Source organism: Adelges cooleyi, unplaced genomic scaffold, assembly GCF_023614345.1.
Source record: "Adelges cooleyi isolate 19-005CV unplaced genomic scaffold, UGA_ACOO_1.1 ACOO_flye_CR_arks_rails_tigmint_CR_PRNA_247, whole genome shotgun sequence".
NCBI lineage: Eukaryota > Metazoa > Arthropoda > Insecta > Hemiptera > Adelgidae > Adelges > Adelges cooleyi.
In genome coordinates this window covers 5,362,379-5,465,647 of record NW_026095912.1, presented here as the reverse complement: position 1 = coordinate 5,465,647, position 103,269 = coordinate 5,362,379, and the positions used below count along the sequence as shown (strand labels likewise).

The 103,269-nt window shown below is 30.8% G+C and overlaps 10 protein-coding genes and 1 long non-coding RNA gene across 27 annotated transcripts; 6 read left to right on the top strand and 5 right to left on the bottom strand.

The window, feature by feature from the left end:
* Positions 1 to 814: 814 nt before the first annotated feature.
* On the bottom strand, positions 815 to 2,344 carry LOC126837002 (uncharacterized). Its single transcript, XM_050570726.1, has 2 exons — positions 2,138 to 2,344; positions 815 to 1,711 (listed from the first exon to the last, which is right to left on the bottom strand). The coding sequence occupies exon 2, from the start codon at positions 1,580 to 1,582 to the stop codon at positions 815 to 817; it is 768 nt and encodes a 255-aa protein (XP_050426683.1). The 5' UTR covers positions 1,583 to 1,711; positions 2,138 to 2,344.
* Positions 2,345 to 5,927: 3,583 nt separating this feature from the next.
* Positions 5,928 to 18,065, bottom strand: LOC126836392 (sister chromatid cohesion protein PDS5 homolog B-like). Of its 3 annotated transcripts, XR_007685319.1 has the most exons (22): positions 17,506 to 18,065; positions 17,043 to 17,153; positions 14,871 to 15,071; positions 14,576 to 14,760; positions 14,290 to 14,497; positions 13,706 to 14,212; positions 13,058 to 13,356; positions 12,811 to 12,992; positions 12,575 to 12,744; positions 12,401 to 12,505; positions 11,684 to 11,825; positions 11,467 to 11,618; positions 11,073 to 11,198; positions 10,230 to 10,334; positions 9,918 to 10,175; positions 9,634 to 9,856; positions 8,634 to 8,902; positions 8,008 to 8,178; positions 7,658 to 7,768; positions 7,056 to 7,082; positions 6,843 to 6,986; positions 5,928 to 6,050 (listed from the first exon to the last, which is right to left on the bottom strand). XR_007685319.1 is itself a non-coding variant. In XM_050569733.1 (21 exons), exons 2-21 carry the CDS (start codon positions 17,124 to 17,126, stop codon positions 6,897 to 6,899), a joined length of 3,615 nt encoding a protein of 1,204 aa, XP_050425690.1. In that variant the 5' UTR covers positions 17,127 to 17,153; positions 17,506 to 18,065; the 3' UTR covers positions 6,756 to 6,896. The 3 variants fall into 3 exon arrangements, 1 of the variants encoding a protein (XP_050425690.1); XR_007685320.1 differs by lacking the exon at positions 7,056 to 7,082; XM_050569733.1 differs by lacking the exon at positions 5,928 to 6,050 and having other exon boundaries at positions 6,756 to 6,986.
* Positions 18,066 to 23,341: 5,276 nt separating this feature from the next.
* On the top strand, positions 23,342 to 26,836 carry LOC126836396 (uncharacterized). 8 transcript variants are annotated; one of them, XR_007685322.1, is made up of 7 exons: positions 23,342 to 23,496; positions 23,560 to 24,512; positions 24,598 to 24,760; positions 24,840 to 25,159; positions 25,234 to 25,488; positions 26,424 to 26,477; positions 26,567 to 26,836. XR_007685322.1 is itself a non-coding variant. In XM_050569743.1 (7 exons), coding segments are annotated over exons 1-6 (1,554 nt in total). In that variant the 5' UTR covers positions 23,342 to 23,495; the 3' UTR covers positions 26,458 to 26,477; positions 26,567 to 26,835. The 8 variants fall into 8 exon arrangements, 4 of the variants coding, with proteins under 4 accessions (XP_050425700.1, XP_050425703.1, XP_050425702.1 ...); XM_050569743.1 differs by having other exon boundaries at positions 25,234 to 25,316; positions 26,567 to 26,835; XM_050569745.1 differs by lacking the exon at positions 26,424 to 26,477 and having other exon boundaries at positions 23,343 to 23,496; positions 25,234 to 25,316; positions 25,445 to 25,477; positions 26,567 to 26,835.
* On the bottom strand, positions 26,377 to 28,974 carry LOC126836398 (uncharacterized). Of its 3 annotated transcripts, none has more exons than XR_007685327.1 (3): positions 28,522 to 28,974; positions 28,144 to 28,292; positions 26,377 to 26,658 (listed from the first exon to the last, which is right to left on the bottom strand). It is a non-coding gene; the product is annotated as an uncharacterized LOC126836398 (long non-coding RNA). The 3 variants fall into 3 exon arrangements; XR_007685326.1 differs by lacking the exon at positions 26,377 to 26,658 and adding an exon at positions 28,371 to 28,449 and having other exon boundaries at positions 27,992 to 28,292; XR_007685325.1 differs by lacking the exon at positions 26,377 to 26,658 and having other exon boundaries at positions 27,992 to 28,292.
* Positions 28,975 to 34,217: 5,243 nt separating this feature from the next.
* On the bottom strand, positions 34,218 to 36,926 carry LOC126837000 (DNA ligase 1-like). The gene is made up of 2 exons (XM_050570725.1): positions 35,283 to 36,926; positions 34,218 to 34,664 (listed from the first exon to the last, which is right to left on the bottom strand). Exons 1-2 carry the CDS (start codon positions 36,924 to 36,926, stop codon positions 34,218 to 34,220), a joined length of 2,091 nt encoding a protein of 696 aa, XP_050426682.1.
* A 3,598-nt stretch (positions 36,927 to 40,524) lies between these two features.
* On the top strand, positions 40,525 to 51,231 carry LOC126836394 (uncharacterized). 4 transcript variants are annotated; one of them, XM_050569738.1, is made up of 9 exons: positions 40,526 to 41,046; positions 44,845 to 44,941; positions 45,003 to 46,470; positions 46,552 to 46,730; positions 46,807 to 47,017; positions 47,091 to 47,405; positions 47,517 to 47,579; positions 48,227 to 48,335; positions 50,997 to 51,231. In XM_050569738.1, the coding sequence occupies exons 2-8, from the start codon at positions 44,906 to 44,908 to the stop codon at positions 48,295 to 48,297; spliced, it is 2,343 nt and encodes a 780-aa protein (XP_050425695.1). In that variant the 5' UTR covers positions 40,526 to 41,046; positions 44,845 to 44,905; the 3' UTR covers positions 48,298 to 48,335; positions 50,997 to 51,231. The 4 variants fall into 4 exon arrangements, with proteins under 4 accessions (XP_050425697.1, XP_050425695.1, XP_050425694.1 ...); XM_050569737.1 differs by lacking the exon at positions 50,997 to 51,231 and having other exon boundaries at positions 48,227 to 48,407; XM_050569739.1 differs by lacking the exons at positions 40,526 to 41,046; positions 50,997 to 51,231 and adding an exon at positions 41,163 to 41,257 and having other exon boundaries at positions 48,227 to 48,433.
* LOC126836397 (uncharacterized) lies at positions 49,282 to 59,051 on the bottom strand. 2 transcript variants are annotated; one of them, XM_050569747.1, is made up of 5 exons: positions 59,002 to 59,051; positions 51,349 to 51,579; positions 51,106 to 51,272; positions 50,864 to 51,004; positions 49,282 to 49,909 (listed from the first exon to the last, which is right to left on the bottom strand). In XM_050569747.1, exons 2-5 carry the CDS (start codon positions 51,360 to 51,362, stop codon positions 49,563 to 49,565), a joined length of 669 nt encoding a protein of 222 aa, XP_050425704.1. In that variant the 5' UTR covers positions 51,363 to 51,579; positions 59,002 to 59,051; the 3' UTR covers positions 49,282 to 49,562. The 2 variants fall into 2 exon arrangements, with proteins under 2 accessions (XP_050425704.1, XP_050425705.1); XM_050569748.1 differs by lacking the exon at positions 59,002 to 59,051 and having other exon boundaries at positions 51,349 to 51,627.
* LOC126836395 (rac GTPase-activating protein 1-like) lies at positions 52,849 to 58,849 on the top strand. The gene is made up of 12 exons (XM_050569741.1): positions 52,849 to 52,961; positions 53,040 to 53,169; positions 54,351 to 54,553; positions 54,866 to 54,995; positions 55,099 to 55,244; positions 55,385 to 55,523; positions 55,585 to 55,717; positions 56,402 to 56,522; positions 56,922 to 57,274; positions 57,942 to 58,068; positions 58,151 to 58,299; positions 58,552 to 58,849. The coding sequence occupies exons 2-12, from the start codon at positions 53,082 to 53,084 to the stop codon at positions 58,634 to 58,636; spliced, it is 1,674 nt and encodes a 557-aa protein (XP_050425698.1). The 5' UTR covers positions 52,849 to 52,961; positions 53,040 to 53,081; the 3' UTR covers positions 58,637 to 58,849.
* Positions 59,052 to 67,440: 8,389 nt separating the features above from the next.
* On the top strand, positions 67,441 to 88,386 carry LOC126836393 (pleckstrin homology-like domain family B member 1). Of its 2 annotated transcripts, none has more exons than XM_050569736.1 (16): positions 67,441 to 67,518; positions 81,833 to 82,285; positions 82,826 to 82,959; positions 83,087 to 83,161; positions 83,245 to 83,394; positions 83,720 to 84,272; positions 84,342 to 84,541; positions 84,632 to 84,731; positions 85,561 to 85,785; positions 85,866 to 85,943; positions 86,029 to 86,197; positions 86,275 to 86,458; positions 86,549 to 86,633; positions 86,714 to 86,833; positions 86,898 to 87,161; positions 87,248 to 88,386. In XM_050569736.1, the coding sequence occupies exons 2-16, from the start codon at positions 81,896 to 81,898 to the stop codon at positions 87,431 to 87,433; spliced, it is 2,913 nt and encodes a 970-aa protein (XP_050425693.1). In that variant the 5' UTR covers positions 67,441 to 67,518; positions 81,833 to 81,895; the 3' UTR covers positions 87,434 to 88,386. The 2 variants fall into 2 exon arrangements, with proteins under 2 accessions (XP_050425693.1, XP_050425692.1); XM_050569735.1 differs by lacking the exon at positions 67,441 to 67,518 and adding an exon at positions 68,280 to 68,618.
* A 1,897-nt stretch (positions 88,387 to 90,283) lies between these two features.
* On the top strand, positions 90,284 to 91,839 carry LOC126836999 (uncharacterized). Its single transcript, XM_050570724.1, has 4 exons — positions 90,284 to 90,362; positions 90,829 to 90,893; positions 91,240 to 91,464; positions 91,618 to 91,839. Exons 1-4 carry the CDS (start codon positions 90,284 to 90,286, stop codon positions 91,837 to 91,839), a joined length of 591 nt encoding a protein of 196 aa, XP_050426681.1.
* Positions 91,840 to 101,334: 9,495 nt separating this feature from the next.
* Positions 101,335 to 102,614, top strand: LOC126836998 (protein yellow-like). Its single transcript, XM_050570723.1, has 2 exons — positions 101,335 to 101,847; positions 101,937 to 102,614. Exons 1-2 carry the CDS (start codon positions 101,335 to 101,337, stop codon positions 102,612 to 102,614), a joined length of 1,191 nt encoding a protein of 396 aa, XP_050426680.1.
* Positions 102,615 to 103,269: the final 655 nt, after the last annotated feature.

Genomic DNA, 103,269 nt, shown 5'->3' with positions numbered 1-103,269 from the left:
TTCTCAAACCATCTTGATCTTTTACTATTATAACTATATCATCTTGATAAACGACAAATTTTTTCATTTGTAGAACAAATAATATAATAGTGGATGTTTTTTTGTAAGGTTTAGTAAAATATTTAGTAAACACTCTTTATTTTATACAGCATCCATTATTTTTATTACATGTGTGAACAAATGATTTCTTCAATTAACTTCGTCTCTCTTTATAAAGAGATACTCATCCTATTTTTGCACCTTAACTCTAATTATATATCTAGACCTAAAAATAAAAAGTGCAATACACAATTTTTAATTTAAACGCGAAGACAAAAAATACTAAACATGTAATATACGTGTACACGCATACGTTGTACACCAGGGATTTAAAACATAAACGCTTTCACTTAAAATAAAAACAATAATATCGTCATTATAAATTTATTGTAAAAGCAATAATACATTTTGTAGCCGATGATTCAAGGGTACGTGTCTGTAACGAGACAACCGGTAAAAGACATGGACCATCATGGTAGGTTATAGCGAATAAGTAAATAATGTGGTAATTAGGAAACGAAACGTTTTTATAAATGTGTGGACCTCAAACAGGTGCTCGTATCCAACAAAAAATGATCGGTTATGTGAAACAAAATACCGTGGAATCAAAAGTTACCGTAAAATTACAATTAAATAAGGCTTGATAGATTATAAACTGTATTCTTATTATATTATTTTTAGTTCAATTGTAGTATACAGATAAATTTTAGGCTACTAAATTGTCTAATATTTATAGCATTCCGGAATTTACATCCAAGTCTTCAGGAAGAGTACTTTATGTTGGGGTGTAAAAGTTAAAATTTGGTTGACACTGTTGTTGTAAATCTAAATTCATGCCTGGTTTATAACGAACAAACGTTCCCACCCAAATCTCACGGTCTGCCGGGTCACCTATTCCGGGTAAGCACGGACGACAATTATTCGCTGGAACAAATGGTGGTGAAGGTTGTGGCCCTGGTGGAGTTTGGTTCGGGTTGCCTTCAGGGTCAGTAGGGTACAAGCCGCCTCCATTACCGGGTCTAGGGTTGATCTGGGGATATTTTGGCGGCTTCGGTTTGGTGTCAGGGTCGGTAGGGTATAAGCCGCCTCCATTACCGGGTCTAGGGTTAATCTGGGGATATTTTGACGGTTTCGGTTTGGTGTCAGGGCCGATAGGGTAAAATCCGCCTCCATTACCGGGTCTTGGGTTGATGTGGGGATATTTTGACGGTTTCGGTTTGATGTTAGGGTCGGTAGGAAATAAGCCGCCTCCGTTACCGAGACTAGGTTTGTTATGGGGACGTTTTGACGGTTTCGGTTTGGTGCCAGGGTTGGTAGGGTATAAGCCTCCTCCATAATCTGTTTCAGGGTCGCCATAGTCTTCTCCATTATCGGGGTCAGGGTCGCCATAGTCTCCTCCACCATCGGTTTCAGGGTTACTATAATCACCATAGTCTGGGTTCTCGGTGGATGAAATTTGAGGTTCTTTATTTTCCCATGGCCAACTCCATTTTGGCGTAGTAGGCCATGCCTCGTCAATAAACGGCGGGAAAGTTCTCTTCATGCAAAACAGTTCTAGTTCTGATTTTTTCTTACCGTAGGCACACGTAAAAGAAGAATTCGTGTCACGGCACAAACTAAGGTGTTTGTTTAGGTGTAGTAGATTAGCACCGTTGGGCGATTCGAAGTCTTCCTGTAAAAAACTATAAGTCAGATAGGTGCAACGGAGTCTACAAACGATTTTAATTCAACTAAAAAATAGCACAAATTAACAACTGAATTAAGTAATTTTACTTGCCCGCTATTTTTATCTTCCTCCCCCCCACCGGATTTAAAATGTTTAAAATATAGACATGTTATTCGGTTAACACTTAACTCCCGTGTTATTCTTAGTTGCTCGTAATCGGATTGCAAAATATATATTATAAGCAAATAAAGACATTCATTGTGAGTAATCTGGGTATTGGAAACAAACCCGAAAAAGTCATATAATAAAATGTCCGGCATAACAAATAAAATTAGCCAACAAGCAGAATAAATATTTTTGACAAATATTTTATTATGTTTTAATAAAAACACTCGAGTATTGTGAGCAACAGTAGAAATACATATTAATTACCTCACTATAGTAAAAGTTGCTGTCGCCCAATTTGTTTGTGGTATAAGTGCAATTTTTGTACCTCAGTATTTTGCACGATGGTCCAATTAAATAACATGTGTACAATTGTTTTATGTTAAATTCGTAAACATCTTGAACTGCTACGCCTAGTGTAGCTAATGTCCAAAGAGTAACGACAAGTGCGTTCCACAGGCGTTCAACCGCATTCATTTTCTGTTTTTATTAACAAATAAACACACATTTATGTTACATTATTTCTGATTTACAAAATAATGACAACATTTTTGTTCAGACTAATTAATGTACTACCATTAACATACCACAAAGTGGTATCACTTATATCACTTTAAACATTTCAACTATTCTTAAGTTGTATGATTGATACCCAGGCGTGGATCTCAGAGTTATGAATGATAAATGAAATACAATTGATTTTAGGTTGTATAAATTAATTAATATACCAAGTATAATTCTATATTTATAAGTATGTATCTGTAGTTTGATATACTTCAGCAACACCAGACGGGAAAGACTTTTATAACAAACAATATTTTGCTGTTTGCAATACTAAGATGCCAAAAGTTGCAAGACCAATTTTTCTAAAACGAATTTTATAAGTCTATTGGCTTAATCTGGGCCGTCTTTTCCTTTGAGCCGAATATTATAAGTAAATTACCACTATGAACGTGTTTTTGATACTCTAGTTTTAAGTTTTTCACGCAAGATTGGTGTTTTAGTGTAACAATAAATTGTTACATATGTAACAATTCCTAAATTAATGGGACTTACACAATAAATATTGTATCGTGACCTAACCCGGACTCGTTTATAACTTGTTAATTTTCAAACAGTTTTCTCTTTAAATTTCTTTTAACTAAAAATGTAGACCATATCATTTTTTTTAGCTAAATCGACTTTTAAATAATTGGGATACACCGGGAATATTGGAACATATTTACTATGTATAATTAACCAGTACCACCTATTCAATACCTATTTAAAAAAAAGCAAAATTTTATTAAAATATTAAAATGTATCATTTTAATAAATAAAATAATATTTTTCTAACTTTAATAAAATATAAAGTAGGTATTATAGAGTATAAGTATTATAAAGTACCATAGTAGTAAATACCAGGAGGATTGCACCACCTTTAGAGATTGTTTCCTGCTTGCTCCAATATTACCGAGTGCAAATTAATTACGTTAAAATTTTTAATTTAGTCAAAACAACTCAGCTTATATATATATATATATATATATATTTTTTTTTTGTTTGCAATATTATAATAGTAATGGTATAACAGTGTTTAAAACAAAACGAGCGTACGTTACCTTTAAGGTGTACCAATTGCCGAGCGAATTCACATAACCGCACAACTGGTACAGATCGTGATTTTGTGACCGACTTTATACCTACCATATGCGTTTGTCTTATCGATTCCGATACTTAACAACAGCTATCGGTTCGATTTGAAAAAAAACAAAATTAATTGCATTACTGCCTAATTTTGATTGGGTAGTCACGCGCCAAAAAAAAATACACGTCGGCCGGTCGTCGCATTTATACCGATGGTGATAATTTTCCCCTCGTTATGGGTACTTATATTAATTGCTACTTAAGAGAGTAGCAATAAAATCATACACCGAGATTTCAAATAATAATTATGATTATGATTTATGAGCAAGTACGTGGGTACTTACTAAGGATTGAAGTGCGTTTTGGGTAATCGTGCGCAAGGGCGGGCAAGTCCTAACTAAGTAGGTAGGTATAAAGCGGTCCCCACGCAATCAATATTATTAATGGTCTAGAATAGATATATTGAAGAATTGCACAGTAAATTTCCAACATCATTTGGTTTCTTCAAAGAATTGACACAACGTCAAGACCGCTTAAGACGTCTTACGATTTATGATGTTCGAGAAAACGTAAAGGATTTTTTTAATTTTTACCGATAACGTCAAAAATATATTTTGTACTCTGTACCTACAGCCGAAGTAAGTATTATTCTTTAGATCATTGTCAAATAAATCAGATATTACATGGTATCTGAGAATAAGACGTTAGGTATTATACTTTTAACTTAGAGCAAAAAAAAAGGCTGCTGCTGTTCGCGGACGGTCGTCTGTTGTCAACAGGCGATTATCAAGTAGGGTTTTCCAAGTATACTTACAAGTTTAATAAATGTGTCTCTCATCATTTATTTAGTTGAATCATAAAAAACTTTGGAGAGAAAAAAGTAATATTATTACTGATAGGGTGTGTAAAGTGTATATACATTTTGTACGGAGAACAAATAGTAAACTAAATTTAATTCGGAGTAGGTACCCGCGTATCTAAGAGCTGTAATTATTGGCATCAATCATTTATTGTTCCATGAATTTGTCAGACGAGCAAATCTCGAAAGCGTTGCTTCCATGGGTATAAGTATAATTCTGCATAAACGCCTACATCGTCATACCTAAGACCAAAGTAGTACACCAGCTAGCATAGGATTTATACTACAATATAAGGTCAACGAGCAGACCATAATAATATTAAATATAGTAGTAACAATTAATATTAAGTATACACGATTCATGTTAAATAGGTATTTTTGTTATCTGCACGAACTCTGCTTACAATTTGCTCTTGCAATTTTTTAATGTTTATTTTAACGTGAAAAGTAATTATTTCACTCGTTAACGACCACGGTGACACACGTTTGAGTTTCAACGAAAAAATGTATTGTAGATTAAATCATAATCTTAAATATACTTAATGGCATAGGCTTAGAATAAAGAATACACGTAACACGAACTTACGGATTGTGAATAATTAAATAAAAAGTACACACATACAAACTATATCTGTAACAATTATTGTAAATGGCGTGGGAATATTTGAAAATTAAAAATTTCACTCGCATATAAGTAAACCATTTGAATTTTTCACCTCGTATATTGTTGAATTTTTGAACATTAAAAAATGGTTCCTCGATTTTTTAAATTTGTAATCTGACATTGCATAAGAAATATGACCTGTACTTTTGAAAATATAAATTATACTTTTTTCAACTGCTAGCATTTAGTCAGTTGCAAGTTTAAATAGGTAATTTACAGCAAAATTGGGCAACGACAAAAAACAAGGTCAAAATATTTCTTTAAACGTGTACATTTGTTAAAATTTCGAAAAAAAAGTTTGCCATGTTTGCCATGAATAGGTACTTTACATTTCTAACACTAGTTTAATCTCAACAACTTTTAATCAAACTAATGTGTATTGTGCACAATATAACTATTGTGTAAGAACATAATTTGAGTGAAATAGAGTTTGCTGGAACCAAATAAGGCAATATTTTTCGTAAAAATAGCTATACTTTTATATTTATCTTTATAAAGTGCTAAAACTAAAACATTTCTATGGAAAGTTTAAAATCTAAACTGCTTAATTTGATTGCAGTTACTTCACATATAACAGGTCACACGAATTTACGTTTGTATTGAATAGAAATATGTCAGTTCTTAATAGAAAGCAGGACACCCTTCAATTCAAATTAATAATATGTCATTATTATATCACACTTGTTAAGAAGCAGATAGAATTGTAGTAGGTAGCTAGGGAGATTAAATATAAAAAAAAACAATGATACACGCTGTCATTGACAAGAAAGTATAATTAGTAAAACACATAATATTATAGTATTGTTTCATACATAGGGTAAACGTCAAAATTGTTTTAATAAAAAATTCTTTAAATAAAACGTAATTATTAAAAATATAAATTTAAAAAATAAACAGAAATAGTAGGTAACAAAATTAATAAATATTTCAACACTTTTTTTTTTTTATTATAACATAATATAAATTAGTTAATTTTTAAACCGTTAACACCTTAACTATGATTGATTCGAATAAAAACAACATTCTCTTTTCTGTAAAACAAATTATAGATAAATAAATTACTATATCAAAAATAATTAAGTACATTGCACATTAGCTTTAAACGGAGAAGGGAGGTTTATAACTCAAATGTTGACAAAGTTTAATGGAAATTGGGTAGATTTAATTTAGAATCGAGGATTTTAGTTCTGTTTTTCTAAATTCATATTAATATTCTCTTTGTTGACGTAACACAATTTTTTTTTTTTAAAGTTCAAAGCTTAATTTGTAGAAGTATGAAAATAGTCAAAAAAGGGTTATTTGTGTCGTTCATTGTAAAAGTGAATTGTCTCCTTGTAATTTAAATTTTGAATAACGCGCTTTTTGTAAATAATGTGTAGGAAAACAAATACAAGTATTCATTTAGTGTTGATATTTTTTAATTATTTCTGCATTTATTGAAGTTGCTTCCTTTTTATAACAAAAGATATGATTAAATGCCATTCTTTAAGCAAAAATATACAAAACATTTAAAAAATCTGGAGTTGTATCATTTTTACAATAAACGACCCTTTTTGTTAAAGCAATTTTTAATTGTTAAACAACAATTTGAATATTTATAGGAGAAACTGCCACTCCACTCGCGTAAAATTTCAAACAAAAATAAAACTAAATATTAAAAGCTAGCTTTTAACTAAACATTTTTTTTTTAAAAATTGAAATAAAATAATTTATTTTTTGTAATTTTGGTACAGTAATTAATGGCTTGAGACACATTGTTAGCCCCTAAGTTATAGGTTATAGTAAAAATTGTAAAATATTACAATATACTACTGCATACTTACTAAAAATGATAAATATATAAATAATAGGATACTACAAAACTCAAAGGGTTCAAATCATTCAATATTGTTGTTGCATGTTGTGCATGGTTTACATGTACGTCTGCGTTTTGACTGTGGAGTAATTTTTTCTTCGTCGTCACTGGCCTATTAAAATAAGACAGTTAATAGTTTCAAAAAATAATTACCTGTTTAGCTGTAGTCTACTACACTTACTTCTATGAAGGTGTTATTATTTTTATTCTAAAAAAAAAATGTACGAATTTAATACAAGAAATCATAGTTAATGTAAATCTTAGTGAATAATTAAAAAAAAATTATCGCATACTGTATGAAATAACCAAATAAAACTGAAATAAAGAAGAAGTTTCTATCCATTCTGGGGGAAATGGTTAATGATATTTTATTTTATTTGTTAACACATATTGATAATATTTTGTCTAAAAAATATTCCATACAAATATACTACTAATTGAACTACTTTTTAAAAATTTAAAGAGCGCCGTAATTTTTAGAGACAATGTATACATTTTTGGAATTTTCTTCTCGATTTTAGGGAGAGGAGAAGTCTTTTTAAATTTTTGCCTCAAAAAAATATCGTACGGGTAACTTTTTGCCTCAAAAAAATACCTTACGGGTAAGTACGATTTCTGATTTACAGTTACCACATAAAGAAATCCGTTTAGCGGCATAATAATGTTTTTTAAAAATAACAAAATTATACAAAACACATTGTAAAAACAATACGTTCTCTACTCCGTATCGAAGCTAAAAAGAAAACTAAATTATTAGTAAATATACAAATGTTGTAAACTAACCACAACTGTGGAATTTTGTGATTGTTCAGCTTGACGATCATGCTTTTGAACTCGCGTTTTGGGAGTCCTCAACGCTGACAGTTTAATTTTCCTGCCGTCATTATTTACTTGCTAATTAAACAAACAACAAATAAATAATATTTTATATAAATATTGGAATTTGTTGTAAACAATTCAGTAGCATAATATTAATAGTTATTAGAAAATTATTAATAATTCATTAAAAATGTAAAAATACTTTTTAACTTAAAATTTGTAATACATGAAAAAATTAGTATTCTCAACCGTCAATTTTGTAATAACAATTAATAATTACAATTATTATTCAAGTACTTCTGATTAAAACATACTTGTATTTGAAATTGTTCAGGTAGATAAACTTTGATGTTTGTAAACAATGAGTCTTCATGGCGTTTATAGAACATTGACGATATTTTTATTTCAGATAATGGAGCGGATTCAAAAGTGGTAGTGTGTGTCACCACAACATTCATTGTCAAATCGCAAAGTGTCCACATTTTCTAAACAAAAACAAAAAAACAATGTAATAACCAAACTAAAAATATTAAATTTTTATTCTATTTTAAAGGTTTTTGAGTAAAAACCAAAGACATATATTTTCATAAGGTATCTAAATAGATATAAACCAGTTGACTTAGCATCATTGAAAGAATAACGTGGTAACATAAATATTTTTTTTCCTAAAATCAAATATCACCATATTTTAACTTTGATTTCAATAATTTATTCGAAACAAATTTTAAATCTGTAATTAGGTATCCTCTTTGGACAATGTCTCTTTTGTGTTGAGAAAATATGACCATTTCTCTTAATTCGATGGTCTTAGTAGAAAATGTTCAGATGTATATGTGAATAACAATGGATATTATTCCTAATTCTTAATTAATTTTTTGAAATAACACATCATAAAATAATAAGAATTACACAAGTTGATAAATAATTGATTTTATATTACCGTGTTAATAGCTTCATTTGTTGGATCTACTGCGTCTACGTAACATTTCAACTTTTCCAACATTGCTTTGTAAAACCCATAGTTATAAGAGTCATTTTTAGTAATTAGTGGTTCAAGTATAAACCACAGACACTGTTGCATCAATGTCAAGATTTTAATATCTTTACAATCTGTGTACACTGGCGAATGAGTCAAAATGGATATTGCAAACAACACCATATAATCTGGTAATATATGAGGTAGTTGCTCCATTGCTCTATCTACAGAGCCTAAACAAAAAGTAAAACATACATTACAATAAGGATTAATAAGCATTTCAAATGTAGGTATACAAAAGGGAGAGGGGAAGAAAAACAAACATTGAATACCCAAACCTGGGCATCATTTAAATAATAAAATCTAATACAATTGTAATAAAAAAAATATATATATTTAAAATAACATTCTACTTGAATCAGTAAAATAAAAATGTATTTAAAGAAAATATATTGAATTTATAATAGAAGTTATTTACAGCGTTAAATCGGATGAATTTAAAATATATATATATATATATATATATATATATATATATATATATATATATAAGCAACTCTGGTTTGTGGGTAACTAACCAGTAGAAATTACCGTTTGGTAAATAGAACCCTAAATACTGAATCATTTGCTTTGAAGTTAAATAGATAGTCACATTGTTAGAGAATATAAGTTATCACGATGATGGGACTTTATCACAAATAAATAATCAAATTAAATTTATTATTCTGTATATTAGTACTTCGTATAAATTAAAGAATATATTAAGATAAAACTATAGTAAAGTTATTTTAAGAAAAATAAGCTTAAAGACATACTAAATATATAAGTATGTAAGTAAAATTAAAATTTTGTATGATACGACCTTTAGAAGAAAAAAATTGTATTTTATAAAATGTCTGTATTAAAAAATGCTACACTATTATACAATTAAAACATTATAAAACAAATAAAAAAACTAGCTTACATGTGGTTGTTTTTTGAGTTAAGATTTTTATGTACTCTTGTCTTCTACTTGTGTCTTTTAAAAGGTATCCATAAATTTTAGTTTTTAAATTTTTATCGGTTTCAAGACCACCAAAAACATACATTCCCATAAAATCTAATGGTAGACATTTAAATGGTGAACCACGTCCTAGACCCTTGTGAAGTTTTTCAGCGAAAATTTCTCGGACTTTTAAGACCTCATCCTATTAAATAAAGAAAGACATGTAATACACTTTTGATTAATATTAAATCATTATGAAATACCGTCATTAGTCGAGAGAGTAAAAAGAATTGCTCGGCTGTGTATTGATCACCAATTTCTTTTTGCTCACAAATTTTCAACATTGCACATCCCGCTTGTAATCGTAACCAAGCTAATTCAGGTTTAGTTAACATTCCAGATTCCATCAAATCACCATTTTTAGAAAGAAGAACAGAGAATATTCTAAAAGTCTTTCGAGCACACTGTTTGTCATTTTTCAAACCAACGACCCATCTAGCTAAAGCTTTAATACCTTCAACCTAAAAATATGTGAAATTAATGACATAATACTAATTTGAAATTGACCAACTTACTCTACATTTAGTTTCTTTGGGTAGCCTATTTTCTTGACACCAATCATCATCATCATCACACGTGACAATATGGGTAATTTCTGTAGCCAATAATTCCCTGACAATCTGTTTTGAAACAAGTATATTTGCATAAAAAAACACGCTAAAATCTACTTTTCCATTAATTCGTGGCCATTTCAGCAAAAACTATTTTAATGTGGTCTATTCGGCGAGATACCATTTCAGAGTAAAGTATAAAATAATTATTTTTTTAAATACTTATTTTATTTTGGCCTGAGCTCGTTTTTTTGTTAGTCTTTATTTTAGTCAACCATATAATATTATACTGTAACGAGCCTTTTCCTTGAGAACTGAGGTCTCTCCCGGAGAGAAAAAAAAAACCAACAGAAATCAGGGCATAAAGAAAATTGCAACGAGCTTGCCTGTTTAGTCCTCTTTGTCGATTTTATAAATGAGGTAACTCTCAAAGGTTAAAGGTCGTGACAAAAAGTTGACAATATTATTTTAAGTCGATCGCGGTCCATGGAAGGTAAAAGTTCAACTGATTAGGGTTTCATGCTGTTGGTGAATAGTCTCGTATGTATCAACTGTCCCCTACCTATTGTCTCACTTTATAATGTTTATTTAGCATATTAAGGCAAGTGGTAACATGTTATCGAAAGTACCTGTTACAGTACCTAAAATACATTTAAGGGAAAAAGCAGCGCTGCCATCGTTATACTAGTTAATAATTATCTATTACTTATTAAATATTACAATTTATTACACTGACATAAACTAACAATACTAAATTAAATTAACTCCATGTCAAAAAATCAACAAAACGTCTTAAAACTAAATTACCTTTTTTGATATTATATTACTGAACAGAGCACTGTATTTGTCAACCACGTTTAAAGCAAGATGACCAAAAGCTACTATTGCAGTTTCGTAATATTCTGATTCGGGCGTCAAATTGAGTTGAGTTTTCTAAATAATACAACAAAATTTATAATTTAAATTTGATTGTTACATTTGCTATAGAAAAAACAAAACTATTAACTAAAAATGAGTGAGAAATCAATCAAACATTTGTATTTATCAAGTTGACTGATAAAATTACAGTAGTGTTTGTAAATCATCATGTTTATCAACCCCTAATTTGTTTTATGGTTTGTGCATCCTGATTAAAACTCGATTTCCAAAAGATATTAATTATGATTTAGACATACATTTATTTATTTTATTCACTTCTTACCTCCACAATATTATCAAAAACGTTAGTCTTTGATTTATAAACATTGACAAACAAACATCGAATTGCGCATTTAGCTTGTTTGGGTGTTCCTTTAATTGAAAAGACTTCACACATTGGTGTAAGTTTTTCAGTTAATTCTGGACAGCTATCACCTGTTAAATGTAATATAAAACAAATTTAAAATCCAATTAATCATTGTCATTTAGGTATACATTACCAAGTGCACTGTATTTTCCAATTGTAGTGAGAACAGTAAGTACTTGAGTAGTAATACATACATCATCATAATGTAACAAATGTATTAGTTTGTCTAAAATATCTGGATGATAAAAATGACAAGCAAACGTGTTTGACAGTACCTAACATAACATAAAATATGTATTATTTATACAGAATAAAGTATAAAGTTCACACTTCGCTCTAACTGCTAACACAAAAAAAATTGTTCTAAAACTATATGTTTTCTGACAATCATTGAAAACAAAAAAGTAAAAGTTAATTTTTTTTTCGACCAGTTATTTTCTATAGAACAAAAATATTTTATTATTCCAAGGGTGTGAAATTATTGGTCCATTCGGGAAAAGTTACTCTTCTAACTTAATAACTGGTATTTTTATTTTAATCCCAGTTCGATTATCATTTACGGTAAATTAATTACCCCAGTCTTTTTGACCCCACGACACATCCGTAAGAGTTAAATTTTGAAATGAAAATTTTTTATATGCAACTACTATTTAATCACTATTCTACTATCGATAGACTAAATATATTTATGTAAAGAGTTACCAAACATTTTTTACAACAAAAGTTTAAAATAAACATTTTAAAGTTATTAGCATGTAAAGAAAAAACTTAAAATTCACAACACTATTAAGAAAATATGATTAGTAAAACCTCGTGGGATACCATACACATATTTTAGAAGCGTACTTACATTGAGTAGTTCTAGGCCTTTGTATCCTGCGGTTCCAGGATGCAAACCAAGTTCGTCTACCATGTGTCCTGCATTCAAACAATTTTCTACGTGAATAAATAGTACCTAAATAGAACAAATGTTAAAAAGTCTCTATAATGGTGCTATTATTACATACAAATTAACAAATCAAACCTTTAACGATTGAGAATCAATCATGACAGACAATGCTCGTTCTAAAAGGGCTTTTAATGTGTTGTAATAAACATTAGTCGTATTGGGTTTCCCAAGTTTTTTCAACAAAAAATTGAAAGCATTTGCTACTTCAGCCGTGCTTGAAGTTTGTTTGACAATAATGTCCATGTCTTAAAATGAAAAGTTTAAATAATTCTAAATATATTAAGGATTACTATACAGTTACAGTTACTTACAATTCAATAAATTAGCATCACTACGTAACTGTTGAGAAAATTTGTTAATGAATTCATTTGCCTTGACTGGTTCGGGTAAATATCGGGTTAATAATTTAATACTCGTTTGAATTTCCAGTTCTTTATTGTCATGATCTGCCTTTTTGTGAATGTTAACAAATTCTTTTAAATAAGATCGAATCCTAAAATCAATAGTAGTAAATTTAATAATATTATATGGACGAAATGTAAATTTATTTGATTTTACAGCATTTGATTTTTTTGTATTTCTATAAAAGCCTTTTTTGCGTATTCATCGACAGTCCCATACAAATGATAGAGCCTTTTCATTTTGACGTCAGGTGGCAGTTGATAAGGAACCAATGAGGAATTGACAATTTGTTCTACCAACAACTTGTCTTCCAAGCAATTCCTGTAGTAACCATGCAATATTTTGTCTTTGATCCAAGAAAAAGCTTTCTTAGTTGCATTTGGAATTTCTGGTCCATTAAGGTAAGTTTTGTAGATATACGCCAGGCCGAGGACTGCTTCTCTTCTAATTTTAAACTAAAAAGTTTTAAATATAGAAAATTAATCAGAAATATTTGTATAATAAAATTAATTTCTTAAATATAAAATAAAATTTGATACATAAATGATTTAAAGAATACTTGGTGTATGCTAAATTTTTCATTATTTTATGGAGAACAAAAAAAGTTAATATAACAATTTTATATCGTTTTAATTTATATATTAGTGGCACAAAATCCTTATATTATAGAAAAAATGTTCTCTATATTTTGTTAATTCAACCGAATAACTAATGCATTCAGTTTTTTTTTCTTCTTTGTCGCTATTAAATTAATTTAGCGCTCACACCAAACACCTTTTAACTATCAAAAAGATGTCAACATACCTTTTTATCACACATTCTATCTTTAACCATTAAAAAAAGTTCTTCATTTTCGGCAATGGATTCAAAATCAGTTTTAGCTGTTGATACAATAGCCAATATAGTTTCATACCGTACGTTCATATCATGATCAAAACTTCGTAGACGCAATGCTTCTATCAAATCTGGGCGACAATAAGACTGGTTCACTAATATTTGCATGGCACATTGAACACACTTAATTCTAATGTTTATGGATAAATCATTAAATCGACTAAGAAAGGCATGCCATAAAATATTATAACGGCGAGCAATATTAGATTCTTTCTCAGAAAACATTGATGCTAACAAAGCAATAGTATCTGATCGTTCTTGCTCTACTGTGGACTTTAACTTGCATTCGAGCAGTGGTAAAACTGCTAACAATATAGATTTACTTATTTTGTTCAATTCATATATGAGATCATAGGTTTTTGAATTTATCGCAAGATTTTTTTCATTCTGGCCTAGCATAAGACTTTGGTTAAAGAACTGTAAAAGTATTGAAAAATGTGTAAGAAAGTTTATTTTATTATAATTAAATTATTATAACAAGTGTAACAACTAACCGCTTGAATGTAAGGTTCTAGAGAGTCTGAACATTTAATAATAAGATCTTTGACCAATGAATAAGTATTTTTTCTATGCGATTTGTTAGGCTCCACGATATTGATTAAAATAATATCAAGAAGTTCATTGGAAATGACGTCGGATTCCATTATAAGAGGACACAATATATCTAACATAAATACTTTTACTTTGGCTGAATGTTCATCGCTAAAAAAAGATTTTTTGTATTAATATAATCATTAAAAGTGAATGTTGACTGATATAAATATAATTTTATTATCTTACTTAATGATTTGGAATAAAAGAGAGAATAGTTTACAAAATATTTCTTGACAATCCTCTAAATCAAAGCACATATTGAAAGATTTAACATATGCTAAATTTTCCAATAAATAAAAATAGCGTTTGAATGCTGGATTTTTGGGATCTTTCAAACCACCGAGTTGTTTAATCAGGAACATAAATATGCCCTATATCAATAGAAAAATATATCTTGTGAAAACCCGTTTATTCAAAATTGTATATTTTGTTGTACAAAGTAATGTTTTAATAAATAATTTGTACAAAACACACTACATACCTTCACTTGTTCTGGGTTTGTGTAAGGAGCTTCAGGCGCAAAAATTCTAAGAACATCCGCAATACAGCAGGCCGTTAAGAGCTGAACATCTTTACTGGGATGTTTTAGAAAAAAATCTTGCACTAAATATATAGTTAATGGTACATACTGCTGACACATGGCTTCATTTTGAGCCATGTTTTGAAAGGTATGAGCTAATATCTACAAAAAATTTAAGAAAATACACATTATTTGTATAAATTTTAATCTCAATATTGACAATGCGTCAATAATTGATTGTGCGATAAAGCGCTCTGGCGTACACGTGTAATTTGATTATTAGCTTTCTGCTTGACAGTGTGTAAGCATTCGGTGAATGCTTACGCACTGTCAAGCAATTTTTAAGCCAGATTTGGTCCCAATGGAAATTACCTGTTAACCAATCTATATAGCTCTGGTACACACCAATAATTTGAATATTTGATTGCTAGTTAGTTACTGATTTTAGAAGGATAAAGGGGAGGGGCGAATTTTGCAACATCTAGTTAGCTTATACCCTACTCGGGGAGTCAAGACTTCCAACAAAATTAACTGTGGGAAAGCGAGGCGTACTTTCGACATTCATATTTAAGAGGTCTTTATTAATATAAAATGTATTATATTATAATATAAATATGATATTATAATATTTATTATCATTATTATTATTATTAGTTTAAAAGAGTACAAATTATTTTTAACTAATATTACATTTTTATCAGTGAGCGCTAATACATCATCGCCTTACCCATTCAACCACTCTCCTCCAATATTACAATTTATAATCAGAAAACCTAAAAGTCATACTTCAGTGATTGTTGAATTAACAAGAAAATTAACTTCACATCAATCAAAACAAAAAAAACTATTTTGCTGTCATAGACTGGTTTGGAACCAGCGTATCGTCAATTTTGGAAGTATAGATTACAGCGCTTGCCATATTTTCTATACTTACCCCTAATAATAATGATAAGTTTTTGTTTTTACTTTTTCATTCGTAAATAATATGTTTATGTTTTAATATTTGTATTATGTTCTATACAGAACATTTTCTTTATTTAACATACATGATTAATTATTTTGGCCAATTCAAATGTCATTATTTTAGAATAGGTATATCTAAAAACGACAATAGATCAATAATCACTGACGAAAATTAGCAAAAAACTGAGACCAGTACTTTGACAAACTACAGATATGTGTACAAACAGAAGAAGTTTTCTTATATAACCAAATTTATAATGAAGAGGAGTACCTAGAATTAACCCAGGAAGACATTAAGTTTCAAATACAAAAATTAATGAATCACAAATCACCTAGATATTATGTTTGGCGAAATTGTTAAAGAAAGGAGGACAGCAAATAATATGTAAGGTTACAGCCTGATGAAAAACTTTTCTACCTTACTGAATTAAATATAAAATTAAATGGCGCAGCACAATAATCATGACAGTGTAATTACTTCGAAATACTATACACGTACTTGTGACAGACCTTTCAGCATGTGTACAAATACAGCCCATTTTTTTAATAGAATGTGTATACATTTTGCAACTTTAAAATAACAAAATTCAAAAGCACATTAATAATATGTTTTGAGGCTTTTTTTTTTTTTTTTGAGAATTTATTGGAATCTTGTGTTTTTTTACACCGATTACGAATCTGAGGTCTAAAGTTGGCGGACTCCTCTAACTCAAAGATAATAGCTACTTGAATTTAGAACTTTTCGGCATATATTACAGTAGGCGACGAGTGTGGAAGTCAGAAGCTGCGGCACCATGCAGATGTATTCAGGCACACAATTCACAATTAAAAATAACACTTTATTTCCAATTCGTTAAGTATAAATTTCCAAAATTATAATATTATACTAATTTTTGTAGTGAAAAAAAACCGACCAAGACGGGCAGGCCAATAACCATTTTACACGCCTACGCTCAATTAGTTAGTTTGTTAGAACAGGGAAAACTTTGCAAAAAAATCTCTTTTAAAATGAATACTGTGAAAAAATGTAAACTAATAAAATTATATGTAAATCGACTCCCTACGAAAAAATTTAATAATTAAAAAAGGGTGTCCAGTAAAATAAATATATGCCTTGTTAGATTAAACACATAGATAATCCTACAAACGAATATATAAATAGAATCATACTTTAAGACGTCGAATAAGTTCATCGGATCCAAGATCACTGGTCACTGGACGACATCCCGGAGGGTAATTGATGTATTGTTCCATTTTAAAATATGTCTCTTCAGTAATTATCTAAAAAAAAAAAAATTATAATAATTTATGTGAGCACAGCTTACCTAACGTACAACACAACTGCTATTCAAATACTGCTACTCAAATTTACTAAGATTCAATATTTAAATGTTGTACTATCGAATTAGCTGCTAAACGTAAGTATTTTATATTATTTTATTATTGATAATAAATTCTGCGTCGACTTAAAATAAACGGCAATTCTCTTTCTAATATTCGCTATAACATCATTAAAGTATATTGTGCTTAAATCACCTTCTTATGATTAATTTTTCAAATTATTTACAATATGTAATAAATATGTAGCACATATGTATACAATATGTAATAAATATAAATAATAACACAGTACCTGATTATGCAAAGCAATCGATTGTTGAACGAAACGTGATGTCTAATATTAGCTTGGACGAGCGAAACGCGAATGAAAACAAACAATAATACTGTCACACGTAGTTGGTTATTTTTTACGTGTACTTCGATGACGATTTTAAACGATGCGTACGACAATGCGGTTGGAAAAACAAAAAAAGCTCTACAAGCGAAAGTCAAATAACCGTTTTCAGTCAGATTTCACCATTATCACAATCGGCGACCATTTTTGCGTATCGACCGAGTTCAACAGGCAACATTGGAGACGCACTACTGAGCAACATGAAATGTACCTACCAGAACACGGATTATTGATCCAGTTCAAACTTCAGACGGCATACTAAAATTAAAAAAAAAAACATAAAAGTCAATAAGGGATGCTACCCGCAGACGCCATTGGTCGTTTCACGTCTGCAGTTTGCTAGGCAACGCCGAATGATGATGATAATATGATCACCGTGATATCGGCGCATGTCAAGTTTGAGGTTTTCGAAATGACGGATAGTATAATATATATACTTTATATATACTTTTACATTGTATAATGTATAATATTTTGTTTCAAAGCGGTTTTAACCAGCCTACAGACCGCAGCAGCTGTTGATCGTGTGCCGTATTGATAATAAATACGAGCGCATGTTATCATTATTATTACTATTATTATTATTATTATTTTAAACGCGCGCCACCGTTATTTGTTATCAAAAATAGGTATCGGGTGCGTTACATGATAATTATTGTTGTGGTGACGGTTTTTTACTATTGTAGCGCAGAATATGCTGTGATTGTAGACCCCAAAGTCGATTATTTCCCAATAAGCACAATAAACACACAATAAAACTCCTAGGGCCTACGTCAAGTATCGGTTCACCCTTATTAGCGAACGTAAGACACGCTGATTAAGGACTGTATCCAGTAAATGATCGTTTATAGTTGCCCCAGTGGCTCTATTTAGAAATGCACCGAAAAGACGTTTAATGAATAAGGTAAAAGGTAACGCTTAAAAATTAAAAAAGTGTTAAGTCTTCAAAAACAATTATTGTAATGTACACAGAAATATATAAGACAACGTGATCGTGGGACGTACTTTAAATAACAATACAAATTACGAAGTACATTAATTCCCTTTTAAAAACGGTCGAGGAAGTAACCACCCGCGATATTCTTTTCGTTTGCCTTTAAGAGTAAACACAATTGATGTAATTTTGCTTATGCTACATTAAAACGATGTAGGACACATGTACATATTGCTGGATTAACATTATTGTTCTACAGCTAAATATTAAATATAAAATATTATATTATAAAATTGTAACGCTTAAATTATTTTCTCACGGCTATATTCTGATAATCAATTAAAAAACGACAAATTTTAAAATTACACAGAAAAAAAACAGTTTTCAACAACATTAATTAGTAAACAATATTTTTTTAAACCTGCGGAACCAATGAGGGCGGTTGTCCGTGTTAAAACTCAACCCTAAAATTATAAATAACGTCAGATACGTATTGATACTTGGCTGGAACGCTGAACAGATTTGGCTAAATGTATGCACGAGAACTTGAGAGAAAGATAATGATGGTTGCTAATGAACTTGAATTGTACCTAGCTACTTGAATGAAAAAAAAAAAACAAAAAAATTAAGGGAACAGAAACTCTGCTTACGAGAACACTTAATTTATAGACCCGCCCCTTAAAATCTTAAAACCAGGTAGATTGTACAATAAAATATTACAGAAAATCGACTTTTTATATAAAATAGACGACCGCGATAAAGTATCTATTTATGCTTCTAAACTCAAATCTTAGTTGACACTTCACTTGGTCCCGCTACTACACGCCTGACGCCATGAATGTTTAAAAAGCACCGTTCTTAGTTTTGACGTCCGTAATGAAGTTTAATAAGTCACTCAGACCATAGTAAAAAAAAAAAAATGTTAATTTTTAAATTAAAAAATGTTTATTTTGTGATATTTTGTATTACATAATAATGATTATGATAATTGAGCCAGAAAAAACCAAGTGATGGTCAAAATAATTCAAACAAAAATGATTACGTACACATTAAAATATAATTTTTTCATTTCCGAAAAGTGTTGGTGGTTGCATGTTTTTTTATCCAAATCTGTGGCCAACATTTTAATATTTTTTTGTTACATTTATACGTAGTAGTATAAAATTATAGGTTTGCTATCATTATTATACGATCATTATGGTTATCATAATGATATTTATTACGAGAATACACAAAAAAAAATTGGTACTCTGCAACAGGTGGCTCTAAACAAGGGTTTCAATGACTACCTGTATGGACATCGCATTACTGCGCTTTAGGAGCAGTATTCGCAGTAACGTACTTACAGAGGGTGGCCGGGGATATATAGCTGCATGCTTACTTAATTACTTTCAAAACGATTGATTTTTACCAGCCATTCGGTTTCAAAAACTGTTAAACATTTTAACACTAATAAATACTGCATTTTTAAGTAAAGATATAGGTAGATCTTTTAATAGCAATCAATATTATTAATGATACACAAAATAAATTAATATATAAATAAAGACTTGGCTCTATTCTCTAGAAAAAGAATACATTTTTGTTAAAATTAAATTTTTAATATTATAAAATTACTAAATATTTACCTTTTTTGATATTTTCCAAAGCTTTAACAAATTTTGAAACTTAAATGGTACCGTATATATTTATTATTAACTTTTTAAATAATAATTGGATGGAAATTTCGACTGATCGATAACCATTTTTGAATAAGTATTTTTAAAGTTCTAAAAGTTTAAAATTTAGAACAGGATAAAGGCTAGAGTGTAGTATTATTTTTATCTGTGTGCATTACTCTATCCTTCTGTTCTCAATTTTAAACTTAGTAATTTTAAAATTAATAATTGAAAACTGGTTATCTACCTGTCAACATTTTCAGCAAAATATTATTAATTAAAAAAGTTAATTGAATACATACGTTAACATTTAAGTTATAAAAGTTAATAAAGCTTTACAAAAAAAAAGAAGAAAAAATTTAAATAATATATAAATTAAATTGTCTCTAAAAAGAAAAACTACAACATCGCTATAATTTTATGAGAAAATGAGTATCTTACGTTAAATTGATCACTTTGTATTTATATTTATTGATACTCTATATTTATATTTATTGATACCCTATATTTATTAAGCACTACCAGCCAAAAATTTAAGTTCATTCATACATTTTTGGAATACAAATAAAAGAAAAAAAGTAAATAATAAAATTAAAATATTAGATATCATGATTAGAGTGCTTAATCAAAAAGAAAATATTTAAAATGTATACCAGTGATGTATAATTAAGAAAATACATTGATTATATACAATAAACATTACAACTTTCCTGTTTTGTATGAGAAGGGGAATAATATTATCACACTGTGAGTTTACTATTTCTAAATTCCGGTAAACTATTTTGATTTCTAGACAAAAACTTAAAATATAACACATATCAATTAAAACATTAGAAAAAGTTCAATAATTCTGTTTCCTTTAAATTTTTTAAGCAAATCTGCAAATGTACTCGAGAGGGTTTTATTATGTTCCCAGCTCCACTGTTGATGAAAACGTTTCTGCAATACCGAACAACTTGACCTAGTTTCGATTTTGTTCGTTAAAGTTGAACAGAAATAAAATGGTTGATTTTCTCCTTAAATTATAAATACATAACTCACAGTCTGACGCAAACGTGAATTCAATTATTTAACAACTCAACGTCAATTGCACACAATTTTACACGGAGAGTTTTGCGGTTATAAATAAATAATACACTGCAGTGAACTACTGCAGTGGACTACTGCAATGCGCACACTTGGATGAAATATTCTTTTAGATTAAGCTAAAATTAAAGGTTTATATTTGTACAACAATGAGTATTTGTTGTTGGTAATTAATTTATTTTTATCAGTTCACCAATCGCTTGATTGATGAGCTGATAACTTGATAGCATAATAACTTTTTTAAATATTTGTCTAACCTTAACATAACTACATAGAACCTGTATTTTAATTGGTCTATGATATTTTTAGGCCAAAAACATGAAAACCCCCATGTTCAAATTCATATTGGTGACGGACTTTCAACAAATGAAAAAGATTTTCTAAAAAACATGAACAAAACTCTAATTCTATTATATTCTTAAATAACTAGAATCAATTGTATTTACCATTCAATTGTTTTATTATTATTATGTACTTATTCTTCAAAAATTATGCCATTATTATCATTTTCTCTACATTTTTTATCCTTTATTGGAGGGTCAAATCTCAAAAACAGCCACAATTTCGTGGCAAAACAGGTACAATGGTAAAAGGTTGAAATAAGATAAATAGGATGAGGAAGTATAGGGAGAAGGGGAACAAAGTTGATTAAAAGCTTGGTAAATGTTGATATCACTGCATTTTGGGGACAGGTTTTTGTTTTTTTTAGTTTGGCTTTTTTTTTTGATAAGTATATTGTATCTTAAAACCCTATTTTCACCTTTTGGTGCTATTTTTGTGGGAGTTAGGGTCAAATTTGAGTTTTTCGAGTAAATAAATTGGCGTTTCCTAGTGACTGGCAAAAGAAAGTTGTACCCCAAAAATTTCATCACATTCGAGTATTCGACTTGGTAGCTTTGTATTTTCTCTCTACCTCAGTTAAAGGAGAAAACGATTTTTTTTTTAATTTAAATACGTCAAATTTACTACTTTTGTGCACTTAAAACTTCTGATGGGATGAACGCAGAATATTTTTTCATGTCTCAATTTACAGTTATAAGTTTAATTTATAGAAATATCCGCAGTTTTATTCCCCCTGCCAAAACAAACGTTGTTTACGGTTTCCCCATATAGTTGTGCAGAGTATAATATAATAATAATAAATAGTAAGAAAAAATCGTTGTAGTAGATTCGCTCGTTCTGCTTTTCAACTTGGATTACAGGTCGACTGACTTGTTTGATAGCATAATTTTAAAGGTTGCAAAATAACACATTGAAAACTATAGTCTACAGAAATAAATTTGGTTAAGTTAAACTTAAGATTTAGTTTTAGTATATAGCCTATTATATAAACACAAATAAGTAGATAGGTATACCAAATTAAAATAAAACAGTACAGTGTAGACCAGCACAGTACAGTACAGAAAAAGTTAATAAAGTTGAGTCAAAGCAATTATTACAATTTAAATATTAATGTGATTTCATCAGAATTCATCAGTCTAACTAGTATAGGTAAAGTGAGAAATTATCATAGTACCCACAAATATAAAAATTTACACAGTTTTCAACTTAATAATACGGAACACTATAACTTTTTGATAAATAGTCGAAAAAAAATAGTTTCAAACTGTTATGGATTTTTTTGGTTATACCCAGTACTAACTACTGCCGATATACAGTGATATCCCAAACAAATATCATTAATTTTTTACTTTTGGCTTGTTTCTTAAATGGGGTGGAAACTCATTTTTTATTAGGTAAGTACGCTTATTGAATTTTAGGATTACGGTCTGAAAACTATACTGATGGTAGATTTAGATTAGGGCGTATAACATGTACAAATTTTCTCAAAACTCTATAGTCAAAACTTTTGTTTATATTAAGAAAAACCCAACAAAGAAACGAAATAAGTTATACAATTTACATAGTGTACTCGACGCGGTAGTGAATAATTTATAGGTAGTCACTAGTGTCGATGTTTGACAACCTGTGCCCTACGTCCTGACATGTGGTGCGCGTGCGCATGACGGTGACCGTTTGCACTTTGCCCTGGCCACTTATCCGGGGATGCTTATCGATCAATCTCGGACTATTGGGTCTCCCGGACATGTGCGATGAAGACGAAGGAGCTGAGGGCACAGCTTCCGTAGTCTGTACTCAACTGTTGGGTAATGAGTACTCGAGTCGAGTGTACAAGTGTCAGAAGTTTGCACAATGAGTGAATAATAAAAAGTACTTGTGTATTGTTTGGTAAGACAAATTGTTCTCTACTAAGTGTTTTGTTTTATTTTTTAGTGTTTTTTCATGTTCATTTAAAGTTTAAAAAATATCACTTAAACCGGACCGATAATTATAATTATCGTTCGCAGCTGAATCTAAAAATTAAAAAATCCGTTGGACAAATGCATTCTTCACGAAATATTGCCAATGACGGCAGTAGCGGATCGGGCTCCGGACGCAAGCCGTCAGGTCAGTTAAAATCCCAAGGCAATGTTGCTGTTGTTACAGATAGATATGAAATGGTGATGAAACCGTCTACAAGTGCAACTGGCTCGTCCACAATCAGCAGCGTGGGTCAGGATAATGGACAGCCAAAGAACAAATTGTCTTACAAAGATAACGCAAGAAAATTATGTAAATGGGGGAAAAAAAAAGTAAATTCGGTAAAACCTAGTTTACAGTCGTTGGTTCAATTAGTCCACGGAAAGTCTTCTACAAAGAAAACAGCTGAGGTTGAGTTAGAGTGTAAAACAGATAATTCCGACAGGCGTCGTTTTATACCAATTGAACAAATCGACTTTATAAAGAGGCATCCAAGAAAAACTATGAGTTTGTCAAACTTAGATCGACGTTTTAGGCAACATTTTAAACCTATTGGAAACTCTAATTCTAAAAAGTCATCTTCAAAGTTATCACTGGGTCTGCCAAATTTAGCAGAAAGTTGTTTTGACTTGGATAATTTACATGACGGTAAACCTATTCGAAAATATAAGTCCATGGTTACATTATCAAATGAAGTTCTCAATCTACCTATGAGAAAAAAACCTCATAGACTGTACCGATTTGTTGGGAAAGGTTTACAGCGTTTAAGCCAATTAGCGTTTGCAACAAGCTACTCAACGAGCTCATCATTGTGTGGTTCAATGTCTCGAAGTAAAGATACAGTATTATGTAAAATATGTCTCAATGATGTCTCCGTACATGAAATATGGACGATTGAACAATGTGGTTGCTTTCATTGTATACGTGTAAGTAGAATACAGTTTTGATTTGTTGTTTTTTTTTTAAATTAACCATAAAAATACAAACACAATATTTTATTTATATTTATAGTGTACAAAAATGTACGTGAAGCATCAAATCAACCAAGGTGCGTATAATATATCATGCCCAGATGATCAATGTTCATATAAAGGAATAATGCAGATGATGGAGATTGAAGCTTTGGCCAACTCTGATGATATCAAAAAACATCACCGATTTAGACTTACTAGAGGTAAAATACTAGTATTTTCTATGCTTTTGGGAATGACAACTGTTTAGTTATTACAGTCAATTGTTTTAATTTTTTGCAGAGGTTGTATTGGACATTAATCGGATGTTTTGTCCGAGACCTGGTTGTGAGACTATATGTAACGTCAATGATTGTAATAAACCACAACGTGTTCAATGTCCTAAGTGTAAGGCTAAGTTTTGTGCGGCCTGTCTAACAACGTGGCATCCTGGTTGGCCGTGTCTTCCACCAGACTCACAGCTACGGCCAATGTACGATCCAGAATTTGTCAAACATTGTCCCTTGTGTAGTATTGCAATTGAAAGAAATGGGGGCTGTGCTCAAATCTTGTGCGGATTTTGTCAGCATGTTTTTTGCTGGCTTTGTTTGGAATCATTAATCGTAAGTTTCTATAACAATTTATGAAATTGGATAAGAAATGCCTACTTCATTAAATTTTTTTATTATACATACAGGATGATTTTTTCCTAAGGCATTACGAAAACGGTAAATGTCAAAAGATGATTGGAGTCCCTTTTTCGAAAACATCCTTTTCATGGTATCAAATTCTAGTTATTACCACGTTTGCTTTTTTGAATTTATCAGTTTTATTAGCTTAACGAGTTTGCAGTTTGTATAGCTTGTTCTAATTATTATTGTATTTTTATTCATTGGACAATTCAATAGATGTGCTATTGTATGGTAGTCGCTGTTTTGAAAGTGAGTTGGTTGTACGTACCTCCAAAACATTACAATATAATGGATTTAAGACAGGCCCGTGCAGAAAAAAACAGCTATAATATTAAGTTTCATATTTTCTCTGTAATTGTTCAATAATTGTACAAATTACAAAGAAAATTATTTCCATTATTGTCTTATTGACCCATAACAATAATAATAACGCTAGGGTAATTAATATTGCAAGCAAACTCAAACCATCGTAGTACCTAATTCCTACTTGTGTTTTAAGCCCTAAAAAGTAAAAATGTTTGGTCACACCGCTGTTATTTTATGCACATTACCCTGTAGATATTCAAAATTTGTTGCACACAGCTAGCAGAAAAATAAAATATATTCAGAAAGTTTTTCAATATTTAAAACATACGTAATAATAATTTTTAAGCTAGAAATTTACAACTGTTAATAACATGTTTTGATAGCATAAAAAAAATATCTGTAGAATATTAAATTTCTGTCCCAAAAAGTTATTAAAAAATATTTTTAAAATGTTAAAAAACTTTCTGATAACATTATGAAAGCATTAAATTTTTCTGTGAACTGATTTATACAGTCATCAAATTTCAGGATTTAGGAATTGTTGTTGAAATATTAATGTGGACACAATGTTTGATATCGTTCCCAAATTTTCTGTACAAACATTTCAACAAAAATGGCTAATATTATTAAAATATTATTGCTGTGTGGGGATAATCACTAACATAATAAGACTAAATGTATGTTGAATATTGAATGTATGAAAAATAATGTTTTTAGAAAAAAAGTATTTTAAATGTTTAGGTAACATTTATTTAATAAGTATGGGTTGAAAGTGTTGATAATGAAATGTTTATTTATATTTTAGAAATGCTATTATTTATTAATTGACAAAATACATACAGTATTTTAATGATGTTTCTAAATATTTTATTTGCATTATGTGTTACAGTAGATGCATTGTGACGGTTTACATACGTTTATAAAACATTTTTTTACAACTTGGGTAGTATAAGAGTACACTTATTATGCAAATCTTACTGTTTAAAAATTATATATTTATTTGAAAACTTAATATTTGATTGTTGTTTACAGAATTCCATTACAGTTCAACCTGCTTGTCAACAACTTCATTATGATCACAGGAAATTCATGATTCCGTAAAAAAAAGAAATTGTTCTCGGTAACTAAATAAAAAAAAAAAAAAAATGTATTTTACATCTCGATGCGATACTTATTGACTTACTCAATACTAGTACTTAGGTTTAGAACTAAATTGTAATTGTATTGTTAATTTAGAAAAAATTATGGAGACATAATATAGTATTATACTGTATAATTAAAACACAAATAAATGTAATATAGAAGAATAAAAGAGATCTATGATAAAATATATTAGTTTAGTCCTATTATAAGGTAAATTAGAAAGTGTAAATTTAGTATTAACTATAAGTTGTAAATTTTTAGGTTAATGATGTGAGTTCTTGTTTAAATAGAAGTTATAACATTTTCAGTTTATTAAGCATCTTAATTGATATAATTTTATGTATTTTAAGGGCATATCTAAAAAATAACTAAATGTTTTAGATTGATCTATTGCATATATAATAAATATATATTAATTTAGTTATATTATTATTTTACTCAAAAAATATATGTGTGTTAGTTACAGTTATAATATATATATATATATATATATATATAAGTTAATAGTTATAATAATATATATATTGTTAATAAACATTATTCTTGTCGTTACCAGTTTTAATTTTGTTGTTTTATTTTTGACTATCTTGAAAAAGTCACCTTGACGTCATTTATAATTGACAAATTATAAAACAATGTTTATAGCATATTTTATAATAGATACTTTATATTATCAGTAAAAAAAAAGTTGATGGTGGTGTGACTGTGTGAGGGAATTTCCTATTATATATTTGCTGTATTATGACAAATGATGATGATTTGTATAGACAGCAGACTTGGCTGTATGACCACATTTGTACAAAGGATTAGGAAGAAGAAGAAAATGCAGAATTGTCTATTGATTAAAAAAAATGTAATTATTACTTTTTCACTAACAAATAATAGTAATTTTCTCTTAAAATACTTTTTTAGCCAAAAATTTAAATTTTTGTCAAAAACTTTTTTGTTTAATTTTCCTTATTTTCTTCATATTTTTTAGCAGTATATAAATTATATTTTGAGTACTAGGGAGCTGATATGATATGATAAGGTTTGATTGTTTGTGTACAATATTCTATTGTCATTGTTTCCCATGTATTGTAATTAACAACATAATAAAATTGGTTTGTCAACATATTATATTGATATGATGTCTAAAAATTGTTCTATACAAAATTTTAAATAAATTCGACTTGGTTCCAAAGATTATTGATTTGGCTTAATCAAATAAAAAACTAAGGCTAACCAGATTGCATAAGTAGGTTACAACTTCATTTTGACAATAGTTGCATCTGGTAGCGGAGGACAATATTCTTTATTTAAATCTTTAGAATATTAAAGTTACAAGCTAGTTTATTGTTAGTCGATTATACAGTCAATTTTATATCCTAGACCTTAGTCAATATTATAATACCTTCCAAGTTTATCAACTTCATCAATTAACTTTTGTGTCATTAAACAATTAATAATAACAAATTTTTAATAACTTTTATAAATAACTGGATCTTCAAAATAAGGTTTAGTCAATTTAATCCAATCAATGTGTAATTTATCGCCGAATTCTCGGGTTTCATTATTTCATCTCAAAATCCCAACGTCGTACACTTCAGTGTTATCTACCACATTTGCGTAAGTCCTGAAAATAAAAATATTATTAACACTTATGTTGAGTGACAATAAAAATACAAAATAGGTCTTTTTTTTGAATATGTACACTGTGTTTTTCCAGAGTGATGAATTTGGTTGATTTAAAGCGTTTTTTCTTTTAATCAACGCTATCAGTTTTGAAATATCTATTTGGAAATGGAAACGAATAATTGAGTGGACAATATTATTGTTAACACCAACCCAATAAAATAGTATACCTTGAAAATTCTAGAGAGACTAGGGTACAACAGAGGCTTTGGTATTACTACTAACGGCAAGTAAGGTATGTTCTTTGACGCTTGAATAGTAGCTACCGACGTACTATCCTGATTGTGGCTATGTTCTCGTCCACAACTCTGACGTTCTACATGTTGTCACCGTCAACAGCATCATCGTCTTTGACGTCGTGTTTGTTTTTAAACCGTTTATAACGCACTTTCATATATATCCACGTTACAGCATTAGGTTATGTCAAAGAAGTATGTCCGCCTTGAGGTGGGCACGTTCTACTGTTATTGCACAGGTCGCCTACCAACATTCGTTTTCATGTATTTTTATTTTGTATTCGAGGTAACATTTTATTAATTATATTATATACTTCTACTCGCTTAACTAATGAAAAAAAACGCAAATAATAATACTATAATTTATATAGTCTGACATAAGTGATATTTCTGTCGTCCGCTCTCTTATCACTTTTACACGACGGAACCGGCAGCGCATAGAGTATAGATAACAATTAATTTTTTATCCATGGCAAACCATAAGGTATGTCGGGAACGTGTGTTAATAATTTTTACAATATGGCAGTCGCATTTCTCTCGTAAGAAATACACGGCAGCCCGAAAAGCGACGGCCATTTCGCGGCAGCTGTCGCAAGCTGTTAACATACCTGCAGCTAAAAGTGACCTAACCGTGTCATGGACAAATATCATTGTTGATCATTTATTTTACCTCCAAAGTAATTCGTATTATCATAGTCGTATAAGATCTTTATCTAGATTCTTCAGCTAGATACGATTAGAAAGAACTTAAGGAATTTATAATCGTGCCTGGTGGTCTTGACTGTGTATCAAAAATTAAAATATCATTTTATCGTCTAGAAGTCATTATTATAATTAAACTGATCTTTTTTTGATACTATAAAATATATTATATTTGATTAACAAAACTGCCTCTAATTTAAAAATGTATGTACAAAGAAAATTTTAAAACAATATGCTGTTAATTTATGTGAAAAAAAAAAAATCAAATTCTTAATTAAAAAATAATAGTTTTACTATAAACCTTACATATTATAAATGTTATAAATGTGTAATAAATGTGTAAACATAGTATAAATGTTTGTATTTTTTTAACGTTAAATTTCTATTTGTTTTTGATAATTACCATAATTACAGTTGAAGAACCTCAAGAAAAAATCATCAATAAAAAAAATATATTTATCAAAATCTAATTACTGCATAAGGCGTAACTTTGTTCTCGATATATTGGCTCGATATATGGGCTTTAAGACGTAATAAATTTTTGTAATCTTGACTTACCATAATATAACCGTAACTTTTATAAAACATTTTATAGGTACATTTAAAATTATACACTAAAGCTACAACAAGTTAATCTTAAAATATCTTGTCAAAATCGAGATTCCCTAAAAATGATTTTTGTCAAATATTGCCTATAGGTATTTTAGTTATAAATAACCAGTCATATGCGCGGCCTATAAAGTAGGTTAACATTTAAGTGCATTCAATATCTATGTATATATATTGTAAAAAATGGTATACCTACACAAAATTCAAATTGATTCATTGTCTGTTGATCTCTGTTTTCCAATCTCCATGGTTTCTTTGGTGGAAATTTTTTTTTTAAAAACAACAATATTATCATCATATTATGAACATAATACATAACTACTAAAATTTGATTTGAATATAAAACTGACCGCTCGGAACAGTCGACATGTTTATGTACATTATGTCGATAATATTTTGTTTACAAGCCGTTTGTTCTACAAAAAATTTCACCCAGTGCACAGACAACACATCACAAGAGTTACAGCAGTACTTTAACCGCGGTAAGTCACCACTCAATTGTACACCGTTTATGCAATTATTAATAATTCACCCTAGTCCAAATATACCTATAAATGGTGTTAAGCCGACTTTTATTATTGCAGCAGATGATAACTTTGAACGAAATTTTAACACACCAATAGGCGGAAAAAATACGAAAAATAGATGCCCAGCTAATAACGAAACCTCAGAATTATTACAGAGTCAGGAAAAAAATAGTTGTTGCGATCTGAAATTTAAAGCTGCCGAACGTGTTTGGGGTTAGTAACTATTTTTCATTAAGACATGTTGAGTGGAAATATATAGATAATATGTATTGAAAATGAGGAATATTGAGCTGCTTAACCATGTAGTGGGCAGGTTTTTTGAATAGGTATAAATATGCTATTCTAAAAAAGGCCAAGAACTTCTGCCGTACTAGGTTTACTATCCACGCACAAAAACAAAACAATAAGTAAATTTGTTATGTAATCTATAGTAGTATAATAAATACTCATATTAAAAATGAGTTGAATAACCAGAAAAAAACATAAAAGAATACATATTTTTACTACGAAATAAATGGTACACAAGTGTGTATTTATTAATCAATAACTGATTTAAATTTAATTTAATTAGTTTCCTACCAATCAAATTATTAACAAATAAGTCGGATAACACATTTAAGAGGGGAACACCTGGTTTACACATTTAAAAAAATAAAGTAAGTGACCATTTTTTTTTGTGCGAAATATTCAATCTATATTTTTAAAAATGTAACCCAAGTTTAAAGTATACATATAGACTGTGGACGGCTAGACATTATTTTTTAGAATAACCATTTATATCAAAGTTTTAAGTTATAATATATTAGTATTATTGCTTTGTCAAGGATTTTGAAAACTACAGGCATTATATAGCATTTATTTTTAATTTTAAAAAATATCTCTATTCTTTATAATTTACAAGGTGAACTAAAAGAGTAAACTTTTTTTAAATTTAATACAAATTTTCTACGCTTTTCCAAAGTACCTACATTTATTCCTAAATAACAGAGGCGGGAAATATACATAATCGGCAAAGGATGCAGTGAACAACTATATGTTTTTAGAACATGTAAGGCAATAAAAACAAAAGCATATTAAATTTGAATAATTTAACTCAACAAAAATATTGTAAAGGAAATTAATTTCAATAGTTTTTGAAGGTTTGTATCACATAGTTGTGTCACTGGGCACTGAATATTAGCCAATGTTTTATTATATCTATTAGTACCTATTAAGTTAATTTACTGTTGTAAACAAACCATTTGCTTGCATAATTTATTTCTATAATAATTTTATTATTAATTTAAATGAGTAAGATATACGAATCAATGTTCCTTGCATACAAAATTTATTAATATAACGATCAACTATCTATTTCAACATTAATACAAATTTACCGACACTGCTGGTACAACTACGAAGCAAAACAAATAGAACCAACAAGTAAGGTTATGCCCTAATGGAATCGAACCAAATTTATGTTATCAGACTATCCGAAACTTGTTTTGACGATGACTCCGAGTGGATCATCTTTTGTAATTGGCCATCACTCTCTGTCGGTATAATCGATCATTTTACTTGTGTCCAGGTAAAGAGTTCAGTGCGCCCATCGCAAAAACCGTGTGCGAGGCTTGCATACGCACCAGGGGATCGTTCGTAGACTGTATACGGTTCACTAGAAAAGGAATAAATATGTGCAATAAAGTGTGCAACAGACAGGACCGGGCCATACCGCGGGTGCCGCCTACAATTGCCTCGTTGAAAGATTCGTATTGCACCAAGAAACTACTCAAGGCGGCGGCTTGCGTGTGTGTGTTCAAGGTGATGTTTCAGGCGGACAGACACTACGTGTTCATGCATTTCATTGTCAACAGTTATGGCGATGTGGCCATGCAGTACTTCGAATCGGGACACCCGTTGAAAGTATCATTGTAAATGTTAGTGTCCCTGCGTTTAGGCCCAGATAAGAAACAGACGTTTGAATTGCAATGTTACATTTCAGTGCATACTACCACCTCGGATCGAGCCACTTTGATTTATCCAGCACTACGCGAGGGCAAAGAGATCACGGAGAGTAAAAAAAAATAATATCGGAGCAAGGCCAATATGGGAAGAACTGCAAGACACTTAGCTTCGTCGCGGGATGTGCTGCGTGTTTTAGGACATCACGTCGCAACAACGACGTGATGTCCTAAAACACGAATAACGAGCCAATGAAACCATCGGGCAGAAGAAAAATGTTAAGAAAGCTGAGACCAAAGAGTTATATTAAATGGTTGGGAATTTTCAACAATTTATCCCTTACCATATATACACAGCTGTGATTTTTCAATAAAAATCATCACTTTACATGTTTTGGATTTATTCGTATAACCCACCTCTTCACGCAATCACTCTTAAAAATACAATGTTACCACATACGAAGCACCACATATAAAAAAACGCTGCCAAATCATTGACATGTATAACTTCCTCAAAAACAAATTCTAATTATAGTAGAAAAAAAAACGTGTAAAAGTCTAAAAGTTTATTAAAAGGTATGTTGGACTGATAACACTAAAAATTGTTGTAGCTTTTATAATTATTGAGTAAGAAAGCTGACATTTTTAACACAAGTAGAATTCAGTCACGGACTGCATTCATAAGACCGGCCCATAGCGCTGCTTTATTTCATAAAGACCACTGGTAGATGTATACATGTTTTTTATACCCTTGGTGTGCTATAGTTATTATTTAGTTTTTTAAATAAGTATTTCAATATGGAAATATTTCACAACACTGCTTTTTATTGTCTAACACATTAAAAAACAGTATGCTCTTTATATTGTAAGGCGCCTTAAACTCAGCATCTACCTATTAAAGAGTCATAAAAAAATTTAGGCAATATCACACTAGAATGAGCTGTATAAATAAGAAAATCCCTTGTATAAATGGTTGAGAATTAATTTTTTTAAAATCGAACACAAAGCACGTATTGTGTAGTTCTACTGGAATTGATAATTACATTTATGATCTATGTTATATTGTTTATTGGTGATAGAAGATAAACGTATAGTCAACGCTAGCTTTCCTTAAAAACACAAGCTAAGATAAAAGTATCTTAATCCGTGATTAATACAAACGTGAAAATATTATTAATAAAATAAAAATACAGTAGCGGACGGGCTACGACCGGGTGACGGAACATCAAGCCGCGATAAATATAGCGTTATCGATTATTATACTTATACAAGGAAATTCGAGACCAACCCTCGACCAACAGCCCCTTTGCTCCACGCCCTCCTTAAGCTACCGTCTCCGGCCCAAAATTAGCACTATTTTGGCTGGCCCATCGGGAAATTTCCCGGTCTCCCAGTCCACCCCCGTTCAGTCAACTACATATACTGTGAAAACTTCAAATATCTGAAAAATGAGAAAAAAATTCCCATCAAATACAACCCAATCACCTAATTATCCAATAATATATATATAATACTAAATTTTAATCAGTTTATCTAGACAACCGAGCATATATACTAGTAAAATTTTAGGAAAAAATGCGAACCCGCTAGTTTAGATAGTGTCGACATTTTTTTGGAAATTTGAATAACATTTCATTAAGATAATAATTATTGTTGAAAATGTTATTAAAAAAAATAGGTGAAAATCGAATTTAATGGTTTTCAACTATTTTTTCGTTCAGCTTTATTTAATTAATTTTTTTGTGTAACATGTAAATTTATTTATATTGCACATTTTCAAAATAGTAATATCTACATTGAGACCTCTACGAAATCAAATAAAAACGGCTGTGCAGCAAATCATAATATAGTGTCAGTGGTCTTTATTAAACAGGGCAACTTTAATCATTTGCAGGGAATAGGCTATTGCCGCCTGCAATTGTTCCAAGGGTTTAACTTTCGTTTCCGCCTGGACCTCGTTTTCTCTATTAGGTGTTATTTGTGTTGACTTTGTTTGATTGTTGATATCTGAAATGAGCTTTGTATATGTATGCTTGCCTCTAGATCCCGACGGACTCTTAGGATCCAATTTGCTAGTTAAACTACCACGACTATTGTGGCTACTGGTTGAGGTACTGGTTGAAGGCGGCGACTCGTCTTCTTGGATTATATGTAACCGAATTTTGATCTCGTCTGATGAAATTTTGTTTATTATCTGCGGCAGATTATCTGCAATAATCTGCAATATGTCGTTTCTTCTTTTCAGTCGCTGCAGTGATTCGTCTAACGTAAGATTTTCGCCAACACTGTTATTCATTTGCTAAATCATACGAAAGACAAAATATTATACAAAAATTAAGCACCAACGTCAACTTGTTAATTAGAGCCCATTATCTTTTTAAAGAAATTTATTACACATTGGTTGACAAAACCCAAAATAGGTCTATTTGTTTTTAAATAGTTCGGTAAATGCTAATCTAGTCTCAACATTAGTCTAGTACGTTCATTTGTTTTCGAAATCATCTACAACTTAAAAACAGAAAAGTTCTAACGTTCTTTTGTGTACATAAGAAAATTCGATTTTTTTAGATTGTTAGAGTATTAAAAATTGTTGGAAATTGTTACTAACATTACATGACCTATTAAGGTTGCCCTATAGTTATTATACTATCTACCTAATTAGGTCATTAAATGCCGATGATTTAGTGAACCAAGAGGTAAAGTTATTGAAACATCTATTTAGTATTATTATATTGGCTACATCAAAAAAAAAATTTCCCAAACTCGTTTTAGGTAATACAAAAAATGGCCATCACAAGAGTTGTCAAGCCAGCTCATAAAACTCGTGGCCGTCGATTACAAAATAATAAACAAAACATGTTACCATTTTTACTACTTATAAACTATGTATTACTACCTATATAGTTGATTTTCTCACCTCATTTTTTATCGCTTCTTCGAAAATTGCATGGTGGGATATGAATGTCTTTTTGGGTTGATCTTGCGACGGTCGCAACCATAGGAATTCCGAATTTTGATGTTGCGATTTAGTTGAATTTTGGTCTTTTAGAAATGTATCGTCCGAATGAAATTGGTCAGCTAATTCTTCGCGAATTTTTTCGTTGTAGATTTTTTTTATAAGATTTTGAGCCTCATCTTTAGAATAAACGTTTTGCGATTTAAATGTTTTCTTGGGTGGCTTGGGTCTCGTTGGTGGTGTTCGCGGTTTCCTTGGATCCGGCGAATCTGCCGTTGGAGGATGCTGTACATTTTTATCATTGAAATGAGGTCGTATGAGATAATTTTTTTTTTTTAATACTTTGCCTATCACATTGTCTGGGCTATCATTGACTTTATTGTTAACATCAGCTTTCTTACCGGTATCGTCTTCCTTACCACAACCTGCTTTTTTATCATTATTGACTTTCAAATTAGCCACAGCTTTCTTTTTGGAATTTCTCTTGTTGTCACTTTCAATTTGAACGATATCATGTACTTTCCGGTCAGTGTAAGATATTTTCTTCATAGGACTGCCATCCTTAGATCGCTCAATCAATCCTTGACGTATCAACGGATCGACACGTTTCACCTTAGTAACTGCTTTCGATGGCTGGATGGCGTTGGATTTAATCGAATGTTGGATGTATTTGTTAACGTATACGCTTGAGTCTATTTTTGATCGTTTGGGTGGATTCTTGCTAGTTGATGTAGTGCTCTTAGGAATTTGCGGACTATATGGTTGCGAATTTTTTTTTGGAATTATTACGAAACCTTTTTGAATTGGAGGATCTCGTTTAAAATCATTAATTATATTGCTAGGAGTTCTTTTAATTGATGTATTTGGTTTCTTCAACTTTGGCGGCGTCGCTGTTATTCTTTGTTTTGTGTGGGCGGCTGTAGCCAGAGGAGTTTTTTTTGGTTCAGATCTCTGCAACCGTTTTAAAAATGGTATCGACAAGATGGAAGTTTTTTTTGAATCCGAGGAAGTTGAAATTTCTGTACCGTTATGCGACTTAAACGCACTGGAAATTGTGGCTTGAGGTTTAGTTTTTGGCAAGCCAGTAGTTTTGGTCTGAGATTGTTGTTTCTGTTCGCTAGATATCGGAGAAGATGCCTTCGTCTGTTCTGTGGTTGGTGAACAAGGTTTTTTAGTCGTAGGAGGTTCCTTTTTCTCGCACGATGAATTTTTTGCCGAGGAAGATAATGCCTTTGTTTGTTCTGTGGCTGGTCCACAAGGTTTTTTAGTCACAGGAGGCTCCTTTTTCTCGCACGATGTGTTTTCTGCCGGGGGAGGCTCTTTATCGCACGGCGGTTTAGGTTTTGCTTCAGAACATGATTTTGGAGACGAAGTAGTCTTCTTCTCGCATGACAATTTAACTTTATCTACAGAACATACAGGACTGAAGCCGAACTTTGGCACACCCCTGCTCTTAAAAGGTGAAGATGCTGCTGGTTTTGATTTGACATTAAACAGGCTGGGGTTTCGTGGTTTAAACAAACTTTGTGGTCTTTTTGACGAACAGTAACTTCTCTGAATCCTTTGAGTGGTCAGTAGACCACGATTTTTAATTATTTCGACCATCCCTTTGCTCGTGCTGTAAAACCCCACATAAAGATAATAAAACTAATACAAAGAAACACATAGTATTTTGTATAATTTATGGATCATTCACAGCAAGATATAGATATTACATAACACTTACATCTGGTGAATTCTGTACATCGTCGAAAGCTCGGTGTATTTATTATTTTGCGAGTACCTATTTTGACGAGACTTGGACAGTTTTAATGTTTAAATTGTGTAGTGTACCACTGCTTGAGTCATTATTTGTGTATTTAAGTGTACTTTTTTTGGTAGTTATCGTGAAGATTTGTGTTTTGGCCAGTTCTTTTCTAAAATATATTGTGTACTTATAAAATCTGAAAATCGCTAAGCTTAGGCCGAAAGGAGTAGTGTTTTCAGTTTTGTCTTCATATCGTCAGCCTATTTAGCAAAAGGACGTACGTCCAAACAAATCAATTTTCTGTATATTACACTATTTTAAAGAGAAAAAAACTGTGCTACGACTGGTATAATTATGATTATATTTCAGTGTTTTTTTTTTATGAAATATGTGATAAATTGTAAGCAATTGTCATTGAAATAATATATAGAATAAATTTAATGTTTTTTCCCTTTTAGAGTGAAATTTGGTATTCTGGAGTTACCTGTTACGTCCATTGTTAAATAGGCTAACGATATAGGTCATTTTTTCATTATGACAATTCAATCGATAATATATTTAATTTATATTTTTTTATTGATCGTCTTATTGTTAAATGTTTTCATTCTCTGAGTGGTTGTTCGTGTCAAGTGGCTTATAATCGAACAGAAACTGTACCTATGATACATATTATTACGGCCATATCCGGCTCATTCAAGATATGGTCGACAGATCCGGGCACGAGTCAATGAAACAATGCAACATCGTTTTGTATTACTGTCAATACTTTTTACAGTAGCAACTACTAAATGAAACTTTTTCAAAGTTAAAAATAATTTTAAAAAAGAGAGAATGTTTTGATACTATTGTAAAATATAAATAAATATTAAGTATTAGTTTTTTATTTTAAATTGTTATGCGCTTGCCGCTTCGACATTAATGATTATATGTACTTTTTTTGGTTCCCCATACTGGTTCTCCCCTCCTATTGCAAGTTCACACAGTCGGGATAGTAGGTATATATGGAATGCGCAAACGCACTGTAATGTATTAATATATTTTTTGTACAGGCCAAAGCTAGATTGAGTTTAAAACAAACACAAAACATGTTTATTAACTTTTAAACAATAATATTAAATAAAGTCTTAAAAATTAATAAAACGTTTACCGTAACGGAGGCAAAGTTGTTTCCGAAGAGTGTCGAAAAAGTGTTAATGTTTTATTGTTCAAATTTTACCAATCCTTTGTAGAAATAATTTACAATATCAATAGTATTTTGACTTGTGTAAAACCTAACCTACCTAACCTAACCGCCACGATTCTCTCGTACCCAGACAACGACGTTCACGGTGCCATGTCAACCGGACAAAACTAAATTGGCACTTGGCACAACATTGTGGTATTGCTGTACATATATTTTAGTTTTCTTGTGTGTTACGAATTTCATATTCTGTGTCATAGGCTACTGCGTCCTTTTCGATTATAACCGCCGACACGATAAGCACTTTAAGAAGAAATTAAAAGAAAAACGTCATAACGCAGAGGCGTCAAGGTAAAAGAATCGATCCGGACACTGGTGTGGGCCAAGCAAAAGGAATTATTAGAGTTTTCGTACAAATTGTACTGGCAACTGAACGATCATAATGTACAACTGTTCGTCATGCTTCTGTCTACGATTCCGTCGTACCCGGACAACGACGTGAACGGCGGGTAAAATACTTTTAGATCGTTTATCGAAAAGTTGCCGCCCAGCACCTTGGAAAGATTCGACGAAATCGTCAGAGTCCAGAGAAACGCCTTGAGAGTCATCAAATACAACGACACATCCCTGTACGATATACTTGACGGTTCCAGCAAGTAATAAATGGTTAAAAAATCTGTTGCTTAAAATGTTTTTAATATGTATATTTTCGGTATTTTAATATATGTTGAAATCGGTAATTATTTAATTAGATATTTTGTCACTCAGACAAGCTAAACTATTTAAACTCGACAATTTCATAAATATTACTTATACAACGAATCTTAGTTATCAAAGTTCTTACTTCTTTACAATAAGGTGAATACATAAAGGTGTTAACATGTTAACAAAAGATATTTACATCAATAAAAATATAAGAACAGGTAATAAGTATTAAGTGTAGATTCTATTGACTATGTATTATTTAGAAAATACACAATTAAGTAAGAAACAAAAAACAAACATACCTAACCGTTATGAAAGTAATGTTTAATCTTAAATACTTATTTTAACTATATTATTTTTTTTCGTATTATGTCCACTAACCACAACTCAACAGGTATCAGATTTGTTTTAGTGGGAGAGGTATCATCAGATATAATAAAAACATTACGAAAAAAAATTGATTTCGTATTAAAATTTAAACTCTATGAGATATTGAGTAGTTCACGATAAAATGATCACCACATATAGGTTGTATACTAAGATTAGTAACATAAAAATTGATATCACATATATAGGTATCTGTAACAACTGTGAATAAGTAAGTCGATTTCAGTGATTTTACAGGGTTTTTTTTTTAGCAATTTTAAGCTTGAAAGAAACCACTTGAGCACCTCTAAAGTATTTATCAATATAAGAGGATCATAAAAAAATCAAATGTTTTAAATGAAATCAGCTAGTCATGGTTTAAAATCGGTCCCCTGTAAAATAACTGGAATCGGCTTACACACTTATTCACAGTTGTTACAGATATAAAAACACTATGAAAAAAAATCAATTATTATTATTAAACCCAAATAAGATACTGAGTGGTTTACGATAAAATGATCTTCTTATATGCTATTGTCTATAGATTTTTGTCGAATTAGATAAATAGTTTTAAAAAAGTAACTTTAGTTAGGTAGCTTTGCTGACTTAACATGCCTAACAGAAAAAATGAATTTCATACAGTGTATTTTAAATACCCAAAATTTGACAATTTGTCAAGTAAAAATACATTAAAATATATTTGTTGGCGAATTTGTGGATTCGATTTGTCCGTCAGATAAAATAAATAGAAACGACTACATAGAAAAATATGTACACGACGTATACAACGATGCGACGGTTATCCTTGAGCCAAACAACTGTGCGACAGATAAACCTGACCGCACACTTCCATATACGAACACTATTTTATTACCTGAATAATAATTCAACTATATTATACATTATCATCCGGTGCCTGGTCCGCGGATGTCCATATAATATTATTCGTAGGTATGATTATTAAAGGCACGTCTTGTACTTTCAAGTTTCACCGGTATGCACTCCTCCGGTGGACGAGGAGGCGGCGGCCGCGCGCGCTATCTGACGGCCAAACGTCCAGGCGTCGTGTATTGCGTCGCCGCCGCCGGCGACTTCGGGCCAAGATGGGAAGAGAGCGCGGCGCGCATTCCACGATTCTCCTCCGCGGAACGCCAGCGGTCCACCCTCCGTTCCCCTTCCACCGCTATCGTCGCATTAGTCGCATCGTCGTGCCGACCGCCGCATTGTAATTCGCACACGGAGTGCTCAGTACGGAGTACGGACGTCTCATCCGACCGACATGGTTCGCTGGGTATTTTTGGACGACCTTATAATACCTTTTCTATTATTCTTCATTTTTTGTTTTATCCTTTTCGTTGTTTTTTTATTATCACAATCCCGACGACCTATACCAGAGCTACAGCAATTTTTATCGTCGCAGTTATCCACTGATAGCGAATCCTCTTCGTCCAATCAAAGCGACTCTGATTAACGCGTAACAACAACAACAATAACAAATCATTATTGCTCGTCGGCCGTGTACACTGTACTGTCAACAGTCAATCCCACACACGAACCGGCCACAGTTTTCGTCCAGGCCGTCCGCGTCCGGACATGTGCCGCGGCTGTCGTCGGAGACCACCGCAAATCGTCCCAGGACGCGAACAGGGGCCGGTGGCAGTCCGGAGCATCCCGTTGTGGCCCGCGTCGGCGGCGGCCGCGCGTTGAACAGCACCACTACTTAAGAGGTGAGTTATTGATTATTTTCGTTTACATTTTCCTCGGGGGCTTTATTCCCTCCCCCGCGTACGCTTCTTCGCACACATGGCCCTCGCGCCGCTCCAACACGCGCGTTCCCCTCGAACGCAAACAATAATAATGTTATCCGGCGTCTTCATGGGTCATTGTTCAATTTGTAATATTTTACGTTCTACCATATTCGGCATTGCAGTCTCCGATGTAAGTATAGATTATTGTACTTTGGTACTTGCATTGCTGCGCGGTCTATCTGAAGAAGTTCAGTCGATTGGCTTAAAGTAGAATTTTGGCCTTCGAAACCCTAGTCCGGATACTTTTCTGAATTAATTCACGGATGTGCAAATTAGGTAATTATTTTAAGTAGTTGCATATCGACTGACACAGCAAAGATCTTAACTAGATTTTTTGAAAATTAGAATTTTGATTCCTTATTCTAGTTTTTTTTATAAATTCTTATCCAAGAGTGCGATACTCAATTTTTTTTCATTGTTGATAGAGAAAAGAAAGGACTATTTGTATCAACTCCAAATTGGTATAAGTCAAATTTGACTTCCCTGCATAAGTTGTATTACTCTCTGTTGAGTGTTTTGCCTTATAAAAACTTAAGCTGTTTAGTTTTTCGATAGTCCAGTTTCCAAAAACTTTAAATCATTTCATATAAATATAATATATATATATTGTATTTATACGTATTTGTTAAATTATCTAGAGTAATAAAATATCTAGTTGTTTATTTAAGTTACTTTCACATTTCTTTTAATAAAGTAAATTGGTTTGTATGCAATTAAAATAAAATTGGTTGAAAAAAGTTAGAAAGGTGCTATAAAAAAATTTTAAGTGTACAATTTTATTTTTATTAAATTAGGAAATAAATAGTAATAAAGTATCAAACTTTAATGATATCTCAAAGTTTTTATCTTAAATACAACAATGAAAAGACATTTGACTCGATCACTGGAATTAAGCATTGCTTTGTTTTATTTGATGTTCACTTGATGGAAACTAAAAAATTAACTTGATAAATAAATTTATTTTTATCACATTTTTATCTTTTTTCATAAATACTGTAATACAGTCTAGCAAAATATTTTGTATACAATTTTTTTTAGTTCTGCCTTTGATTCGGCAAACTCTAAAAAATGTTATTTGTACCTCTTAAGCTTAAACAATTGTCTACAGTTTCAGTTTTTATTTTTTTAGAATTAGCCAAAGCATTATTGAATATAATTTTGTATTTTTTTTTTAGTATTTGCCAAGTTAGTTTGTCTTGTTTGTTTCAAAATTTAGTTTGTCTATTAACTAAATACCTAACTTAACTTAAGTAATGAGTGTCTTGAAAGTTATTCAAATATCCTATTTAAGTCAAATAACAGTCTTAAGCTTACATTAGTAGTTTATACACACCTTTACCTCCTACAATCACTGTACCACCATCATCAATATCGAATACTTATGCAATGACTAATACAATTGGTCTGTGGGCGCTACCTGTTCTTTCAGTATACAAATTGTATCCGAAACTATAATAATATTTATAATAAGAAATTCAGGTAAGGTAAACATTAAATTAAATATTTAATCAATCAGCAAGTACTAATAAATCAGACTAAAACCAATATGTAAATAATCACAACCACGCCACACATAAAAAGTAGGACTATTATAAATTGTATTTACCTTTTGTATGCTAAATTATAATTTTTTTTTTCTGAAAAAGCTTAATTAACTTGTATAAACTTGCCTCGGTTTGAAACCCAATGCATGCAAACTTTATTTAAGCGCTTAAATTAAACATTTTTTTATTTTTATTTTAAACCGAAGCAAGTATACATAAGTCAATTTTTTTTCAAGAAAAAAATACTAAAATTTAGCATACATATATTAAAATAACAATTTGTATTAAAATAAGTATACATATATTTTTTTTAGGCTATAACATCTCATAATTATTTCTTACTTATTTTTCAATAGTTGCTAAATATTTGTATTGTTATCAACATAACAATGACTTATTAAAAATTTAAATTTGCATGTTGTCTTTGTATTGATACTTCTTCACGTCAACTATGTACAGTAGCTAACACAATTTATTTGTATGGAATATACAAAGAAAACAATTAGTTAATTGTTTAATTTTAATTTTTAAATATAATTAATATACTTGTCTTTAGGTTTACATACTTAAATATATATAGGTATTTCTTTGAAGTCTAAGATAGAGATCTCTAACTATTTAAAGAATGGCTAATAAAAACCAACAATCTGGATAGAAGATTTATTTTTAACATAATTTGTAGTAGTAACAAGTATTGCAACATAAGCAAAAACAATATTTTACAGTATCAATTATTGTAGTAACATGCCAATTTGTATCATTTGTATCGAAAATTCATTAAAAGTAACCTAAAAGTATTGAAATAATAAGTGTAGTTGTCAATTGTCGAGACTAAAAATATATTGCAGCTCACCTACATACTATGTAAAGATTGGCTGATATAGTTATGTTCAGTATAGGATCGTGGCAGTACGCCATTTCTGAAATTTATGACTACTTAAAAAACCATTAAACGACAGATATTGCTGTGTAAAATGTATATTTGGCGTTAGTTGTTAAACTATATTTCATTGCATCTTATATATGTTTTAAAAATGAGTATCACATAGGTTTTATGCTTAAATATAGCACATTATTATAGAATGAAACTATTATGCAAAATACAAAAGTGTTCGATTAGTATAATTTAAATTACTATTATTTCTGTAGAATACAACATATTATTTTTTCAAATTATCTACTAAGAAATAAACTTTTAAAAAAAATGTGTTTATTTCAATTTAGTTAAAACTTGTTTTTAATTACAACAATCAGTGTGCAAATGTAAGCTATTATTTGCAAGTAACGAATTGTTTGAAATGTATTTTTATGTTCTATTTCAAATAGCCAATTATTTTAAACAATTTATTAATTACAACTTCAGGCAAAATTTTTTCGGAAGTAGGTATATTACATTTATGATTCAATTAATTTGCAATTTACATATGTTTTATTTATAACTATAAATATCTATTTGTCTAATTCAACATGTCATTTTATCTTTTATAATTTGAGAGTATTATACATATATATTTATCACATTACGATAAGAAAATAATAAAGCACTGTGTCAATTTATAATTGTTGTTTTGTTATATTATGATAGTTAATTTATTTTCTCATCAGTTACACAAAGTATGTACCTACATCAACATCATTCCTGTGTTTGCATTCTTATTTTAAAATCATTTTTAATAAGTAACTCTGCAACCTTGACTCATTTTTGTTCTTGACCCAATGTTGACATTAATTACGAGTTATGAATTTTGTTTAGCTGTACCAGCGTATATTACTGGTTGTACATTTAATAGTTTCAGTTAATGATTTGTATGTCATACTACTTTAAGCTAAATCAAATTCCACAGAATCTTACTAATTTATTTACCAATTAATACATAAGGTGAACCATTTGGCGTAAGCTGTACTAGTTTTCTCTTAAAAAAAATTGCTTTAGGGTAATTATTCAAAATTTGTAATCGGCTGTCAATGTTTTTGAAGATTATTCTTGATTGCAAAAGTGAATAAAGTATATAAGTTTTAAAAGTTAATATTTTACCCAAATTTTAGGTTTTAACTAAGCATGCTTTAAAAGTTGCTCAAGAAAAAGTAATATTTTTTGTGACTTAAATTTTAAAAAATGTTTCTTCTTAATTATTGAAAGTTAATAATTTATGTATATATATTTTTGTTTCAGAATATCAAATGAAATATTGTGTAGCTGATAATTTTAATACAAGCGATTAAAAAATATTACTATGTTTACCAACACTGAATCTTTATCGTCGACTTTAGTAAGTTAATATAATAATTAAACATAACTATGTTTTACTAATTACCTGCATGTAATTTTAGCCCAGAGTCAAAACCAAGGAATACGACGATGATGACGTTGTAAATAGTATCACGTGTTCAAAGTCTTTAGACTGCCAAAATAATCGCAAAAGTTGGCCATTATCACAGGTGGTGGAATGTGTAACATTTGGAGCCGTATCCCACATTTCACCACCTAAAAACGAAATGGAAACGGACATAGTTGATGGAATGCCACTGTCGCGCCATAATGGCTGTGTAACTGTTTTTCAGGACGATCTACAATTGAATTGTAACGGCAAAACCTATTTCGAAAGTCCAACAAATAACGTATTGAAAATCGTTTTACCTCTAGTCAGTGAAAATGTGCCATTGGAACAGGACGAGTGTGATAGAATGTTATATGAAGACTGTGACCAAAGCAATATCCACGTGCAATATTATCCCACCTACTGTGGGGATTCCTCGGTAAACGTAATCACAAACGTCAGTACTTGTAGTAGCAGAAAACCATCTTTGCTGGACGAAGCTGAACTGAATAGATTTAGTTCGACATTCGAAGACATTAAAACGTTACTCAAAGAAGGTTTGGTAGATGGTCTGGACGAAATGCCACCAGACTTCCAGCCTCCGAACCCTCCTAAATTGTATAGAGTATCATCGTTACCAAATATTCTAAGTCATGATAGTACAAAAAACCAACATTCTTATTTGACAATGTGTGCAACCAAACACGAATTATTAATGAACAAGCTCACCAAGAACTCTGTGACAAAACAAGACATGTCTGTACAAGTGTCTACCGAATTATTCAAAAACGATAATAATGTAAAGAAAACGCTTCGCGACATGAGTTGTCAAACTGAAGATATTTTTGTGAACATAGAAGTAAACACTAATCTGTCCACCAAAGATATTGTCAATAAAGACATACTCCCGGAAGGTATTGAAGGTAACAACGTCATCACACCAGAAAGAGAAGTAGACAATGTTTTATTATTGCCTAAAGAAATAGAACAAACAAAAATTTTACTTAAGGAAGTCGAACACAATTTGTTACTTAAAGAAATCGAAGAAAACAACAAGCTGCTTAAGGAAGTTGAAGAAACCAACATATTGTTGTATGCAAAAGGCAAAGGCAAAGTAATTGATAAACAAGTTGAAAAAAACTGCATGTCACAAAAAAAAGCCGAAGATTTAGATATTTTGCAGAAGAAAATTGAACAGATTGTCTTGCATGGTAGTGAGCAGATTATTAACACATCTCTTAAAAAAGTTCAAGAAAACCACACTGTACCAAACAAGACAGAAGATGCTGTTTGTTATACAAATTTGAACACATTTAACAAAGATATTGAACTCAAAACCATTGATGAAGACTGTGCAAACTATGCAAATGCTAATATTTTGGAAGAATTTGTAAACGAACAATTGAGCTTAAATAATATTGATGGAGATTTTGATTCATTTTTATTTGGACCATTACCACCATCGCCTGTCGAAGAAATTGGTAAAAATATTTTCATATTTTAATCTTTAAGTATAAAAAATAAAAAAATGTTCTTTAATTACTGTTTTTTCTATTGTTTAGTTCCGACGTTACCAAAATTAAAAAGTGCTGAATCAATAAAAGAAATTGAAGCAACACAAGTTCCATTTGCTTTTAACCTTTATAAAAACGAGCCGAACAATTCAATAATTAAGTCTCGATCCATTGATGCAGAATTTTCACAAAATTTTCAGCAACATCAAAAAATCGGAACACGATCTGTTAGTGATATTAACTTCGTTAACTTTTTTTTTACCTATAATTATCATATTATAAAACCTGTTATGTAAATTATAGGTCCAATCAGAAAGAAGAACTTACCCGTCTGAACTTCCAGTTACAGATGAATACCCAAGACCCCTACAATATAGAAGTGGTGTTCACCCCAGCACCATTGAAAAATTATCAGACATTTCAAATTCATTGCCTGACACACCGCTAATGGGCCGATGTGATTTTCCACGTCAATACTCTGGAACTAGTACTAAAACTATGTCTCAAATGACAAGTAAGCTTAATCTATCAAAAGCTACTGATTTTGTGAAAAGTGTAACAATGATTACATTTTGGGCTTTTTTCAGATAGCTTGAGCATTAACATGAGAGGTGCTGGACACGGATCTAGTATTGGTTTAGGTCAAGCTATGGCTGGGGCCGAGTTATTGCACTTGAATGGTCCCGGCAGGGGATGGTACCCACGGCAGCGACAGTTTCGGCCCGTATCGGTGGAACAGCTCGACAAACTAGCAGCGTGCCAAAGTCCAGTGGGACATTCTCAATGGGCGGCCGGAGATAGACATAAACCCGTCACGTTGCCTCCTAATCTTTCACCAAAATTCTTCAACCGATCTCCGAGAGAAGCGCTACGTCGCGTTACTAGTTTGCTAATTCGTAGGGGTAAGTGATCGAAAGAAAATAGTTTGTCAACTACAGCCAAGGGATTATTTAAAAGAATACTCAATATTAGTTAAACTATTCTAATTTGATGTTAATGCTTTGAATTTACAGGTAACACAAATAAAAATAACAAAACTAAAACGGTATTTGCTTCTTCAGTGATCGGCCCTCACGGTAATTACTTAATGCTTGATATATAATATTATAATGACTAATCTTGGAAGCTTTGCGATTGTTTATTTATCTGATAACAATTTGATGTATTTGATGACAGTAAAAAAAAAAATAGTAATTGGAAAAAAATGATAGAAATCGATAATTTATAATTTAATAAATGATTATTCTAAACTTTGGTTATTTAAAAATAAGCTGGTATCACATGTAATAACTAGAAAACTGGTATGTAACCTTTAAATGATTATTCTATGATTAATCATTTAGTTTAATCTTATTTAACCGAAAAATATTTGATTAACTAATATGGATTTTAATTATCGAAAAACAATTAGGGCATGAAGCAACAATCAGATTAATAAAAATGTTCAAAACGATTAAAAGAAAATTCTTTATCCCATTTACTACAATGAACTGGACAAAATATGTTTTGTAATAACTTTGTAAATAGTATTCCTATTTTACTGTTTGTTGTACCAAAATGTAAAACAATTTTCCACAAAAAAATCATTTTTGAAAAAAATGGACTTATTTGGTTGTTACTTCAAATCGCACAGCCCTAAGTCTGTCTAATATTATTATATCACAATCTTTTTTATTTTATTAATACTATTAAATTTTAATTAAAATATTATATGATGATTTAGGTGAAATAAGTGAAGAATGTGAAACCAGTCAGTCAAAACGTGGATTTTTCAAAAGTTTGTGGAGAAAATAAGACTTTTTAACACTTGCAATCAAATGATAAAGCTATAAGTAAATTTACTATATTATATGTAACTCTTATCTTTAAACAAGTACTTAACTCTTAACAAATTGACTTAAAATTTTATAAGTTATAATTAATAACATTGGTTTGTTTGTTTGTATTTTTTTTTTTTTTTTTGTATGGTGTAAATTCAGAATTTACAAGTTTTTATGATAGATTTTAGAAAGATTGCCAAATTTATTTATTGAAATACCTTTCAGTTTGTTTAACTTTTAATTTATTTAATTTTGATCTTTATTGTAAAAGTAGGTTTTTAAAACAACAAATAAAGTATTTGACAATGTAATTATTTGACGTTTGGGTCTCACAATCATACTATTTGGCTTTTTTTTATTGCGTCTTTAGTACTAATATTAATAATATGTATTGCAACTTAAATTACACGGAATACTCAAAAAATTGCAATTAATAAAAAATACAGTTTGTTTTAACCATATGTACAACAACAACCAAACTAGACCTGTAATATTTTAATATTTTTATGGGAGGCGATATTGACGAGCAATTAATATACTTCATCATGCTACAGAAACCTATGAGCTATTTTTCTTTGATTTAGCTACCAAGATAAAAAATATATACTAAGTTTAAATATGTCATCTTACATGACAAATGCAGTAAAAGGGTGGTGATTTTAATTAACATTCAAACGATTATGTAATTTAATCGGAATTCAACCTGAATATTAATAAGCTCCCTTTAAAAATAGGAGAGACAAATTTAAAATATAAACTTTTTCAAATTCCTACTAGGGCTACAGTAATTACACTATGAGCGAGTGTGGAACAAAATTATACTAGAGTAATAGTTTTACATAATGAGCAATTTTTTTTTCAAAGTTTAAACGGTGATGCTTATAACTACTTACAAAGATAAACTAGTAAATATACTAATAACTAGTAAATACAAAAGTAATGTATAAAAAAAATTTGATTACATAAATTCAATATTCAAAAATTAGAGTCTCGTTTAGTCGACAGTTTACCGATGAAACAATTATGGGGTATATGCAGTTAACGGACGGACCTATGTTTAAACGTCATAACAGCGACACTTGCTGTAATACCCTTCTCGTTATGGCATATCACATTTTTTTTTGTTATTTATTCTCCAGAAAATCCAACCTAATTTCATATGGCGGACAAGAAGTAGGTTTGGGATAAGAAACATTTAAGAGTGCACTCGGTGTCCCTTGGTAGCCTTTTCATGTCAAATCACAATGGCACCTTCAACGCGTGTCCCGACTCGTAGTACTGCGTAGCGACATGGCCGTCCCGGTTGGGAATGAAATGTATGAACACATAGTGCATGTTGGATTGAAACGTCACCTTAAACATACACACGCAAGCTGCCGCCCTAAGATGACTCTTGGTGCAATACGAGTCTTTCAAAGTGGCCTCCGTGGGGGGCACTCTTGTTGTAATCTGGTCCTGTCTGTTGCAGACTTTCTCACACATGCACGTACCCCTCTTGGTAAACTGTACTCTGTCCACGATCGAACCACGGGGGTACACGCAAGCCTCGCACAAGGTTTTCGAAATCGACGTGTTGAACTCTTTGCCTGGACAAAGGTGAAAAAAAAAAATATTATTTAGGTGCCCCCAATCAGCATAGCTGATAGTATCACAACATACAGTTGATATCTCACAAGCTTTAAAAATTAAGTAAAAAATCTAAATTGTTTCCTCCTCGTTCGCAAATGAACAATAAGTTCGTGCTAGCCAAAAGTTATATTTATAAGAAAGCTCAACATGCAGTCTTTATAGCTTTAAAACAAGGTGAAAATTAACGCCTCGCGCGGTAAAGGATTTTGGTATTTTTTCTGTTTTGTTCGACAGGAAGACAGTACTATATAAATCACTTTCAATATACACTGTGCAATTTGCAAATATAAAATATACATACACGATAATAAATATTCATAATAATATGTTATAAACAAATATATACCTATATATAGGTCTATGATAATTAACTCTTTCAAACAAAACCGACAATTATGAAAATCCTTGTGCTGTACGAGACGTTATCGGGTTTCCCGTATGTATTGTAAGCTATAAAAGGAGCTATATATATATATATATATATATATATTATATATACACGGTCAGCGATAACCGATTGCAAAAACAAACTAACCGCATGCATTTATAATAAAAAAAAACGTAACGTAATATTCTGCGAAAATATCCCTATAAAACAATAATATACCTACTTGTAAAGGTATAAGCTGTGTATACACGTCTTATTTATTTTGATAAATTAATGTCTAAGGACTAAGGATCGGGCAGGGGGGCGGCCACTTTGCCCTTAGACATTAATTAATCAAAATATGGCTCTATCCATATGAACGGGCTTGCTAACTTTACTGATATATATATATATATATATATCAGTATATAATCTTTGTTCTCTATATATATATATATATAGAGAACAAAGATTGCTACTATTTATAGTTAGCAGTTGCAATCTGATGTGGATACTTGTATAAAAAGTATCGTATAATTATTACCCCAAATGTTTTCGGGTCGTTTAAATTCCAAATCGTCGTCGCACTTATCGTTTTGATGACACGACAAGTGCATGTACACTACGGATCTGTCTTTTTCTTGGATCGGTTGATCGTTGGTATGCTTTTGTTCCAGGTTTTCATCTGTGTCAATTAAAATGTTTATGGATCGATATCGATCACGTGTGTTCGTCAACAGTCACAAACAAACTGTTGGAAAAATGCATAATGCACAGTATGCTTACTGTCAGTAATAGAGTAATGTTGCTGAACTTTTGATGGGTCTTCGGCCGTGTTCTCGGATGGATAATCGGTAGTAAATACACCTTCTGCTTGACAGACGGATTGGGAATTGATTACCGTCACTATGTGTAGTAATATGAACATGTGGTGAACAGTTGAGAACGATCGGCTATAAATGAAATACATTATCTTAATAATATATAATATTGCTGAACGCATTGTTGTTACATTTAATTATTATGCACCTTAAAAAAACCATGGATATCGTTATTGTTCCCAAACAATATGAGTAAACTAATTTGAAATGTAGCAATAAAAAAAAAGTTCATTTTTTCACTTTTTTGTTTTTTTAACATCAATTTAGTTGAGCATATTCAGTGTAGTGAGTTTTCAAGGGAGATGTGTACAGATTGAGCCGTAGATACTTGCCCTCTTCCAATTGGTTAACCTTGAGGGGGTACTCTCATTCACAAACACTATATTATTATAAAAAAAAAATATATTTTATTATGGTTCAGAGTCAATTTACTTTACTAATCAATTTTAATCAATGTTAATTTAAATTTAATTGCAACAAAATGTTAAACACATTGTTATGCTAAAGATTGTTTTCAGTAGAAATGAAAAACAAAATTATTTAAATGACTGACTAAACTAAAAACTTAATTTATGACAACTTTTTTTATTTAATTCAACTTGACAACTTTATCAACGTTCAGACTTTAAATGTTGAACTATAAAAATTGGTTGACGTTAATAACAGTTAGGGGAATTATTTTTTTCAGTAGACCAAGTCCATTTTCAACTTAAACGTCTCATATTTTTTAATTTACATGAGTAATAATTGACAAAGTTAAAAGAATAAAAAATATCAAAATATTCTTTAACAAACCAAATCCCTATGAAAACATTTTTATTATTTATTTAAATTTAATTACTTGTTTCGCTTTTTTAATCATTTGTTTAAAATAAACACGATAAAATTTTAGGTTTGGTTTCGGAAGATGACTATTATTTACTTCGGAAAACGCTTTTTTGTATTAACAACACGGCGGTCTCCAACATATTATACTCCTTTATATTTCCTATGAGCTAGCTCAAATAAAAAACTTTCCTTCTCTTGCGAAAATTTTTACTTAAGCTAAGCGAAATTACATCATTTCAAAACACTTCCCGATGCCAATTTGGGGTTCCACAGTCTACACGATAAAAAAAGCAAATCAGAAAATTGATTTGCAACTGATTAAAAACAATTTTAGTTGCCTAAAAAAATCATGTTTTAAATAAATCATTTTTTCTCGCCGTGTTCGAATATGTAATGCCTAAATAAGTCTTAAATCAGAAAAATTTGGATTTGAATACGCGGTTTCCATTTTCAATAAATTACGGTAGTTCGGCTCGTATTGATTATTATTTATTAATGTAACTATAAAATGCTCAAATTTTAGAGTTCTAAATTTAAGGCTAAGTCCAGCAAATTAACTAGGTACCGTTTTTGTCTATTGATTGTTTTTTAAAGGCCAAATGTACATTTTATTTCAAATTTGCTTTATATGTAAGTAATATATTATCATACACGTCTACCGGGTAAAATATTGAAATAACGTACGCAATATTATACGCACTTCGTAAAACAATGTTTAAGTCGTTATCAATTGTAATTTTGCAGTATCAATCTGATATATTTTTATCGTTGTTGTTTTTTCAATTTCCCTGGGTTTTTTTTATTACCACGATCAGCCTGTAATCTGTATTACTATTTACAAATATAATTTTCAAACGAGCCAATCATAACCAGTGTTCAAACTGCTTACAACGTCGCGTCGCCGGTCGGTACTTGGTTTGTGTTGAGATTTCGGTATGTGTTATTTTGTTTGTTAATTTTTTATTGATTCTATTTTCCTCGTTTTCGTCTTAACTAAAATCCATTATCCAGATTTTACAAAATACAAGTTAATGGAAACTAAGTAACCGAATAATGGAAAATCAGGGTAAATCTCTGGCGTTGCAATACGACTTGTTCTTCACCAAAGTACAGTCCCTTTTCGATACGTCCGTCGAAAGAGGTAAGTACACGTTTACTTCGTTGTATTTAGGTAGGTCTGTCTAATTTAACATGGTCGCAGTTTCGGTGAAATAAATGGGGCTGTTTGTGCGCTGGATGTATTATAATTTTCTTACTAATACACAGGTTAATAGGTATGGTATGAAACAAAAAAAAATTTAAGTGTGCCAAGCACAATACTAGGGGTTCTAAGCACAATATCCAAGCTTCTTCCAAATTGCGCTTATGCGGTCACTCGAAAGGCAATAATTGTAGTCAAATTATTTATAAACACTACACCTATGGTATTCTTTAATAAAATCAAATTGAAGTACCTACTTACTCAACATCATAAGTTTCAAATCCGTCATGTAAGTAGGTATTTGGTAAAATAATAACCAATCTGAACTTTTGTCATTTAGACCAAAAGAGAAAGGTCTGAAAAAGTTGTATGCATATGCACAATTAGGGTAAAGAATTTGGGAGAGAGGCTGAAGCTCCTGTAACTATTTTTTAATCAGTACCCCTCACAATTTTTCTTCCACCCTTTCCCCTTACTGAAAAATCTAAAAAAATTAAAAGATTTCAAATAATTACATTATCAACAATAACGTGTCTCTCAATATTAAGTGTTGCTAATTTTGAGAACTAGGAATGCATCATGTTAGATCTGAGATATTAATTCTTCTTAATTGCAAAAAATGAGCATTCACAGGTAGCTGAACTGACTAGAAGAGTGATGGCTAATTGGATTTTTTAAAATATATTATTTTTTTATATTTTCTTTGATAGTCCATAGCTGGGGATTACTTTTATTATATTTTTCAAAATGGTCATCTCACATTTTGTTATGTTGTGTCGTGAGAATTGAAACCGGATACCTTTAATACCTTAGTAGATAGTGACACCTAATATCACTGCGTCACAACACTGACATTTCAGACACATTTTATTGTCCGTCTTTAGAATGTTCACCTACCAGATGAATGCCACCTCTGGCATTTTTTATTGTTTTTAAAATTCAAAATTCAACTTTTCAAAAATTGATTTTAAATGAACTATTTGCTACAGATTATTTTGAAATACTTATTGATTTCATGTATTAATGGATTTTTATTTCTTACATTTGTTAATATTATTTTCTAAGTCTAATTTAACTATAACTAATTGTGTGTATTTTTATTTCTAATGGTTTTTTTTCAGATTATATTGCTAAGTTAAAACTTATTGATGAGTTGATGAACAAGATCAACGAAAATGATAAGGATCAAGATCAAATGAAGAAACAATTGAATTCATACATGGAAGAGTGTTCAAAGTTATCATTCAAGCTTAAGACATCCGCACGGTTATATGATGAAGTACAGTCGGAAAAAAAAAAAATTGAATTAGAAAAAGAATGTTTAGTAAGTAATTGTTATTTTTAACTATTTATTTAATAATTTACACAGGTAAAAATTAAAGGTAATTTAAATTACCATAATCTAATCTGGGCATGATGAAGGATTTAAATTACACATTTGATTTTGAGTTGTAAATTCACAGAAAGTTGTTACATAATTAGGATACAAATATATTAATATTACATATAATTTAATATTGATTGTAGTACAGTTTAGGGAAGATATTACCAAAAAAAAAAAAAAATGTTTCATCGGGTATCAACAAAATGTAGTTAACTTTGTATTATCATTTGATAATGATCATTTCATTTGTAGCAATCACAACTTGACAAGTTTTACAATGTTTACTTACAAAGACCAAGTACAGAAGAAAGTTCGGCTCAAGCGACGAGTTCCCATTATAAAGCAAAACAATCAAATGAGTATAAAGTTTTAGATAACACAGGTATAAATAAATATATACATAATTACTCTAATTCCCTTTTCATTAAAATTTTAAAATCAGTGTCAACAATTTTCCTTAATGTGTATGTGTTTTTATATTTTAGATGCTTTGTTGACTGATTTGAGTTACAGTCGAACCGACAGTTCCGACGTCAGTTTGGATAACGATGTCGAAGTAAAAGGAATTGACATCAGGAAAGAAGTAACACCGTTGAAAAAGTGCAATGAAGTTTATACTCTACCAAAACAAGTAAAATATTTATTTTTCTTGCATACAAACTTTCATAAATATATTAATAGATATACTATACAACATTTGGTTGCATAAATATCTTAAAAGTTAAAGGTGAATAATATCGTCCTAAAAAAGAACATATTAATTTTTTGTAGCATGCGACAATCAATATTAAAGAGGGCCGCATTGTAGCCACGACTACTTTTACAATGGAATCGGGTAAAATAAATGCAAAGTCAGTAATGGAATCTTACAATCTGCCAGAACCCAAAAAAATTCCCATATCTACCACAAGTCTGTATTAAATATAAATAATTAATTTACAATCTACTAATATTTAATTTATATTTCTAAGATATGTGTGATTCTTTAATTTCATTGTGTGACTCATCAACGTCCACAAAAGATGAAAATTGTTTTGGGAAACCTCACAATTTTTCTGAAAAAAAAGTGGTTATTGCAGAAAAATGCGGATACTGTCGAAAAAAGTATGTTACAAGTAAAATTGGACTTTGAATATATCGAAAAATGTATGACATTAAATAAAATGACTTCTTACATTTATTGATACTTAATTATCTCTTCCCTCGAAAAACAAAACATATTTAATTAATATAATTGTATTACATTAATTTGTTTTGAAAACAATTTTATCACTTAGATTCTTTTAAAAAAGAAGATAAAAACCATCTACAGGTTTACATCGAAGGGTTTACTTAAAAGTGATTATATGATTTTCAGTTCTAATAATTCCTGAAAACCTGTGACCTCTCCTATCCCAAAACGCTCCCTCCTCACTGTGCTAATTCCCCCCTGTTTTTGATCAATAGATTATTTTAAAAAATTTTAATGAAAAAAAATGATTCAAAAATAGTTTGGCTACATATTATTAAGTTAACTGTATGTATTAGATCCCTACTGTAGATCTTTTATTCTAATATTTAGACCTCAAGTCCCAAAACTACGCTTGGAAAAATGTCCACCCTATTCTAGATAAAAAAAAAAGAGTATTGATATTTTTTTGTTTTTCCTTTATTTATTATTTGATTAACCTTTTGCATAATGGAAAAATTTTAGATTTATGTTGATTGTCTAGTAATTTTACTTTAATTTATATACTATAGAGTATAGTTACATGTTATTAATATGTGATTTTGGTTTCGAATTTTCAGGGTGACATTCAATAATTATATCTGCAAATGCTTGGATTGTAAAATTGGAGCTCACCCAGAATGTAAAAATTTTATTACAGTATCGTGTACAAACTACCAAAAACGATTGGATATTTTGAATGTAAATTATTAAGTATTGTATAAACAAATTAATATGGTAATCTAGTTATTATATTAAACAAAATTAGGTTTACAAAAGAAGAAGAATCAGAGTTGACCAGCTAAATTGGTGGTATTGGGGACAGTCTGAGTTGAGAGAAGTAGAATGAGAATATGGTTACTAAGTCACAAAAAACCTACTTTCAAAAATAACAGTTGGTGAAGATGTGGAAAGAGTGATTAGATAAAATAGTATTTTTTTAAAGTAATTTTTGAAGCGTTTTTTTTAGATCAATGTTATCACAACCTAGTTGTACTGCATTTTTTTTTAAATACACTAAATGATGTACTATAAGTAAAATAAGCCAGCGCTCTGGGGTCAGAGTGAGCAGTTATTATAATTGTTTTAATCAATTTACAGTGTGGCGTTGATCCAGTTATAGTGCACTGCATCAGTGAAATTGAAAAACGAGGATTGGAAACGGTTGGCTTGTACAGAATTAGTGGTTCGGAAAAAGAAAATAAATTGTTAAAGGAAAAGTTTTGTAAAGGTCTTCCTTATTTGGGTGACATTGACATACATGTTTTGTGTTGCTACCTTAAAGAATATATTCGTACGCAAAAAAATCATATAATAACACAAACTAATCTCGATAAATTCGATGAAGCTGTTGAAAATCAAAAGGATAACGCTCAGTCCCTCAGCCATGAAGTGCTTCAGCTATCACCCGTCAATCGTGTAACTCTTGCATATTTAATGTTGCATTTACAAAAGTAAGTACTGGTCTTAAAATTTTTTTTATTTGAATTTATAGTTAAATTATTAAGATAGACACATATTTTTTCAAAAAAACCTTTGATAAACAATTAAAAAATATTTTTATCTGCAATTATTCTAAATCTTTCTTTTTTAATATTTTCGTTGGTTTTTTACAGTTAATTTTATAATTGGTCAGCAAAAAATAAAGTAAATTGTTCATAATTTAAAAAATTAATCTAATATACATATATTAAATGTACGCATATATTTATATGCTACTGTATATTTAAAAAGTTTAAAACATTGTAATTGTTGTTTTATATACTTTTTTTTGTCAAAAACTGAATGCTAAACAATACTTGCAGTTGTGTCTGAAGCAATGTTGCTAACATACCTACAACTTTAACAAAAATAATTTTTCTAAACTTATTCTTGTCTACAGTCATGAAACGGTTGTTAAAATTTCAAAAAAATTGTTTTATAAAAATTACCTTAATTTTTTTCAGATTTGTAAACCAAATTATATTTGTAATTAAAAATACATTAAGAAATGTGTCTAATAATGCTAATAAATGTTTTCAGTGAATAACTAAGATATAAGCACATTTTAAAACTAAAAAGAATTAATTATTGCAATTTTACTGAAGCGTTCTAACTAATGTCGTTCATTTGTTTTATTAGAGTGGCCAACTCGACAAAATGCAATATGGATATTAATAATCTGTCTATAGTGTTTGGACCAACAATCATTGGATATTCTAGTTCTAATTTGGATGAGCTTCATGTTAAATCAAAAACTAGTACTAAAGTAAGGGGGCTGTCATTAAACCACCTATTCTGTTGTTTTTTGAATTGTACCGAACATTTTTTTTGTTTTGGTCTTAAATCAGGTCATCAATGAATTGCTCAAATTGCCTCAGCGATTCTGGCTAAACGTCATTAATACCGAAACATCAATGTCTGAAGAATCGTCTCACAGCACGCCAGTTCAAAGTAAACCTGTAACGCCTGCTTCGTCTCATCGATTTTTCACATCTGGGTAAATTTTATATATATATATGTATTAGTTTATTTATATATTATTCTTATGTGTATGTAAGACATAAACCCTATGTATGTACATCCCTACATTTTTTTATGGTAGTTGACAACTTTCATTCTAAAAAATGAAAGAAATTAAACCCCAGTATCAATTAAGTGGAGGTTTTGCATGTCACACCTGCTATTAATTAGTTTTTGTTATAATCATTAAGTTAACTGTTGTGAATTAATTTTCTGTATCGTCAATTAGAATGAAAAAGCGTATACTAGATTCTCCAAAGTCGAATAAAGCTGCTAAACAAGTCAAAATTCAACAGTTAGAATCTCGAGTATAAGATAAAAGTTGTTTGTGAATTGTTGTTATGTAAAAGAGCATATTTTAACTAAGATAAATTTTATTTTAACCAAAAAGACAAATGGAATTATGATGTTTAAATAAAATATTTTTTATAATTTTTAAAAGGGGTTTATGCAGACATATTTAAACCATAATATATGTATTTTATAAAAGAAATTTAAAGTTTGTTACTGCTTCTCGGAATATTTTTTTAAAATATATTGTGTAATTATATTGATTTATATGTGTAACGTTTTAAATTTTAATATTATTTGTTATAAAAACATTTTTACTTTGGTAAAAAAAAACCATTAAACAGTTAACAATTTAAAGAATTTATATTTAAATTAAAAACAGTATTACTTGTTATTTTTTGTACACTTGTTACACTATTTTGAATCAGACAATTACTGTTTTCACCTAAAAAAGAAACCGCAAACTGAATGAATGGTAAACTCAATTTTTTTGGTAAAATGGAAGTATCATTAATTCAAAATATTATCCAATTCCAATAAAAACTATTGTAATTTTAAAAAACGTTATGTTCAAGTAGTGACATGCTTAAAAATGAATTAGCAATAACTTTTGTCAGGGCACAAGAGGAGCTATGAGTTACTCACCGCGTTTGAAATTTAAATTACTCGAATATTGCCTCTATCATAAAAAACTAGGCAATTTTTTTTGTAATAGTTAAAATTATCCTTTGCATAAGCATTATTTCTTACGTTTATATTGTAAGTTTGAAATATATTGTTCTATCTTAATTCGAGTTATGGAGGTCTCCGACCTTGAAAATGTGAAGAAAACGCATTTACACTTTGAAGTTTTAACTTTTAACTGCACCTGATGTTACTTAAATAAAACTTTTATAACGTTTATAATAATTATGAAATATATTACACTTAAATCAATTATAGGAATTTTTTTAGATGTCCCTTGAAGTTATGAATTGTTTAAAAGACATGGAATTACACTTACTCGAAATTAATAAATTTAGACACGATGAATTCTTCAGAAATCTTGGACAAATTTAGTTATTTAAATATACTTATCTATACGTCAGAGTCAGGGTACTGGAGTGCAAGTATTAAGAACTATGAACCGACAACACCAAAATACTTATTCTTTGGTATTATATACATGTGATACTATTAAATGATATACGTGTAACCTTTTATAGAGAATAATTTGAAAATCACGGAGTAAAAAATATTTCTTCTTTATATTTACTGAAAATAATTCTTAATTAGGCTCAACCGGTTGGACGTTCTCTCGGCTGTACCACTGCTGACTGAAGAGTATGTATTTTATACAAGTAGTAAACATTGGGAGGACATATAATTTTTTTATCTGAAAATTGAGGCCGAATTCACCACATATGACGAATAATATTATTAAATGATTATACAGTGAATCACCAGTCCTCCCGCAGTAGCATTACAGGTTTAGTGTTATGCCAACAATTTGTTTTTAAATATTATGTAAAAATTGCACAAGTCGAAATTGGGTGCCAATATTTACTATGAAATATCGGTGCATTGGTTGGTGTTATCGTCTAAACGTGTCATTTTATTACAACGATAATATTACCTATATCCGATTAACCTTGCACACAACAAGACGTTGTTCTTTTAAATTATTTTACGTTTGTAAAATTTGTAGTCGACTTGACACGGCCGTGAGAAAAGCTATTATTCTTGAATAACTAGTTCCTGTAGTGATGATGCCAATTTTGCCGTGTAGATTTATCCAAACGAGTGTTGCATTCAAAGATTTTAACGATGGTTAAACCTAGTTAGTTCAATAAAACCATTTAGACAAATATTACCACAGTACGATACTTTTTCCTGTAGCTAATTACATTGGTCAAAGGTCGAACGTTATCGAATCAATTGTATCGTTTATATTTGTTCATAATTTAAAAATTAACATAGTAACTAACATTAAACAAAGTATAAACATTAAACACATAGTACGTACTCCTTCAGCGAAGTTAGGCATGTTTAATTCACTCTGCTTAAACAAACATATAAACATCTTGTACTTGAGTACCAAATCATCTTATGTTATAATTAATATTATCAAGATCGTACCGTTAGGAGTTGTCTTAAAGGGAAGGGGGGGGGGGTAAGTTAGGCAACTCTTAACGAAATATTATACTTAAATATTTGTTTTAGGCTTTTCTTAATTAAATTAATTCATTAATCAATACTCAACGTTTCCGTAATACATTTACATACGTAGGTACCAATAAATCGTTGGTAAAATGTACAATTTGTTTTATTTTATCTGATTTAGATATATTAGGTGCAATACCTTTGACCTATAATATTATGATCTTAATGATTTTATTATTTGCACTCGAGTTGTCTATTTACCATTGCAATACAGTTTGTTAAGATAATAATATTTCTTTTAATCAGTCGTCGCGTTTTCAAATTTAAGACAAATTATAAATAATCCTCATTTATTTATCCGTCTATTTCGATTCATAAAAATAATTTAACTACCCAAATAAATAATAATTATAGATCTGATCGAATATAAAGAATCGTTTGAATAAAAACGTACATTGGCTTATTTCAATAGTGATCTCTATCAAAGTTTGAACTTTAAAATACAAATTTTTCTTGTTGTCATTTAAAATCCAGGGCATTGGTATATTTGTCCATTAAGCAATAGACAACTGATAAGTGCCTATTTTTAAAAAAAAAAAATTAACTAAAAGAGTCGTGTTTAGGTTACCGTTATAACGGTGTTGGTAAAAACTTAATTATTATTGAAAGGTGTATAACCAGGACAGGACCATAGTTACTTAACCGGAGTGACAAGAGTCACGTTTTTCATCTTGTCTTGGGAATCAAAGTGTCTCAATCAGCGGTCACGAGTCTGGTGAGAACTTATTAAATTATACGTCAAATAAATTATTAAAAAAAGAAATAATTGTTTTGAAAAGTTTACCTAAATATGTCAGTGGAATACATAGGTTAGTTGGATGGATAATTTTCCAAACAAAAAAAAATTAGTATACACTTTAATCCCACGTCTATTTCACTTCACTATCAATATAAGAAATGTATGTAATACAAAACTTTTTCTGTGGGTAGATTAAAAAATCTAAAAAAAAAAGTTCTATATTTACTGTAAAATAAAAATCCTTTTATCTGAACCTAATATTCTGAGGAAAATGCAATTGAAATTTATCGGTGTGGGGGACGCCTGGAAGAAATCCATATTGTTTATAAAAGTACAATTTTTAAGGCCGCTACGACATGGTAATATGTTTGTGTACTTTAAATCGATTCGAACTCGTTATTTAATGCAGTTATAGTTTTATTTTCAATTTCATAATTCTTAAACTATTACTATACTTAAGTGTATACTGTTGTTTCTATCCAGAATAATAATAATATTTATTTATTCACATCGTAGCGGCCATGTGGTGTTATCTGGCTAATGCTTCTTCGTCAGAGATAAAATATTATCAGCTATACCTACGTACATATGATATTATAATAACGCGATTAATATTATTTATGTTTAAATAGTACTGGAATGTCTTCTGGAGTGTTTGAACTTCATAAAAAAGTGTATAACGAAGGGCAAGACTTAAGTGATTTATTGCCGACTGCAACATGTGTCAGTAATCGACAATAAAATGGATGTTGTTCATGTTTATATATTTAAATTCTATGCTTGAGATCGAATTCATATTACTTTTATTAAAACACTTATGTAGTGGACATAGCTTAAATATCAAGTTGATCTATGTGTATGATTTATATTTTATTATTGTTGCCAAAAAAAATATGTATTTATAACATATAACAACTTGTTTGAATCTACAAAAAAAAAAATAGGCAGGAGTAAGACTTAAAACCAATTATTGCATAATTGTCTCTACCAAAGTCAACTTACGAATTGAATGACGTATATTTTTTTTAAAAAAGTTTTCGTATTGTACTAATAATAAATTGTATTAAATTACATTATTTATAAGAACTTAAACTTTTTATAATAATAAAAAAATATGATAGAAAATACGTTACACAAAGTTCTTCGAATTATTGCGATAAGAATTAATTTTTTATAGTTGTTTTGAAAATGTCTCTTTAAGTTACTAAGTTTTTAAGACAATAAAAACATTTTGGTCGACTAACTTTAAAGTGTTCAGTGTCTTAAGTCACATTAAATTTTCGTCCATGAAGTTAAATTAAAAATTTGATTGTTTCTATTAAACATTTAGCGTTTTTTCATTTGTCTCGATTGGTTGCAGTTGTCCTCACGTTTACTCGATGTAAACAAATTTGCTATTTCATGTAGTGTCAAAGCGCCGAAAGTGATTTGACTTTGCCTAAGTAGCAATCTATTTGGAGGTGATAACCTTGCACACGTAAATTGTATGGATGTATAATTTACATTTAGTAGGTATTTACTATTTATTAAAGACAATTGATCGTAAATTGTTTAGTTTATGGCCTATAATTAAATGATTTTAAGCTTATTGGTACCGCGATAACACTAGTGTAAAATAAAAAAAATAATAACTCAAGTTATAAAAAAAAACTAGGAACGATCTACAACGTAGGTATACCGAATGGCAAATGCTTACACACCGTTCGTTTTATCCCTTAAAAACGTTTATCATGTCAATTTATTTTACTAGTTTAAGTATAGTATTTATTGCGAATTTGCGATATTACGTACAAATAAATATAACATTTAACGATTTCCGTTAAATACTATTAAAGCATAGTCTTTGAAAAACATAATACATTTCCTTAGTTCACAGTTAAGTGCCGTGTGCGGTATATTATATTATACTTAGTGACCACATTCCGATTAAGATTATAGAACAAGTTATAAAGTCTAGATAGGCGTTAAATTATTGACTTTACGTACACGGTAGGTACTTCTAGTAGTTTTGAGTTTTATAGAAAAATATATATCTACATAAATATATAAATTATAATATACAACCTACGTCTACAACGTATTTACAACATCTTGCAGTTAAACCTCTTAATATATTTTATTAGTGGAAGATAAGTTGGAATACAAAAATGCCCTTTTACATGTAATAATTATTGTTTTGCAATTTTATTTTCATACAGCCACTGCAGTCTGTTAGTTATTTTTAATGTTTATAAATTATAATAATTAAAGTTTTTCCTCATAATGTTTTATCCATGTATTAAATAGGTACAGTTATTATTTGAACAAGTGTAGATTTATCGCAAGAGATCATTTTTTTTTTTCTAAATTACAATTTAATTAAAAAATATTATTTAATAATGTGCGCTATACTCATATGAGCTGTGAGCAATGCAATTTTGTATGGATAATTTATAGACATAATCTGAAGAGTTTTAGAATGTTCCAAATTTCGCAATTATCGTTATTCGGCTGTAACAACTCAGTAGGTCTGATTACCATTTAAAAACAAAATACTCTCCTTAGAGCTCAAATTTCAGTCGTGTGACTGTATACATTGTTTTCCAATTAAGTGTAAGTATAAGGTACCTACAGGCTACATAATATAACGAACGACTTTTTTTTTGGATAAAATTAAAAACTCAATAAATATAGGTAGAAAAAAAAATACTTGTCAATATTCTTGGGAAACATCTGGACACTACCCAAGTATACCAACTACATAATTGATTATCTTATGCACTTAAAAAAAACATAAAATGATTACATAATATTTTATATATATATAATTATTATTATTATTATTTCATATTATGAATTTTAATAATTTTTTCCACGAATAGGTAGATAATTATTTGTGCGTAAGAATTCTTTGATATATATGTACCTATACGCAAAAAAAATTGCTTATCTTTATACATTCTGGTCTTTAACTTCCCTTAGTCATCTCCGATTGTCTTCGAGGAACAATGTCATTATTGAACTGAAGATTTAGCAAAAAAAAAAAAAGTAGTTATATATCAAATATTATTTAACAAAACTTAAATTGTTTTAAAAAGAAAGCCTTTAATTCATTATAAGTAGAAAATATAGTAATATCATTGATTATAAATGTTAATTATAATATCAATAGTAAAGTATACTAATATAAACCTACGCATGAATATATTTTTATACTTAATTTGTATAATTTTTTTTTTTTTATTAATACATTTTGATAGTAAGATTATTTTACATGAAAATATCAACATGAATTGTTCATCGACAATGGATAGATTAAATCGTATCTCTATTCTGATTTCTTTATGACCTTTTCTAGTTATACAGCACTTAAATAAAAGATAATAAATTATTTGATCTTTGTCCATAGAATCTGGGCCGCATTGCGTGCTAAAAAAAAAAATTCACTAAGTAACAAAGTATGTATTGATTTGTAAATGGTATTTTTTTGCCAATGCCAATCAAATTGAGTATTCACTATTCTACCAAACTATATTTCTTGCAAGCATCTAATACTATTAACGGAGGCCAGAAATGGGCAAAATGCTTCAAAGTACCTCTCAATATAAGTTATTGGTGCAACAAGACGGAGGCTGGGTATGTGTAACTCCTTTAAAAACTCCCTAAAGTTGTATCAACATTTTGATAAAAATTAAAATGTTACTTTGAAGCTAAACCTGATTGGTTTAGCCATTTTTTGATTTAGAATTTTCCAGTATCCACACGAAATAATTTTCACATTATTGTCACTCATTATATTTACATACGTTTTACCACATAAAAGAGCGAATTTTTTTTAAGATTAACACATTTTTAAATATTGAAACTTTTTAGGTTTGATAATGATAAAAGTTTAAAATACAGGTCTAATACCAAGTTATGGATTATTATCACTGAAAGTGGTATAATATAAAAATATACCTAAAATCACATTTAAACAACGTTTTGATGTGAATCTATAAACGATACATTTACATAGGTAAGGTTTATTTTTTAAATAAGATAATTGCATAAGGTAGGTACCTACCTATTAATATTAACGTAGAATTGAATTAGATGTTTTGTAAAATAATACAGTAGAAATTCAGTTAAGTATTCTAATAAGGTTGTCACTTGTCCTAAATACAAACATGTTTATAGATTTTTATAATACTGTTACAATTTTAACCTTTTCATTCTCGGATGAAGGCTGAGTGCTGAGGCTGTACACTGTGTACAAGGGTTGTAATGATTTACACGTCTAGTTGTCTAACAGCTTTAACTCAAATTGCCAAAAATTGACTTACTCGCCTACTAGATAGGCCCTAGATAATTGTCATGCCAATGTTGGTGGGCATCGACGACCACCTACTCGGTTTTTTTTATCAAAATTATTACACTGCGTCGTCGGGTTTGTTGGCCTACGGCAAGATATACGATCAAGGCATTATTTTCTTATTGCTTTTTTTTTTATTAATATAATATATTTTAATATAATATTATACACATTTATTTTTACACAATATAATCCACACGTAGCTCTAACCGTCCGTAGGATGGACAGCTAGCTATATTCGGTTACGGGTTTATAGGACTAGCTGGATGGGCTTTTTTAATGGCTTGCAGACCCATAAACGGCACATGATAATATTTCAGCTACACCTAGCAACCGTTAACTGCTTTCCTTTTCTATTTCTGTCCACAGCATAACACTATACAGATGTACATATGTATACCTATACCGTTGCTAACACGGTTTGCCGCAATACCATCAGTAATAATAGTATATACACACAGAGCTCAATACGTACGTGTTGACTGTTGAGACTTGAGTAGGTATGTATATAGATGGATACTTACACCCACCGGGTCATGCACCGGAAAATGGCCTGCCGGTCATTCAGTCTTATCCTAGATTAAACAAGCACTATTAAAACATAAATAGACTAACCTAGGTCACCAATGGTATCAACCGGTAACGTTATTTTATTAAGAAAAAAAAAAGCCCGTAAGCTTGGGTGACGCAATGGTTTATTATATGGTTATGAAAATCCTATGTACCTACTTATATGTTAAAAAAAAGGAGTGTCTAAATATGATTGTACCGGCCTCGTCTATCAATATAACATAAGTGTATCCAGGGGGCCCTGGCTACGGCAATAACACATTCAATTATAATAGCATCGTGTAAAAATGTATAAGGACCAGGGCCAAAAAAGGTTTGGAGCTGTTTTTTTTAAAGTAATATTTCATCAGTTATAAAATAATCTAAAAAAAACTTCTAAATAAGTTATGTTTCGAAAAGAAATTTAAAAGTTCTAATTTCTTATGGAAGTTGCTATAATTTTTATTTTTTTAAACAATTAGTAAAATAAAAGTTTCATTGTAGTAAAGAAATTATTGTAAAATTTATCCAGCCTACCCGACGAGTTTTCAGAAATAAAGTTTAATTTGTGACTTGTCACTCGTATGAATGTATCAAATAGCATTTGAAGTTTAAGGCTGTCTTAAGAGGACACTAGACTCCATGCATACTAGGAGCAGTTAAAGTTTAGGTAATTTTTGGTGAAATCTCTTAATTTAAAACTAAAACTATAGTTTATATTAATTGTATACTTATGAATTGTTTATTAAATATTTAAATTTTTCTAAAAAAATAAAACTTATGGCACCTGTATCAATGTTTTATATTATGTAGGTATTCGCTCATGAACAACAAAGTAATTTTTACTTAATTATTAAAAACAACACAATTAGGTATGTCTGTAATTTCATCTTTCGATTTATTACATTTCCAAATAAAGATGATATTCTCGAATTAAAAAAGTTAGTACAATGATTTTTTTTTCAGTGTTTTTTTCAGAAACGAGGGGAGAAGTATTCTTAATTCTCTAGTGCCAACACTTGCCAAGCCACGTGTAATTTTTTTTTTCTGATGTGATGACTGCCAAGTGCTAACTTGGAGCGGTAAGTTGTTAAACCCTTTTACCTAATGGTAATTTTTTCTCGAGCAATGCAATACTGTTTACAAAAAGGTAGTCGTGGAGGGAATAACCAATGATAATATAATATTAAACGGGCATCGAGAATTCGGCCTGTAATACATTTTTCCGGTCTGTCCACCTGCCCGGCCGTTCGTACTGTGCGACGTGTGCGTTTACTATGGTATTTCTCAGAGTTGTATAAAAAAAACTACCTGAATAAAATAGCGTGCGGGATAAAGCGAAAATTAAGAAGAATAGACCTAGGTAAAAAAAAAATATATATAATAATATATTGAATATCGAAAACCCGTCGGCGTGATTTCCAAGGGGGGGGGGGGGTGAAATTTTGGAACACACAATATTATGTTTTTATTATTTTGAAGGTTTGATCGGGCAACGACTGACGGACTGCATCAATAATAATATTAAAAAAAAATGTATATATATATATATATAAAAAAAAAGACCGTCGAGCCGGCAATAAAAACCTTAATAACGTGCGGCGCGGCGGACCAACGTTGTTATTAAAGGGAGCCTGGCGGGTGGTGGTAGTCGGGTGGCGGCGGCAGTGGTGGGGAGAGTGTACCGGTGCGGTTGACGGCGGCCACAGCGATCCAAGACTCGCGTGGGACCAGCAACGTCCGCTGCCGCCAGCCGCCAGCCGCCGCCGTCCACCACGCGCGCGTTATCTACGCCGCCGTAGCGAATCTATTGTTTTGCCGCCGCCGCGCCGCCGCTAGTATGTGTACGTTAGACGCGATACCCTGTTGTGTTTAGCGCGAACTCTGTTACCCGTAGTCCGGTATTTTTGTTGTTTTCAAAAAAAAAAAAAAACACAATTTTCAAAATAATACAATATTGATAACAGCGTTAACATTACTGTTGATATTGTAAAATTACGTTATACTCGTGTTATTACGGTATTGAGTTTTTGGTTTTTTTGTTTTGTTTTTAATTATCAAAACATTAACGGCGTGTCCGACCATGAAGACTCAAGACTTCATCCCCTATCGCTGCACGAGACTGTCATAGTTTTATTTTTAATCATTCGAGGTTGCTTCTTTTGTTGCATAAACACTTCCGGTAAGTTTGTAATTTCGTTACTTACATAGGTTTAAGGGATGTGTGTGTGTGTGTACCTAAGTACTATATTAGTACTTAAAAAATAAACGCAAATAAATGTGGAAATGAAAATTATAAATCTGCATTTTCGAAATATATTTAATTTTCAATTTTTATTGTTTTATTTGTTATTCCTGTACGGTTTGTCAAAAAAAAAAAATGTTTAAAGCATTACGTAATATTATGTATTAAGTTACAATTCGATTGTTTTTCAATCTGCTGCTTCTCTTGAAAAAATTTAAATAAATTACTTTTTTTTTTCCCCTCGTATTTCACATATTATTATTCTTTGAAATTATATTGTTGACTAAGTTTTGTTTAAAAAAAAAATTACATTTTATTTTAAAAAGTATGTAATAAATTCTTTAGTGAGATTAAGAAATCTCTTCCTTAATGATGATCTCCTTAAGGTAATTTAAATAACAACACCATATCTTTGATGTTAAGTTATAGTTGTTGTGAAAAACTTTTTCTACTTACAATTCCTTACACTGATGCTGGTAAAAGAACAAAAACTATGATAGTACGAGGATCAGTTTATACTTTTTCGGATTAAATTATCAAGCATAGCAGGTAGTCAAATACGTGTTAAAAATAGAAATCTTATTTCACACCAATTGGCCATCATACTTTTGATATCAAACAAATCCGTACTTTTCAAAATTATCATTCACTTGAAAGAAAAAACATTACTTAAATTAAAAAACTTGAGATTTTATGTTTTTCATTTATTATCCGATTTATGTAAGCTTGCTATATTTTATGCATCTAAAATGTTTTGTTTTATTTAAATTAGTTTGTTTACACAAAACATAAATACATTTGCAGGGGAACAGTAAACAAATATTTAACTTGTTTTGCTGATACAAAAATATTTTGTACCTATCTAAATATTTGTTTTTTTTTCTAAATGTAATACAAACTATATACTGGCCAATGTTAGTATAATTTTTACTAAAATCATTGATTGGGTTATTATTACTCATTTATTACTCACATGTTTTTTGCCAATGATAAATTTATCCTACTTAGAAGTTGGTTTTTTTTTTATACAAACTAAAAAATGTATTACTGCGGTCATAATTCATAATATTTATTAAATCTTTTAAAGATCTTAATAATTTTACAACTCTAGTTTTTTCATAATTAGTATATTTATTATTTTATTAAAAAATTTTAAATTTAATGCTTAGTCAACAATTTTGTTAGTCTCATCAGGCAATGTGCGTAAGTGCTTCGTCCACTAGAATGCTATCGGCTGTTATATCCAATTGTACTTCAACATTATGAATAATAGATTTAGTTAAACGTAAGCACTTTGGCAGTTTGTCATCAGTACTCGAGATTATAACTTGTGTAGGTTGTTAAACACTTAAAACTACCTTACATATTATGGTAGTAACATTATCTAAGCAATAAAAAAGTGTGTACATATGTATGATATGTATATTCATTTATTTGTGGCACTTTTAACAAATACGTAATAATGTCTTCCTTTTCTTATTGTAAGTAAAAAATCGATAGGCTATGAGACTTATTATTGTGTTTTTTAAAGATTAGGTAAAACATGTAAGTATAATATATTAACAATAACATTAACTTAGCCATTAGTATTTTCTTACTGTTGGCTTCAAAATAACAACTCAAGATGTAATATTATTGAAATATATTATAATTATAGTAGCGACCAGTTTATTAGCAAAAAAAAAAATAGTTATGTACATAAATTAGTTATTTAAAAATGCGAAATCGTCTGTTGGAATTTTTATAATTAGATAACTAATAATATAATAATATTATAAATTTAAAAATAGTGAGATTTTAAAGTATTTATTCAGGAGTAACTTTAGTATATCAATAATTATTCAATTACTGAAATAATTGTACAAATTATTATTATGTTAAATAAATAAGATATTTGGTTTTTTTCTATGATAAAATTTTTATTGTAAATTGTGTCTCTACTAAGCGTCTCTTTAGGTTAAAATCCTCTGGTCATAGCTTTTAAGTCTCATTTGGGAGTATTCGATGTTTCCATTTTTAGTGGTTTCTTGACTAAGGGTTTTTAAGGGTATTTTCAACCCTGTTATCAAACCATATCTTCCCTAGAAACACCAAAATGTCGGTTGACTGACTGATTCTCCCATTTTCTTCTCGCTACAAGAAAGGTTACAGGATGCCATGGCTCATGTTTTTGGTTTATTTCGACACTCCTAGACTATCCTAATTAGGACAATTCGAATTATTACACGTCTAAGAGCTTGCTTTTGGATTAAAATATAAGTTTTTTAGGACTAATCAAAGTTCTGCAGGAGCGTCCTCAGAGTACTTTCGCTATACAGTTTAAGGAAGAATTTTGGGGACTGAATTTGCTGAACCAGTCTTTTAATAATTATCGTTATATTATTATGGTATTATAACATTTGTACAATACTTATGCCATAACATTACGTGCTTGTAAAGATTTATATTAATTTTTTTTTTCTCAGAAAAATGTATATTATTTTGTATGGTAGTAACTATTATTCATGAACTGTAAAAATTGTTATGTAATATTAATGTTTGTTATATCTTAGCTTAATTTATTTCTTTGACTAAGCCCAGTGGTTGTTTTTTCTTTGTAATATAATGTCATGAAAGTTTAATTCGTACCAAAGCCACTTGCCGAGCCTACTAACCACCATCGGTAGTTGGCTGTAGCTTGTAATAATTCATTTCTATATTTTGCTTTATTGAATATATAAAAAAACAATTTCATCAGTCAGATACTCTGCTAGTGGTTAAGCATAAGTGTATCCAGTATCAGTAAAATCTATGATATGTTTGCATTAAGTTTGGATAAATTTGTTTAGTCTTATCAAGTCTCTATACATTATTTCTTTGTGACTAATACAGTCTGTTAGAGTAAAAAAAATATTGGCAATATTTGACAAATCATATTTTAGTTTGCTATAGTAGTTTTGGCAGTGGACAATTAATTTATGAAAAATGGAATGACGCCTTGTAGAATGATTGGATTTTCATAATTTTTTTTGAGGAATATTTGAAAAAAAACAACTATATAATTAAACTATTAAACGTATACTTATAAAATAGATGTTTACAAGTCAGTAAAGGCACAATGCTATTGTGTTGATTTTTTTTTATATTATCAATTATCTCTGACTTGACAGTTCTATTAAAAAAATTAAGAATAACTTTTTCATGTTCAATTGATTTATTATCTTTGCATGACGTTATTTTTTTAGCTATGCTATCCATCATTACACCAATTATTTGGATAAAGAGCAAAAGTTAAATAAAAAAATTCGATTGTCTAACATGATTTTCTTGCCGTATCGTTTCGCATTAGTCTCAAAACACGAAAACGAACATATATTTAAAGATTTTTCACGAATAAAATATTTATTTCGACGGAAAATCGATTAGATATCTTGAATTCGAACACGGTTTTACACACTTTTACATTGTCAAATCAATATTATTATTATTATTATTATTATTATTATTATTTGTTTCTCGTTTATCGACAACGTGGTTTTCGCTGGAATTATGCGACTAACCAAATAAATAGTAAAAAACAATGATCAAAAGATAAGTGTGTACTTTGAGATATTTATGAAGGTTTTTTTTCGTGATCGAATCACGTTCACATTTATATTGCAATATTTTATTAGTACGCCGACAATGAATAGTCACTGTTTTGTGTCCTTAAAGAATTAATGTGAACATTTTTTGTCGATAGTGTATTTATTTGTTTTTGTTACTATTATTATTAATTACATAACCAAGCGGATACTGCGCTCTGGCGACGGATTATATACATTCTTGTTTGGTACACACAAAACGCAGCCAAGATTCGTGTTCGATAATAATATTCTATGTGGTAATACCATACAGATTAATAAATATACATATTTTAACCTATGGTAAAACACACGAGTTTCTGGTGACATTAAAAATAAATCGTACACATAATAATATTTTAATGATGAGAAAACGATTCGAATCGGCTTTCATTCATAAATAATCGTCACGCACCACCGCACAGCTGTTGTGGTGTCTAAAATATGTTTCTACTGTAACGAGTATTACTAGTACAATTATTATAATTCATACCTACTGCTATTTTTTATTTTAATTTTGGCACAATTTTCATGTAATTGGCGACAAAAAAATATGGATTCTTGTCAGCGCATTGGCGTGTTTACGACATTAATTAACACTTAAAAATGTGCTTTAGAGTTTAGAGATTTTTAAAGTATAATTATTCTATTCCGATACGTTTTTTTTTGTCAGAGATAAAAATATTTATTAACGGCTGTATGACGTTGTATACGAGTTATGCTATTGTCTGTTCACAATAGATCATAATATATTATTAGGTATATATAAATTTTGTGTATTGTTGTTTTCGGTATGTCATGGCTACAAAATATTGTGTTCGAAACGATAGTTTGAAGGAAATTATGTATTATGTACTCTTACTAAAAAAAAAAAAATAATAAAATTTTAAATATACCCTTAGGTTATGGTTAAGATTTTAATTATGGAAAACAGTTATATTTCTTCATAGATGTAGATTTTGCTATATTTTTAATACATTCTTTATTTTACGGACAAAAACTATTGTTACTAAAAAATCTACAAAATTTAAATACCGAGATAACATAATAGTTATAATTAATATAATTTAAGGAATATACCTAAAGGTGAACAACAATAATAATTAATATAACACCTAAAAGTCAAGACTTATTGTTTGAAACTAAAAATATAAGGTAAATATAAGTACAGAGACTACCCAAAGACATTAAAGTGGCGAGAACTAAAATGACACAAGTGAACTTTATACAATTATGATTCAGCGTCTCCATATTGACGATGTTCACTAATTATTTTCAATATCTTTTAAAAATTATTATAAAGGGAGAAAAAGTGTTCGCATTAATTATGTTGTGATCAAAAACTTGGTCTCGTAATAATTGTCACTTGTACCCTTTTGGATATCATCACAACAGTAGTAGAGAATAAAATACAATATTGTTTTACTAGTTTTTTTTTTTGTTGACATATTGACAATTGCGATATTGTAAATTAAAATTGTGACAGGTAATTTGATATAAAAGTTTTCTTTTTAACGCATTGAATGGATTAGAAACTGCGTCGTTTTTGTGTAAACCCAATAAATACCTATAACTTGACGAAACCGTCAAACTGTGTTGGTGTAGTATTACGCTCTGATCATATTTATTATTTTCTATTTTAGTTTCGTTTGTCAAAAATATAGGAAACGGATATTGTTTCTAGTTTTTGAATAGGTGTGAAAAAAAACGTGCATGGGGAAAGGATTATAGTCTGATGATAAAAACTTAGAATTTTTTTTGTATCATTATTATTAAATGTTTAACCACTGTTCGAATTTAAAAATAAAATGATTTGCTCATTTAATTTTTGCCATTGGAAAATTACATTTTTTACTAATCGAAACGTTTACCCTTCAATTTAACTTCATAGTCTTAACATAAAAAGCTACCAACAAATGTACTGATTTTGTTATTTTTATTGAACAGCTTCTAAATTAATATTCCTAAACATAATTAGGTATCAAAAATGTACATAACAAAATAATAATAATAATAATCAAAAATATTTATTTTACACCTATAAGGTACTGATCAAATTTTTTATATGAGTATAAAAAAAATTAACAACGAATTTAAATCACATTTTATCAAAGAGAAAATCAAAATAAAATGACGTTTTGTTTCATTATAAACAAATACTTTGTTCTCAGTTAGCATTGGATTTTCTACAATTTATTTTACTCAACCATTTATGACTAATTATTAAGCCATTTAAAAGTTTAAAAACAAATTAATTACTACTGTAAACTCTTCTGTTTTCATAAAAATTTAAATTTAAACTGTTGGCCTTGTATTATATATCAGAGAGTTATTTTATATTTTCCTTTAATCATATCTATATAGTTCTACTGACGAAGGCTCTATGGAAGATTGATCCAATTTCTATGATAGACCTGAAAGCAATAAAGAACCTTTCAACAAATTGTATAGAAATTCTAATTTTTTAATAGTTTCCCAACCAGAATTTGTATTGTTAAATTTACATTACAATCGTTTGTTTAGTAAAGTATAATGGTTTTCTTTGGGTTTTTTCTCACAATTTATTTGATACTACTTTTTATAAAAAAAATGGCTCGTTTGACTTCTCTATGATTGCTTTTTTTATGCGATGCTTAGGATATCTTAAGAAAATTTCGCCGAAGCGTTTGACAATGATTTAATCACTTTAAAATGTATATACGCCCCTTGACACTTTGCCAACCGAATTTCTTAAAGTGATCGTTTTTGCTGTGCTTGGTTTTTACTTTACCAATTATTATTTTATTGTTTTTATTTTGATGCCCTTTGGTTTAAATATTTAAAGATAGGTGTATTTAAATAGCAAAATGGTTGAGGGAAGTTTACACTATTTACACTAGTAATTTTTTAGAGTTTTCTCTTGTGACACTGGCCGTAATATGAAAAAGTCGGCAAAATATATATTCGTTGGTCCAAAAACAAAAAATAAAAGACATAATAGTAAAACAAAATGTTTTCTTAGGCTTTGCATCGAGGCTAAAATTAAAACTTAACAGCTTAAAGTAATGGTGTCACCGAGGCGGCATAGGACACAGTTTAATGGGAGATTATTAACGGTAATAAAATTGATGTATTATATCTAAGTACTAAATATGTTATGCACATGGGTCAGCTGCAGTGGTCTTCTAATTGTTGGATACGGTGTTACTATTGTTTCAAACGAAGTCGGTGAACTCATTACTGGCAATATAATAAAAAATATTCGTTGGCCGCTCGTTCTATTGGTATTATGATTATTTAATTTGTTTTTTTTTAATGTTCTATGTACTTATATAATTTCTCAGCCGACTGCTGGTACGGTTCATTAATTATTAATAAAGCGTATTATTTCTATGTATCATTTTTTTTTTTTTTTGTAATTATTATAATTATAATAGTATTTCATAATATGCACAAGGTGAATTGGTCAATTGGCTGTTTTGAACGTTAGTTAAAAAAACCGATCCCAAGTATTAGATGCATTTTGAGAACTTATAATAGCGTATAATTGCTATGCCATTGTGTGTGTGTGTGGTTTGATTGCAATAATAATACAATTATACTGTGTTAATAGAGTTTTATTGCTTTTGAATTAACCAATACATATAAGTATACTCTATCGGAGGTCAAATTCATCATTGATCTTATTATAAAATTTCGTGGCGCCGACTACAATAGTAAAAACACAATAATAAAATTACATCAGTTCATCATCGCCTCAGCGTGTGTTTGAAATTAATCGTGTCATGTTGTCAGCTGTATAATTGCCGTTATGGGCCAATTTTAAATCTCACGGGATAGCTAAAAAAAAAAATGTGTGGTATGTTTTTGTTTACAGAAAATCGTAGGAGTGTGAATGATAACATTAATTTCTGAGCTAGTTAATCGCGCTGAGCCACCAAATAATCCTCTGAAGGCCAAATAAAAAAAACATGTTTTATCTAACGTTTGTTTGAAACCAGCCATTTACGTGTACACAACGTGTTATACTGTTTAGAATAAGAATAGGGGTATCGATAAGGTATAAGCGGCTCGTTTTGAAGATATTAGCATTGAGTTTTTAGCATACGTGGTTAAGTCGGGAACATAAAAAAATACACATTATATATTAACAAGATTTTTACTTGGGTATTTTTTTTAGCTAGGTAGTTGTTTATAAAATATATATTGTACATTTTTTGTTCTGTATAGAATAACTAAACATTTCACGAATAATTCTTAGACCAGATTTCAGTTCAGCAAAGAAAATATAATAAAAAACTCTTGTTTGAAATAAATTTTAGAAAATCATTCATACTTACAAAATTCCACAAAATCGTGTTTTTTTTATAACTGGAGGCGATAACTAGTGCTAGATAAAATCTGAGGCCAAATTTGGATACAACGAAAAAACTATGTGTAATTTTGTTATTGTTCCAAAAAATGTAAATCGTTGTTGTAGTGTTATTTCTGTTTTTAAATAATAACAAATCAAAGGCTAATTAATTATTAAATATATGGTTGACAATGTGTCGATGTATAACAACGTACTCTTTCGCCTTCGGTAGTTTACTTACTTTTTTTTTTTTTTTTATTAATGGTAAAGGCTTCAGTTACAGGATTATTAGCCTAGAAGTTAATGTACAATAAATTTAGGAATTAGAATAACATGATATTTATAGTTTATGGCTTATATTTACATTGTGAAAAAATTTGATGATGTAGTGGTGTTTTCTTCTTTGAATGCTTGGTGAAGTGTGAGAGGATTGTTGAGTTTCTTTCGTGCTTCTCTATATTTTGGGCAGTTGATGATTATGTGTTCTATCGATAATATTTGCATAGATTCTTGGCATAGGGGTTTGAGATTGATGAGAGGGCGCTCATAGAGTTACTGATAATGATGCTGTTGCTTTCGGTATTTGAAGATGTGATGATTTTTAGGGCTGAGTAGATAGCATAAGTTTCCGCTGTATATATGCTAGAAGAGGGCGGTAGTTGAAAAAGGTGATTTTCCTGTTTTGTGATTACTGAGAAACCCACGCCATTTATATTTTTAGAGGCATCAGTGTATAATTGCGTATATTCCGGAAATTGTTGAGATATTATTTCATTGAAATAACTGCGTATAATTGAGCTGTCAAGACTGTGTTTGCAGTATTCTGTCAGTTGAGTGTTGATGGAAGGCGACCAGAGCCAAGGAGGTAGAGAAGGCCTGATTTTACTTACTTTATATCTAGTGTTTCCCAGACTCGATAATGTGGATTTATACAATATAGGTTTGACATTTAGTATATTCTTAATTCAAAACCTTCCAACAGTTAATTACTTATAAAAATATATTTAAGTTTCTTCATAGATTCACCATGTGTTCAAACCGAATAACAGTTCAATTTGTTAACGTGGTTTAATGTTTTTCGGCAAAAATTGAAAAGATATGATTTTTATGAACGATGTATCATACTTATGTTAAACAACCGTTTTAGCTGTAGGTTTGATAAGGTAAACATGACTAAAAAAAAGATAAGTCACGTTGCATGAATACTAATGTGTGTTCTACAAAATGGCTTTCACGGGCGGTCTTGTATTTTTTAACGGGAACAAGCCGACTATATTGTTATGTTTAAATAATCAATACACAAGTCGTTGACATATTATCTGTGTGTCACGCACAACACGCCGTTAAATATTATTTATTATAATGTATGTATAATATATATATATATTTTTTTTCTTATGTTAATAAGCTTCATAATATGTTTGTATTATCATTTAAGTGATTCATTTTATTGATAAAACTTGATGTAAAGCTTAAGTTGATAAAGTCATATATTATTAACAGAGAAGAGACACCTGTATAGATACTTAAATAGCCGTTAGCAACTTTAACAGCGCAGTTATTTCGTTTTTATTTTAGCGCATAAATCATGTCTCAGAGAAGATCCTTAAAAGCAATATAGAACAATTTTAGCGTTAAAAGTACAAAAAAAGGTACAACTACAAAAAAATAAAAGATGTTATCTACATTTTTGACATTTGAGAGATTTTCGATAAAGTTATTAAAACTAAGTTACAAGACTACAGTTTTAAAATGGATTACTTTAATTTTTTTTTACGTTTTGATGATATCCCTATTGTTGTTGTTCTTAACATATTAATTATAAAATTTCATTTTTTTAAATAGGAATCCATTGGCATACTCTTTACAGTGTATTAGTTAGGGTTCGTTATGAAATATATGAATATATAATCAGCTATTGAAGTGCGTGTAAATAATTATTGTTTTTGTACAATTATTTTTATATTCGAGTGGCTCTTAATATGATTAGATTAATATTCTGTAATGACTGATCGTAGACATGGGTTAGCAGTTTTTTTTTGACAATACAAATATTATGCTAATATATTATATTCTAAGTACAAATGTTATCCGGCCAACTGCTATCTATGGATTGACTTGATTTCACCAAAACAACAACATACTTTGAGAAATCCGTTAGCTTATACTCGGAAACAATTTTCTTAATCAACGTGTCATAATAACGAGTCACCGTGCAATTTGGAAAATTTCCAATTCCAGATCGGTCACACATCGTCATTGAGTAAAACAACAGCGTATGTGCCCAAGATAGCAAAGTATAAAATTAACATTTAAAAAATGTCGTGAAGATGTTTTACTACCTATATTTTATTTTCTGCTGCGTTTGGGCACTTCAGCGTATTCTTACACTTGGATAGGTCTTGAAAAAAAGTTCACTAATATTTGTTTTTACATGTTTTTTTTATTAATATTCAAACATCAGTAAACATTTGCCCGTTTTTTTTATGGCGGCCGTGTTTTTTTTTTTTGGTATTTCTTTTTTTGTAGACTATGGGTACTTACTGAACAGTAATGCAATGCTGCCGTTTTTTGTTTTTGTTTATACAATTGTGTTAAGTGTTGTGTTTTGCCGATCCGTGTCGACGATGATATCTCTGTTTTTGGTCTTAACGCCGGAAACCATCTTTGACATTAGCCAGACTAGGTATGCTACTTTGATATGTATATATTGTGGTCGTCGCCCACTTTGATACGGACCGTCGACTTTGGGCGAACAAATTACAACTCACCGTTGCTAGTAGTAGTAGTATGAATTTAATATATATATATATATATATATATATATTATACTATAGCTGTTGGTATACTATTTTTTATTATAATGTATATATATTTTTTTCCTCCTTCGTATTACGCCAATTGAGATAAATGATACGCAATGCTGTCTTCTTTTATTTTATTATTTATCTGTAAAATGCGTACGCCACAATGACTGGGAATGGGTTACAGCCGCAGTCACAATAACAGCTAATTTTATAACGTTAAATAATATTATAATTTATGCAAATCGTATACCTGTGACATCGTTGTAGGTATTGGTGATTAGTAATCCATTCATCTGGCTGTCGTATAATTTATGTGTCAATACAAACGTAAATATTATTATTGTCAAAAAAAAAGAAAAACCCGCTGTAAAAAGTTGTGTAACTTCGGAACGTTTATAAATCTTAAACGTCATTCACTGCCTTTTCCGATATCGATAATTATTATTATTTTTTGGTCTGACATTAGTAAATTCACCGTCAAACTTATTTACAAGATGTTTGAATTATATAATTACTTTTGCTTTTATGTACGGGTTTACCCGTTGGAAATTTAAAAAAGGAGTGTCATTTGCATGGGCGGACAGTGGATAGGGTAGGCCGTAAGCTACTATATAGAAATTCCTCAAATTGATGCCTCCGTATATAGAAATGACTCCGATGATTAATGTACTTAACAATATTTAAATACTAACTGCAGCTCACAGCTAGAATTAACTGAAACGTAAAAATCACTATTGTAAAACCAACATTTTCTTACCTGTAATCAACGTTTTCGATTTCAAAACATCATTTATCATTTTTTTTTTAAAGTATATTTTAGGGATACAACCTTATTTCAAGAATTTTGCATGTATACATGAATATTTCGTAGAAAAGTTTATGAAGTCAGATTTTTATTACTATGGCTTTTTCTGACAAAAATTGATAAAAAAAATGTTTGTTATAGTAGATTTATGCAAAATTGAAAACCCTAATGAGCATAACAATGTGCATATTTTATGTTTTGTTTGAAATTGCATATTATTTAAAGCTTTTTACTAAGTGTATGCAAATCTGGACGACACTGTTTATATTATATTAACGTTCAACTAGGTGTACATATTTTGTTATATTCAAGGTAAACGAGATTCCTTTGTCTGTTGCGATTTCCAAGATTATGTGGCCTGTTTCTAATAATATTACCTATGAACAACGCTACTGATTGAACACATAAAACAGGGTAGTTTTTTACCGTAAAAAACGGTGCGTTGGGTAAAGGGTAAAGGCAATGGAAACAATATTCGTGACTAGCCATAATACGATTATGGCTGCTCCCACCAGTTTGGCTTAGCATTTAAATAGTGTTTATGCTATAGTTTAATATTCTTAAATTATACTAATTTAAAATGGTAGTAATATTATGTTTTGTTTAACTATGTAATCAAAGTTAATTAAAATAATGGTTTTTTTAACGATTACTGATTACAACATGATATGTTTTGTAATGGACGGCTTCAAAACTTATCGCGTAAACTGTAGCCGTCTGCCCACTGATCGTTTTAAAATCAGCGTCTTTTTTTAATAGTATTGATTTGACTTAAAAAATTGATTTAGCCAAAATCCAAAACGAAATTCACAGAATCTTAAAAATATATTATGAGAAAATTAAAAACGTAAATTATACTGAATTAGCCGTCGATTAATAATAAAAACATATTACATGTATATTTTTTTTAATACGACATGTTAGTCTTTGAAATTTGATAATATTTTAGTAGTGTACGATAAAGGTAAAAAATTTGTTTTTCATTTTATGACATCACACCCTGTTCACTATCATATTCAATAAACAAACAAATAGGACGTTACAAATTGGTGTGATTAAATTTTCCTCAATAATAACAATTGTTGATATAAACCGGATAATACGGTTGTGTCCAGTATACCCAGTCTTCCCCTTCTTACATACTCAGAAATGTATCCAAATTTTAGTATAAATATTTGAAAAAATATGTATATTAGTAATTCAGTTAAAATTTAAAATTATTTTTATAGTTTGATGGATGAGCTCAATAAATTAATTGTACAATAGTGGATTATTTTATACAATAAATTGGGTAATTAAGGTAAATTAAAAAAAATTGGGCTAGTAAAATTATTATATATATTTCTTTAATATTACTAATAAAGATAAAATATTAACATCTTATGATAACTATTATTATTTGGTTATATTTTATGCATTCAAATTCACTCCATTTGTTGATAATATTGACCTTGCGTAGATAAAAATATGTTGAGATTTTCCTTTTTATTAATATCCCGGGCTAACGATACAGACACATTGCAACTTGCCTAGCTCGTTTGAATTTTTTTGAATTTAAGTGGGTATCTTTGTCTCATGGACAAATTTTTAAAACATTTTTTCAGGCGATTACTTGCAATGACTCCTGCCGGCCGTTAACGTCGTTACCCAACCGAACCACCCCAGACATGGACGTTATTTCGTCAAAGCCGCCAGTGCTGTTGGAAAACTCAACCCTTGGCCGGAATGAGCCAAAGACTTTGTCGTTCAGCACAACGTCGGAACTCGACGCCAACGGCTTCCCGACGAACCGAACCTTGTCGTCGCCAACGTCTCCCATTGAAAAACCACGAATATCCATCCCGAGCCCGTCGTACGACAGGAATCCGGATTACCTGCCCAAGTCCTGGTACGCTCAGAGTTACAGGAGAAACAGCAGTTCGTCGTTTGGCGACTCGCCCACGTTTCACACTTCCTCGCCCCTCACCGCCTCTCCGCTGTCAACGCATTTGGCCGACAACGGTTCCAACACGTTAACCAACGGATCGAAACACACAGCCGCCGATCACCTGACCAAAGTATGTGTTTAATATGCTTAGTGTGTATCTGATCTTGTTTTTTTTTTTATAGAAATGCAATTAATAGAAAATAACTAGATAAACAAACTTGTTTCACAAAAATTACATTTCTACCAAAAAAAAAACCTACTCGTTTCTGAAATATTGAATATAAATTTAATCTAAGGGCACCAATGAATTGAGAATAACCCAAAATTATGTGTTACATGTCATAGGTTGATTTTGGTAACATGCTGGTCACTCGGTGGCCATCAAGTGGACGCATTTGTGGCCGGATACCAAAAAATCGTGTTACATATCAATTCAACAAAATTTTTGCTCCCGATTTCAAATCTGGATTAATTTTTTAATATATATATATATATATACTTTAAAATGGCTCTTATTAGGGTTTTTTTTTAATTTCTATAAGTGCGTCTTTTTGCCTCTGTGCCTAATGCCTTCCATTTTTTCACCTTCAATTGGGTTTTTATCGACTTTTAGTCATCACAATGTAGCATAACTACTGTATGATTAATCTGTTTATTTTATTTTATGTAGAACCAGTACAACAAAGAAAACATACACCAACTGGAGCAAAATCAGTTCTTACATTTGGAAGAAGTATTAAACATGTGCAGCGATTACGAAAAACAAATACAGACAGAACGTTTAAACAAACCCCAACAAAATAGGTAAAGCTTACCGATGTATTCGATTCAACGGGCTACCAAGAAATAATTGGCTTTCAATCTAAACGTATCATTTTGTAATAAATCTGGTTTATTTTTTGTACATGTGATATTTTGTTTTATGTTAAAGGATTAAAACAAACGGATCTCTGCCTCGAGACAAAAAGCTTGGTTCTACCCCCGATGGTTCACCTGTGAGCCCATGGTATGTTTTTTTTGTATTACTACCTAACTGTTGTTGATAAGTCACATAAAACAATTTTTAATCTATTTTTTTTCTAATTACAGCTCACCATTTCACAGGCAGAGTCCAGATTTTTTGGAAAACCCAACGTCTCCTTCGACTCTGAGTGACAGCGTGTTCCTAGAAAGTAATTTCATACCCGGCAGTCCGAGAACCAGGATTAGGACTATTCCGTCTCCGATCGAACATTACAGGTATAATTATTGTAGCTGATTAATACAATAGCATTAGAAAAATATAATTTTAGCTTCGATGTGGAAAGGTAATGTTTTTATTTTTAATAAGAAATCTATAGTGACATATTTTTTTTAAGTTAAATGTTGGAATGTGATTTATTATCTACAACATTATTTATACTTATATTGAATAGTTTCTACCATTTATAATTTCGCTTAAAAGCATATATTTTGTCACTTTCAGTTATAATAATTCCACAAGACATCTGACACCTCCTCACTCCACTTAGTTGGCTTTTATTTTTTGTCAATGTTATTCATAAGCAATATATTTTTTGTCTAGGGATTATGATACATTAGATGATTTTTCGAGCTTAACAATAAAAAGAACCAGAAGAACAAATAGAGAAGCCAATGGCCATTCAGACATTGTTAAGCGTTCCCCCATAAGGACCATCAACAACTCTGAAAGCAATAGTTCCAAAAATCACTTGGAAAATTCAAATGGCCATAAAAACTCAATAAACAATTCACAGGAGATTAACGATAAAACAGTAATTTCAAGTAGCTGTTTAAATAATTTACAGAACGGGTGTGCACCTACTAAGAACGGCGATAACCATTCAATAAATACCGATAAGTGCGATACACTGTCTACCACTTATAAAATACTGACTAATAATGTGGCCGATATTAAAAAAAACGAGCTGTTGAGTCAAAAGTACATTTTTCCTCCTACTGATTGGCACGCATCTCTGTATGCAGATCCAAAAATGTCAACCAAAAAAGACATTGTTCAATTGAAAAACGAACAAAGTACGCTATTAGTTGAGCTGTCTAAACTAAAATCAAAATTAGTCGATTTACATCTTCAGAAAGAGGAAATCAACAGAGAAGTAAGTTATTTGAAAATTATAATTTGCATTAACCACAGAGAATTTAATTATTAAAGTTTAAATCTATAGTTGATCATGGAACGTGCCCTGCTGGATGGTGAATTGAAATCCGAAATGGAAATGAGCCGAGAAGAAGAGAAGAAACTTTTTAAAATAAGAGAAACAATTAGAGAATGCGACTCTCAAATGGAAAATTGTACTCAAAAACAATTGGAACGACAATCGTTGAGTAAAGAACAACTTGGCAGTCACCAGTCGGTGTTGGACAAGTAACTATTATTTTTTTTTGTATTATTTAATAATACTATCCTTTATGTATTTATATATTATATAACTTAACTTTTGTAATTTTTCTATAGATTAAAAAACCAACTACAAATCATTTCTGATGAAGATTTACGGCTCGAAATATATGATTCTATTGAGAAACAATCTGATTTATTAGAAACCGAACATAAAGTAATTCATCATTAGTTAATAGTTAAATTTTTTTGCCTTGGGTATCTAAGAGAACGCTACATCGCTCATTTCTAAGGAGCAAAGTATAGACAATTTTTTGCAAAATTTTAATTTAAAAGTTAAACTGCAATGTATAATTATAAGTTCAGTAGGACTTTTTTGGTAATTAATTGTTTTTTTTTTTGACTATCCTACACAGCGATTAAAAAAAAAATGTCACCTAAATATATTGCGTTTTAATTGGTCCATAGTGATTTTATAGCTAAAACATCTATTATCAAATCAAATGATAACAATATTTTGGAAACTTTGAGAATATGTCATATCCAATTTTGAAAATAATGTAAATAAAAGTTATAGTTATATAAAAAAAGTAAAATAATGTAATTTTAAATGTTAAATATTAGGTTTATCTAAAAAATGATATGACATAGTCTCCAAAGTGTTGTCACCTTTCATCTTTGTTGTGGGTATTTTTGTTCTAAAATTATCACTTAGCGAGTAAAACGCATTCTGTGTAGCCGTGTAGGTATGTTTTACCGCTAAAAAATTAAGTTTATAGCATCTTCTTAACAATCGATTTCATTTGCATTGAATTCAGTAAATGAGCAAAACGGTTCTTTTTTACTGTCCACAAAAGTACTAGTGCAATGTTTTTAAATGTATAGTTGGCAGACTAAGTTCTTAAATTGTGTAATGTAAACAATATTTTATTAGACAAGAATGAAAAGTACAATATTGTGTGAGATGAGCGTATTTTAAGTAGTTTCATCTGAACATTTAGATAGGTTCTTCAATCAATGATAAAAATTTTTTTTTCTATTTGTAGTTGTACGAAGATATAGAGTTTAGTCTCTTGGAAGAAGAAGCGGGTTGGCTGACAAAACGCGAAGAACTTCACAGGGAACACAGCGCTTTGGTAGCTTTGTATAACGAACGGATTGCAAGATTGGAATCATTAAGAGCTCAGTTGGAACAAATCAGCCGGAACGCATCCGACGAATGTATCGCTATTCAAGGAGACATTAACTCTTGCCTTCTTTCTATACAACAGGTATAGGCCAAAGTCCTTACGTCGATGGTTGTTTGATTATAATTTGTAAAATTATATTTACAACGTTTTCGGTTTAATAGGGCCACAAGAGACTGGATGATATAAACAGCTCTTTGGAAATGTTAGAAAAATCTTATCAGACTTCGACCTCAAATGAAGTAATCATTGCATTTTTTAAAATAAATTATTGATATTTTGCTTAGTTTGATTTTAATTTCCACTTTATTATTAATCTCATTCAAGGAGTTAGAAAAAGCGACGGAGAAACAATCGCAAGAGGATCTGGACAGGATTTCGAAAATAACTTTGGACACTCCTCTGTTGGAACTGAACAACGTTTTGATGGGCCGACGTACGTTGGCTTCATTGCAAGAAATCGAAAAAAACAGGCAAATTCATTTGGCAAAGCAAGGTTGGTGCAATCTTTATGTGTTCTGCCTCGTATTCAATGTTTAAATGTATTATTCTAATGTGTATGTTTGTGTGCAGGAAGTATAGTCATCGAAGAAGCCAGGAAAAGAGTAAAGGAGCTGAAGCAGAAAGTTCAAAACGAAGTGATCGCTCAATGGGAAGACGAACAGATCAAACAGAGAAATTTAAATCACAATTCGTTGAACAGTATTGCCAGCGAGGATTACAGTAACACAGAATCCAGTGAATTGATTACCACCAGGTGAGAATCTTACTATTAATAGTAGTTTGTATAATTATAGTACTTTAATGAAAATAATAATATTGACTCAACTGGCATTTTATTTTACAGCGTCTGCAGTAACTACAGTGAAGTCACCGGTCTGGACAGCATGTCGGCTAGTCAAATAAACATCAGTGATACTTTAGCTGTCGGGGTAATTAATGTTGTCTGCTTTGTAAATGTTAGCCTTTAAAAAAGCTGTTATGTAAATTTGTGTTTTTATTTATTAATTAGCATGAAGATGGTAAAAAGACTGATCTTGAAAATCGAGCATTATCGAACGCATCATTTACTTCCAGTGATGATGTGATTGGAAGCGTTTGTTTTAGGAACAAATCCGATAATGTGACCAAAGTAAGTTTTAAAAAATGTTGTTTTAAACAATTTCGAATCAGACTGATTTATTTGTCGTTCACAGAGACCGCTGACGAGGTATTTACCGGTTCGCAACGGTGAACTCGATCTAAGAGCACACATCGAGTCGGCTGGACATCAAATTGACGCCTGTACGCACATTGAAATCAACAATTTCTCGTGTCGTGGCTACCTTAGTAAACTTTCGGTCAGATTTCATCGCTACAGTTGGAAAAAGCGATGGTTTGTGTTCGATCGTATCAAACACACCTTGTCGTATTACGCCGATCGCCAGGAGAAAAAACTACGATCTGTCACTTACTTTCAAGTAACTTTTTTTGCCTTCTTTCGCCATTACCTTCCACGTTAAACAAAAAGTAATCGATAATATTGTATTAAATATAATTTCAACAGGCAATCCAAGAAGTGTATGTTGACCACATGAACAGCTGCAAATCACCAAATCCCAGGCAGACATTCATTGTAAAAACTAAGGAACGGAGGTATTGCCTATTAGCGCCTACGTCGCAAGCCGTTCGCATTTGGGTCGACGTCATATTTACTGGCGCCGAGGGTTACCAAGAATTTACAAAAGTTTAGACACGTCTTCGTTTCACTGTTTATTTTTTTAACTTAACTTTATATTTATTTTCCTTCCCCTTATAACTATTTTTTTTCTCGGAAATTTAAACGCCATGTTACACTTGACATGCCTATGGCCTGATAAACTATTATTTAAAACTAAATTTCAGTTTAAAAGCTAGTTTAAATAGTTTATTTAAATAGCTTTTAATGATTTTTTACTCAACATATATATTATGTCTTGGTGCAAAGTATATACATTTTTTTTCTTATAGAATTTTAAACATTTTTCTCATACTAAAAGTTTAAATTCTGAATTAACGTATTAAATTTGAATACTATAGAAAGCTAACCAAATAACTTGTAAATTTTTTATTATATACTAATGTAATCATTTTAAAATATGTAATATGATTGTTGTTTGTATAGAAAACAAATCTGGAAACAAGTTGTAGTAATTGCATTATCATTTTTAATTTTTTTTTTTAGATGGTTAGTTTTATATTAATTTTTTTATTATCATCGAACGCTTTACGTGTAAAAAAAACCTATTAGCACTTAGTATTTGTCTCGGCACAATTATTATTGTATTAACACATCAGTAAATGTGTAAAATATCATTGCACTGCTAAACTAGAACCAAACAGTATTTGGTTTGTTATCCTATTTACATAATGTTCATATAGTTAAGTTGTAATTAAAGTGTAAAATAATTAAACGACAATATTAATTAAAACTCATAGACTGACTTTGTTTAACATTACCCGAGCTAATTTCTTCTTTATTTTTGTATTAGAAAGTATACATAACGCAGGTTTTTGATGGCATTGTATGATTATTTAAGAATTTATTACTTTATGGATATTTTGTATTGCTAAAGCGACACAATGTTTTTACTAAAATGTATTTTTTGACTTGTATAAATATTATTTATTGAAAACATTGTGTTGTCATAGGTATAATGAAAAATTATAATTTAAAAATGCCAAATAATCTAGACAATATTTTTTGAGGAAAAATAATTTCTTAAACCACGTAATTTTATTTATTGTTACATTTTTATTTATTAAAATTTAAAAACATTATAGTACCAGAAATGTGTGTAGTTAACTACAGAATTTCTCTTTAATTTAAAAAAAATCAAATTTATTATTGAAGTAATAGTTTTTTTTTTTAATTAAAAAAAACATTTATAATAGTTATTCTAATTTGTAATGTCATCCAGAATCTGCATTTTGTACATATTATATTTTAAAATGTAGTTACCTTTGAGCTCACCTTTTATGTGACAGCCTTATTAAGTTAATATTTTATATTACAATAGTTTTTTTACCATTTACTTTTTAATATTAGTTTCTGTCAAGTATACAATCATTGTGTTCGAATCACATGGGAACGTCATATAAGAATACCTGTCAGATCCCATATTTTTTTATTACCGTTTTATATAAAAAAAAAAAGGATCAGTAAAGTAATGTTTATTATGTGATAGGGCTTTTTAATTTCTTTGATGTAATATTCCGTTTGCATGTTGCATAGTTAATTTTACAAGACGTGTTCAATATAATATTATGATTGGTTAGTTATAGTTAAAACGCTATTAAGTTTTGTATTTTTTACTGAAATCGTTAATTTTTCTTAATGGCTTAAACCAATAACAAATTATATTGTTAACAAAAATCACCTAAATGTAAATGTGCACAGTAAAATATATATATATATGCTAGGCTTAACACTTATAAAATTTTGCGCGTGCATGTTGGTGTTTTTTATTTTGTTACATTGACTTTAAGTATTATTGTATGTAGTCACGCATTTGCACTATATTATATTAAATGATGAGACATAACTATTTTGGTTTTTATTAGATTTTTAATATTTTACATCTAAACCGTTACATTAGTGTAAATTGTAACTATTAACGATTATATTGAATAAAGCTAAACCAAAAAAGTGCCCTACGCGGCCATTGCACAATTTAAAATGAATGGTATTTTTTTTTCTCAACATTACATTATGGATAAACGTCTGTCATTTGTTTGTTTCGGTTAAATAAAGACATTTTTCACCAAGGGTTGGATAATTTTTGGTCGATTTGACTCGGATAAATGTCACAACGAGCTCATTGAAATTTATATTTTAAGGTAAAGCGATTTATGTATGCCAGTATTTAATATAACGGTTTGCGTCGTTTTGTATCAATAAATATTTTGTCCTTGGAAAATATTTGTAATTGGCTATTAATTTGAATAAAAAGTTACTTTTTCTTAAGCTACTTTATTAAATCAAATTCTACGACATCTAAAAATCAGTCGTAAAACCTATAATGAGTCTATAAAATTCAACGTTTTATAATTTCGGTTCAAAGTCTCCAATAAAATATTTTATCATAATATTGACACAGAACCTTTATTGTGACATGAAAGAGTAAAAAAACAGTTTAGTTCAACATTAAAATTATTTGAAGTATATATATCTTAAACTAAAGTGATGAAAATATAAAAATGTATATAATATAATGTATGGCATAAATTTGATATTCTAACTACATCATTGTTAATAAATGTCATCGATAAAAAATAGCCTGTGAATTATATGTGTCACTGTGAATAAGCTTTGATAACAAAAGAACATTAATGACGTTATATTATAAAAAATCTGGTGGTATTTTATTTAAAACCGATTACTAAACTAGCTATATAAGTATATGTGCTGGTTTGAATTTACATGTTAAAAAATGTGAAATTATTTTGTTTTGTCACCTCGTTTGTTTGCCGTGGTTATGCAAAAACGAGTAAAAACATAATTTCAATCAAAATTTATCTTAAAGTACACATTGTAAACACAAATAAAAAAACTACATAGAAGATGGCGTCACTCGCTTCTGTACAGAGATGGTTTCGGTGTACTAGAGTCTGTCGCATGGGATTAGGTCAATTGCAATCAGGTAAAATGTTATTTTATGGGAAATAGCTACTCCAACTATATTTAAACGCAAATAATGAAGTCCTAAGCTAACACGTAGTGATGAAATAGGGGCAACATCTTTAGAAAATGTGATTTCGAGTGAAAGAATTGAAGTAGTGAGAACTATGAGAGTATAGTATTAATTCTATTGCCAAATAATGTATAATAATCTAGTTTTTGTCATTGGTCACTCTAATTGTTATAGCAGTAAATAACCAAACGACAAATTGCGTTTTATTCTTTCTTTTTATGATATATTGCCCGAATTATTATGATATTTTGTCCTCTCTCTTAAATTCCCGCTTCTGATTTGAAATATTGTAATCATCAAACACCATAAAATTGGGCATAAGCGTAAATGATGAACTCAGAATTGGAATATCTATAGTTGTATACTATTAAAAAGCTATAAATTAATTTGCACATTTTTTATGTCGTATATTTAGGGCTAGTTTCTGGAATCGGCGACGTGGTCGCTCAGACATACGTCGAAGAAACTCCTTTCGACAAGGTTGATTGGCTTCGAACACTGCGTTTTGCTACAATCGGGTTGTTCGCCGTAAGTATAATCTCTCAAAATGTATATAAAATACTTAATATGTATATAAATGAGTGAAAGTGTATGGAGCTGTGGAATTTAGTTTGTATTTATTATTATATACCTGTTATAATTTGTATACATCACTAAAAATAACTATTTCTATATATTTAATTTTAAAGTCAGGTTGTCTGAAAGTGTACTATAAAAAAGCAACTCCTAAGCGGTTTTGTTGTAATACATGACTTGACTAAGTATATATATTTTGTAATATTAACTTTACCCCGTCATAATAGTTGCATATTGTATCGAATATTAGGGACCGATGATACAGAAAACGACGTACAGACTGGTGAGCCAATTTGGCCAAATCAGATGCCCAATGACCGTACCTACATCAATAGCAATCGAGCAACTGATGGTTGCTCCACTCGTGAATGCCAGTGTAATAGCATACAGCCGCATCATAAGCGGAGACGAATGGCCTCAAGTCAAAGAAAAAACCAAAGAGACATTCATACCAGTCACCGTCAACGGCCTCATGGTAACCATAATAATCTTGGTTCGACTATTGGCTAAGACCTGTTTATATATAAAATGCATCGAAGCTAAAGAAATGAAATAGTTTTATTCGAGTAGCGTTTTTTGTCTGTTCACAAAATACATGTTAAGAAAAATTGTTTTTTATCCACTTTAGCTCTGGCCAGTAGCGCAACTGGTCAGCCACGCTCTAGGACCGTTGGACCCCAGAGGGTTATTTATTGCTGCAGTCGGTTTGGGTTGGAGCACGTACCTGTCTCACGTTACACTGGGTGATGGCAAAGCGGAGATTTTTAACCCTTTTGCTGAGGAAGATAAGTCTAAGAAAAAATCCGACAAGAAACCAGATAAGAAGGCCGCTAAAAATAAGAAGAAGTGAAACACAAAAGAAACCGCTTTATGTTAAATACAAATTAATTTCGTCCCGTGGCTGTTGACGGTTAATTTGGAGATTGAAGAAGCTTATAAGTGTCCACTGTCGTCACAATAATGAAATAAAACAATTTTATTGAAATTTGAGTTATTTCTTATTTTTTTTTTATAGCTCTTGCATTTTTTACGATATCAAAAAAAAAAATGTACAGATTAAAATAGCTTGAAGTTGAAATATCTAAAGCTAAAACTTTAGTTTAGATATAGAAGTTGATATTTATAGAAAAAATGTCTACAACAATAAGGGGAGCTTGGTGCGTTTTAAAAGTGCTTAATCCCGTTTCATATTTTAAGGAAACAAATAAAATGCTCTCCAGGCTATGACCAGGTGTCTTTTTATTAGCTAATTTAAAAAGGTTTTTTAGTAAATTAAAGTTTTACTGTAACTATCGTTTTTTTGAATTGGGAATAGTAGTATAATATAGCATGGTTAAAAATATTTCATATCTATAAGGCGTGAACAAATATGAAGAATTAATGAAGTAAACATTTTAGTGAAAAATATTTATTTTGTACGAAATTAATTTTACGGTTAACTTTTATTTTTTTAACAGTTTTTTAAAAAAATTGTATACTAATATTTTAACTTCCTCTGTACCAATTTATACTGTGCTGGATTACACTGTGCTTGGTTTGGACTGTGCTGGTTTTTTTTATTTTTTATTATTGAATAACTTAAAATTTAACTGTTTGGAAAAAGTTCTTTAAATGTTTCAAGCTAGAGTCCGGATATAAAGTCTATAAATGCGTACAATGTGAATTTTGTCAGGGACTTTATTATAGAACCCTTGAGGTGGTATTAGTAAATAATCTATGATATATTTTTTTAGGAGGTGTTTAACAGAGAAATCGTTTCAAATGTATCCAAAATTCAATAATTATTACTGATATATTATTACTTGTTTGAGGTACTTATACATTATAAAATAGATTTTATTTTTTATAATTGTTGTTGTAAAAAATACAATAGAATTTTTTTTTAAATAAAAGCCTATTTGTGAGTTCTATCACTAATAAATATTATATACACGTATACAGTATGATAAGGTTTATAGTTTATGTCGGTACGGGTCGAAACCATTTAATGGCGTTTTAATTCTGAGTTCTCCGGCCAGCAGAAATTCCCTCGGCGTTTCTTATAGATGGTTTCCAGTAGGCGGGTGTGCTTGTGTAAACTATGAACCAGTAAAGAAATCCAAAACTCATGAGTGTATACACGTGTTACGTTTACGGTATTCGCGGTAGCAAGTCGAATCATATTACAATTTATAGTAACATCTCCCCCCAACCCGGGAGGCACGAACCTTCTGCGAGGCATACAGGCATGTAGTATTATTATTGTGTAATATAAATATATACATTTTATTATAGTCTTGCGTTTTCGATTCCGTATCTGGTCGCGGGCACAGGCTGTTGTTTTCCACGTTTTTGCCTACCTATAATATATTAAATTTATGTATACCGACGCTGGTCGGTCATAGCTATTGCGCAGTAGGGAAGGGAGATGCAAGCACACGGCATACAGGAAATCATCAAATCCTAATCAAGGGAAACACTAAATCACACATGCCAGTGGCGTTCGAGCAGCACACGGCCGAGTAGAATTTAAACTCGGGTCTTGCCCGTGCACTTGTTGTTTTCGCCATTAATATTGCAAAACTTTAAAACGATCCTACCCTCCCTATCGACTACTTACCAAATTCGTTTTTACACTCGGCGTCTTACCTGTGCACGCCTTCGAAGCAAACTACCCGCCGGCCGCGTCGCGTCCAAGTCATAGCTGATATTATTATGTTTTATCGAATTATGCAAACACCCAGAAAGTTCAGCCTAACAAAATTATAATTTCAGTCATGCTGAAACGATTTTGTTTCAATAGCATATTATTCTGTTTTACGATATGCAATATTGTAAGCGTTCCACAATTATTACATTGTAGTCATATTGTTATCAACGCCAAACCAATACGTATTACGTACTTATCTTGTGAAAAATTGTACTAAAATAGAGATAATAAAAAAAAATCTAAGACTACATCTGAAAAACAAAACAAAGAAAAAAGTTCTACTCCTTCCGGGGAAAGGGCTAATGATATTTTCTTGGTTTTTCACTGTACGCGGCAGGTTTATGTATAGTGTTTTGGGGGTGTTTTCCTCAATATTGGAGAAAGAGGAAGGCCGAAGGGGTAAACTTCATTTTTATTTTTGGGTAATACCAATCGGTCGTTAAAAATATAACTACAAGGAGGCGGAAATGATGATAAACGAATTTGAACTGGTGGCTAAGCCAAGTAATATATATATATATTATACGGACTACGTGTAGAGTACATAGCGTGTGCTTTTGATCATCAGCCGGTTCGGGTTCGGATAAGACTTGCAAATTACCCAGAACCGTGCGCGCCCACCAGCTGTGTACGATTTGAGAGAAATCGCACTAGAGGTTGACTTCCGTTTTGTTGTTAAATATTTCTTTGCGAAAAGAACCGGATATGCGATTTAGAGCCACTCCCGTCGGTTAGATCCGTTTCGCGGTGTCGTCTTTGAACCTCAGGAAGATCTTGGTTTCCTGTTCTTCGTCGCTGCTGGTGGTCGGCCTATCGCTTTCCGGAGTGACGCTGTAAAACTGGCCGATATCCTCTTTGGGCATTGGCATGGGCACCTTGTTCTGTGCCTCGGTGGGCTCGAAGCTGGGAAAAGTCAAGGTGTTGGCGTCGGCCGTGAACCGAGTCGACCTGGTCTTGGACGAGTCGCACATGGGTTCCACGCTGACGCTGATCGCCGACTGGTCCACGTTGAACGTGGGCTTGGTGAAACTCATGCTTACCGGACTCTGGTACGTGTAAGAGTACCGTATGGTCGATTTGGTGAACGGCCGTAAGTCCACATCGGTCGAAGCTTTGTTGTTCGCCCACTTAGCCGCCCACTTGGCCGCGACAGCTAAGGTGTAGAAAATAAAAAAAAATTTTTTTAAGAAAATCTACGGGCGGCTCCTTGACCAATGAAAGTTAATTTTACTCTTTATCCGTGATGGATTGAGAGAAAAAACACTTTCATGAAATTGTAAAAGGATGACATGTTTGGAGGGAATGCTATAATAAAAAATTTAAAAAATGTTAACTGGAAAATCTTGTTTGAAAAAGTAAAAATGACTTTTTACCAACATTAAAATATATAGCCAAGTAGGTTTTGAGTATATTGAAAAACATATACGACATTCTCTTTCAGTTTCATAATAGTTGTCGACCAGTCGGTTTTTTTTTATCAGACGATTTTTGACTAGCGAGTAATAAGTAGTTGCCATTTGAGTTTAAAAAAAAAAAAAATAGAATTAGTAAATATAAGTGTCGTAAGCACAAAATAATCCAAAAAGAAAAAAATATGAAATATTCAAGTGTATTTACAGAGAAAACGAGAGACACACGTTGCACAACTCCTCTGACCGAGCAGTACATTTTTTTAGAGTACTTAAAAAATGTTTTTTTACCAGAGTTATTTTAAGGGAACGAACATCTTAAAAACACAGTCGGTCAAGACTTTAAACTAGAAACTAAGAGTGTTCTCTAGTCGTAAAGCAGAGTTGGCCAAATACATACTTCCAATATTTAAAAACTATGTTGAGATATTTAAAGGTAGGATTTTTCAATTTACTAATGTTAGTTAATTACGATTAAGATTTTCCATATCTTATTTTATACAATTGGCCATTAGATAACGTTTTTAAAATACTAAAAATCGGGATTTTCTCAACTCTAGTGTATGTAATGTGTGTGGTTTTTTGACTCAAGGTACTACAAATCTATTAATTATTGTAAATAGATAAGTACGTACTCATTACTTACCGCCTTGCCAAGCAGCCACGCTTAGAAAATAACTTATTACGATCAACATGACTTCCAAGGGAAATCGATTAAGTGCAAGGCAAATAACCGTTAGAACAAACAGCCATTTTATTTTATCATAACTTATGTACGAAAAAAAAAATTACAACTATTTTTTTTATTTATAGAAAACAGTTTGCAAAAATGGATAAAGCGACAGTCAAAATTGAATAGCTAATATCTATGCTATGACAATGCAATTATAAATATTACCAAAAATTACGATATTAGCCAATCAGTAAAATAGAGCCTAGTGTTTTTTGTTTTACTGATAGCCAAGGAAAAACGTTTTACTGAAAAATACTAATGATATAATATTTTGTACTTGCATATCATAAACTTTGCCTACCCTTTTTTTTTGTGGAATAGAAATTACTTCGATTTTTTATATAGAAAAAAACGTAGTTCTTTCTTTTTTACTTTTTATTTATTTTTGTATAGTTATTATATTGTTATTCGTGTTTTTCAAGAATAATTATTGGCAAACTATAATATCGATTGAAAGTGTCATATGTATAACGTCAATTTTTGTTACTATAAAAAGCCAAAAATGGTTTGCTGAAAGTTTTAGAATTAGTTTTAAAGAAAAAAATCTGTATTCAATGGTCTGTATTGTAATAAATATTTGAATAAGTTCAGAAATGTTTGAAAATTGTATCATACGTTGTTTAATGACAAAAACATTAAAACATTTTTTGGAGGAGGTTTGATTTTTTAAAAAAATACCCAAAAACACCTCATGTTTCCGACTCTGTAATTGAACCTCTGATAGTGGTATCAACATGGAACTAGCAAAGTTAAAATTCTAATTAAGTGAACTTTGATTATATTTTTGAAAAAATATTTTTATTTTTTAACTTCAAAAATTGTTAATTTTTTTTTTTTTTAGTTTTTTGGGGTAAAAAAATAAATACATTAAAAAAATATTCTGCTTATTTAAAATTCAAGCTATGTTCTTATGACCCATGTCATCTTTGAACCAATTAAGTTTTTTTCCTATTAATTTACGGTTTCAATCATGGGCGGTTTACTGGAAAATGCCTACTCTACGTGTATTGTGTGACTGAATGAAATTTACCAAATTTCTTCAAATACTTACTTATAAGTTAGTGGAACCAGGAACATCTGGTAAAAGTTTGATGATGGAGAAACTATTTCAAAACCAGTAGTAAAGGTTCAAATTTTCCGATTTACATTACGGAAATTAATTACTCAAGTATTTTTTCTCGATACGTTTTATTGTATAGCGCCAGCACACGGTCTACGTTTGTGGGTTCTTCGCCATTTTTGGATATTTAAGTCTTGATGCACCGCCGCGTTTGGAAATATAACGAAATGAAAATAATAAACTTGGCGATTTCCAAAAGCGAAAACGATGAGAAGTGGAGGAGCAAGTTTTATGAAATCCGATCGTTTGAGTGGGGAGGCCCACGCCGTCTCTGGAGATACATTTCTAAGTACACGAATTACAACATAGGAAATACTACTGCAAAGCCGTGTAAGCGTCTTCGGGCGAGGGGTGAAAACAAAAACGCTACACAGTAAAGCACCGACGACGGTCTAAAGACGAATTAAAATTGCCAGGTGCACGCAGATATATATTTATATATACGTATAAATGTACAAGACCCAGTACGAATCAGTGGAGTCTTTATGGGTCCGGAGTGTGCACGGGGTGGCGTTGGCCGAGAGGAGTGGCAGAGGGTGGTCGTGATTATTCGGTGACATCGGAAGCCGGTTTTATTAATTAGAGCTTTGAATGGTCTTTGGGAGGGGGTGGGGGTGGGTAGATGCGGGGTAGGGGAGACGACGATAATTATTATGATTATAAGCAACCCCTCGTCGAAGAGTTTTTACCCCGGTTTTGCTTTCGCCCTCATCCCCTCGGCGAGGCGGCAGCAGGTGAGCGGCAAACGGGGTGGTCTTTGTGCCGAGTCTGATTAAAAATATGCCGATAAGTTTCTCGTCGTCGTCGTCGCATCTACCCTTATTCCGTCGGTTACACGGTGAAAGGGTTTCATTTTCTAGACAGTCTGCCCACCCCTCGTTGTCGAGCACAAACCCAAATCGTATACACAATAACAATAATAATTGACAAATGAAAATACCATTGTAGGTACACCCGAACGCGATTAAACCAAATTCATAATAATACTAAAAATAACATATAAAGTAAAACATAGTAATGACCATTTTAAGGAATCAGGCCATGACGAGTTGTCGATTCTGTATACCTATTTAGATAAATAGCTGATTGCAAATTTCAAAAATTTGCATTAATAATATTTCATAGTTCCGTCAATTCGTGTGGTTTTTTTATGTAGTTGGTATATTATGAGGTTTATGTCCTGTATGAATATTATACTGAATTGCAAACCTTCGATTTTTCCGAAATTTTGAATACTGCAAATATAATATCTCTTTGGGTTTCTCAGGAAAAAATTAAGAAATTAGTTGCATTATAATTAACATATTTTCTTAAATTGTTCTTTTATTTTAACGCGAAAACTCAACTAATCGTACATTTAAGTCTAGAATGCTTATATTTTTTTAAATAATTATAATTATACTTAATAATTTATGTAAACAAAAGTTTGTTACTCAATAAAAAAAACTAAAAAGGCGTGTTCTTAGGTTCTTTTTTAACTTAACACTTTTAGGCCATATTTGCATTGTTAAGTATACTTTAGCGAATTTCAATCCATACTTGGTTACTTCTGTATATTTCCCGACGACGTTGTTGTTAACAAAAATAACAATACAAAAAAACTTGTCGTCGATCGTTAGGTGTTTGTTTTTTAAATACAAAATGCACAAACAATGAGTAATATTTTGTTGTGAACTCTGAACGGAAATTTAGTTTGATAAAAAAATTGCTAAAAATAAAACAAAACGTTTGTCTTATGTAAACAGTGTTTAGGTCACGTCACTATGCATGTATTACTTTTTTTTGTTGTTGCTATTTTGAGTATTTTTTTTACAAAAACGTTTTACGATTTAATTAAACTGAACCGGTCGTTTTTACTACAGTTTTTAGGCAGTACTAAAACTACTATTATTACCAAAACCGCTCGTTAAAAATATGATGGGTAATGCCTAAATTTTTATTAAACGACGTCATAGGTTAGTACGTGGATTATTAATGTTATAATTTAGTTTTCCCTACATAATATTATCAGCGTTATGATGCCAATCATAGTATAAAAAGCTCTATAACGTTTATCAGATTTTGTGAGGGACTCACGACATTTTATCATTGCACTAGTTCAAGTTAATACTTTGTTATTGATATTCCATAATGTCCATAAGCTCTTGAATAGTATTATGTTCTGTAGTCGTTCTATAGCCGTTATACCGAATTGGCAATCTTGAAAATCAAGACGGGAAGTGCCAAATATTACACACTATAGTAGAACCGTAACAGTCGATAAACGAGTTACTTAAACGTAACACATTAAATAATTATTGTAAAGTAAATTTTTAATGAGAGGGCATTAAAAAAATGCACAGCTTTTAATGTTAAGGCAGGTTGTTAAGACGTTACGTCGAGAGGACTAAAAAACATGCCAAAATTGAGCGGTTTAAACATTTCTCTAAAACGTTTTTAAAAACGTAACAACATTTTTTTAAAAACTAAATTTTACTTTAATCGGTCTTTCGTTCAAACCAACTAGGTCAATACAATACTATTTTATAAATAGTATTGTGTTTGTAAGAAAGAACATCAATTTGTGCTTGCATACCTTGAAAATATATGAGAGGGGTGACCGTTTTGCCAATGAAAAAAGGTCAAACGGCCGTTTATGTTAGGTCCGCAAAGCCCTTTGGCAGTAAAAATAATTTTGAACCTTTTGTCGGAGATAAAAAAAAATGCACGAAAGCTGACCCAAACAACAAGAATGTCTGAGAAGTAAAAAAAAAATAAGATTTAAATCTTATATAACGATGCTAAGGAATTGGTCGTTTAAAAAATAAAACATGAAAGTCTACGTTGGGCTATCCGCAGTCGAGACGGCTTCAAACATCGACGAAAAAAGTTTTGAAAACTTACTGCAATAACAGAGGGCTCGCTAAGCCGGTTTTTGTTTTGTTTTTGTTCGGTCGTTTGATTGATTTTAAGATGATATATATGTATTCACTCGAGTTCAAAGATATCGCTTACTATTTAAACTTTGCTCTATAGTACTGTGGACAAAAATAGTTTGGAATTGCGAAGCGTAGAAACGGTTCAAGTCCTGCATCGCACTCATAAGATTTACTAAAAAGAAACTTTAAACCAGAAACGAAGTTATGTTTTCCAAAGCGAATAAAACTTTGTTCTGGACGCGTTTGTTTGTAAACTATTTTTGGAGTCCAGAGTAGTTTATTAAATTTAGCAAAAAAGAGATGGATAAAAATAACATGTAAAGAAAGAAAGGTATAGAAGCGCAAACAATTGCATTCATCAAGTCAGTAATGTTGTTCGTAATTCGATCGTGGTCGGTCAAATTAATTTTAGAATGACTAAATTCTTTTGGTAATATAATTTGTTCCTTTGTGCTACAGTGTTGTTAGCGTTATGTGGTTTTATATAGTTTAATATGTTTAGAGTAATCGGCGGTTTGCCATAAGGTGATACTGTCACGTCGGCAACGAATCAGTTACAAACGTCCAAAAAAACAATCAGCCATTGATATGTATTCTCACGTGTATTTTTTTTTTTTAATATGAACATTTCCCAAGTAATGAGAATAATCAGTAAATGTCCGTTTATCGAAGTATTTTTGTCGTTGTAGCTATAGTTTTATCCGGATTTACATGTTCTGTTTAAAGGTAAGCGCAGACGAATAATGTATTTTGTCCGGCCGTTAATATTTCCAAGGGTTGCAAAAGAGATTTGCCCGTTTTATGTACATGATAGATGTGTTAAGTGTGAGTAGTGGTAAAATGTGACTGGAAATCATTTTATTGCTGGATACATATTTACAACCTATTCAGCTCGTATTTTAAACATTAGATCTCTTCTATTATTTCATGCATCATCACATGATGAATCCGTGTAATTTCACAAGGTTTTATTCGTTGTGTCACAATTCTTTAGTCTTGGCAGGATAAATGGCCAAATCTTCCTCCTCATTTTGTCAGACATCATATGGGACAGGCACAAATCTAGAAAGGTTATTACATCTCTCTGGTGTTTAAACTACGGTCAGTCTCTCCGCCTTTTACATATTATCATCAGTATACTTGAATTATGCCAAAATGCTTTCTTAAAAATGTATGATTTAATCGACCAAAAATCATAGCCGTTTAATGAAACCATTAGTTCTCGATTGGGTATGAAACCAAAATTACTTAGTTCAGTATTTAAGTTCTAGAGAAATCGTTACTTTCGTTCCTTCTCCCTCTCTCTACGAGCCGTCCAGTGAGTTAATAGATCATTTACACTGACCATATTATTTTTGTCTTTATGTTGGGTACAGATGAGCTGTGTGCACTTCCGTTTTTGCATCGCGTGTAAACGCTTAGTGTGCTTTTAACTACCCCGGAACAGTTTTCCCACCTAATACCACCCCGCGGATGATGCCGCCGGTGTCATCGTGGCTGCTATCGCTGGTGACTACTATGACGTTGGTGACGGCGGCCGACGCCTACAAGAATCGGACCATGCACAAGTGGGTGATAAACAGCGCGAACCTGGCGTGGCAGAGCGCGGTGGAAGCCGAGGCGGCCCTCGAAAGCGGCCGGTTTCGCCGGGAGAATATCATGATCTCCCGGTTTCAGATGATGGACTCGGGCGACGCGGTCACCACATTCCTGGTGATGCCCAATCTAGCCATGGGCGTGCCGTTCACGCTCGGCAAGGTGGAACTGGCACACGGCGTCAACAATCTTTTCCCGCAAATAGCGCCTTTCCCGCATTGGGACGCGTACAACGAAGACTGGACTAAGTCGCTGATCGTCAACGTGGTCGACGTGTACGTGGACGTCAAAGGCGTGCTGTGGGCGTTAGACGTGGGCGACGTAGAGACGAAAACGTTCGTCAAGCATGTCTCACCGCCCAAAATTTTAGCCATGGACCCGCAGACGAGTCAGGTGTGTGCCCTACCCATTAATAGACCTTCCTACTCACTAGTCCACCCGAGGGTCATGTATTTAAGTTATAAACGTGTATATATAAACAGATAAAACGGGTGGCGAGCATGGCGAGTGTGATGCACGCATCCAGCTTTTATCAGTACATAGTGGCGCTGTACACGGACTCGGACGACTTAATGGTATTCGTCAGCGACCCAGGCACCAACCACGTGGTGGTGTATGTGTACGACTGTGACCGGTTTTTCGAGATCATCCTGTCGCCGGATATCTACATGCCGGGCAAACGGGACATATTGTACATGGCGCCGTTGATGTTGCGCCGCGGCACCCGGCTGTTGTTGACGTACCACGACGGCTGGAACATGTACAAAGTGCAGGCGGATATCATGGACAAGACGTCGGACACGGCCATGTTGAGCGTGATCGGCGAGAAACCGTGCAACATGGTGCTGTTGGGCACGGACCGTGGTAGCGTGTTGTTCTTCCGCATGGAGAACACCAACGACGTGTGGTCGTGGGACGGCAACACGCCGCTGGACTCGGACAATTTCAACTTGGTGCACTTGGGCACGACGTGCCGGGTGCCGGTGGTCGTGTGCAGTTCCCGGGGGCTTATGTGGGTGATGGAGACCAATTTCGTCGACTACTTCGAAGGCACCAACGACCGGATGGGCGCCAACGCCAAACTGCAACTGCTCCAGAAACCTACGCCGCCGTTGCGCGTGCAGCCGCGAGGGAAACGTGACTCGTGCCGCCGGTCGTGATCCGTAGTGAACCGACCACGTGGGACGACCTGCACCGTGCTCGGGGTAGGGGACGGTGGTTCGCACACCTACAATAGACGATGCCCGACGGGACGCCAGTGACAACGCGTGACAACGGACGGCCGTGTAGTTGTTGCACAAGGTGTTGCTGACAAATGTATCGTTTTATCAATTAATTAATATTGTACTAGGATTTTTGGCTGCGGTTATTCGCACCTAATATTGTTACTGCTGTCAAATCATCGTTTTTCGCTTAATATATGATTTTTAATCAAACTATCTCTTTTAATGATTTAACTTTTCATTTTTTTTTTACAACCCTTTTATTAATAAAACAATAATATGTTTTCCCGCATCCTTTAATTATTCGAATTATATTATAACTGGTTCTTGGTCGTCTTCTTACATTCAGTCACACCTTCAATCTCATCATTAGCATGAAAATTGTTTTTCAGAGCGATCAAATTGAATTATTGGTCAGAGCAAAAATTTTTTTTGATAATAGAAAAAATGTGTTGTTAATGAACGAGTTGCAAAATCAATACATATAAATGAATTTGTTTTATTTCTTTTTCGAGAACTAAGTGTTGGAAATAATTTTTTTTTTTTTTGAGAATGTGAATAAGAATAAATTTACTTTTTTAAAGAATAGTAA

Coding starts and splice junctions, on each gene's coding strand:
- LOC126837002 (XM_050570726.1), bottom strand. CDS start 1,582: ATGAAGAGAACTTTCCCGCCGTTTATTGACGAGGCATGGCCTACTACG.
- LOC126836392 (XM_050569733.1), bottom strand. CDS start 17,126: ATGGAACAATACATCAATTACCCTCCGGGATGTCGTCCAGTGACCAGT. Junction 12,506..12,574: donor TTGATTCTCAATCGTTAAAG/GTTTGATTTGTT, acceptor TGTTCTATTTAG/GTACTATTTATTCACGTAGA. Junction 8,903..9,633: donor AACTCAAAAAACAACCACAT/GTAAGCTAGTTT, acceptor CTTTTTGTTTAG/GCTCTGTAGATAGAGCAATG.
- LOC126836396 (XM_050569743.1), top strand. Junction 24,513..24,597: donor GTTGCTTTCATTGTATACGT/GTAAGTAGAATA, acceptor TTATATTTATAG/TGTACAAAAATGTACGTGAA. Junction 25,160..25,233: donor TTTGTTTGGAATCATTAATC/GTAAGTTTCTAT, acceptor TTATACATACAG/GATGATTTTTTCCTAAGGCA.
- LOC126837000 (XM_050570725.1), bottom strand. CDS start 36,926: ATGGTCGAAATAATTAAAAATCGTGGTCTACTGACCACTCAAAGGATT. Junction 34,665..35,282: donor AAGAAGCGATAAAAAATGAG/GTGAGAAAATCA, acceptor CGTATGATTTAG/CAAATGAATAACAGTGTTGG.
- LOC126836394 (XM_050569738.1), top strand. CDS start 44,906: ATGTTTACCAACACTGAATCTTTATCGTCGACTTTA. Junction 47,018..47,090: donor AACTATGTCTCAAATGACAA/GTAAGCTTAATC, acceptor GGCTTTTTTCAG/ATAGCTTGAGCATTAACATG. Junction 47,580..48,226: donor TTCAGTGATCGGCCCTCACG/GTAATTACTTAA, acceptor ATGATGATTTAG/GTGAAATAAGTGAAGAATGT.
- LOC126836397 (XM_050569747.1), bottom strand. Junction 51,005..51,105: donor ACATTACTCTATTACTGACA/GTAAGCATACTG, acceptor TAATTGACACAG/ATGAAAACCTGGAACAAAAG. Junction 49,910..50,863: donor ACGACCCGAAAACATTTGGG/GTAATAATTATA, acceptor ACCTTTGTCCAG/GCAAAGAGTTCAACACGTCG.
- LOC126836395 (XM_050569741.1), top strand. CDS start 53,082: ATGGAAAATCAGGGTAAATCTCTGGCGTTGCAATACGACTTGTTCTTC. Junction 53,170..54,350: donor CGATACGTCCGTCGAAAGAG/GTAAGTACACGT, acceptor GTTTTTTTTCAG/ATTATATTGCTAAGTTAAAA. Junction 55,718..56,401: donor TGCGGATACTGTCGAAAAAA/GTATGTTACAAG, acceptor TCGAATTTTCAG/GGTGACATTCAATAATTATA.
- LOC126836393 (XM_050569736.1), top strand. CDS start 81,896: ATGGACGTTATTTCGTCAAAGCCGCCAGTGCTGTTGGAAAACTCAACC. Junction 85,786..85,865: donor GCCTTCTTTCTATACAACAG/GTATAGGCCAAA, acceptor TCGGTTTAATAG/GGCCACAAGAGACTGGATGA. Junction 87,162..87,247: donor GATCTGTCACTTACTTTCAA/GTAACTTTTTTT, acceptor TAATTTCAACAG/GCAATCCAAGAAGTGTATGT.
- LOC126836999 (XM_050570724.1), top strand. CDS start 90,284: ATGGCGTCACTCGCTTCTGTACAGAGATGGTTTCGGTGTACTAGAGTC. Junction 90,363..90,828: donor ATTAGGTCAATTGCAATCAG/GTAAAATGTTAT, acceptor TCGTATATTTAG/GGCTAGTTTCTGGAATCGGC. Junction 90,894..91,239: donor AAGAAACTCCTTTCGACAAG/GTTGATTGGCTT, acceptor ATCGAATATTAG/GGACCGATGATACAGAAAAC.
- LOC126836998 (XM_050570723.1), top strand. CDS start 101,335: ATGCCGCCGGTGTCATCGTGGCTGCTATCGCTGGTGACTACTATGACG. Junction 101,848..101,936: donor TGGACCCGCAGACGAGTCAG/GTGTGTGCCCTA, acceptor ATATATAAACAG/ATAAAACGGGTGGCGAGCAT.